Source organism: Camelus ferus, chromosome 20 (assembly GCF_009834535.1).
Source record: "Camelus ferus isolate YT-003-E chromosome 20, BCGSAC_Cfer_1.0, whole genome shotgun sequence".
Classification (NCBI taxonomy): Eukaryota; Metazoa; Chordata; class Mammalia; order Artiodactyla; family Camelidae; genus Camelus; species Camelus ferus.
In genome coordinates, this window is record NC_045715.1 from 37,147,280 (window position 1) to 37,291,458 (window position 144,179).

Here is a 144,179-nt window from a genome sequence, read left to right on the forward strand (position 1 = left end):
GCTGGAGCTCAGTATATGGTCCCTCCCTTCCTTGCACGTACTCGGGCCACCTTCATGGGCGCCCTCTTAACTCTTGCCTCACATCCCATTAGCAAATCCTAGGAGCTCTGTCTCCGGATTACTTCCAGATTCTAATTACTCCTCCCGGCTTCTACAGCTACCACACCAGTCCCAGTCTCCATCCTTTCTGGGACCGGATGATTTCAGTACCCCCTCAACTGTCCTCTCTGCTTCTGCTTTTCTTGTCCTACCCAGCACTCTCCTTACAAGTCCTGGCTTCTTCTGCTCAAAACCTCCCCAAGGGCTTTGCATCTCAGGGTAAAAATGCAAAGTCCTTACTGTGGCCTTGACAAGTCTCCACGATCCAGCTACCAGCCTGAACTCAAGTCCTTCCTGTCGCCCCACACACTGTCCCTCGGAGATGCCAGCCTCACTTCTGCAGCTGTCTGGACCGCTCTTCCCACAGGCACCTGCAGAAATCACTCCTTCCGTCTCTGGGTCCAGTTCCATATCTCCCCGTGGGAACGAGGCAGCACTTCCTACCTTTACAGGAGGCTTTTTTTCCCCCTCTTCAATTGCGTGGTACTAAATCATCCTGGAGCCCCAGTGGAATAGCTCAGTGGTAGAGCGTTTGCTTAGCATGCATGAGGCCCTGGGTTCAATCCCCAGCACTGCCATTTAAGAAAGGAAAAAAAAGTTTTCTTTAAGGAAAAAAAAATGTTATTTTTTTTTGAAAAGGAAAAATAAGTTTAAAAAGAATTAGAAGACCGGGTTCAAGATGGTGATGGGGAAAATCCTGACCTCACCTCCTCCGGCGGGGCACGCTGAATCTACAGCTGTATAGGAACAATTTCCTCCGAAAAAGACCTAGAAACTGGTAGGGCGACCTCTTCACGGCCAGCAAACGAGAGGGAAACCCCAGGGAAGGGAGTAGGAAAGGCTGCCACTGCGTGTCCGTGAGCCCGCCCCAGGCGCGGGGACCCGCGGAGGGAGGGGGGCTCAGGCCTGGCCGCAGCGGAGCAAAGTGTTCTTCCCCCTGTCGTCGGGCCCCGGAGGGAGAAGCCCCGGGGCAGCTGGCTTTGAAGACCAAGGGGCTCCTACACGGAGACCTACGGCCTGTGGCGCGCTGAGAGCCGCCTCCTCCAGGCAGCTGCAAGGCTTGCAGCCCAGGTCCCGCAAAGGCAGCCTTAGAAAACCGCCCAGACTTGATGCGAGAGAGACTGTTTGCTCATCTTAAAGCACTGGTCTAGGGCAGGGCCTGCTGGGAACCTCCATCTTCCTGCCCTCCTCTGCCTGGCTCCGCCTGCAGAGTTCCTCTCTCTCTTTTTTCCTTTCTTCTTAAAATAAAAAAAATCCTTTTTTCCCCTCTTTTCTTTGTCTTTCTTTTTTATTCTTTTTCTTCTTTTTACTGTTTTTTTTTCCCCCATTGGGGGCCACCTTCCCACACTCCCCCCACCCACCATCCCCACCCAGCTGCTGGATACCATCTCCACACCCTCCAGAGCACCAGTATCTCCTATGCCTGGTAACCCAGTCTTTGCGTCTGGTGACCAGGTGTCTGTGGCTGCCACCCAGGGGATGCCCCTTGGCCGCCTGGCTTGGTGCCCAGGGGTTCTTGGGTTCCTGGGTCCCAGGGGACTGTGACAATCGAGAGTTCGTTCTTGGCCAGCTGCCACCCCAGACCACCGCCCAGACAGCAGCCTGAATCACAGCTCCAACCCCTCTGAGCAAAAGCCCCATTTGCTTGTCCAGCAGCATAGGCTGAGGGGCGGCTCCCAGTTCAGCACTTTGGGGGCCCCGGAGGTGCGCCCTGCGGATGGAGACCGTGGCCCTGTCTCTGCGCTCCCTTTCTGCCTCGCTCCGGCTCATCCAGGAAGGAGCTCGTCTGCTGTCCTGGCTTCTGTGGTTGCTGCAGGGTCACCTCTACATCACCTGGCTCTGGTGGCCAGTAGTCTTAGACTTGTGGGTCCCATAGGACAGGAATCCACCTAGAAATATTCCCAAACAGCTACCACTCCCAGGGACAGCAAGAGGCCACTGACACAGGAGCTGTCTTTCCGCGAAGGAAACCTGTTAGCTTATCACCGTAGCTGCAGCCTGAGGGGCAGGCTCCCAGTGAAACACACCTCTGAGGGCTGACGGAAAACCCTTCCTGAGACTTGGAGGGTGGGTACCAGTTTCGCCTCTGCCACGCTTCAGAGAGCTGGCATTGCTCGGGAGAGAGCCCTTATCCGTGCCTGGTGCCCTTGTTCCTGCATCTGGTGCCCTGAGCTTAGCAGCTGCTGCCAGGAAACAGCTCTACATCACCCGGCTCGGGTGCCCCGGGGGCCCTGAGTTCCTGGGTCCCACGGGACTGTGACAGTCAGTGAGAGTTTGTGGCCAGCTGCCACGCCAGGGCAGCAGCCTGAAACGCACCTCCAGCCTTTCTGGGAAAGCCCTACTTTCTAGTCCTGGAGTTTACCCTGAGGGGTGGGATTCAGTTGAACACATATCCAGAGGCTACGGGAGCGCCTTCGTGGGACGTGGGCTGGGGATGCCAGCATTGCTCTCCATCTGCCCGGCTGCAGCTTACGCAGCTCGCCCAGAAAGGAGCTCAAATGTCCAACTGGAGCCCTGACTTTTGCCACTGTCGCCAGGGGACACCTCCAGATCGCCTGACCCTGGTGGCCAGTAAGGCTTATTCTCGTGGTCCTGCAGGACCGTGGGACCTGGGTCTGAGGGTTGGTTGCCAATTGACCTGAATTGTGGTGTCGAGGGAGATCCTCCCCTTGGGGACACTGGCTGGTCTTGGCACACCTTCGACTCCAGGGAGCGAGGAAAGTCAAATCTGCTGTTTGGACAATCCCAAAAGTTTGAGGGACAGCCAACAGCCAGGGCAGGGCTGAACGGTGGGGCTCACCTTCTACACCAGGTCAGTCCCACAAGATCAGGAAAGGGGACTGTTCCACCAAGTGCATCGAAAGCAACACAGAAAATCAAGCAAAATGAAGAAACAGAGGACTAGGTTCCAAGCAAAAGAGCCAAATAAAACCTCAGGAAAAAAGCTTAAGGAAAAGCAGATTCAATTGCCCAAAAAGTGAAAGATACCTTGGGGACATTCATTTTAAAATGAGGACTATCGTCCCTTTTCTGTCTCAGTGTAACAGTATTCCTTATATGTTCGTTGTTTGCTGCCCATTCAAGTAATAGATGAAGCTAGTCATTGCCAAATCATTTACGGAGCGCCAACTCTGAGACTATCTTTAATAATCATTTCAAGGCGTTAATAAGTGAATGAATATGGTTAATTTCTTCATCTTACATGTAGGAGTTGAAGATTCTTCCAAACAACTATCATAATTGGCTTCATGGGAGGCTTGTCTTCTAAGCACGAGTCTGCAGTGGCTTCTTAGAGGAACCAACACACCTGGGTTGGTACATTTGGTGTTTTTGAAGCAAGCAGCAGATGAGAAGGGCTTTGACAGGAAGCAGAATTGAGGGAAGGCCTTCCCCGGGAACGGAAAAATTATCGAGCCCCCAGGAGCCGTGTTAATGCACTGGGGATACAAAAAGTACCTAAGTTTATTTTGACTTAATAATGACCCTAGTTGGTTAGTGTGAGATGAGATTCGTTGGACCCGTGATGTTCAATAGCCAAGATTTTCCAAATACTCTTCCTTTTTATCATAACATCTTTGGAGAAGTGCTTGTTCTCTCAAAATCTTTGCTTCCTTTCCCAAGAAGAACACCTTGGAACAGCTTCGTGGTGTCCATGTGTGTTGTTGCCTACAATCTCGGGGACCATCATCTTAAAGACAAGTCGTTTTCAAATCACCAGTCTTAATAACCTTAAGAAGGGAAGGACATTATAGGCCAAGATAAAACTACTTTTTGTTTATTAATTTTAAACAGGCAGTTTTAAAAACCATTCTAGAAGCTATTTTATGAGAAGGCATGCCAGAAATTGAATAGACAGCAACAGTGTGTCCTTACATTCAGAAGGAGGTAGCGATGTAGTTTCCCCAAAGGATGCGCTCTGTTCACTATTTACTTGTACATCTCAAAGGAGAAAGAAATAAATCGTTATAATATGCTCATATATTCTTGTCACAGAAGTGCTTTGACTTAGCAACCTTACTTTTTGCAGTTGGTTGAAATGATCAATTTTCATCTGTTTTCCATATGTGCTGGAAAGTAAGTGTATATTCTTCAATGTCCTCTACGTGCTCATTAAGGAGTGCTTGCTAAGTGGGCATGTCTGCTCTGGCCTCAGTGATCTTTTCTTTTCCCCCCTTTTCTTTTTTATTGCAGGGGAGGGGAGATAATTAGGTTTATTTATTCATTTAAATGGAGGTATTGGGGATTGAACTCAGGACCTCACGTCTGCTAAGCACACACTCAACCACGCCTAAGCTACACCCTCCTCCTCCTTTTTTATTTTTCTTTTCTTAATTGTCCATTAGTCAGAGGTTTGCTAAAGCCTCTCACTGAAAAGAAGTGCTTTTAATTTCTCCTTGTAATTCTATCAAATTTGACTTTATACAGTTCGAAAACATAGAATACCATGTCTTACTTATATGCTTAGAAATGACAATACTGATTAAAATTTTATTTACATGTTTTTAGCTTCATTTCCCTAGTAATGGCTTAATGTGATCAACCCAGTTTTGCTGGGGTGGGTATTGCCTGAGATATATTTGTCTTCATTTTACTTTCAACCTTCCTGTGTTTTTAAGTCTTAGGTCTGCTGCTCCTGAATAGGATGTAGCTCGTTGCTGAAGTTATTTTAAATCCAATCTGGTAATAGTGATCTTCTCAGTCCCTTTACAATAATATTATACAACTATGTTGGCTTTAGTTCTATCGTATTATTATATGCAATACTTCCCTTTTGCTACATTCCTTTTTTATCCTTTTCTCCTTTTTTTATCCTGTTGAACTGATTGCATTGCACCACATTGCGATTATTCCCTCTCCTGGTTTAGAACAGAGGTCAGCAAACTACAGTCTGTGGCCCAAATCCCACCCACAACCTGTTTTTTAAATAAAGTTTTATTGGAACAGACATCGTAGTGTACATGCGATTGACGTCTGCCTACAGCAGCAGAGGTCCGGAGTTGCAACTGAGACAAAAAAACCTAACATATTTACTATCACATTTTTACAGAACAAGTTTGCCAACCCTGGTTCAAAACATACATAACATTTTGTCTTCTAGTTTAATCATCATCATCAAGAGAAGTACAAAACCTGTATTTCCACCCATCCACCTTCCGTACATCCTATACTTGTACTGTGTTTTACTATAGTTACCCCCATTTAATGCTATTTAACTCTCCTGCTGTTTTAAACCACAATTATTAGACATGTTTATTTTCATCTCCCCCCATGTTTGCCATGTATTTGCTCATCATATTTGTACGCATTTCCTTTTGGGGGTAATGCTTGTTCTTCCTGAGGTAAAACCTTTAGCAGCGGTTTTGCCATTGATGGTAAATTCTCTCTCGTTTTTATTGGCCTGAGAATGTTTTTATTTTGCCCTAATGTTTAAAATAGTCTTGCTGGATACAGAATTCCAAATGGCAGCTGTCAGAGACAGTGATTACCGGTTCATTGTCTTCCAAGTTGGAGAGGCCAGCTTCGATCAAGAGGTCAGCTGTTTGCCCCCAGATTATCCCCAATTCTCTGGAATATTGATTAAATGGAAGTTAGAACTCCCTTTCCTTTAAGTCCTTTCAGAATTTCCATCACTTTATCTGTCTCAATGCTTCCTTCTGGGTAAGTCCTTCAGATCTGCCTTTCAGTTCACTATATTTCTCATGAGACATATCTAAGCCACTGGTTAACACACCCCATAAAATGTAAATTAAGTATTATAATTTCCCTTCCCAGAAATTCTGTTGGTTCATTTAAAATGCTTTGTGTTCAAGTTTTTACTCTGTCTTCTTTAAAACAATACATATTTCTAAGTATGTGTGTATGTGTTTTATTTGAATAAATATACGTTTTTGTAAGTGTAGGTATATAGGTGGGTTTTAATGATGAAAATATAAAGGCACATGATCTGGCATCTTACTGGCCTTGTAGAAAATTATTGGCCAGGGAGAAAATTATTTTCCTAGTCTGGGCTTTTTCTGTAAGTACCTTCAGGAAAATAACCACAGTCTAGTTTTGTTTGTTTGCTTGCTTAAGTTGGTTCTATTGTATTTCATCACGTAGTAGAAGCCACAATGGTCTGGGGAAGAAAAACACTGGCCACCCCCACCCTGAGCCATCAGCTTAGGTCCTGTTTGCAGACTGCCCAGTCTGGAGGCTGTTTTTGCAGTGGGCCCTCTCCCATCTTCCTATGCACGAGCCACAGAATTTGAGGCTAAAATGTATCTACCCATCCTCTCCCCACTGCCTGGAGGCCAGCTGCTTCTGCAAAGCTGAAGCTTGAAGCTTTTTAAGCGAAAGCTAAGATGCAAAGGTTAAGGTGCACGTTTTTAAATTTCTGAAATTTCTTTGTAGCTTTTAAAGGCTGCATCTCGTGCCAGTTCTTCTGTGTCTACAACACCCGTCTTTTCAAACAGCCTTTAACAAATGTCACAACAGACGTTGAAGCAATTTTTGCAGAAACTGCTTTTTTTAATTGCTAACTTTGGATGTAGTGTCACTTTTCTGCCTAAATAAGAATAAATACTAGAATTGATTGCTACTTTTCCTTCTTTTTCCTAGGTTATGATCTTAACCAAACTTGATAAAATATAAATGTACAGACGTATATACCTAGCAATATACATGTATGCTTTATCAGCAAAGGCTTCTTCATTTCTAATTTTAAGAAGGTCCAGGCCAAGAAAAAAAAAAACCCACAGTAAAGCAGGTAATCTGAGAGGGAGATTGGATGCTCCATGGAGCAGTTGACTGAATGGTTACGAGACAGTGACTTGTGTTCAGGAATGAGGATTTCTCCTGCCTTGAATTGAGCTGCAGTATAAGCTAATTATTCATTGTAAATGTCTCGCGAGCTGAAATCCGCCAGACTGCCTAGTAGCCAGCAGACTCTGGCTCAGACTCAGTGATGGTGATTACAGGGATGATAAAATGACAGTTCTCTACTTGAGAAAAAAAAATAACAGTTTGGGATTTTCTTTCTTGCATTTCCTCATTTCTTTATTTCAATGTAGATGATTTATTTTTGCCTCCATTTTAAGCAACGTGAGCATTTGTCATTTACGTCCTTCTATTTTCAAAAAGGATTAGGACCATTTTACAAAGCAAAGTACGTGTAAAGCAGAAAAATTCAAAACACGCAAACAAAAATGTCAATACACAAGTAGCTGAAAAGAGCGGAGTCATTTGGATCCTGTTAAAATAGGCCAGGTTATTCTGATTTCAGGTAACAGTTTGAGATTATCGAAGGAATACTAAGAAGTGACTATGATAGTTATTTGAGAATAATGTAGCTGAGCATATGTGCATGTGTGTATGCAGAGATACATCATCTGAGAAAATACTGATGCAGAATATCTTCCTTCTTAAATGAAAGAGAACAAGTAATTTCCATTCCCAATTATTTTTTTGCTCTTTAAAAACTGCCCTTTCTTTGAACAGATGAAGAAAATCTGTAATTCATAGGCAGTTGCTTTGTTCATTTAATAGCGAGTTATTTATCCACAGCACAGAAACTAGTTTTGGCAATTACAGACATGTAATCTACACACATTTGACATCTGCCATTCTTGCAGTCTCAGTTTATGATGATGTACTTACATTTTGTATCCCGCTTACAAAAAAAAGAGCCAAACCAAAAAGCATAGTAGAAACTAACATCACAAGTTTAATATAGAAATATATTTAAACAGCACATTTAGAGAATAATATAATAGACTTTCGTTTCTTATTCTTATAACGGTATACCATCAGTTCAAAAATATATTACTTAATGTACTCCATTATAGTTACTATCAAATTCACTTTAAGATAAACTGTATTTTCAAACAGCATTGCAATATTCCTGGATTACAAGCGAACCCATAACATTTTGAAGCTATTTCTGAGACAAGTTTTATTTGCAAAGTCCAAAAGGGTGATTAATAAACGGTACTTTATGATTACTTCAGATGAACTGTAATAAGGCTAACTGTGAAGCCAACAGAAATAGCAAGTTATCCACAAAATGTCATTCTTCCCAAAGTCAGTGGGTTAAAGAAAAACCTTAAAAGGCAGAGAGAGTGACAGAGAAAATAAATTAATTTCAGAGGCTAGAACACACAGGCACATACACACAACAGAACCTTCCCATTTGGAATTATTTGTGCTTGGAGGAAGGGTTACAGAATCCCCTTCCAAAATAGGGTTTTCAATGAGCTCATTCTCAAAGATATGAAAAATGGATTTCAGCTGTTCTTTTCGAAATGGCAATTCTGTCAAAGCCATTCTGGGATTTGGGGTAATTTCCTCCAGTTTAGTTTCAGTGCTTTTACCCTAAATAAAACCCCCAGCATCATATCAATCAGCAAGCTCGGTTACAAAAGAGAGCTACGGAAAACGGCTCCGGCTGCCTCCTTGCTCGGCTGTGTTTTATGCACGCAGCGTCTCATCGGGGGGAGGGGAGGTGGAACATGTGTAAATATTTCTTTACTTTGGACTGTTTTGAAGTCTGGAAAAAAAAAAAAAATCCGCAGCAGCAGTGTTCTAGACAATAGGCAGACATGACTGATTTGAGGTAAGAAGGTTGTACTACGCTTTTTGAGCGTGAACTTGGAAAGTGATGGCCCCAGGCTCAAGTCTGTCTCGGCGGGATTCCTGAAGCTTTGAGCTCTTTGCAGAATCTACACTCCTCAAGCCAAGAAGGAACGTGCAGCCACACCGATTCTGTTACAGCGAACAGTTAGAACAATTGCGTGCAATCGTTCAGCAACGGTGGTCTGCCTCCCGTGTATCTGTTCGCATCCAGTTCAACATTTCCCTTTATCTAATGAAGCAGAAACTCACAAAGAAAAAACTGTGTTCATCCAAGCATTTTTGTTTGGGTTTTTTTTTTTTTTTTTTTTTTTGGTTTTATTTCTAAATCAATACTCTATCATAGTTTTCATTGGCAGAGCATAACCAAATGCGTTCCATTTCCTTCAACAATACTTAACAGTTAAAGGAGTTCTGTCTAATTTCAGAAAATTATATAAAAGTCATATTTTAAAATGTTGAAATGGAATTGGCCTCAGCCTAGCCCATTGAAAGTTAGACTGGGCCATCTACTGCATGAAGCAGTGACCTATCAAATAGATTTTTCTTGAAAAGGCATCCACAAAGGAGAATATAGACCTTTAAATAAATAAAAAATAATACATGATATTGTACATAGGTTAGAGAAATGAAATGAACCAGACTAATTTCATGAAAGTCCCCTTTTATCTGAAAAGATACTTTTTATTGTAGTCATAAACCTTAATACAGATCTTTGTCTCATTAGCATTATCCTCTCAGGTTAGTGGCAGCCACACGAACGCACTACCATATTTCTGTATTTTTTCAAAATGACATTGGAGCTGTCATCAAAGTACAGCACAGAGATGGCAGTTTAATTTGGTCGGAGCACAGCAAGGCTTTGGTACGTGGTCAGGAAACATCAGGTGAACCTGGGGGCAGAAAGAACATTTTGTTTTGTTAAGAAATCAGGTAGACATTCTGTCTGCAGTTTTCAAGCAGATTCTTGTTTTATCACTCACGGTCCAGCACCCCCTTAAGCTGCATACATCCCTTCTCTTATTTATGGTGGGATGGGGTGTATTCTTAAGCATTAACTCCTAGAGTTGACCCACCAGTTCTAATGACGTGTTGGGGCTTTGAAAAATATTCTGCCAAGGAAGGAAAATTCTCTCTATGGAATATTTAGTGGGAATTTTCCTGGGGGAGAGACCATGGCAACTGGTAGTGGGTTCCTTTCGGTTAAAATGACCTGCTTCTGTTTACTTCATGAGAAATCCTGAAGTTACACATGCAATCAATGAAGCCACACGATTGGGCTGTAGGAAGATTTGGATCTAAGAATTATTTGTTAAAAGGATACTTAGACAATAAATCATAAAAAGTACGCCAACTCTTCACTTCCCTTGGTAAAGGAAGCATAAAAAGCACAGCAAAAGAGACGCTGGTAAAACCCAGTGCTTGTTTCAAAGCCACGATTTCAACTCTTCTCCCTGTAATTTTTTTAACCAAATTGGCCAGAGTTTAGCATCCTTTGACTTTCTCTCTCCCCTAGACAAGTGCCAAAAAGCTGGCTAAGCTAAATCAGATGCAGGGAGCCTAGATATTTCACAAAGTGAAGATTCATCTTCCCCCAAAGCCTAAAAAAGTACAAGGAAAGTGAAATGCTTAAGTAAAGGGTTTGTTCTCGGGCAGTTCGGTCGTCAGTAACAGAGCAAGGCACCAGGACGGGGTCCCCCCTTCCCCTCCCCGCTACCCTGGCCGGCCCTCGGAGGAGTTTATGGGAAGTCCCACTGCGGAGTCCCAGGGGACCTACAAAGAGAAAATACAGCTCTGAGAGTCTTGGCTGCACCTCATCCCGGAGGCTGAGATGATATAGGAGCCCTGCCTGTGGACAGAAACAGCAGGAAAAATGAGGTGAACGGACATGGGCTTGAAATTTCCTAAGACCTCGCGAAACTGGAAGTTGGATGGTTTCTCTGAATTTCAGAGGCAAGAGCACCCCTCGTCAGCTTTCTCCCGTCTCCCCCACATCCGTGATGGATAACCCCCCGCTTCCACCGCCTCGGCCCCCTCTCCAAGCCACAGCTCCAAAAAAAAAAAAAAAAAAAAAAAAAGAAGAGCATTCATGTGTTGTTTCTCAAAGATGTTAGTCACAAATATGCGTTCTCTTAACAACAAACACGCCTGTCTTCTTGTTTCATGGCCCTCACAGAACAGGCGTAGAGAGTGTACAATGCCAGGAAAAAAAAAAAAAAACAACAAACCAGCCAACCTTCCCATGTACGTCTCAAGGTCCGCCGTGACTTACACCCTGCCTCCCAGGACAGTGATGCAGCCGCCGTCCCGTCCAAGTCTGCGTCAGAGTTTTAAAAAATGTTTGTTTTCAGACACTGCCTTGTAGACTACAGTCCTAAAAGCTGGCAATAGGCAGTTATATATTTATAAGAAAAAAAGAAAAAAAAAAAAAAGAAGAAGAGAATATTTGACAAAGAGCTTTTTCAATAATTAAGCATTGCATAGCCTGAGGAACTTGGATGTGTTAGATACGGATCTAAGAAGCCCAAAAAAGCTCTCGGAGTCACTGAAATGACAGATTTCTCTACGGGCTACAAGGGGCTGTTCCTCTGTGACCCAACAGGGCACATCACTCTCCGTGACTGGCTCTCAGGGGATGTGAACTCTCATGCAGACAAACAGAAGGCTGGGCTCCATGCACCTTCTTTTTACTGGAGGAAGTCTGAATGCACCGTACCCTTCCCTGCACCACACACCTGCTCCCCGCCCTCCCCGGAAATGATATCCTGTATCAAGAATTGTTTATCCTTACAGCTAGCAACGATGAAGGCATATCCGAACTTAAAACTTCCCCTCTTCCCGGAACTGACTCTATACTTTGTACATGGCTACCTCGGTCAAAAGAAAACAGGTTCATAGTCATACAGAGCAACCTTATGGCTACCAGGGGGAAAGAGGGTGGAAAGGGAGACATGGGGAGTTTGAGATTCACAGATACTAACTACTATATATAAAATAAACAAGTTTCTACTGTACAGCCCAGGCAACTCTTCAATATTGTGTAGTAACCTATAATGAAAAAGAATATGAAAACAAATCTATGTATGTATGTGCGTGCCTGTGACATGATGCAGTGCACCACAACATTGTAAACTGACTATACTCAATTAAAAAGTTCCAGCAAAAAAAAAAAAAATCAATAAAAAGAATATTTACACATGACTACCTTTCAAAATACTCATTTGTTTTCTCCCTCTGTTTCGTGTTTACTCCCGAGTTACCTCCCAAGTTTCCGACAATGCCTACACACGAGTGGTCACAGGCGTGCATCTTTGGGGTCTAGCTTCCCTGCAGAAACTCTGAGGGCAGCAAGATGCCGGCAAAACATCATGTCAAGGATGGAGGCTGCCAATGTACACACACCATTCCCCATTCAGAAGGAAACTGGGGTGCTCTTTCCGTCAACTTTAAAGTTTAAATTAATTGTGGGGAAAAAGTAACCTTCTGAAGAAGTCATCTGCTCACAGACTCGAATAGTTACTCTTTTTGTTGGTCATAAACATGACTCCCCCCACAAAGATAGACTTTTTTCTAGTACCTACGGCTTTCCGACTGCTGTCCACCGAACAGCTCCACTCCCTTCATTGTCTTGAATCTAAAGAGAGATTCAAGGGAAACTGTCCTCTGTAATTTCTCCCAAGAGGTCATGACGTAAGTAAGATACTCATAGTCGGTATTAATTAATGTGTCCCCTTCCTTCTGTCCTAATTATGTAGAGTTAAAATGTTCGTGTTAACCCAAACTTTAACTTGGAATTGTATCACCTGGCCTGTTTAGTCTCTATGCTGGGTAGAGACTAAATTCTGCACATTTCACATCATCTCTTTCTTCGATGAGCCTCCCCCTTAGTCTTCCAGAGGCTGTCCCCCGTCAACGTCAACAAGTTGCACACCTGGGCAGGTACATCAGACTCTCAAGAGATTTCAAGAGCTCATGAGATACAGTCCAGCCATTTAGAGACCAGGAAATCCCCATCTTGCTGTCTTTTTCAGAAAAATAAGCCTAAATTATTAGAGATTAAATCACTGCTGTATTCCTGAGTGTGGAAGGGAAAAAAATAATAAAGATTAATTTTTCCCTTAAAGACTATTTTTAAAAAGGCATCAAGAAATAGACATCAGCCTTCTGCTTATGTTCTACATGGAAGAATTTCCGTAATACCAACGTATGTAACAGAACATTCTTGAATAATTAGAGTAAAAGCCCTCAGAGGCAATTCAGCAGAGCTCTTGTTCCGTGTTTTTGCCGTGATTACTAAGGTACTGCTGGGCCAGAAACAGCCCTTGTGCATCGTGAAGACCTCAGTGCAGAACGACCGCTTTATGTGGTTACTCCCAACTTTCCAGCTGAATCCTTCCCCATTCTGGAATCAGGGTTACCCGCCTGAATTTCCCGACTACATCCACAATTGCTACTTTGGCCCTAAAAAAGTGCCAAGGGAGCATGGGAAGATTTAATGCATTTTTAACTATAAATGGGTGTTTGCCTTTAAAATAACTTCATATGAAGCTTGCATCATAAGCCACTTTCAATCCTACAAAAATACAGCATACCAGAGTCTGGACGATGGCGTGGTTGGTGGCGTTCATGTGAGCATTGAGAGGAAAAGAGCATTCTCCATCACAGTAAAAGGCCGCGTATCCTTCAGGCGCTATAATCCAGTCCTAAAATACACCCACCCAAAAGAAGAAATAATATCACCAAAGTGAAAAGGCAGAAAAGCAGTTCTTACAGAAAACTCTAAGGCATTTCAGCTGGATTGGTTTCTCATTTGAAGAAATAATATCACCAAAGTGAAAAGGCAGAAAAGCAGTTCTTACAGAAAACTCTAAGGCATTTCAGCTGGATTGGTTTCTCATTTTGGTCCAACAATTATTCTAATAGGACAGCCTCCCCCAGTCCCTTAATTTATTGTTCAGTTAAAGTTTACAACAAAAGTATAAATATTTTGAAGAGAAACTGTCCTCTGTAATTTCTCCTAGAGGTCACGATGTAAGATATGCATTGCCTGTATTAACCCATGTATTCATGAATGAAAACATAATCGTGAAATAGCATTCTAAATATCATTTAAACAGGAAATGATGAACTCTGGAGAGTTCAAGTGAACCAGAAAGGAAAATAAGAATGAACTTAATTGCGATAATTTCCATTACTTCTTAAGAATGCGTTCCTGCTTTCAGAAGCTTGACAACCTCCTAAAGCTTCAGTATGTGTCCCTCGTTCTGTTTTTCCTTCCATGCGTGCGTTAACTTTATAGTCTCTTTAGAAGGAATGAATTAGAGCAAATTCCTGAGTACTGTACATGAAAAATTTGGGGAAGCTAAAAAGTTGGTGCATGCAACGGTTGCCCTGATATTTTTTTTCCCAGGGATGCAAAACTTGGCACAAACATAAAATTATTGAACAGTTTGTGTTGAAGGTTTATCACAAATTTGAAAATGCTTACATTTTAATATTACTTCTCAATACAACAGGTCATATTCTGAGGATCCATTGTAATGGAGCAATCCAAACAATTCAATGCAAACTATTGCTACGTAGAGCCATTAAACACTTATTTTGGTTAAATCCTCCTCCTCACCCTGTTTGTGAAGCATATGTAAAAGACAGCAATCAGATTTTTTAGGTACAAGAAACAAATTTTTATTCTGTAGATCTACCTTATGACCAGAGGAGGCAAATGGAATCACTCACGTTAATCTGAAAACCTGGCATTAAGACTAAAATTTGGGATATTTACACAACAGCACTTTTTTTCACTTTCTGAAGATCACAGGGTTGTATTTATTCTACAGCATAATTACTTTTTACCATAAGCCCTAATAATTATGTTTCAATGGTGAGAGGATAATGAAGAAATAAAAATGACGTGGATAATCCACACACTGAATAGTCATATCAAAAATAATTGGTTACTGTATCGGAAAAATTACTGACAAAGATTATGTGTCACTCAGGATTCATAATAAAGCAGAAAAGCAGGGACCAATCTGGCAATTCTTACCTGCCATCCCAGATCCCGGAAACTCACATAGAGTTCATGCTTCTTACAGGCTTGTTTCTGTTCACTTGTGTTATAATCTGAAGATGAAAATCAGATTTTAAAGGAAATGTCAGCTTAGCAGGTATCCTAGTATTTCTTTTGTGACATCCCTGACAAAAGAAAAAGGAGGCTGTGTTTGATGTTGTAAAACCTGAGTTCAAATCCCAAAGCGAAAGCCACTCGCTTAACCAGGTGAACTTCAGCAAGTCACGTGTCCTGAGTTTCTTCTTCGGTAAAATGCAGACAAGACCATTTACCTTGCAAGGTTCTAATGAGGATGGGGCTGGATCCTCTCTGTTGCGACGGTGCTGCAGCCTGCTGCCTGCCCCTCAATAAACCCTCATTCAGTAATTCACTCAAACTACAGTGGCTTTTCATATATCCATGTATATTAAATATTCACACAATAGGTTTTAAATTCTCCCATGAGGCAAATACCCAGAAAGGACCAACTGGGATGTTATGGGGTTGATTTTATTTTAATAAATATCTTAAACTCTGGATGCCCAGAGTAGGGAGTCTGATTGCCCCCCTCCCAGACCCCTACAAATTTGTTCCACATGTAGATGACTGATAGCCTTTCCCTGGCCAAGCAAACAAACCAAAAATTGGAATCAAATCATACTCCTTCTCTCACTTCCACATTCAATCTGTCAGGAAATCCTTACCCATTTTATCTTCATTAAATACCTCCAAAACTCACCGACCCTCAGCACCTCCATGACTGGTTCTGGTCCAAGTCATCATCATCCCTGCAACTGAATCACGGCCGCAGCCTCACCGCTATCTTCCCGCTCTGCCCTGGCCCCTCTGCATCAAAGCAGCCGAGGGGACCTTGACCGAGTCGACTGAATCCTGTCCCTCTCTGGCCAAACGTCCCACTGAGGTTCCCAGTATCGCTAAGGCTCACCAGGCTCCCTGTGCTTTGGCCCCATCACCCCTCTGACCTGTTTCCTCTCCGTCTCTCCACTATGTCGGTGCCAACTCCTTGCTGTTTGGCACCCAGGTCATCTCTCCCACCTCAGGGTCTTCACTGTCAACCCCTACCTACCATCTCCCACCAACTCTACTTCACTAACACCTATAGCTTCTTCCACTTTTCTCTCAAGCGTCATCTTGACAGCGACGCCTCACTGACTGCCCCGTTTCAGATCGCAGTGCCCACTCTGATACTTCTGATCGCCCTCCCCTCGCTTTGGTTTTTTGTTGTTTTTTTTTTTCCATTTTGCTTATCATCCTTCAATAGGCATTGCCGTTGACTCCTTTATCATGTACATTGTTTCTTGCCTGTTTCCTCGCTCTAGAACGTCAGCTCCGCAAGAGTCAAAATCTTTCTGGATCCCTGTTGGTTCCCCACAAGAGTGAAAATCTGGCTGGGTTCCTGTTGGTTCTCTGGTCTATCCCAAGTGGCAGGGACAGTGCCTGGCACATAGCAGGTACCCAATAAATATCTGAGCAATCGAGGAATGAATTCCTCAGAGAGTTCCAGAAATGATTTGAAGCAAAGGAAGTACACAGTTTTCATTACTTATTTTGGAATACAATCTGAAAAACCCATAACCTTTTATTGTTGTTTTGAAGAATTAAGAATAGAGAATCCCAAAGTTGCATCTGGAATAAAGTAAGAAACTGAAGGAAGACAGAGCATTACAGAAAATCTATATTGTTGTCTTTGGGGTTTATGCATAATTTAAACAAATAATATTCTAAAACCTAACCCACTTTGACTATTTCCAACACAAAATATGTAAGAGGAAAAAATGTAGGGAAATTGAAGCCGCTAAAGAACTTATTTTCAAAGAAGACAGCTAAGGTTTTCATCCAGGAATGAATGTGACTTTCCCTCTGCCAAATCAATGTAGCAGTTTGCTGTGAAAATGAAGGTCTGTCTTCCAGGTGCCACCTCCCAGTTTAATGAAGGTGCCACCTTCCAGTTTAATCGTCCTCAGCCTCTAATGAATATATAGGCACCTTAGCCGTCCAAGGGGCCTGTCTTAGCGGCCTTTCACAGTGACTTCAACTAATTATTTATTTAATGTCAGCCTAGAAAACAAGAAAATGATTCAGTTCTGAACCCAGAGACTCTTTCCTCAATCAGAGTTATTTCTATCTGCAGTCGCCTTCATTAAGACACATTAAATATGTACACAGTGACAGAAAATGGAGGGCAGAGAATTTGAAACTTAGCACTCTTATTCTTTGGGTAAACGTCTCTCTTAATCGAAATAGCAAAAAGAGTTAACTTTATCCAGGCAATGAACAAGCGTACTGTGACAGTAAGTACAATAACATGAAATGGGTAAGTTTGTATCGTTTTTAGGGAAAAGGAATAACTAATTCTGGTATTTGTTTGATTGCATAAACTTCTTGGTATTTAGGTTTTTGAAAAAGTCAGCTATGCATTAGACTAAGTTTAATTTGCTGGCGCAAACGTTTTCTCTAAAAGGACACACAGTATATACTTCAGACTAAAGTCCTCTGTCAATGACTCATTTGCGGTTGTATCATGAAAGCAGCTGTAGGCAATATGTAAATGGGTGGAGGGGGCTATATTCCAATAAAACTTTGCTAATGGGTGCTAAAATTTGAATTTCCAATGATTTCTGCATGAAACAAAATATTATTACATTTTGAGTCTTTTTTCAAACATTTGAAAATGTAAAAATCATTTTTAATAACTGGGCCATCCCAAAACAGGTGATGGCTCAAGTCTTACTGCATCAGGCAGTGATGGGGATATTTATTCATCCTTGTCTTATTTGAAAACATTGAATGAGAATAAAGACCTTGGAGCCAATAACACACACAAGTGTATGTGAAAAGCCATAAACTATGTATGTGGTTATTTGAATTCTATGTTTATAAAAAAAGACAGAAAGTAAAGCTTAAAAGTCAAAATATATCTGTTCCATCTATGCAGTTTTTCGTGCAGGCTAAGTGATGTATATAATGTAACATCACATAAAAGGTGACGAGCAATGAAATTTATAACAGAATCTGGTTCCAAGAGTCTGATTTCATAGAGCGTTAGGACCATATGCTTATTCTGTCAGAAATAAAAATTAATGGTACTGAGCTAAGTAAATGTTGTACCCAAACCAGCGAGGTCTGCACCCGTGGGAGGAGGGTTGAAGAAATTAGACTCGTATCCTTAAAAAATATTGATTGGTCATCCTTCAAATATTAAAATGAGATGGGCATGGTCGTAGCATCAACGAACCTGCCTACAAATGAAATGTCACGCCGCAAACTGCTAAATGGTCTGGTGCCACAGCCAACACTGGAAAAATATTCCTCAACCACAAAGCAGGTATCACACGCACCATAATTCCCTTTTTTGCCTCGTAATGGTAATAATATCTGAAACCAGTCCCCAGATATTGAAAATATCGCCCATTTGTTTATGGTCAATTTCTGGAAACCATACAAATTTATGGGTTGTTTTTTTTTTTTACTAGCTATTTAATGATTTGTTTTCTTCTAGTTTTATTGAGATAGGCTTGACAGACACCCTGTGTAAGTTGAAGGTGTGCAGCGTCATGCTCTGACTTACATACATCATGAAATGATGTTCACAGTAAGTTTAATGAACATCCATCGTCTCATCCAGACACAAAATTAAAGAAAGGGAAAAAAATGTTTTCCTGTGATAAGAACTCTTAGGATTTACTCTCTTAACTTTTATAACGTACAGCAGTGTTAATTATATTTATCACTTTGTACATTACATTTCTAGTATTTACTTATAACTGGAATTGGTACTTTTTGATTGCCTTTATCCAATTCCTCCTTCCCCCGCCCCTCAACAGTGCAAATTTAATCTCTGTCTTTGTTGGATTTTTTTAAAAAATTATTTTGTCTTAGGAAAAAAGAAGGGTGAAAACCAAAATGAAATACATGGGGAAAAAAATATCCTGAGACTACATAGGGCTTCAATAGTCTGTCCACTAGTCCCTAAAGAAACAGCCAAATAAATAAATACATCTAGCTTATTAGCTATGAAGGTACAAAAGAAAATCAAGTCCAAAAAACTCCCTTTACCACTGTGGGTTTCCTTTTCTTTAAAATCGAGTGTTAATTTCCTTAAGGAGTTAAATATAGATAAATCTATAAAAGAAAAGAAAAAATCCAAAATAGAATTTAACATTTAAGCACATTAATAGCTTAAACAAGCCAAATATGATGAGATACCATGTTTCAAAACAAAGGAGGAAGGGTTAACACTCTCTTGCTTGATTCCCAGAGGGAGATACAGGAAGTTAACTTCTACAGCATCAAGATGTTAATTAATTTGCAGGAAGTGAAAATGACAAATGACTGAAGGTACAAGAGGTAAAAATCGTAGGAAAGGTGTGATGGTAGAGTACTCAGTCGTAAATTTTGATATGACCTTGGGGGGTAAACAAATTTACCATAAACCCCAGACAAATAACGATCCCGCCAAAAATGAGGGATTTCAAATGCTATTGCTACCTTAGCTTAATCCCCATTTCCCACAGCCAGTGAATTCCTCGCCTGAATTTACCTACAACCCGGTAGGAATTACTGTTATTTATTTGTGTAGGGAAAACTGTGTTTTGTCCGTGTATGAATGTGTGGCACAAAACAGACACTGCAAAATGACAACTGTTGGTGTGTTTGCTTAACTCTGCCTAGCAAAGCGTCTACCTGAGTGATGCAAGTAATATTCTCACCTTAGAGCTCATTGACGCAAAAACCCGCCCACAGACCTGAGTCTCCAAACGCCTGCCAGCTGCGCCTAGGTTTCCCAGATGCCTTCCTACCCACCGTTTTCGCTGCTGACCTCGCCCTCTTTCCGTGCTGTCTGCTCGGTTAACAGGGTCCCCACTCAGCTAGTGGTCCACGCCAGGAAATTTATTATGTTTCTTGATTTTCTTTCTTCCTGCCTCCTACCCTATGTTACATCCATCCATAGCGCCCTCGGACGGACCCACCTCTAGCCTGGCTGGCCTATCAGAAGCCCTCCACATTCTTGGTGCCCTCATACTCCCTCAACGTCCTCTTTGGTAACTTGGTCCTTGGATAACACTTCATCCCTGCTCTCCTCCTAGCTCTCTGACAGTAAGTCTTTTGCCTCTTTTATGAAATTTACTTGAAGTGCCGACGTTCCCACTGGAGGCTCCATCCTCGACATCTCCCTCCTGCGCTGGTTTCCATGGCAGCATCAAGTCCTGTGCTGCATCTCAGCGCTGGGCTCGTGGCTGCGTCTTCTCCCTGCACCTTCCCCTTATTCTTGATGCTCCCACCTCCAGAGTCCCGCTGGCCCCATGCCACGTATTGTGGTTTCCACCTCCCGTCTCTCCAATCTTATAATCTTCATTGCTTGGGGTGTTGGGTTAGACTCCTAATCATACTCTGGCCTCCAGTTTCCTCCCTTGGCATCCTGTCCTTCATTCTGATGCCAAATTTAACTTTTTAAAATGCGTATCTGATTAGGACACTCCTTTCCCCAACTGCCTGTGCAGAAGCACCACAGCCCCTGACCATCACTCACAGACTCCTTATGACTTGGTCCCTGCATGGTTTTCCAGCTGACATCACACTCCTCTCACACAAGAATACTTGCACCCCCAGCCATTCGAGGCCGGTACCTGGCTCCGTAACCAAGCTCGTAAGTCTGAAATGGCTTCACTCACCCCTCCATTTCCGGAAAACGTCTATTCTTTCATAAGTCCCTCATGAGGTCTTGTGGGGCATCCCTGGGCACCGCTCAGGCGCTCTGGGCTTACTCGTCTCACACCACCTTGTACCTACTCTAACAGAATTGATCTCCCGATAATTACTAGTGTGCATGCCTTTCCCATTGTCTTTGGGAGCACCTTTTAAGAAGCAAGATTCTTATGTTACCCACATTTTATCAGCGTAGAGTTAATGTTGTGCCTGCCACTCACTGGATGTTGATTCAATATGGAATACCTATTTCACAATAAACCACGCCCAGATATGTTCTCTCCGCAAACTTTCTCCAGAAAGACACTTGACAATAAGTGACCAAGGGCAGGGGTACTTACTAGAGAGACAGAGGGAGAGAGAATTTCTAGTTTTCTCTGATGTAAAAGTCTGAACTCTTTCTGTACCAGTTCTGAAAAACCAAACCGCATGAAGTCATTTGAACAAGAGCAATGAAAACGTCTAACACTGAATGAGCATGTAACCACCGTTGTCGGTTTTTACACGTACTAGATCACTGAATCCTCACAACACGTGTCATTTTACCCTATGAGGCCAGTATTATTAACATTCCCACTTTACAGATGAAGAAACAGAGGCAGAGAGAGATGACATATCTTGTCCAAGATGATACAACCAGTAAGTAGTGGCCCCAAGGTTAGATGACAGAATGATGGTTGACAGAGAGGGAAATGCACAGATGGACAGACAAGAAGATCACTAGAGCTGGATGTCGCATGCACCAAAATAAGTGTTGTTTTAGAAGGGAGTTCCAAAATTTCACACATTCAAGACACAGACACCAGCTTTTAGCGTTCCTTACTGTAGAAATCACGTGCATTAACACCATTCTCACATGCGCAGCCTTACAGGATTTTCACGGCAGCATTGATTTTCTAAAGCCCCAATTTTTTTTGAATGATTTTGCCCTTGTTTTTATATACATATGTGTGTGTGTGTGTGTGTGTGTATGTATTCATTTTTTTAATCAAACTATAGTCAGTTTACAATGTTGTGTCAATTTCTGGTGTATAGCATCATGTTTCAGTCATACGTGTACATCCTTTACATACACTTTTTTATTATGGGTTATTACAAGATATTGAATATAGTTCCCTGTGCTCTACAGTAGAAACTTGTTGTTCATCTATTTTATATATAGTACTGAGCATCTGGAAACCTTGAACTCCTAATTTAACCCTTCCCACCCCCTTCCCCCTGGTAACCGTAAGTTTGTTTTCTATGTCTGTGAGTCTGTTTCTGTTTTGTAAATAAGTTCATTTGTCTCCTTTGTTTTTTTTTTTTCTTTTTAGATTCCACATACAAGTGATATCATATGAGATTTCTCTCTCTGGCTTACTTCACTTAGTATGACAGTCTCCAGGTCCATCCATGTTGCTGCAAATGGTATTATTTTATTCCTTCTTATCGCAGAGTAGTATTCCACTGTATAAATAAACCACATCTTCTTTATCCGGTCATCTTTAAGACAACCAAAATGTCTTTTAAAGAGTGACGTGATTAATTCTGATACAAGCACTACTGAATACATTGTAGCAGTTAAAAAACATAGTCACCAATTTGAAAGATGGAAAAAATATATTGTTTATGAATACATAAGACCAACTATGACATTAAGAGTGAACTATGGACTTTGGGTGATTGTGATCAACCAATGTAGTTTCACTTTTGGTAATAAAATGCACCATCCTGGTGGGGGACAATGATAATGGGGGAGGCTGTGCAGGTGAGGAGGCAGGGGGTACATGGGAAATCTCTGTACCTTCCTCTCAATGTTCTTGTGAACCTCAAACTGCTCTTAGAAAAGTCTTTAAAAGGACATAAAGATATACCATTCATGTAATTAATACATAAACACATACATAACAAATGTAAAATGCATAACAAAAATATATTCTCGAAAAGAGATGTAAATTGGGAGGAAAAGATTCGGAAGTGCGTGCACCATGCTGATACCAGGGTATCGGCAGAACCCACCTCAAAAGAGTTAGGTGATGAGAGGAGAACTGTAGCTCTTTTTATGACTTGATTATTTTTGAAATAATGAAAACGTATATTAATTATAGACTCTAACACATTGTAAGCAAATAATTGCAATTAATTATTCTTTCTGGTTTTGATTAATAAGTTTGTCTGAGAGGCCTGACTTGACTTTGTGTCCAGTAGGCAAGAGACAGTGCCTGTCAGAATTGAGAGTAAGTGTGGGATGCTTTTGTTTTAATGCCTCTTTGAAACACTTGTCCTAAGACACCACCATGGTTTCAGGCCGGGCACCCATGACTGGATTCACCTTCCAAGATCCCTAGGATCAAGCTTGCAATTAGGAACTTTCCAAGCAGGCCTGCAGTGAACCAGAACTTTCCATCTGCCCTGTTAGTTCTCCAAATCTTTAAGGCTCTATTATTTTCAGCACGGATACAGTCCTTAGAACAGAATCTTGCTCTCGGTAGGTTCTTTAAACTCTAATCAACTGAGTGCCTTTCCATCTTAACTGGTGGCTAACTTAAAACTTAGCTACTGCCAACATTCTCTTTTCCCCCAAACCCAAATTCAGATAAACGTCAACTGTGTTGCCTCATAGTGAAAATAGGCACTGTCTCCCTCAAAGTGTCTGCTCTACCTGCTTGCCAAAACCCTGAAGAGGAACAAAGAGGGAGGGTTTCTACAGAAAATCTGGGAGCAGGGGTTCTGTGCACACGCCCCTGAAAAAGGAAGTTAGTTTTTCCCACACAGCCAACACGTTAACTTGTTCAACGCGCGTTTGTGAAGTTCCTGTTTTGTGCTAGACACTGTTCTAGGCTCTCCCGTAGGAGCATGGGAGGATAAATGGGCATTGGGGAGTGGGAAGGCAAGACTCTTTGAAAGAAGAAGGAAATGAAGTAAAGGCAGCAAGAATAACCTGGGCTTTAACTCTCCTGCACTGATGGGGACTTTCAACGTTTGACGATATGCGTTGAAAAAAAGAAATGGGACCAAGCAAACATCTAATACTCCGTCCTGGGCCTTCCTCAGTCATGGAGTCTCCACACAGTATTTTATTGCAAAAGCCTAGGAGTGTTACAGCATTTACTATTTATATTTGGATAATTTTTAAATTTCACTGGCATTTCAAGTCTCCAATGTCTCAAATTTTATATTTATATTAGCATTCCCTTTCCTTAAACCCCTGCTTTTTTTGAGCCAAATCCTATGAGACTTTTTCCCGTCTGCTTGATTACTACTTATTGAAAGGTTAAGTCTTCTACACGCAAAGCAGCTACTTTCTTTCTTCTTATTATCAAAATATGAACACGCTCCAAAACCATCTGCCACATATTTCACAGAAATGGGTGCCAATGACACACTTTTTAAAAAGACAATATTGGTCTATATTAGAATAATTTTGTACTCTGAACAGTGTCAGGAAACTGGTGAAAAGTTATGTGATTTCTACTCCATGTGTTTTATGCATCTCTGGTTATGGAAGCACATTTGTTTTTGCGGTCAGGAAGAGAAGATAAACAGAGGTCACCAGCAGGGAAAAGGACTTTGATGATTTCAGTCGCTGGAACGTCTCTGCCAGAGTCATTACGAGATCGAAGAATACGGATGCGACTTAACCTTTCCCCTTTGTAATTTCCTCAAAAATTATTTACTGTTCTATTCAAGATTTAACAAATCTTTTTCTTAATGCAGTCTGCTGCATTAAATTAAAAACATTTCAACCTATTTCAGAACCATTCTACATGAAAAGAAAAATATACAACCTTGACAGGGTAGTATTTACAAGGAAGAAAAGGTCTTAGAGAGTTATATTTCTCCATCTTTCATACTAAGCAATTACAATTTTTGCCAAACTAAATATCTTGTGAAGATCTTTATAAAATAGCCTTGTAATATTAGGCACTAATGTCACGTTTACTTTCAAGTGACAAAGACAGTTAGACTTATTTGATGGAAAATTATTTTACAACACTGCTTTAGGGGTAGCAGGTAATTCAGTAGAACGCGATTCCATATCGACTCTCCCCTCCAATTCTGCTGCTCAATACACAAAACAGACCTCTTTCTAACACGATGCTCCTGCGCCCACACTCTAGGGAGGTTCCAACGAATTCCATTTAGTGTTTTCTGTTGAGAGTCTCAGGTTTAAAAAAAATGATTGTTTTTGTTTCATTTGTAATCATTCATCTCTTATCTAACACTCATGTAAATTTGAGTAATAACAAAAGGACAAGATGACTTGTCGGTTTCAAGTAATTTGGGAAATAATGAAGATTTCAAGAATAATGGCACGCACTGAATGTGTCTTTTTGGAAGAACAGAGCTTTCTTATTTGCTGAAATACCACGTGTCGAGTCATTTCTGGTTTTTTCACCGGCTCAGTCACTGCGTCTCGCAAGTGCTCTGGTGTGATGGCCAACGACAAAGAGGAACACACATTTTACAAGTGAACAAACATGCTGTACTAAGTTGGAATGTTTCCAGGGCGAGGTTTCCCCTTCACACTGGCTTATTTTTCATAGACACAGATAGTTTCTTGGAAGAAAATAGCCATCATTTGCATCTAAGAGCAGCCTATGAAGATGTACTTGCGCCGGGGCTAAACAAGGTGATCACTGATGTTAATGGTAATGATTAAATCCTTTCAGATTTTGGCAGTTTGATGAGTTCAGATCCAACTGTACTTTTATCTCCCTTTGGATCATTGAATAGATTAAATTACAAGCACAGTGGAACCGATTATGCATTAGTAATAATTTCGTTAGGTTCCATATATACATCTGTGTGTACACATACTCAGAGCAGACGATTTAAATAATAGCACCCAAATAATTTACAGAAACGACCATACAATCTATCCTGCTTCTATTGTCAGAAAAAAAAATTTAAGCTGCATGCTTTACACATATTGCTTTAAGTACCAAAAAATAAAATTTTTATTTTGAATTTACCTGGTTACCCAGCCATCGCTGAGAGGCCCTGGGGAGGTCAGCTACAAGTTGCGTCATTCGGTTTGGGTTAGCCTTTGCTGAGTGAGCTAGTTCATAGTTTTATTACTGCCAGCTTGATTTTAATTTGAACAGCGTCTTTCAACATATGGGGGTGAGCCCTACTGATTTGAAAATGAACAACAGAGTGACTCACAGATGAAACGTTCTGGATATGCTAGGAAGATCGCTGGATGATTTAATAGACCAAATGAAGGTATCTCCAGAGGGTAAATTTATTGTGGCTTCTTGATTTGCAACACACGACCCCATAACTCTCTGTGCATAACTAACGCTCTGCTTTTATCTTACCTCCAACACTGGACACTCTGGAGGAGTCCTGATGAGAGCTGGATTTATTGCGGTTTTGATTTTTCCGTTTGTTGGCTGCTCTCACTGATCGAAGAAGCACCTCACTTGCCTTGAAGAAGGCCACCATGAACGGCTGTTTTGACTGAGGTCCATGTCTCCCCACCAGACCGGCTGACTTTACATTGATGCTGTGGCCTGGGACAAAGGGAACAAACCAAGAGTTCATGAAAAAGCTTCGTACCTGATGAGAATGAACTCTGGGGCTACTTTGGAAAAGGGAAACATTTTGCAACACTGTTGGGATGTTTTGTGTGCAGGCCAAAGATCCTTAAACACATTGAAAGTTCACCGTTACAATTACGCGTGCTTGGCTTTCCATCTTAGATCACTTTTTCTTTGGTCACAGAATACCCTCCAGCCTTCACTGACTGATCCTTCTCAGACCTGGAAGTCAGCAAGGTTCAAGGGAAAGGCTTGACCACCATCACCTGGAAATGTCCAAGTTCAGTAGCAATTTCCAAAATCTTAGCTGTGGGCTCTTCTCATTAAACGCCCTGTAATTTCCCTCCACGTGATAAAAGCCAAATGGCCAGCTCTCCTTTCTCTAATTCTTTGCAGGTTTTCCCGTGGTGATCAGTGCTGAGAGCCGCCCCCCTCCCCCCTGGCCTGTGCCCAGCGAACTGTACAAAGCTGTAATCCACGTCCAGCTCTTCATGGATCCTTCCAGAAGCCCCTGCTGGAGGTGTGCTTTGAGCTCCAGGTCTCCCTCCATGTAATGGATCTTGAAGCAAACATGAAAATTTCAGAATCCCTCCCTCTGTGAGCTTTGACACACCTGAATGATGTTTACCTGAAAGGATTTCAGAAGATGCAAACCAAGCCCGGAGATGCTCGGAAAGGAGAAAAACTCCATGTAAGCTTGCCTTTGTCTCTAAACCAGCCTGCATCTCAGACCCTTCTGAGCCGGCTGGTGTGGCTGTTCATCAGGAAAGGAGTACAGCGAGGCCCAGGCAGGAGTGAGGCAAGGTCAGGTGTTCTAGAGACTAGACGTCGATGTTGACAGAGCACTTCTCCCGGTGGGGAGGCAATAATACTGCTTATCATTAAACTAATGTTAAAGCTGTTTGGAGTACTTGCGATGTGTGCTAGACATCTTTCTAAGTGTTTTCCATGCATTCTTTTTTTTTTAATTTTATTTTTTATTGAAGTGTAATTGATTTACAGTGTTAGTTTCAGGTGTACAGCAAAGCAATTCAGTTATACATACACATACATATATACATATTTTTTCAGATTCTTTTCCATTTTAGCTCATTACAAGAAACTGAATATAGTTCCCTGTGCTATATGCAGTAGCTCCCTATTATCTGTTTTATATATCATTTAATGTCATTCCACAAATACTCTAGGAGTTAGTTATTCTTTGCTCCTTTGTACATTTCACTCTCGGTTATGCTCTTTTCATTTAAAATAATTATCACGGAAACATTTTATTTATATATATAAAGAGAAGCATTGGCTGATTTGAGCTTAATGAAAATCACCCAAAGAAAATGAACTATTTAACCTTAAATTGTAAATTTAGTCGAGAATCACTCAAAAGGCATGCCAAAAAAAAAAAAAAAAATCTCTTCCATATACAGAAGTTACCAACCTTTTCAGAGTAAGATATATAATGTGGTTTGAAATACGTGCATGACGGGCCCTGCCTTGCCCCCTGAGAAATGTGCAGGTTTTCTTAAAATATTTATTCAGTGAAGATCGCAGGGCAACCTCAGTCCATTCTAAGTCCTGACCCACCTTGGAAGAAGGAAACGGGAAACAAGTCCGTGAAATGGCATCTGTGGCATTTTAGCAAATAAACTCTTGCTCTTAACCAAATTTATTTTGGCAGTGTAGACTCTTCTGTGTATACTGGTATTGTGCACAGACCTTCCACCGTCATTAAACGAGACCGTGCCATGTGAGGCTGTGCAGCTGTTGGGAGGGACAGGGAGGTCCCTGAAAGGTGGAGGCACTGGTTGAGAACAGGACGCATGCGCACCGGCCGCACAGCATCCGTCCACGGCCGTTCTCAGCAACTGTTCCGCGACTAATTGGGAAAACTTGCTCGGTTCCTACAAATATGAAAACGGCCACCCGCTTCACACATGCCTACCTACTCTCAGTCCTACCGGAGAAAGAACCGACAAATAATCAGAGCAGTAAACCTTAGACAAATAAGCGTATGGGTTTCTCTTTTAAATGCAAACTCACGGTGGCGCCACGCCAGGGTCTATATTTCTTAGAAAAACTCTATCACGGGCATAAATGAAAGAGGCAGTTTGATTTGCGGTCAGGGTAGTTTCCATTCTACTTCCACTGTAACAAATGTATTAATTCAGCTCAGACTTCCTCCTTCTGGCAGCCCTTTTGCTGTAAAAAGAGAAATTAGAAGTCCCAGCCAAATACCATACCTTGAACTGACCCACTTCAATACATAAACACTTTTACAACATGTTTATTCAGGTGTAGCACTTGAAATTGGTTTAAGATGTTTCCACTGACAGGGAGCGCAGCAAAAGAAAAAAAAAAAGAACTAAGAAATTTGACTATTAAGGAATAGAATAACTAGCAATCTGTTCTTCAGATTTTTTATTTATTTATTTATTTTTTCTGCCTCGGAGTACAATATCAAATGTATTTGTCGAGCTTTTATTTTGATGTTTTAATGAAGTGTTAATTTAACAGGAACTCAATTTTTACTCGCATCCATTGATGACTGCAGAAATCATTTAGAATATATGATCTCTCTAATGCTGAAGTAGGTTGTCCCAAGACGGGCAGGAGTGGAATATGGTTAAAGTCGGTTTTCCATTCGTTACAACACACACTGACCCTTTTATAGTTCCATAAGCAATTCACGCAGAGTGCCAAGTTTCCCTTGGTTTGCAAGAGGGGTTTCTTTTGTTATTATTCTAAAGACTTTGAATATTTTAATTTTTATCTGTGGAGAAATAATACTGCTCCCAAGATTTATGTTCTGGAAACTCTAAGGATGTGTGTATGTTACAAATATGGGCTTCTCGGACTTTACAAAGGTGGATATTGTGTGTGAAGCAAAGGACCCTTCAAACCAATGTGAACTCCCTTTAAAATAACTTTTGATATTATTAAGTTTCCTCTTGGTTTCCTTTTGACTTCAGCAATGAGGTGACTATTAAGATTCCACAAGTTAATGCTCGCTCAGTGGCTCTTGGTCTTGAGTTAGACCGTGGAAGCATTAACTATTCAACTGACTCCTTCAGACACATTAGACCTACGTCGATTATGCCGACGGAGCCCTTTGAATGGCTGAACGGTTGTTTTCCTTAGAAGGACTAATAGAAACCAAGACTATATTGTATGTATTAAAAATAGTGAAACTTTTATAAAATCTCTTTAACAATGTTGAATTTTACGATTAAGTTACAGTATGTTTTAGATACTGCAAATGCATCCATAAAGAAACCTACCTAAAACACTGATTTAGGAAAACTGCACGTAGGTGTGTGTTCTCATGGTTTTATTTTTCAAAGCTGATCCTTATTTTTGATTTCTCATTAAAAAAGTATAGGAAATAAAAAGAGCCTTAAAAGAAAAGGGTGATAAAGGACCCCAGCTTGAGTCCTCACCTTAGGATTCAGACAGGTCTAGGCATAGCTAGAACATGGGTAAGTTTAATTCACCAGGGATACGTCTGGATAAGGATGGACCAGCCTGAAGGGGAAGAATTCATCGTAAGGAAATGATGAACCCCTAAAGCACAGATGCAGAACCACGTCCCAGTGAGTATAAGGAAGCAGGGGATTTTGAGTCTGTAACTGAGTTCCTTCTGGCCCAGTACCAAGGTGGGCATGATTAACTCCTCACGAACAAAGGCGATTCCAAAAAAATCTGACAGAACTGTTTTTACCTAAAGTTCCTGTAAAATCCTGGGAGGACAAGGCAGCCCTATTTTGGAGCTTGATTAAAAAGGTGACACAAGTGCTGGGAGGAGATTCTTCCTCCATCAGAAGAGTGGTTTCCAAGGAGTTTGCTACGTGGGTACCGAGGGCAGGTCCAAGATGGTCTCCTGCACCAGCATCAGATCCGCCTCCGAGAGAGTCGTAGTTCAGAGGTGAGCAGAGCAGCAAGCTGATGCCACAAGGACTTTTAAGGTGGACCCAAAACTGTCCCAAAGTGAGAGGCGGTGACAGTGATGGGATGACGTGATCCTAGAACAAGAGGACACTTCCCTGTGTCACGTCCATGTCCTGATGTTGGACCCTCAGAGGAGGGAAGGGAAGTGATCTGCTAAGTGGGTGGGGTGGTAACAAGAGAGTGAGAAGAATCTGATGGTGGAGAGTTCAAGTTTAAAGACACTGGGGGATCTCCCACACAAATGGGAGAGGAGAAGAGACAGGAAAGGTTCTTTGCAGGATATACCGGCATCCCAGTGATTTCACTGATGGCAGCTAGAACCAAAGAAACACGGTGCCCAATTCTCCCACGTCTGAGTATCACAGAATCCTTGGATCATAAAATGAAAGGGGTGGGGGGAGGATAAATTAGGAGATTGGGATTGACAGATACACATTCCTGTATATAAAATAGATAAACAACAAAGACCTTCTGTGTAGCACAGGGAATTATATTCAATATCTTGTAATAACATAATGGAAAAGAATCTGAAAAATATATATGTATATGTATATCTATATGTATATGTAGAACTGAATCACTTTGTTATACACCTAAAACTAACACTGTAAATCAACTACACTTTGATTAAAAAAAATAAATTTTTTAAAAATGAAAGGGGTATTGAGGCCAAATGTGGGAGCCCAGAGTCTGGTACAGACAGAGATTTTGTCTTTTGCATTTAAGAAGAAAATACCCACTGAACCTCTCTGTGTGAACATTTTGTAGAACTGGTCCCACCTTGGCCATCTTGTTCTCATCTCAAAATTATCCTACAGGTACTGAGGGAAGAGAAGCAATCAGAGTAGCAAATGGATGGTTGTATTATCTCTCAGTTTTATTGATTACAGAATGAATGAAGATGGAGTCAGGATGGTATCTTCAAGGAAATAATTATTCTCTTCACACAGGAATCAAGAGGAAACTACATGAGGCTGCAGCTCTAACCTAACACATTTCGGCACAATTGAAGATGGAGGTTCAAAATTTCCAGATGTGCTCCCCTACCCTTACTTTGTTTGAGCACTGGAGCTGGGGTATTGGATTCACATCTGCCTAAGGACACAACTATTTCAAGTCTAGAGTCACAGAGCAGGTAGGCAGGCAAACCAAAGATCCATCCCAAACTCACAAGTTTTGTATTTCAGACCATTCCTTTTGGAAAACGTGATTTTCAAAATGTTTATTTCTTTAAAAACAGGGTTATTAAAGGAGGCTCTGACATAAAACAGCCCTTCACAGACATGTTGATGTTATAAGGATAAGTGGTTCCAAATATGAGCATTTAGTTTCCCTCCAGATACACAGTTTGAAAAAAACATTCATTTGAGGATTTATCAGAGTCTAAACGTTGATATCACTCTACGATGTTAGCATAAATTCCAGTTTGTTTCTTCCCCTATAAACCTACAGTAATTGCCTGCTTAACCCAAAACACCTGTGATAAAACTTACACACACATTACCTTTTCTTCTTCTGGAAAGTCTCCTGCAGCATCCTTTATGGACTAGTTCACAGAAAACAAGTCAGCACACTGTTTCTCATTCACATATCCTTCTGATCTTCGCTAATTTTCTATCTGTAATTAAATTTGATGCTGGTGCTCTTAAATTATAGTTTCCCTGACTCTCAATTAGACTGGAATTTTATACCCTTTTTAGAAACAGATGATTTAAAATGTGTAGAATTCTCTCCTGGGTGTACAGACGAAATCATTTTCATATCAGATTTTAAGGAATGTGGGGGAGATAGAATTTTTCTCTACTTAAACTCCATAGACATTTTAACTCAGTGTAACCCGAAATTAAGCATATTGTCATCTAGCTATGAATTTCAAGGCTGCCATACTTTGATGAAAACTTTGCAGAGTTTCTAGTTTTACAGTAAAAGCAGAGACCTATTGCCGGACATTTGAAGTGTCACAAATAGAATTTTACAGTCATGCTCAGGATTTTCTTGTTTTTAAGATGGTTTACTTTGCCTTATAGTCTCAAAAAGAAAGAAAGAGAGAAAGAAAGAAAGGAAGAAAGAAAGAGAGAAAGAAAGGAAAGAAAGAAAGAGAGAAAGGAAAGAAAGAAAGAAAGAAAGAAAGAAAGAAAGAAAGAAAGAAAGAAAGAAAGAGAGAAAGACAGGAAAGAGAAAGAGAGAAAGAAAGAGAGAAAGAAAGAGAGAAAGAAAGAAAGAAAGAAAGAAAAAGAAAGAAAGAAAGAAAAGAAAGAAAGAAAGAAAGAAAGAAAGAAAGAAAGAAAGAAAGAAAGAAAGAAAGAAAGAAAGAAAGAAAACAAGGAAAAGCTGGGATTTTAAACTTTCATGGTGATATTGGAAACTCCTAGTAATATGGTATTGGTTTTTAAAAAAAGATATTTTTGAACTTCAGAGTGCAAGGTAGATTCTTTGGCGATTTTTCACGGTAATTCTGGGGTTCTGTTTAATATGCCAGGCTCTTCATGCAATTTCTATTGCTAGATCTTTTCATTCACTTCTTTATACTGATACTTAAAAGAGTAAATTAAGACGGGGGAGGGTATAGCTCAGTGGTAGAATGCATGGTCAGCATGCCCCAGGGCCTGGGTTCAATCCCCATTACCGCCATTAAATAAACAAACCTAATTACAACCCCCCGCCCCTGCCAAAATAAAATAATTAAATAATAAATTTAAAAAAATTTTTAAATAGTAAATTAAGAGGTAGGGGCACAGCTCAGTGGTAGAATGTGTGCTTAGCAAGTACAAGGTCTTGGGTTCAGTCCCCAGTACCTCTATTAAAATAAATAAATAAACCTAATTACCTCCCCCACTTCCAAAAAAAAAACCAAAAAAACAAAAACGAGTAAATTAAAAATAACCACTTTGTTTTATATTAAATATTAAATTTTTACAATTTTATATTCTTAAAAAGTATCCAAAGCAAAAGGAGGGTCACATGTGATAATACGAGGGAATAAGGAAGGATTCTGTGAAAAGACACCTCTGGAGGCGTGACTTCCCCGGAGGGCAACTGGGGACCCCGTCCTGACGAGCCGCCGACACCAACCGTGGGGTCGAGCGCTGTTTGCCGATGAGAAATGCGGTCCCAGTTCCTGGTTACACTGCGGCGAAAGAAACCCGTTTTCCTCTATGATCTGGGGGCGTGGAGGGGACAGATTTTTTTTCAAGAGTTTGAATTCTTTCTAACAAGGGACTGTAAGGCCCTGCACTTGGAGAGAGCCGCGGGAGTCAGACAAGAAACTGGGATATTTGGGCAGAAGCATAGACGTGATGGCTCTAGGTGGGACCAGGACTGGGGTGGGGGCGGCGAGGGGGGTGGATTGCAAACAGTTGAGAACTGCAGCTCCAGAGGCTCCTGGAAGGAGGGCCTGGAGAAGGAAAGGCCGAGAACCATAAAGGAGCAGGGCCAGGGGTTTGTGCCTGGTGGTGGACGCTTTCCAGAACCCTCAAATGTTTTATTGCACGGAGGGTGGGACTGAGGTGATGGAAAAGGATTAGCCTCCTTCCATGGGACATCGTCTGAAACGCGGAGGCTCCCTGTCTCAGGCAGGACGGACCCGGCAAACGCTTTTCACTGGGGCCCTACCCTCAGCTGGTGGAAATACGAATCTCAAACTGAGCATCGTAGTTTACCTTAGCATAAGCACTTACTTTTTAATAGCTGTTCTCTTTATATTTATGCCTCTCCCCTGAGGCCCGCCGAACTTTTCAGACATCATCTGTCACATGGCCCGAAAACACTGGTTAGCAGTGGATCTTACAGGCCTCATTTATTTTAAGAAAGCAGAAACATTCTTTTCACAAAACCATGGGAAGGGTGAATTATTTTTAGTCTTTTTTCCAGTTATTATATGGGTTTTTTTTAAATTAAAAAAAATGTACACACACACACACACATATTTCTTTCCTTGAAATCATAAGAGAGTTAAATAAAACTATAATGAAACAGTTTCAGAAGAAATCAACCAAAAAGTCTTTAAAAATGATTTCTCTGTGTTCAGATATCAATGAAGCAAAGCTTTCAGGCATTAAATTCATCTGGGTTTGTGTCACAGCAGGGAAGTTAATTTCATACCCTCTAGTTTGAACTTTCATCGTTCAGAAAAACATAGTTCATTGAACGTCTGACCTTTCCTTCCAGTCTGATATGGGAACCTGTGAAATGACCATTAAGCTACTTCAAGAATCTTTAGACTAGTCCGGGACTACCAAAATGGAAGAGAAATAAATCCTACTGAGGCTTGATAACGAGAAAGAGTGAACGCTATTTTCCAAAGTACACAGTGAAGAACTGATACTGACATACTTAATGCCAAAAAAATAGAGTTAAGACATTTGGGACTTAATCCTTTCCTCTATGTATGAAAGTTGGGTCACAAAACATTCTGCTGAGTAAAAAGCAGCAGAACTTTTCTTCACCAGTTTCTTCTGTCTCTGGCTTTGGCAAAATGTGAACTGATCTGCACCACGTAAGAGACCGGGCACATAAGGCACCTCCAGGAGTCCACTGTGGCCTCCAAAGCAAAAGGATCTTTCTGAGCTGTCCACATGCAAAATATTAGTTGGGTTCCCAGAGGGCTTACCCTTTGGTCTGCCTGGGTCAGAAGCACATCTGATCTCACAGCATAAGTAAACCTTTCGTGTTTCTATTAGTTGTATTAACCCAGAGAGAAATCTCATGTGAAGGCCTCCACACATAAACATAGCTGGTACCCCAAAGTAATAACAAGCAAGTCTTTCTAAAGGATCGGGGAAGTTGGGAATGGAGCAGGTAAGCCCAATTCCCACTTTCTGAAGGTAAAAATGAAGCACCAGTCCAGCAGTCCCACTCCTGGGCATATATCTAGAGGGAACGCTAATTCAGAAATGTACCCCACTGTTTGTAGCAGCAAACAATAGGCAGTACATGGAAAAAACTGACATGTCCATCGATAGATGACTGGATAAAGAAGATGTGGTATATATACAATGGAATACTACTCAGCCATAAAAAAGAATAAAATAATGCCATTTGCAGCAACATGGATGGATCTGGACATTGTCATTCTAAGTGAAGTCAGCCAGAAAAAAGAAAGAAAAATACCATATGATATTACTTACATGTGGAATCTAAAAAAATGACACAGATGAACTTATTTACAAAATAGAAACAGACTCACAGACATAGAAAACAAACTTATGGTTACCAGTGGGGGAAAAGGAGTGGGAAGGGATAAATTGGGAGTTTGAGATTTGCAGATCCTAACTATTGTATATAAAATAGATATACAACAAGTTTTTACTGTACAGCACAGGGAACTATATTCAATCTCTTATAGTAACCTGTAATAAAAAAGAATATGAAAAGGAATATATGTATGCGTATGTATGACTGAAACATGATGCTGTACACCAGAAATTGACATAACATTGTAAACCGACTCTACTTCAATAAAAAGAAAATGAAAAAGAAACACCAGCTACCATCTATTGAAGTTCTCAGTATTTTGGCAATTGTTTACAACATCATCTTATTTACTCCTCACAAAAAAAGCAATGGTTGCATTTTGGAAATGAATGCAGTAGGGCTCAGAAAAGGGTCCTGTCTTTAACTCTGCCCTGTCGACCTTAAAGCTGTCCACTCTTCCTATTAGGATAGAGTTCCCCTTTGTCAGGGACTGTTGAGGGCTGATGCTTCGCTCTTGGGTCTCTGCCCTGCATCTTGAGAAGACTGGAGGAAATCCATCCATCTCATGGGTCTGCTGGTGACCCCCAGATCTGTCAAGAAGACTGTGATCCCTGCTGGTTTTGTCAAGTTTAAGGTCAGACTCTCCTCAGTAAGTGGGAAGATAGCTCAACCCTCCTTCTGACCAGGAAAACGCAGGTGGTTCCCCAGTTTCTATTCCACTCAAGTTGAAACTTGACCAGTTTGACTGCAGAGAAATGAGTGTGCATTGTTAAGGAGCTGGGATACGTCATTTCCCTATCAAAGTATTTTTCCCTCTAATTTCAAGTTTTGATCACCCCTTGTAATACAATAGCTGCTAAATGGCACTCCCACAGGTGCCAGGACAGTTTTAAGGCTGGTCATGAAGGGTCAAAGGGTGGCCCAGTTCCCGGGAATCCCAGTCCCTTCCCCAAAGTAGTTGGAATCATCCTCCCACTTGTTAGCATATGAAGTCACGCAGCCCATAAAAACTAGCAACACAGCTCCTCATGGCCGCTCTCCCTTCTCAGTGTGACAGCCCACACTCTGTCTCTGGAGTGTGTGTCTAGTTTTACTTTAAACTGAGCACCCAACCCCCACACCTGGTGGCCTTTCTCTTGCTTTCTGCAACAGCCTGCACTCTGTCTATAGAGTATGTATCTCTCTGAATAAATCTACCTTTACTCAACAGGGGCTCGCTCTTGAATTCTTTCCCGTGCGAAGCCAAGGACCCACTACTTGGCAGAGCACGTCCCAGGGGCTCAGCAGAGACCTGGGACACGGCCATCCTCTCGCCCCACATTTTTGTGCTGTATCATCTTGGCCAGAGGCTCTCTCTTGCCTACTTACGATACAAAACCAGCACTGTCTTTATTTTGTAATAGATCTTTAAGAAATGAAGCAATGGGTTTATCTGAAGACGTCAGCAAAAGGTTAAATTCAGAGTGGAGAGAAAAAGAGGAAAGACAGAGTTAAGTCTGATGAGAAGAAAAACGGAGACTCATATTCTTCATGGCCTTAACGCAGTATTACCATGAAAATATTTACCCCTGAGATCATTAGTCCAAGCAGAGTGAGAGTCTAGAATAGGGAACATAACAAACAACAAAAACTGGAATATGTTTCTGACGTTGGCATTTGTTTGGCAAGGTTGGCGCTCCATGCTTACTGTTTTGAATTAGGGAAAATCCAAAACAGAAATACAGATGCAGCCAAATACTTCCATATCCCTTTCCATTACGGGGAATCTAAAAAAAAAAAAAGGTAAAATACATCTTTCAGCAGATAATGAAGCAAGACTAACTCCTGTTTGTCTCTGCTTACTTTAAATCATTGATTTCAAAACTCTTTTTCACGGACGTTTTTGAGTTGTGAGGCTAAAATTTGGATAAGCAAATGATGTTTACCCTGTGGCTCTCATTCAAATATAAACATACCATAAATTAAAGCAAAGGAAATTGCCTTGAAAACCTAGTTTTAAAACATTGTATAGACAGTGGACACAGTAAAACAGCAAATTCAAGATTTTCAATTTATTACTGAATGTATTCTCTAGGCATATCTATTTTCAAAGGAAAAATATTTTCTACCAATCACTATAGAAGTCTAAATTAATTCGGTGATACAGGCCCATTTCCGGGTACCAACCAGAAAAAAATAAAATACAGATAACAAACATAGATACCATCATCATGATTCTTCATTTTCAACTATAGAACTAAAGGATCTGTAATTATATTCAAACTATTGTGTTCAAAATATGAGGTTTTTAGAAAAGCAGTCATGGCTCCCCCAATTAAACTCTGCTCACAGGGAAAAAACAAAAAAAGTGAAGCTAAGCATACTGAGAAATTAAAAACGTGTTTCATTGCCAAAGATTTTTCTTCTCCATTTGGGGGGAGGGGGAATTACCCTAATGTGTTGCTCCCCTAAAACACACTTCAAGGAGTCAAAACTTTTTAAGGCTAGAACAATACCAGGTCACCCTCAGCCTTGATGCTGGAAAGGGACAGTGAGATGAAGGAAAGGACTGATTTCTTCCTCATTTTTTGCAAAATAACGCCTTTTGGAAACTGTGTGCTTGCCTAGCCTCTGGTGAGTTAGCTGTGCCCTGATGTAAGCTACAAACTTGGGCACCAACTGACACTGATGTAAACTACAAACTTGAGCACCAACTGATACTTACAAAGGATGGTGGGAGAGTTGGATGTGAGGATCCCACAGTGGGGAGTGGGGATTACAGAGCGTAAGATGGAGAAGTTGGGGAAACAGGGAAGGAGAACCTGGCAAAATACCTAGTGAGCGACCTAGGGCACTAAGGTTGGGGAACGTCCATTATCAGATTCAAAATAAAGAAATTAAATTTGGCTAAATTTAATTAAACGTTGAAGTCAATCACTGGCAGAGGAAAAGTGACTTTTTCTTCTTTTCAGTCTGTAAATTTATCGAATTAACTAGTCATTATGCAAGGAGCTAAAAGAAATATTGAAGTAGCTAGATTTAAAAAACAAGAAACATGGTAAAAATGCTATTCCTTTTAGTGGGTCAGATCACAATTAAATTCCAGACAGAAAATATAAAAACCCAAAGGTAATTGCCAACAGATCCAACGTAAGATCGATCTTGTTCCATCATAATCATTAATAGCATTGTTTTGTTTGGAAATTATAAAAATACATTTATTTTTGTCAGTTTGGAATTTACACAAAACTCGTATAATTTGTGAAGGTCACAGTATGTAAGATCTAGCTCTGGAAACAAATCATTTTTAGATTCATAGGTAAGACTCTTAAGCTTCTAAGGCTAAGTTTCCTCATGTACGAAATAAGGAAATAGTGAAGATAAAGTAGACATTCCATTTAAAGAGCTTACCAAATGTCAGGCATTTAGTAGGCGCCCAGGAAATGTTAGTTTCCATTAGTTATTAATATCATTTTGATTGACCATCGCAGCAAATGCAGGGTTATTTTAAATGAACTAAAGATGCACCAGGGAAATAAAACCTGAATTAATCATGAAGAACTGAAAAATACAAAATATTAGCATGCAAGGGGAAAAAAAAAAGTACCACTAATCAGGGTGTGAAAAAGGAGATCTTTGTACAGACAGAAAATAAGTTTTGCTAAGTTGAGTGAGTTTGAAAATACATAAAGTATGGTTTACAAAAATCTTACATGACTAAAAAGAGAATTAATAAGAACTTAGATGGAACAAAGTAGAAATTTAACAGTGCTCTGATATTCATGTTGAGTTATTCTAACCATGAACGGTATATTGATGTTTTTGCTCATTTTTATGCAGTGGGAAAATGGCAAAAAATCTAAAGCACACAGGAAAGATTAATGTTCTCTGATGTGCTTTAAGACATTACACAAGCTAGAAAACCCATAGGTCACAGCTTACATGGGTTTGGAAAATTAACAAACACAGTTCTTAAACCCCAAAGGAAATCTATGTCATATTTATTTTTAGTAAAAATCTAGTCATTTTTACCATAAAGATACAGGAATTCTGCTCAATGGAAACCCTCCCGAGTCATTCACATGAAATGACCAATGTCGTCGTTTTGTTTAGCTCTCTTTTAAATATCTCCCCATGGCTTGACTCATTTAAAAAAAAAAAAAAGGTTTTTAGAAACAAATACATTGCCATAGTTTGATTTATGTTTTAATGTTTTTAAAATTCTATAGAATTAGGATAAAAACAGAAGCCACTTTAAGATGTTCTGGAAAAATTTAGATTTAAGTTTTATGTTTTGCTACGATACTGAAAAACATCGTGGCACTTAAAGAAAATATAACCCTACTAAATGCTGTCATAAGAGCTCTCTAGACACGTTAATAATTATAGATTTCCAACTAATAATTACAGATTTTCAATTATAGATGTTCAACTGCGGACTCATCGGATCCCGCAAGCTGATTACATGGGAATTTGCGCCTGGGTATCACCGCTCTCCGTGCACACATGCGCACACATACACTTACCCCAAAAGAAAGTTCATGGGACGTCTTAACGTTTCCTGCTTCCCTTTATCGGTTTTTTGAATTTTAACGTTTCCTGCTTCCCTTTATCGGTTTTTTGAATTTTAACGTTTCCTGCTTCCCTTTATCGGTTTCTTGAATTCTGGTTTAAATGTAACTATCTAATACCAGATTCCCAAAGACGATGCGTGCCTATCAACTGTACCCTCTGAATGTAATATTTGCATACCTATAGTGCTTACAGTGTAAACAATTATCTGAGCAACCCCCTCGTGCAGTATAATAACCCCTAAACAAAAGGTCAACGAAACAGTGGATTCTTCTAGTCCCCTGTAGCTCATTCCCACACAGTACAATCAATTCCATAGCCATTAACTCTCATGTCTTTGGTACTTTTTCTAATGCCTTCAGTCCGCCCTTTTACACATTGATTTAATTTCTGGTCTATGGGGAAAATGCTTAATTTTACTTATTCACTGTATTTATTGATGTATTTGAAGAGAATTATTCTTAACTGTCCTCCCAACTTATTTTTAAATATTCATCCGAAAGTCAAGCACAGATGCTCTAATTATCCTTGACATTAAACAGTCCATAAAGAACTACCCCATTTATACTAATATTTACCTAAAACAAATCATAGGAGTATATGTTCCTTTTTCCCTATCAGAACGTGTAGCAAGATATGTGATTCTTGCCATTTCTTGGCTGTCAAGACTCATGTATTTATTTATTTGAAACCAATTGTCATCACCGTAAATTCAGCAAAAGGGAGCCATATGGTTTCATGAACAAAAGTGACTTAATTGCTTTATAAGATGTTCAGATAAGGGAAGAGAATATTATCAAATCTCAAAATGTTTAAGAGATCCTCTGATAAGTGGACATAATTCAACTTTTTGAACTTAGATAAATAATAATGAGAAACTGTAGTCAAAACAGCAGGACAAAAAGAAAAATATCACCCTTGATCTCTGAATTTCTTCTGCTACTTACTAGCACTGTGTCAGCTGATACTGAGATTAACCAGCCGCATAGATCATCTGACCCTTGACACAGATAAATAGTCCTCTGACAACACAGGGGCTTAATTTGGAAATTTTTCCCCTGAGGTAAAAAAACACTGCATTGGGGAATCTAAGGCTAACACAACAAGCTTATTTTACCAGATACTTCCATTTAAAAACAGCAGATTCCAGGACCTCCTAAACTGAAGCAGCTTTTTCATTAAGCATGCTCACATTTAATCAAAGAGTATCAAGTAGTAATTTGCACGTATGTTTAATATATAATGACAGGAGGACTTTAGATACTAATGTATTTAAATACTGATGTATTTTTCTAATTAGGAGTATAGATGTTGTAATTCAAAAGACATCATAGAGTTTTGGAAAAACCTCATTTTTTAATACAGTATATTTAGGAGATGTCACATGATATTGCATTGTATCAGTATGCTAAATTATTCCACACATAACAAGGAACAACTGGAGTGAGCAACACCTCATAGTTGTAGAAAAAAAAATAATCCCATTTTTTCTTATTAATGTGGGTGTGGCAGTTGTCAATTTCCAGGAACGAACCCCCGAAAATACCAAAAGTTGAAGAGGAGAGAACATGGCAAAACCTTGGGTAGTGAACGTTTTAAAATACCCACTTTCAATTTAATTTTACTGACAACTAAAATCAAGACCTTTTTTAAAAAAAAATATAGTTATAAAGAGGATTAAATCGTCGGTGCTTTTGGAAAAACGGAATAGAGAAGACTTTAATGTACCAACAAGTAGAAAACAAAAAGCTGTAACTTTGCCCCTTTACAATGTCTAGGAAATATACTGCTAACCAGCATGGGTTCCAGTCTGAGAAGGAGGCAACAGTTATAATTACAAGGGTTTGTTTCCTTGACCTTTGAAGAGGTCTTCTATGATGTTCTTCCAGCCAATTCCTAAGGTAACTTCAGTTTTATGGTTTTTTTTTTTTTTCTGGGAAATGTCATTTTATGTAGTGGGGATTTTATGCAATTTTCTCAAAACATTAGCACAACATACACTAGGAGCTGTTGGGCTCCACTCTTTAACAAAGACTATCAATGTTTTTTTAGCCATGTGTTCCATGAGCATTAAAATACTGCTTGTAAACGTAAGAAGCCAAGTTGATGTGTAAAGCTTCCTGATAGGTCCACTGAGCCAAATTTGCACTGAGGCATCTTTGGGTTGAAAATCTTTTCTGATGGTAATGTGGGCCAGTTTTTAATCAGTTACCCCTCCTGAGCGACAAGAAGCTTGTTTCCCTTAAACTCATTGATGCAACTAGTTATCGCCAAAATAATCATGTTATGTTTTTCCAAGTAGTCAGACCTTGAGAAGACTACCATACTAGGTACTAATAATTTGATATGAATCCCTAGCCAATATAAGCAATCAATTGATCATGACAGATATCTCTGAATGTTCTTTTTTGTTGGCTTCATACCCTAGATCAGTGTGTATTTGAAAATTTCCTACCAGTAATCATTTTATTAACCAATGTTATTACACATGCACCTAATAACATAGCTGTCTATCTGCTAGGCTTCCAACTCAAAGTTTAGGAACATGTATCAATAATCTTACCTTTCTCCAGTGGACTGTCATTTGTGAATTTATCTAAAACCCCTGAAAATCAACTGTAAAACCTCCAGCAGTAAAAGAATTGATCCTGAATTAGAGAAGTGCCACATGGAGTCAGTCTCCGAGCATTTTCTCGTCCAGTTCAGCCCAAGGACTGTTACTCCTGCCTTCCGTGGTCCAGGCATGATTGTCTAGGACGGTCTCACACTGTCCTCATGAGGCAATTACCATTACACTCATTTTATTAATGCTGTGGCTAAAACATAAAATATTTTATCAGCGCCGAGATTTGACTCTAGCTTTCCTAATGATTTCTTCTTAGAATTTCTATGTCCAGAATGGACCTATCTATTCTATTTATTGATCCTCTTTATTTAAATTAAGTATCAAAACTTTGTACTCTAAATTTTCATAGCAATAGCTAATTTCTTTATTTTACATTTAAGCATTAATTATAATGAATTTATATTTAAATTTTTTATTGAAGTATAGTTGATTTACAATGTTGTTATAATGGATTTAATTTGATAATTTAATACATCTGACATCTTTTTTTTTTCCCTCCTTGATTTGGCTACAAAACTTAGTGAAACTTTGAAATCTCTGACTTTAAATCTGAATTCTTACCTTGATACATTTGGAAATTATGCCACAACTTTGTTCAAAGAAAAGCGGATTTTAGAGTTTTATTAAAAAAAGAAGCTTATAATGTTTCTTGGACACTAAACAATATTCTGACAAAACAGCATTTTGATGACTTGAATACAAATGAATCAGAAACATACGGATCGAGTTTTCCTTGATGTGTAAGTGGGTTTGAACAGAAAGGAAAAAGTCATTGGCAAAATTTATTCGGAGTATTGCCAAAGCTAAAATGTCTGAAAACACAGGGTTTTTAAAGACATCTTAATGATCCCATAATACTATCTTTGTTTTCCATCTCTCAATTATTCTATAAGCCCAAATTTGAAAAAAAAAAAAAAGAATTAATTTACTTGGAAGGTTTACATAAAGCATCAAACAATGGAAAATTATAGTGTTTGGGGGAGAAAATCCAAGTCTTAAAAGCTAGATTAAATTGCTATCTGTGTAATAAACCGTGTCCATATATATATACACATACACACACACACACACACACACATATATATAAAGGATAGTAATTATGATAGATTTTTTTTACAATTTTAATAAAGATCTAATAAGCCAGATAATTCATGTATCTTTTTAATTTAGGGAACTGAAAATCTTAAATTACTAAGTCTCCTCATTTGCTATTAAAAACAGTACTTATTTTATCCTAGAGGATTATTAACCACCATGAGAGAACGCTGAAACTGATCTTGCAAAATTGGATGCAACAACTTGTGTGGAATTTCTAGATTTGGCCATGAAGAAGCAGCAATGTTTCTTTTCTGTTTGCTTGCTCATGTGTTGGCTTTGTTTAGCTAAAACAGACTTAATGGATCTCAGAGAATTGTCTATTCTGCATGAAAAAAAAAAAAAAACTCAGTAGAACATCCTTAAACTCTCCTGCCAAATCCATGGCAGTTCATTTATCAAATTTCTAAAAAGAATATTTCACAAACTGACAAACATTCCATAGGTCCTCTGGGAAATCATCATGCTACTTTTGATTTCAACAGTCTTTTGATTTCCAAAGTATATTCAGGCTTCTCTCCTACTTTTTCTGTGTGTAAGCAGGATAAACAAAATTTAATAATACATATCCCTGACTTTCTCCTCACCTTGTGATGGAAATGATTTCAACTACTGTCCTGTGGTTTGTGGTACAAAATTCTCCTCCTGTGTTACACCAAACTGGTGTGGTTAATAATCACTCCACATGTACAGCTTGGATGTCTTCTGAACAGTTACATGTTCAACGCAGGTGGTCTCTAAGAGCCATGTAAATCACAAACTCGTTCAATGATCATTTAAAACATGTTTTTAATACCTACAACGGCACTGCACCGAGTACCAAGTGTGTGACTGTGAAACGGAAATCCACATCCATGAGCTCATAAAACTCATATTCATTCAAATATGGAATCGTGAAGGTGTAACTCTGATTGATTAAAGCAGCAAGTCCAGCCCTTTAATGACCTGTGATCAAGCTACAAGAACATACACGTGAGTTAGATGTCACTCTTCTTCGCCATTCCTTGAAATCTTACCCAACTGACCAGCCTAAAAGTCACCTGGACAACGGTTCTTTTGCCTCCATTTGGACTTAACCATCTGTCTTATCTTTTCCTATAGTGTCTTGATCGCATCACTATTTTTAGCAATGAGGGCACTTTGTTCTTTCGAAAGTAGGTACCTATGTCTGTCTCCCAGGTTATAGCCTCCTTAACACTTTGTCTTGCCTGTATAGGCACTCAAACATTTTATGTTGAACAAATGAATAAATGAATAATCGTCAACCAATGAATTTGAAAGCAGACTTTCCTGAGTATCATTATTTCATGACTTCCAATTATTTTTGCTAAGAAGTAAATGTATTCAGAATTCATTACTGCAGATAACAGATGGTCTGTCTACTCTGTCAGTAGCAATATTGCAATACCACGTTGGGAGCATCAGTGGTAGTGATGGTGGAACAGTCATAAGGTGGAGCCTCGGGTTATCCACATTTATAGAGACATGTCACATGCATACGTTGCATGAGGTTGCAGTTAATAAAAATAAGGTACCCAGAGGGTCGCTTGCGTTCCCAAGCCCATATAAGCTCGAACTCTGGTTAAAATCTGTTTTAAAGTATTGCTTAAATGCAAAAGGCCAGCTTACCCAGCATATTGAACCATTTTCATATTTTCATATCAGACAATATTAAAGAAACAAAAAAGAGCAACAGAAGACTGATCTCAATCCTGAAGTTTAAATAATTTGGAAACCTCTGGGAAAAGTGAAAAGTTATTGTATGTTCAGAAAAAAACTCATGAATAATTCAAGTCATTTAAAGTAAAATTACTCTAAATATAAGAGAAATACATCAAAGGACAAGGATAAACAAAATATAAAGTAGTTCTCAGAGGGAAAAGGGTAAATGGAAAGCCAGCTAGAACTAAATTATATCGATAGTAAAGGAAAGAGAGCCAATACAAGACAGGGAGTGAAAAAACAAGAGAAATTTCAGAATGTTCAAGCGGGGTGGTTGCGTGGGGATTAAAAGGAAACAGGCTGGCCATTTTTCACAATCTCCTGACTTGTGTAGTTAGACGTTGCAGCATATCCCCAAGGAGAAGACTGGGAGAAGCACATTGCACTAATTTAACTTTTCTCGTTTGGGCCACATACCAGAGAAGGGACAATGGGCTCACCCCCGCCATGTACACATCCCACTCGCATTTCTGACCATAAATGTACAGACAGTAGCTGAACATTGTAAGAATGCTTGGGGGGCGCTTGTTTAAACATGTGCTTTGTCAAGTCTACATTTATAACACGTGAACTCTGAAAACCCTTAGCAATAATCTCAAAGCCATAATTGCAAATTAACCGCCAATTCAAAATATTTGAATTGCTTATACAAAATTAAAAAATCAGCATTGTCAGTAAAATCTATGAAAAAAATCTCAGTTTTTTGGGATGGGGAGGATGTCTGAAACTTGTCTGTAACACTCTCACTAAGAACTTTCTTTTTCTAGATCAAGAGCTGAGGCACATGAAACCTTCACTAGACTAACTCCAGAATATACAGAATATATTTAATTTGTGTGTGTGTCAGCCTCATTCCATCATCACAATCCTCGGAGTAACAACATCGGTGATGGTTTAATTCTTAGGCTGGGAATCTGGTTGTAGTTTGGTAAAACAATGCCACTGTGAAGTCCTATTGGTCACAGTAATGAACGCCCTTGAGAGACACATCCTAAGAAATCTACCCACTTATTAGAGACTTGCTGCATAATCGTTCAGTTTTCTATTTAACAACTAGATTGAGGACTCACTGTATGCCAGCCACCATTCTAAAAGCTAAAACACAGTAGCAGTAAGATGCACCCATGTCTGCTCTCCTGAACGTATGATCTAGCAAGGGAGGGAGACAATAACAAGTAGTAATTTAGTTACAGCTGTGGTGAGCCATTGAAAAAGTGCAGTTGTAAGAGGGAGACCCAACTTTTATTTCACTCTGTAGGTTAGCAAGCACGGCTCTGCTGGGATACAGTAAGGAGGGGCGAGGGAGACAAACTCTAGGGTCAATGTTTCTGTTGCGGAATCCTGCGAAAAACTAAAGGTAGTAAACTTTTTAAAAGGCACATTCTCTAATTAATCATCCCTTTAAAACCTACCTTCCCTGAGCCTGGATCCTAACATTTTTAGGTGACGGGCCAAAGCATAAGGTGGGCCCACTTGGTATACATCTGAATATTTTAAGCACTAATCAAGCTAACACATCATTAAATAAATTATGTTCTAGCCTCCCGTCATGACAAATACAATTTTCAATGCCCTGAAGTCCAGATTTGAATGTAAAATTTTGAAACTCCAAGTGATCTAAGGTAGAAAAGACCTTGGCCTCCTTGACCTCCTGATTGAACGGGCCAAGACCCTTCTCACCACAGTCTGTGTTTTAATTAACTAATTAATTTATTTATTTTTATTTTTATTGAAGTATAGACAATTTACAATACTGTATTAATTTTTGGTGTACAGCATAGTGATTCAGTTATATATATGTTCCTTTTCACATTCTTTTTTATTATAGGCCATTACAAGGTACTGACTATAGTTCCCTGTACTATACAGTAGGACCTTGTTGTTTATTTATTTTATATATAGTAGTTAGTATCTACAGATCCCAAACTCCCAAATTATCCTTCCTCACTCCCTTCCCCTACCCTGGTAACCATAAATTTGTTTTCTATGTCTGTGAGTCTTTCTGTTTTGTAAATAAGTTCATTTGTGACTTTTTTTTAGGTTCCACATATAAGCAATATCATGGTATTTTTCTTTCTCTTTCTGGCTTACTTCACTTAGTATGATGATCTCCAGGTCCATCCATGTTGCTGCAAATGGCAGTATTTCATTCTTTTTTATGGCTGAGTAGTATTCCACATATATATATATATATATATATATATATATATATATATATACACATATATACACGCACACACACACATATATATATAATTCACAACTTCTTTATCCATTCACCATAGTCTTTGTAAATTCTCTTCCACTTGTCAGAAATACCTGCCTTCCTACTTCTTCCCCCAATCACATCTTCCCAATCTTTAAGACTGTAGCTCAAATTCACTCACTGTTCCCTACCCTGAGGTCCGTTGGATGTTCATTCAATAACCCAATGTGATGACGACCGTGTGCCTCACTCAGCTGAAGGCCTCATGAAGCCACTTCTGTATTTGCTTCCCATTTCATCTCCAGCATGCAGCCCAGCACACAGCACATGGTAAGAACAACTTCTGGAGCTTCTTAAAAATGGGAAGATTTCCTACAGACCCCTCCCAGAAGTGATTTCTGGAGCTGTTGCCTTTGACCAAATATTGCAATGTGTTAACACCTCACTCACTATCATTTTCTGCAGTTTTTCAGGACCCCTTAGTTCCATCCCCAACCTCCCTTCCCCCCTGTGTTATGGAAGCTCCTTTGTCTCTTTCCCCAGCATCTTTCTTGATACGCATCTCTTTGATATATTTTAGTCATCTTTTGAGATATAACTTGAATATGGTCATCTTCCTTCTGCTTTACTGTACAGGTTTCTCCATGTTTTTACAAAGTATACAGTTGTGTAACCACCATCACAACCAAGACATGGGTTGCTAGCGTTTTGTACATTACTTTCTTGAAGGATTGTCATATTACAATAGTGCTTCTAGTTTATACACAGGCCTTCACCCAAGGCTAAAAACCCCAAGAGCAGGCACAGTACCTATTTCTTCTTTCCCCTCCACCCCCACTGTAGAGCCTGACGATAAATGTGTGTTGGGTCATGTATTCATAAAACTGATCAGCATACTGTCCTAGCCTATGGAATGCACCACCACACACATTGTGAGTATAATACACACATTGGTTAAATCCCACAAAAAGCTGTATCTCTTAACATGTCAAACCCAGCCCCCACCACACAAAAAACATACATGAAATTCAGTGCTTACCATCTCCTGTTTCTGCACAGAGCTGTAAGCCCAAATTGTTCTGTGGATTAATCACCCAGTGATTGCTGGTCACCGTGATATCAAAGACAAGCCAACCCACATCTAAAGCTTGGGCCTTTCTCGTATCTAACAAGAATAGATCTGCGTCCCTAAGGAGAAAGAGAACAACAAGAAGACGTTACAGATTTGAAGGAAGACCGTCATCTCCTCTCCTTAAGTGAAAACACTACAAAAGCCCTTACAGTAACACAAGTCAGTTACAGAACGAGGGAACAAATGACTCAAGGGGTGAGTAACAAGACACAGAACCTTTCATTGCCAAATCCCAACCCAAACCTGGTGTTGATTAGTCATATCTGAGGGTCATTTCCATCCTCCTGCTCTTCCCTGTCAGGTTTCCTTGACAAACTGACTTCGTGATCTTGATTTGGACCCTGGTCATCAGTGTTTCCCCAAATCGCCATCTGTAAGTCACCCTCACAGGTAAGTTCACGGGCAAGGCTTAAACTGAACAGAGACGGAAGGGCAAGTAGCCGCCCGGGTCCAGACCGATGGGGGTTCTCCAAGCACAGGCGGGACGGGATGCGAGCATCTGTTTTGAAGGTAGTTTTCCTTTTGTTTCAGCTTCTATTATGTATATTTTTTTCACTTTTATCTCATTTTCCACTTTTTATTAAAGCATTGTAATGGATATCAAAGACCAAGAGAGGGTCATCAAATATACCATTGGATTAAGGGAGGAATCCTGTGCATCGAGTGACGGGTCCGCATAGACTTTCTTTAACATCCTCTGCGTGCAAAAGTCCCCTGCAGACGACAGTAGCTGGGAATATAAGCTTGTATGTTTTAGGATCACCTCCACAATGTCCCTGTTATTATCAGGTATCATCTTAACTTTAGCGTGACATTTACAAATGTATCCGTTGTAATGATAATGAATTATTTTATTCTTTATTTCCTCACTACAGGCAGCCTCTGAGCTAAAGGCTATAATATTGCTGACATTTAATTTTTACAACAGATCTTTTATCTTGATGAAATTGAGACTCTGATAGGTTAATGGTAAAAAAAAAAAAAAAGAGAGAGAGAGAGAGAAAAAAAGGCACTCCAGAAAAGTAGAAGAGAAATACACTATTATGCACTTTGTGACATCTTATACTGTACTGAATCTGTTTGAGAGCATATAATTCATACGAGGAAGATCAGAGCTATGTCATAGTAAGCTATGGGAAATACTTGTCTACTGTATTTTCCATCTCTCTGCATCTTAGAAGTCACTTCAGAGGTGGCTTACAAAATATAATAAACTAATTTTGAATTAAATTAAATCACGCACCTTTATTATTTCCTTAGAAAAAATAATCTATGATCATTGAAAACTGATTTTTAACAGAAGTAAAGAATCCAGTCAATATTTTAGAAGCTATGCCTTCATTTCTTTACTTAAACTTGATTTATATCATTCTTTCATCAACCTAGAGAAGTTAAAATGAATGTATTATGATCAGTTGAATTGTCCAGCTACCCTACCCCCAAAATATGCAAATTTCATTCTTTGTCACAATTCTAATTATAGTGTTTACCAAAGAAGGCTTAGAGATACTTCTTCACGTTCAATATAGGACTCAGTCTGAGATACCATGGATATAGGACAAGCATATACAACCATGCAATAAAAAGATTAATTAGTTCCCACTTAAATTTTAAGGATCGATTATATTCACATGTGATGGAATATAAATCAAATTCTCCCTGTCCCTCCTAACTTGGAAAACCTACCAAATAAACAGCACCTAAGAAAATGTGGATTATCCTTAAAATTTCGAAATATTTAAAAAATTTCTTTGAGACTGTAATCTTAGAATTAACCTAGTCACATTATTGGCTTCTTAAACAGAAGAAGGACTCACTTTGCAGTCTGGAAGCTACTCAGGTGCTACCCTGCTTTCCAAGCCCACTTTCATTAGAAATATGGTAAAAGATGCTCTAACTAACTCTGCTAAGCGTATGTATAATGCCATCCCTTGGCAGGATATAAAAACACATTTGAAAAACAAAAAAAGTACAAAGAAGTAAATTCTGAGAGCAATTTCAAGTAGTTAATAAATATCTTTAGGTAGTAATTTCAATGTATTTTCTCTTATTTTTAAATTGTGCTACTTTTCCAGAAAAAAATATATCCCAAACTGTTCACATTCAAATATCAAAACTTTTAAGCATGTCTCTGAGGAAAACGGTTTCATTTTTAATGGATATATTTTGAAAAAGCATCAGCCAGCAGATCCAAGCAAACCCGAAATACCTGAATTTCAGTGATGCAAATCGCAATTCATCAGAAGGTAAACCTAAGCAAATAGTATGGATGAAAAATCCATGTATTTCTAGTTCACCTCTGATCAGTTATAAATGTTCAGTTGCCGTCCTAAGCTTCATGGTTTCCTGTTCTTGAGCAAAGCTATTTCATTTTTGACTGTTCATTTCTCCTCTTTCCTTTTGTATAAAGGCATACAAATTGAAAAGGAAAAAAGTAAATCTATCTCTGTTTGTAGAGGACATGAAAACCCTAAAGATTTCACAAAAAGTTGTTGAAACTAATAAATAAATTCAGTAAAATTGCAGGATACAAAGTCTCTATGCAAAACTCTGTTGTGTTTTTACAGACTAGTAACAGATAATCAGAAAGAGAAATTAAGAAAACAATTCCACTTACAATTACATCAACAAGGATAAAATACCTAGAAATAAATTAAACAAAGTTGGTAAAAGACCTGGATTCTGAAAACTATAAGACATTACTGAAAGATACTGAAGAAGACACAGGGGAAAAAATGGAAAGACACTCTATACCCATGGGTTGAAAGAATTAATATTGTTAAAATGTCCGTACTACCCAAAGCAATCTACAGAGTCAATACAATCCCTATCAAAATTCCAAAGACAGGAGGGAGGATGTAGCTCAGAGGTAGAGTGTGTGCTGAGCATGCACGAGGTTCTGGGTTCAATCCCTGTGCCTCTGTTAAAAAAGTAAATTAAAAAAAAAAAAACCCTAATTATGCCTTAAAAATTAAAATTAAAAAGAAAATTCTAATGACTTTTTCCCCAGAAAGAGCACACACAATCACAAAATTTGTATGAAACTACAAAAGACCCCAAATAACCAAAGCAATCTTGAGAAAGAACAAAGCTGGAGGCATCGCACTTCCTGATTTTAAACTATATTACAAAGCTATAGTAATCAGAACAATTTGATATTAGCATAAAAAATAGAGACATAGATCAATGGAACAGTATAGAGAGCCCAGGAATAAGCCCATGTATTTGGCTTAATTACTTTACAACAAAAAAGCCAAGAATACACACTGGGGAAAGGACAGTCTCTTCAATAAATGGTGTTGAGGAAACTGAAGAGCCACATGCAAAAGGATGAAACTGGACCACAATCTTACACCATACACAAAAATTAACTTAAAACGAATCAAAAACTTGAATGTAAGACCTGAAACCATAAAACTCCCAGAAGAAAACATAGACAGTAAGCTCCCTGGCACTGATCTTGGTGATGATTTTTTTGGTTCTGACACCAAAAACAAAGGTTACAAAAGCAAAAAGTGAACAAGTGGGACTCTATCAAATGAAAAGGCTTTTGTACAGCAAAGGAGACCACCGACAAAATGAAAAGACAATGGGAGAAATATGGAATGGGAGAAAGTATTTGCAAAGGGGTTAATATCCAAATTATATAAAGAACTCATACAACTCAATAGCAAAAAAACCCAAAAATCATTTAAAAATGGGCAGAAAATCTGAATGGGTTTTTCCAAAGAAGACATACATATGGCCAACAAGTACATAGAAAGATGCTGATCATCACTAATCATCGGGGAAATACAAATCAAAACCACAATGAGACAGCAGTTCACACCTGTTAAAAGTGGCTATTTTTGAAGCTTAAGGACAATGAGGAGATCTGCCGGATCGCCCCACAGCTGGATCTGCAGCACCTTCAGATCCCACAGGATCTCCGTATTTATTTCCTTTGAACCCGGGCCAGCCATGTGGGCACATCTAAAAGGAAGGATGTGGTAGCTAGGAAATCACTGCCTCACTGAAGTCACAGGCTTATCGACAGGTTCCAGTGTGTCCTCGCGGGTTACAAATGATCTGTATAGTTTCTGCCTTTTCCGCGTTTCCGCAACTCACATCCATCTCTCCTTCCTGTCTGCCCCGAGGCCCTTAGGACCAACATCAGATTCAGAGCAACAGCCTCACGTAGACTGTCTAACTACTTCCCACAATTTTACAAGATTAGATAACTACAGTAAATCGCACAGCATCATTTCTCAGAGGGAATAGACAGCTGCCTTGTGTTTGGCTGACATGCTGGACCACGGACACCATGGAAGGGCAGAACTTTGTTCTCACTGGAATAGTCACGATGGATATGAATTTTCCTTCTCTGCGCATGAGGTTTCTACCAAAATCACTATCCATGAACTTATAGAATGCCTTGTTCACTGCCATGGAGTTCCACACAGCACTGCTTCTGATCAAGAACTCCTTCAGCAGCCAACGATGTGCAGAATGGACTCATGCTCATGGAATCCACTGGTCTTACCACGTTTTCCAACACCTTACAGCAGCTGGCCTCGTAGAACAGCGGAATGGCACCAACTGGTGCCATTCTTGTGCAAATAACACATGTCCTTCAGGAAGCTTTATATGACCTAAATCTGCCACCAATATAGGACTGTTTCTCTCTAACCATATCTCGCATCGGTCTGGACATCTAGGGCTGGAAGAGCAGTGGCTCTTCATATTCACCCTACCTGATCCCACTAGCCAAACCTTTTGCTGCTGGGCCCCTGGATGCTGGGCAGCGTTGATCCAGACTTTTAGTCCCCAGTAACGGCTGCCACCCACCCCCGCCCCTGCCATGGCCACAGCAATGGCTCCATTAAATCAGAAGACAAGACCTCCATGTGGTCACTTTGGGCTCCTCCCGCCTGTGAATTAACTAAAATCAAAACAGGGCTACCACGCTATGTGGGATGACTGATCCTAAAAGCCATGGTACTTGCCAAAATCAAAGAGCATGTGGATTCCATAACAGGAGAAGGAAGTGATAAATATCAGCGACAACTGTGTGACCCGTTTGAGAAATGAGGATTGTGATTGCGATGAGTATTACCTCCTGGTCTTGATATTAAAACTGCTGTACACGTATTAACCAGCTCTTCTGTTCTCCCCTTCTCCATCTGCCTACCATCGATTTTAAGTAGTTTTGATATTAACTAACCTCAAAGTTCAGTATTACAGTGACAGGTTATCAAAGGGGGAACATGACTCAACCAGGAAAGGAATGAACAGCATCCAAAGATGGACTAAAAAGGCAGAAGAATTATATCACTATTATATTTTTGGGAAAAGTAAGAATGGTTATAAAAGGTGTGTATTGGTGCCAAGTTGACAAGGGTGGACTGTCGTGGCTTCATACTTTGTCAAATTAGCTAAACTGGGACAAAAATACCCCAGAATTCTTGCCCCTGTTTCATTGTGTGTTAAGGTTCTCAATAAGAAAAATGTGTGTGAGAGCAGAAGTTGACACAGGGGCCGAGTTTATGCTGGGAAGACGGGTGAAGGAGAGTCCGGCTCTCCTGCTGCTCATGTACATGGTGTCTGATCTGCTGGTTCACTTTGTTGTGGGGACTGTTCTTCCAGCTTCCACAGAAACTTAACTTCATTGGCGTCTCCAAATCCTGGCCCAAATCCCTCCTGCCAGATCATCTCCCCAGCAAGGGGTGGTGGAGCTCACGGTGAAGTTCACCAGCTCCCTCTTCTCAGGTCACCCACATCCTTGAATTTGGAATTTCTGAGAGATGGGCCTGGATTCCACTTTGTCCCTGGGCTTCTAGCATATCCTTGAAGGTCCCACTTCTCCTGTTTCACAAGCATTTTCTTTTCCAGCTTCCCCTGCTACAAACTTCAGACCCATCACCCAATGCAGAAGCAACAACCTTACCTGAAAGGTCCCACAATTGCAGGAAGTCAAATCACTGTAATAAATTCCTTGTCCCTTATCACTCACGATGGCTCTATTTCTCTTATCAAATAGTCACTGCCATACTCTCTGGTATGTGTTGAATTTTGTGCTCCAAAAAGACATGTTGAAGTCCTAATCCCCAGCGACTATGGATGTGACCTTATTTGGAAATAGGGTCTTTGCAGTTGTAATCAAGTTAAGATGAGGACATTAGAGTGGGCCTTCAACCAAGATGACTGGTGCCCTTATAAGAAGAGAAGAGGCACAGAGATAAAGACACACAGAAGGAAGACGGCAGAAGACAGAGGCAGAGATGGGAGTTATGCCGACACCAGCCAAGGAACATCTGGGGCTACCAGAACCTGGAAGAGGCAAAAAAGAATCCTCCCCCTGGTGTGTCTGGAGGGAGTACGACCCTAACAACACTTTGATTTTGGACTCCTAGCCTCCAGAACTGTGAGAGGATAAATGTCTGTTGTATTGAGCCATCCAAGTTTTTGGTCGTTTGTTACAGCAGCTGCAGGAAACTAATACACCCCCTCTCATTTTCACACATTAAATATTTCACATATTAAATAGCAGGTGGTCAGCAATGTCAGATGCTGAGAAAAATAGAAAGAACAAAAATTGTGTCTGTAAGATTTGGAAGCACGGGGAATGTCAGTGGACAATCAGTAGAGTGGATTATGGGAGTCAAATTCCAGTGGATGGAGGGGTGAATAAAAAGACAAAAAAGTAATGGGATTTAGAGCAAAGTTTTAAATCATGAGTTTGACTAAGATATGGAGAAGAGAAACAGCGTGGGATTTGGGGCAAAGAGAGTCACACAGAGGGATTTTTAGTTAATGCAAGAAACATGAAATATTTATAGGACACATTTAAATTCATAACATCTTCTCTTATTTCAACACCAGAAGAAATGCATGTAGACAGACGACACTGACAAGCTTCCAAAATAAGCTTATGCTTGGTGACTTCTCCGTAACACTGTTGTTGGAGTTCACATGTAAAACTGCTTTACAAATGAAATCACTCCTTAGCAGGGGGAAATCGGGTAAAGTAATACACGTGGGATGAGCCGCTGGATGGGACCCTCATTCATTGTTTGTCAAAATCTGTTTTTTCATAGGCTTGTGGCAAATAAATTCTCTTGCTTGTTTCTAAACATGATTAACAAACATTTCTCACTGGTATCTTACTACTTGAGCAGAAAGTGTAGGACTTACAGCTCCTCTGAAGAGCCTCATTATAAGTCCACCTTCATAAAGCAAAAAAGTCACAATTATAGGCAGAGTTGGTATCCACTTAATTTCAACAATTACTTGCTATACTTAGGCTTTGCTTAGTATTAGGAAAAAAAAATAATTAAGCCCTTTAAGTCACCTTTCTGAGCTTTTATTCTTCTTTAAATGAAGATCAAAATCCTATCTACTTCATAAAAAGATATGCAAATAAAAATGTTATGCAAATTACCAAAATTGTTATTTTCTTACCAAAACATATTTATGGCATGTAAGTATGCATATAAAAAAGTTGTATGTCTTATGCTTGTATGCTTGATGACATAATTAGGGTCAGAAATGACTTACAGCAATTAGTACTCTGAAAGTTCTTTAATAACCTGTACTGATTTTCGATAGAAGAAGCCATTCATTTTCTTTGAATTTAGTGACATGTATTGGTAAGTATAATCCACAATGATCCTTTGTCCCTAAATTCAACTGGAGGAAAAAAATTATGGTGAAAACGTATTAAAAGGCAATAAAGTTATGTATATAATCAACCATGAGATAATGAAAGAGAAATATTCTTTAGATTGTTTTAGTTGCAAACGGAAGTATGTGTGCATGTGTGTATACAGATGCATTTTATATATACAAATACATGTATACGGAGAGAGAGAGGGAAAGAGAAAGAAGAAATAGTTCACCAGGAGCATAAACATTCTGCTGTCTAACCAAGAAGCTCTAAATCTGGCCAAGAAAAACTTTGGGAAATTGCCTAGAAGATACACAGATAAATTTTAGAGGAAAAGTGAAAATTCTCCTCTATCTCCACGAGGCATGAACCTTGTAGAGCATGGTGACATCTGCACCTTTCCCCAGATGTCTACGGTGATAACTGTTTCACCTCCTTCCATCTCCTTTTTGTCTCTGAATAGCTTATCACACCCGGTAAAAATGTCACGATGGCCACCCAAGAAGAAAGCACATGTCTTTCTCTGGGTATCGGACATAAATCCCACCACACCATTGGAGGACCCTGATATTCCAGGAGCTCTAAGAGTACAGGACACGTTAACAAGGACGGCAAATTAATCAAGGATATTCTTTGGGGGTTATAATGTCATGTTTTCTCTCCTGAGCAAGTTCAGCTCAAAAGTTAGAATTTGACTCTGTTAGCTGACTGATATTTTTTCAGATGGTAATTTTTTTTGTCCCCAAACCAATGTGAGATCACAAGCTTCTGTAAATCTCACGGAACACCAATTTTCAGAATATCTGAGTCAATGCCGTATCTACATTTAAAAGGCACAGATGCTAATAGGTAAACGAGATGATATTAGATGGAATTGAATGACAAGCATGGCAAAAAAAAAAAGGGGGGGGGGAACAAGTTGAATTCCTACGATGAAAATTCAATCCCTTTTTCTCTCTGCAGAATTTTTTTAATGGCCAAGATATTGTTAATGTTAGCAGGTTTCCTAGCATTATGTCATCCCATATTTTTTTCACTGCAGAGAGATCTAAACAAATGCTACTGAATACACACACACATGCGCGAGAGATTCCTTCACTCAGCGAGAAACAAAGAAGTGCATCTGTTACGTGTGTAGCCCAACCACGTTCAGTGCCCTCTAATGAATGAGTGATCTACGCAGTTCAAATTCCTAAGGACTCTCATGACCCCAACTATGAAATCGTCAAAGAAAAATTGCCTTTATGGCATAAATTATTCCCACTTTTAGGTTTATAACTTAAATCTTTAACTAGAGCAGGATTTCCCAACCTCAGTATTATGGACAATGTGGACCAGATCATTCTTTATTGGGGTGAGGCTTGTCTCGTCCATGGCAGAAGGTTTAGCAGCATCCTCCATTAGATGCTGATAGACCCCCATCCTTCCACCCTCACCAACAATGACAACCAAAAATGCCCCCAGACATTGCTAAATGCCTCCTGAGAGCCGAATCCCCTCAGCTGGGAACCACTGAAGTAGGGCTTGATCCCCTCATACTGCAGAAATGCACATCATGCTGGTGTGCTGTCCTGTATCCTCAGAGAAGACAGCACCGACCATCCTCAGAGCCCAGGAAATCTTCCTGGGTGGAAACTGTCCATGTACGTTCTGAAGTATGTCCACAGAAGAATCACAAACCTCAGAGAAGCAGGAGCGGCGGGGAGAGATGATGTACTGTGAACTAGGATGATGACAGCTCAACTAAATACATCCAAGCAGGGAAGGTGGCGACTGACAGCCCGCAGGCTGGCTGAAAATGTGTTCACAACGGAGCATAGAAATGTATGTTCAGAGCAGAAAGTTCGGCAGCGGTTGAATTATACCCAGCATATTTTCTTTAGGGAGTATATAAATATATATATATGTGAAAAAATTAATTCAAGTAAATCACTTAGCACAGTGCCAGACACATGGTGAGTGCCCATTAAATGGATAAGTGCTGGCTGCTGGTAGTAAACGTACTACTGGCGCTGGTACTTCCATTCGTATTACTTAATTCTTTAGGCATTTAAATATGTGAATGCTTAGGAATAGTTCTTCTAGGATACCTCTCTCTCTCTCTCTCTCCCCTAACACAGTGTTCCTACTCATCTTCAAAGGCTCAACTCAAGGGTGAACTCCTCCCAGTGGCTTTTCCTGAAGTTCCTCCCCCTACCACGTGAAGAACTAATTTCTCCTCCCCTGGTGTTTCCACACCACGTACTGCACTCTCACATCACCCTGCTCGGCACATTGTATTATAGTTATCGAAGCCTGCGTGTGGCAAGCCCACCACAGCCCCAGCCTCAGGCTGTGGGCTCTGGGGATCTTATTTACTCGCCTCACGTCCCCTGCGCCGGCCACATGTAAGGGGCTCAGTAAAAGCATACCCCACTCAGCTGCCTTATCTGGAAAATTCAATCACATGGAGACCTCATTTCCCAATAATGCCAGATATATGAGGTGTGACTAAAGAGTGATGCCTTCTCTATAGAATTTGGGGCTGTCAGCCTCACATGAAAAGATTAAATAAGTGAAATGATGCGAAGCACGTTAAGCTTTGCCCAAGAAAAATAAAGATTTGGATAAATATCAGAACACGCTTTTAAATTGCACACATTTAAATTAAATATGAGCAGGGATAAATGGGGGAGGTGGGGGAGGGGAGGAACGAAATATATAATTTTAAGAGTTTTAAGTCCTGCGAAGATAAGTAAGTGTGAAAAGAGATGAGATAATGGGTCTGCCTCTTTCTTATTTAATTACACAACACTGTCAAAGAATTTATAGACTAGATGGCTAATAGATCAGACAATGTCTTGACTATAAAACGTATCTATAAAATGTCAGTCTAAATTATTGTCCCCACCCTGACACTCCCAGATGATATCTTAGGAAAAGTGAGCTTTAAATATGTGAAATGTATATGTACACACACATAGATGTTTGCATTGTCAAACGCGCTGTCTTAAAGAGTACGGTCTGCCCTGACTTTTCAATTGTTTCTCAGAAGAACCCAAAACACTAAGTACATAGATAAAATCCACAAGTTTGAAGACAGAAGTTTTAAGAAGTGAACTTACGCTTGAAAATGGCCAGAGAAACTAGTTCATTTTCCTATCTCCATTTTAGTTCTCGATTTGAGAAACACACGAGACCACAAGTAATCAATACTGAACCAGGAATAATAATAACTGGATATTAAAATCAGTGTTTCAGATTGAAATTCTTTCCATTTTAACTGTGATTGCATGATAAATAAGTGAAGTATTTTTAATCCATTCCTTTCCCATTTTCAGAGAATTAAAGTCAAAGTTCCCAATTGGCAGGAAACATTTCTGTAAAACAAGGGAAAGAAAATATCTCCTTTTTCTGTGGGGAAAAAAATGTCTTTCGCAGCTTGGGAAAAAAATGTCTTTCGCAGCTTAAGAAAAAATTAGAGCAACTCATTTTTAAATCCTAGGGTTCAGTTTAGTTTAGTTTTGATCTTTGCCCCTCTCTACCTGGAAATGTTGGGGTCACTGTTTTGTAAAGAAATGTGTAACAAAATTATTTCATTATCTTCTCTCTCTCTTTATTGACTATACTTCTGCTTGTTTCTGATTATAAAATGAATTTTTGCTATAAAAATTTAGAAAGTACAGAAAGGAAGAAGAATTAAAATTTAAAATTACCTGCAAGCTTGCAACGAACACTTGATGCTTCCTTCCAACCTGCTTTCCACATGAATTTATAACTAATATAATTATGTGTATTAAGTATAAATGAAATTTGTTTCTCACTTTTGCAATGAACATTATAGTCGGAGCACTTTCCAGTTGTTACTAAATATTTTTTAAACACAATTTCTACTTCCTCTATTAAGTATAGCATTTCCATTTTCCAGAAAACAACTGTATTTTAGGGAAGAATTTGACTATCTAAAATTTGCGTTCCCAGGGTCAAGTTCATAGCTTCAGGGCTTGTAAGTTGGATGGCGTTCATTTCATTATTAGACTTAAAATGTACTGATCCCTTTTATACGAATCAAAGATCAGGTAAATTTTTATTAAGTAAAGTCACCTAGAATCATTTTGCTAACTTTTTCTTTACAGAAACAGTAGCAAACAGTAGCTATTATTATTGTAATAAACATCTCCTTTTGGTAACGCTTTGTATGCAACCCTCTAAACCCTAGTAAAATAGACGCTCCGATTAAGCTGTAAGAGTATATATTGACGGATGTATTTATTAAACAGCAACCCTGGTCTTTGCACTGTGATAAGCACTAGTCCTTCCCACATCATCTGAAATATTCCTTATTGTTCTGAAACACTTGTTTTTGCTTTAATTATTTTTTTATAGAGTTATAAACCGAGACACCAAGAGGTACATCAATTTCCCCATGTGGGAATTCCAAAGACCATGCCCCTACTGCCATACATTACTATTTTCTATAGTGACTTTGAAATTCAAAATAGAAACCTGAAATACTCTAAGAGGCATATGTCCTGTTTCTCTATCTTCTCTTCTTGCTTTGGAAGAGAAAATGGAGTCTAAAAAGGAGGTCCCAGATGTACAGATTAATGACAGGGCATCAGATTGTACTTTCTTACACTACAGATTAATGAACCACTGGCAGTGAATGAATGACTTTTTCAAAGATAAAGAAGGCATTTTGCTAGAAATTCTCCCACTTAATCAAGGGTATCAAAATTGAAATGTATATACAAATGACTGGATAAAGAAGTTGTGGTATATTTATACAATGGAATACTACTGGGCCATAAAAAAGAATAAAATAATGCAATTTGCAGCAACATGGATGGACCTGGGGATTGTCATTCTAAGTGAAGTAAGCCAGAAAGAGAAAGAAAAGTATCATAGGATATCATTCATATGTGGAATCTAAAAAAAAAAGAAAAAGAAAAAAGAGGACACTAATGAGCTAATCTACAAAAGAAACAGATTAGCAGACATTGTAAACAATCTCATGGATACTGGAGAAAGGGGGTGGGAAAGGATAAGTTTGGGAGTTTGAGATTTGCAAATTGTTAACCACTATATAATAAAATAGATAAAAAACAGATTTCTTTTGTATAGCACAGGGAGCTATATTCAATATCTTTAATTAAAAAAATGAAAATAAATATATGTATATACACGCATAATGGGGACATGATGCTGTACACCAGAAATTGATACATTGTAACTGCCTATACTTCAATAAAGAAAAAACATTTCAAAATGTATTATTAATAAAAAATCAGCATGGGTTCATTCAGAAATAAATCTACAAATTATTATCAATAGAATCTTCTCTTAGTATGCACATGTGAGTTTGTATGTTTCAGAGATTGAAACCAATAATTGGGGAAAAACTTCCATAACCATTAGGGAAAACAACACAAAAGCAATGGGTACAGCATCACCCCACAAGAGGAAAACCGTAATTCAGCAACAGTATGCAAAGCAAGAGAATACCAATCAAAGATACACGCGTACTAGATTTTAGAAATCATTTTTCAAAGACTTAGGTATAATACTAGTGAAATTCTGGATCTTAGACTAGATTTAAACGCATGTTAAAGTAAAGAAAGACGTGGCCAATTACACCCAAGAGTACCGAAAGAGTGTGCAAAACCAGTCGTAGAAACACTGAGAATAATTTGTTTAGAAGCAGCTATAATTAGTTTCAAGACAAACAAAGTTTCAAGACAGACAAATGCTCTATTTTTAAAGAGAGATGAAATTTCCCTAAACTATAAGGTCTGATTAAGCATTTTTAGTGCCATTTTAAGCTTTAATAATTTTGGGGACATAAACGCTACAAACTCACAAAAACCATCATTCAAAAAATTGAACTATATAAATTAATTGTACACTTCTTTAGCTTCGTGAATTCATTTTGTGTATGTGGAAAGACAGAAGTTTTAAGAGATGGTAACACAATACTAAAAAATATTTCAAAATGTATTATAATAAAAAATCAGCATGGGTTCACTCAGAAATAAATCTACAAATTATTATCAATAGAATCTTAGTCCTATTTTCATCATTGCTATTATGTCTTAAATCATACAGTTCACATACGTAGAAGATAAGAGTGAAAGGAAAAAAGGAATAGCTTGTTCATTGGATGACATTCAAAACCATACTGAGCGGGAAAATCAATGGACCTAAATAAAAGTTAGGACCTTTCACTGAGATCAATGTATACGTCTGTATTTAGATTCAAACAATTAATAAATATATTCCAGAGGACAGAGGCCCAGCGTACCAATAGTTCTCATTAAAAAAAAAAAATACTTGGTGTGTTAAATAACCAAGAACAAATTCAACATTCATAAAAAGATACTGCTAATGGCCTAAAATAAAGATAATTCAAGCATTTCAGTATGTGTTCATGGAAGTAGCATCTCATTCATGGGTAATAATAATTTCAAAACTGTAAATCATACCAAGTGAATTCATAGTGCTGAGGCTAAAAATTACTTAAGGCACTATTCCTCCTCTAAAGAGCTCACAGTCTAAGAGTGGAAAAAGACACAGAAAAGAGGATTATAAATAAAATATCTGTTAGCTATGGCCATGTAAGTAAACAATATTGGGAGCATTATTTTCAGTTCTAGTTATTTAATTTTTAAAACCACACCACCATCATCATTCAGTATTTTAAAAAACAAGGCAGTAAGCCAGGCCCTGTCTCTGTGAGGAAGGAAAAAAATATGAGTATCCTCATTTTATAAGTGGAACCACAGGACTGAGACTTAAAAACAACAAATAAAAAATTCACCCACAGACAAATAGCTAGTTAAGTGTTAGAGCTGAGAAAAGAACAGAGACCGTTCTGCCTTGGAATGACTGCTTTTAAAATAACAGTGTACAGAGATCAATATTTACTGAGGGGTGTCCTCCTGAGCCAGTGTTTCATAGGATATTAAGGATTACAAACCCAAAGGAAAAGATTCCGCAGTCGAATAATTTTGAGGAAGACTAGGTAAGGCAAAGTTGACGGGTGTCCTTCCTATAAAGCCTTTGCAAGACTTTGCTATTCGGGTACCCACTGTGAATGTCCTAAAACACAGTCTAACAAGTAGACTTTTCAAATGCACTTGCCCCCAAACCCTGTTTATTCTTTTCCTTCTTTGAGTATTGGGAGAGGGGGTCTGGTGTTCCATGGAAGACCCACTGGGAAATCCCACACTCCAGAAGACCAAGAAAAATCCAAACATCAGAAACTGGAAATATTCAACAAGGAGAGAAAGGGCCTTAGAGAGGACATAAAAGCTGTCTTTAATTATTTGTCCCATCAAAGAAGAACAGTGTATTTCACCGAGAGAAAGATCTAGACTTAATGAATGAAAACTACTGGAATAAACTTCACCTCAACATAACACTTCAATATGAATTTTTTTTAAATGTAAGGTCTGTTCAACAAAAGTGCTAATCACTTGTCAAAGGTGTGACCCAAGCAATTTCTGCCTTTTGGGTGAAAACGCCATAAGGTCCCTTCCTAATTCTTGTATTTGGTGGCTCATTTGCTGAGGTTTTCAAACATTTGGTCTTTCGCATTATCTGTCCATTTCTGCACCATTTTGAATGGACAGAGACATACAGGTTAACTGTCAGAATCGACTGCAAATACAATGTCTTCCGTCAAAATACACGTAACCCTATGGACGATTTACACTTACAGGGAAAAATACAGCCCCTCTTCTCTAACTTGCAAAACACCAAGTGCTTTACATCATCTTAATGATTAACTTCATGTGTGCAGAATAAAATGGAAGTTTTTTTTTTTTTTTCATTTACAAAATGAGGCAGTGGGCCTGGAAAGCTTTTGGTGGGGACGGCAGGGCATGAAACGATTGAGCACACAGACTGGTGTCAGGAGTAGGGAAAAGCTGAGGAGAAATGTACCAGGCACGTTTCAGATCAGTTACTTTTCTGTGTATCTATACCTGACCTTCACTGCCACTAAGCTCAAAGAAAGCACGATTTGACAGATCAGGAGGGTTTTCTATGGATTTGACCACAATGTAACATTTGTTTGCTAAGATAATAAATCAGATATAAAGTTGATACCTATTTGCGTATTCCTTGATGATCTGGTAGATGCTAATCTTAATCGTTTCATTTTCAAATCGGTTGTGGCTCCGGTCCTTGTATATCCGGAATTCTGCTGCCGTGACTGCTTCTCCATGAGGAATTTGAGTAAGATCAAACCGGAATTCTTTGTAATGCCTTCGCTGGTGAGAAAAATCCTTGTCTCTTTCAACTGAAAGAAAGAAAGAAAGAAAGAAAGAAAGAAAGAAAGAAAGAAAGAAAGAAAGAAAGAAAGAAAGAAGGAAGAAAGAAAGAAAGAAAGAAAGAAAGAGAAAATGTTAGTCCTTTATAAAATATGGAAATTAATGGTAAATTCTGTAGCTTTGAAAATGAAAACAAACAAGCAGGATGTTATAAAACTGGGAAAACACTAAAACCGCAGCCTCAGACGTGTTTCCAGTTGAAGGAAATTCCACAAACCAACAGCCTCGAGTTCAAAAGCAATAGAACCTCTGTGGTTTTCTACAAATTCCTGGCTCCTCAATGGAAAGGTTATCCAAAAATGTTTTTAAAAGGGAAGGTTGTAAAGTTATTACTAGTATGTATCAAGTACCAGAACAGAGGAGGGTTCATACAGGAATTAGGACTCTGTGACAGAAATACTCTGGAGTTCCAGGTGAAGTCAGTGGTGAGATTTAGCACAGCCAAGGGAGGAAAGAAGGAAGGAACTGCAGGCTCAGTGGGACTGTGTTTATGAAATTGTAGAGGTCAAGTAAATAAAACAAAGTCATTTTCATGAGAAAGATGATTTTGAAAATGTCTTCCCCAGAAGAGGTTTTGTTTCCTCCTTTTTGCAAACAAAATGCTCTTCTTTAAAAAAAAACAAAAAGAAAAAAAAAAGTTCTTATAGACTATTGAGTACAACTTTGCATCTGGGGTACGGCATCCAACCTCCCAATGACCTCTGTCTGTTCTCACACAGGATTGAGAGGGGAACGTATTTCTCCCTTCAGTAACCTTTCTACCAAATGAGGTCAGAGAATTTCTCTTCTTGGGAATATTGAGGAATGTGGGAGAATTCAGGACAGTAAGTGTCAGGCATCGTATTACATCATCTGGCTTTGTAAGAGAGTGTATTGTTTGATATAGTCTATGCTGGGTACCAAAAGCTTTCTGGAGGAGCTACCTATTGAAAGGGCTCATTTTTAGTCATGAATGCCTCACCATTTTATAAAAGGGAAGAACAAATCTGACTCCATATTAGATCTGTTCCTTTGGTTCTAACCCTGGGCTCCTGTGCTGAGTCATGCTGGTTCTGCACCTTTTATAAAAGAATGTTGCCTAGAGCCTGAAACAGACAGAAGACCCCATTCTCAAGGGTCTGACCTTTAAAGGTATAACACTTTTCCATTCATATAGAAATAAAAAGTTGCAGAATAGAATATAACATTTGTTTTGTTGGAGGTTTAGAGGGACACCATGACCTGACCTGCGTGGACAGCCGCAAGAACAAAGGATTTCGACACCAAGAAGTTTTGCACCAACCAACCACACCCCCTCCCCTTTTTAGTATAAAAGGAGCCTGAATTCTGACTTGGGGAAGATGGTTCTCCAGGACATTCGTCCCCCATCTTAGTCTGCCAGCTTTCTGAATGAAGTCATCATTCCTTGCCCCAACACCTCGTTTCCTGATGTATCGGCCTGTCGTGCAGCGAGCAGAACTAGTCTGGACTTGGTAACAATTTGATGGAGTTAAGTTTCTCAGCATTGGTAGGTTTCTCAAAATCTCATATATGTCAGATAATATGAGAGAGGTTACAAAAAAATCCACTGCAAAGGACTGTGTTCCCCATGTCTCACGATTATAACTTAAATTAATGTTTTGTAAATGTATCCAGTGATGTTCCATCGCTAAACTTTTGTTACAAGAAGATTTTTAAAATATGTTATATGAAAGATTTATAATGTCCAAAAGTTGGATTAAGATACAAAAATATCTTTAGGAGGTTTATTGAAGTTATACTAACATTGCTAGAAATACATGAAACTTGGGATCCAAAATTAGAGGAGAGCCAAGATTAAGGGAGAGAGAAGACAGTTATCATCCAGGAGTGATTCTGGGGAACTGAGGCTGCTAGACCCTAAGCTCCAGCGCCAGATGGGGTTCCATGTCTGAGAGGATGCTCACGACAAAGGGGCCTACAATTCCTTGCCTTCATCCTTCAAAATAATTGGTTTCTTTTCCCTGCAGGAGTAGGAGGTGGTTTAGGAGAGTAAGAAGCTGCAGAAAAGAAATGTAAGCCACCCCAGGAGACATTTTCATCCCACGGACTTGGCAAGAATGGTGTTCTTGGGCTGGCTGGCTTACACCAACACCACCTCACAAGACTCACGAAGTTTTGTTTTATTTAAATATCATTATCTCGGTCCTAATCCATTCCCGGGGAGATGATTAATTAACTTTTCCCTAAGTAAGGAAGATGACTCCATTTTTAGGATCCTATTTTGGTCCATAATTTAAACCTGTTTTCTGTCTAAACTTCGGCTGGCGGTAGTGCAGACGGCTAACGCTGGGTCTCCATCTCCGTTGGTCCATTCTCCCAACTGAGCCATGTGAGAGGGAGGTGTAAGGGGCAGAAAATATCTACAAACTGGATACCCAGTAACTAGAGTGTACGTATGAATATTGAAGCTAGCTGCAGCTCTTGTTTACAGAGAACTTCCTTTAATTCACTGAAAACATGTTCTTTTCTGAACCCAATTTAAAGGAAGTAGATGACATTATGAAACAGTATTTAAATAGCACTGTTCTAAGCATTTTATTAATCTTAACATATTACACTTCATAACAACCTAGGAGGTCTGCTTTGTTATCACCCTCGTTTTGAAGATGAGGAAACTGACGAAGTGTAGAAAAGAGACACCTTGCCAAAGAATTTGAACCCAGGCATTGGATGCCAACCAAGCGATGGTTCTCAAACTCCAGGATACACTGCTGCTTCTGCTCAGAGACTGTTACTTTGTCCTAATTTAATAAGAATTTATGCTTTCATAAAGATCTGAAATCTTGCATTCATAAGTCCCAAACCCAAAAAGCTCTGAAAACTGAAAAATTTGGCTTCAAGTTCATTTGGCAGAAGGAGTGGAAATTAACTCATTTGAGGTGATTTTCAAGTCCCTGTTTATCCCACTTTATAAGCATGGCTTTGCTGCAAAATGTCCGTGTGTTTCACTAAGTGGCGTGGTCCCCAGCTCTGCTTGAGGGGTTCCGTACTCTATACCACAACACTAGCCAGTCATTCAAAAAGACATTTTCTCGATTCAGAAAGTCAATATCCAAAGTTCTAAGTGATAACACTCATTTTTCAATTTTTCACGAACGATCAATTTTATATCAATTTTATATTTGAAATTTAGACAAGAATAACTGTAGTCTTGGAAATAAGGGCTTCGGCATGAGTTTGTCAGGACCCAGCCCACGGCATGCACCTGGGTAGCGCAGACGAGTACTGAATTCGTGTATTATGTAAAGTCATCTACTGTTCTGGAATCCCCTGTGAGATGTTAGTGTAATAAAGTGGGAAGCTAGAATTTCAGCTGTTATTATAAAATTTCAGTTTTCTAATCCAGGCTATTTAACCTAACCCCTTAAGGGGGCAAATTTTCAAAGGGTTTCATAAAATTTTATATTAAATATACCACACAGAATAAAGCTGCAGTGCAGATTTGTGTCCAGTGATTCAGAGTCCCGGATCCCACTGCTTTGAATTATAATTGCACTGGTAAATTCCATGGGACATGTTGGAGTGAGTAATGGAATAAAACTGGTATTTATATAGCCTTGCACTCCTAATGATACTCAAAACTATTCACACGGTAATCTCAGTTACCTCAAAGAGCACTGCTAGGGAGGTGTCAAATATTAATATCCCTGACTTAAGAATAAGAAATTGGGTGATGACAGCCAGGCGGTAACAGATGTCTGTCTTCTAAAGCTCATTATAAATCTTTGCTTAATTTCCCTACCACCTACATAATGACATCCTACTTAGAGACTAGTTCATTGTTCGTGCAGTTAACCCTGGAACAATGTGAGGGCCAGGGGAACTGACCGCCTGGCACAGTCGAAAATCTGCATATAATTTTGATTCTCCAAAAACGTAGCTACTCATAGCCTACTGTTGATCGGAAGCCTTACCAATAACGTAAACACATTGATTAAACACATCTTTTGTATATTACATGTCTATCTACATATACCTTATGCATTCATCACATATCTAACTTAAAAAAAAATTTTTTTTTGGTATTTCCAGGGGACGCGGTTCATCTCTGAGTTTTTTTTTTTCCAAATTGTTGCAAATTTCCAAAAATTTTTTTCCAACATATTATTTATTGAAAAAAAAAAAAAGTCCACAAATAAGTAGACCCATGCAGCTGCACCCGTGTTGTTCGAGGGTCAACTGGATATCAAACGAGGTTTATCAGCACCGCACAGCAACGTAGAGAAATGGCTGCAAGGGCGAGGGCGGGTGAATGCTTAACACCGTACAGCGCCTGATCCGAAGAGGCTGAATGAAAGACTGTGAATGGGGCAAGAGCTGGATCTGTCTTTGCCCTCAGCAGCATCCTGAGGGCAGGATAACATACTTAACTCTCATCCTCGGGGCACAGGTTTTATTTAATCCTCACAACTTAACTTACATACGAGAGTTTCTGGAATGTGCCCAAGAGCCCACACACAGCCTATCTTTGGGAGCGAACAGACTTCCACCCACGGTGGGGGTTTCCATGCCTCAAGCCCTCAACAACACAGCCCCATGCATGCGTTTGTCTTTCCTGGATGTAGTTTTGTTCCTTTGTTTGAACTAATTATCCCTCAGGGGAGTTGACCTTTCAATGTTCACGTTCTCCTCCCTGACACTCCTGCCCATAGAGGGTGCCAGTCATTCTGGATTCTGTTCATTTTTCTAGAACTCACTTCCTCTGATCTTTATTGTCGCAAATGTCATATTATATTCACTTGCTTATACTGACTCAACTACCCACCTAAGGAAATGTTTATGAATCAGCAAGTGACTGTCTTCACCACCTGAATTAGCATCATACAATATCAGTGTTAGTACGCAAGGTCTTCCTTCGCCTACAACCGTATCTTAAAATAAGTGTAACTCACCAGACAAACCCCGCCATACGCCAACCTTTGCCCATCAGACCCACTACCCCAAGCAACACTCCCAAGACAGATTAAAGAGAACACACGCACACACACTGTATATTCCTTAAATGTAAGCTTTTTATAGGAGCTAGCTTTGCCTTGTTCCTACTGTGATGATTTTGGTAAATATATTAAATATATTGTGTTTCTCTACTTATCACAGTGCTCTGTAACCCCTTGCAATTGTCAATTGCTTGGGAAGCTGAAAAGAAAAGCAAATAAACAAGTAGAAAAAAATCTTTAAAAGGTATACTATTAGTGGGGGTTATTCATAATGTATTAAATACTTGAATCTTCTAATTCATTCTCACCTTTAAATGTAACATCAACAAAATACCACGGGTTTCTAAATCTCTTTATGATCATTTCTAATAATATCTGTTACCAGATTAAAATCTGCACAAGACTGCATTAAAAAACCATGTTTATATTCCTATTTGGTGATAGAAAAGATCTCTTAATTACCAGACAAAACAGATAAAGCAAAACAAAACAAAACAAGCAGAAGGGTTAGCTCACTCCAGCCAGACCCAGACACATCACAGGGGATGAAAAGACATGAACGTTAAAAACAGGTCGAGAGCAAGATGGTAACACCTCTCTCTAGTGGGGACCGTTTCTTTGTCCCACACCATAGACCCCGTTTCTCTCTTGTGAAGTGGAAAAGAGAGTTCTGTAGCTAGATTGAAAACACACATCCGGTAGCAACGGATTCACGTTTGAAGATTGTATTTAAAAAGACAACACAACGACCTGCCCAGGCTACTGTTTCGGTGCCTAAACAAGACCCACAGGCTGTGTTTTTTACAAGCAGCCAAACAAATGTGTCACAGATGCCATGTGTCACGGATGCTCTTCTCCCACGGCGCCACTGATGCCACATGCTTGTTCTGAAGATCACTGCATGTAAACCAGTGACCATCACGATAAATTAAACCCGCCCAACATAGGGCTGACTGAGGTATTTGAGCTGATGGTTGCCCACAGTGCTCTCTGCAAAAATTAAGAGTTGCTCTACTGTCTAGACATACACACCAACCCGCAGCAAATAAACCATCAGAAAATTCAGCAAAATCACCCAGCTTACCACTCAAAACAGGATCGTAATGATGGTGGGGAGGGCACACCCTTCTGCTTCCAGGAAGCAGGTTTTTGTGTATTCTACACATTTCTGTCTACGAACCACCTAGAACAATGGAGATTCATCTATGCTGACAGAACCAGAGAATGAATTTATTTTTACGGTTTGGTTTTAAAAAGCAGCACCATCAAAGCCTACAAAAGGTAAAATATGAATCAAAAGATTAACATTCCATGAGTAATGGGCTGAGAGTGAGGAGAAACAGGATTGCTTTTCTATAAGCACCAAACGACACTCTAAATGCTCTAAATTGCCCAAGTTCTGCAAAGATTAGTGCTTCTTGTGTTTAAAGACAAGACGCCCCTGAAGACTTTTACTGTTGAGATGTAATTTAACAGAAGTTAGTGACTGACTGCACTCTCTTTTTTTCCCCCCAAACAGGCACCTCTCAGAGTGACTTTATCATTAAAAGAAATTGGATAGAAACATCCTGACTAGATATTTGCCTGTCTACAATGTTGGAAGACGAGAACTAATTAACAGAGGATTGCAGTTTTATCTTCTTAGTGATTTATCTGCAGTTTTAAGGACACCCATCCATGGGCAATCAGTCTTAATCTCCCACACAAGGGCTGTAACTTGGAAGATACAAATAGATACAGTAGCTGTAAGGCGAAGATAGCATTCTCCCAGGAGCCTGGCCAGCTGTTGAAAGAATACAGATCATTGTTCGCTGCTGAGTGCAAAAAATCATTAGGAGATTACTCATAGAATTATTACTTATCTCTGTAACATTTTAAAGTGAAAGAAAAAAAAAAAAGCAAAGATATCATGTGACTACCAAGATACATCTTTGCAAGGCATCCTTTGCTGACTAGTCCACTGAGAAACAAACTCGGTCCTAGGAAGGCCTATTCATTGGTCAGTGAATGCACATGTATACGTTTCTTTGAAAGGCTAACCATCCCAGAGAGTGTGGTAAACTCCAGATTCCAGAAACTCTAAGAGCCTCTTAATATGACAGCCATGTGTGACTTGAAAAAGGGGAAACTGTCCCCCTGAATGGTTTGTTTCAAAGGACAAACTCAGTTGACTTTCAAATGTTCCACAGTTGAAATACTCTTAACCTGTACTCATAAATGCTTCATGAATACAGTTTTACAAGGAAGCAAAAAAAAAAAAAAAATCTCGAAAAGGAAAGGTGAGATGGTTAAATAATTTCAGTGTTTGTAATATGAGCGCTAAACACATTGATTTCCTGAATCAATTTAAAATACAATGCTTACAGTTTTGTTGTTTACAAAATGTAGTGGATGAACTAATATTGGTATGTTATTTTGTTCTAAAAAAATATAAGCAATTTAGGGACCCAAAGAATTAAATATTGTATACAGAGAGCTTTGGAACTGGGAGGAACACGGACTCCTCCTCAGATTGGATGGATGGTCTCAGCAGCCAGCCCTCAGGGGTTACTGGAATCCTACAGTTCTACAGAGCAAGGGTTGGTATGAAAACTGATATACTGAGTAATAATTAAACAACGACAGCAATACATTAAGTCACTATTGATTTCATAAAGTTAATATAGTTCAAATTGTTGTTGTTTCTCCCTCTGCCCCACCCACTCCTGGCTGTCAGAGAGCTGCTTTTTCTCTTTCTCACCTTCCATATAAGCTCATCCTCCTTATCCTAAAAATAGCTACTGGGCTACCCCTACACTCACCCAAGCCCCAAATATTCATCAGATAACCGCTCTGAGCCAAACCCTAATAGTGAAGGAGATTAAAGAAGCAATGAGACAGGAGCTCAGGATGAGAAAGACAGAGATGGAAAAGTATCGTGGTGGCACCATTCCACTGGGGCTTGGGGGGGCACGCGTGTAATGTAAGACAGAATAAGAGAGGCAGTAGGCTTCCACGGGAGGGTCATATTGGACTCGGTCCTGAAGACTTATCACCAAGTGGAGAAAGGAGTTGACATAGATGAAAAGAGATGGGAAAGCTTAGGGCTCAGGCAGCACATGGTAAAGCCTTCTCTGTCCTTGCAAACGGCAGGGTCGGTGGCGTCATGATCAGTACTGGAAATACGAGGACAGCAAGGGTTTCCTGGGACGCGAACAACATTTTCCTGGATTCCCATCCCATCAATGCCCTCTATATTCTAACAGCTACAGGGAGAAACTTTTTTTTTTTTTTTAAATCAGTATCACCCAACACAAGGAACCCATAGTCAACACTCAAAAAGTTTTGAAAGCTGAATGAATGAATGATCCCTCAGTGGCTGTCTCCCTTTCCTAACTTGATGATTTCAAGTACCCTTTTCCTCCAGCTGAGATGCTTCCCCCAGGCTCAGAGGTCTAAGTCCCCCTTCTGCTTAAAACCTCCAGTTCTGAAGAATCCCAGACTACTTTGAAAATTCTTCCCCAAACTGGTTTCTCCTGCTGGGGCTCCCACTGCACTTTTTTCTCCACTTCTCTCTTGAACATGGAGATGTCATTATCGGACCACAGTTAAGAGTTGGATTTAACATGAAACTTACATTCAATCTTAGTTCCCTAAGCCAGTAAAAGAATGTGACATTAGAAAAGTTACTCAACATCCTTATGCCTTTATTTCTCTTTCTTTAAGATGAGGTAGATCATAAAAGGCTTACTCCACAGTGCGCTGTAAAGGTTAAATAATATTTGAGGGAGAGAACCACAGCGCGTCTGGAACAGAGCACGTTCTCAAAAGTAGCTGTTCTATTAACTACTTTCCATTTGCATTACAATTATTATGTCACCTTATGTTTACCTCATGAGTAAGATACTTCAGAAGAATATCTATGCTTTTGTTTTGTTTCTTATCTTTGTATTTCTACATATATCACAACCACGACTTTTTATACAGTAAGTGGTCAAGAAAAGTTTAATTGTGCAAAATTGCTACGTGGCCTAAAATGCAGCCGTTCTGATTATCAAATGTCAATTTCTTTATCTGAAATGTAGGTAAATAAAGGTGATTACTATGATTGTCTTTTTTTTAAATTCTGTTATGGTGGAGTTAAAAACTTCAGGCTAGGTTTTTACAACAGTGGGTAGTTAGAAAATAACTGTATTTACTCGATACCTTGTTTACATATTTCGCACCTATAAGGTAGATAACACAGTGGCATATATTCTGACGTTCATATATTGCTCCTGAACCCAATCAAATTAGCTGATTCTGACACACTTCCTCTTTAAAGAAGTCTGAAAGTCACTTGGTCATTTTTATCCCTGAAAACAACACTGCATCCTGAGGTATAGAAAATATTTTGTTATTGTCTTTATTTTAGATATTTTTATACTGGAAATCATTAACTGGAATTTAAAACAAATACTCATCTTTTGTGGATTGAATATGAATATGAAACTTCAAAAGTTAGTTTAAATTAATACAGAGGATGGTACCTGACTAATTCATTGTATATAATAAAAAATGATTACTTAATGATGAGTGAATATACTCAGTATGTAAATACTGGATTTTGGTTCCACTGTATACAAATATTTGAGAAAAGTTTGTGTTTACTTATAAGAAGTCAGTGTAAAAACACAACTGTCTGATAACCACTTCTTGGTAAATATTTATTTCATGGTTTCTTTAGTGGAAAAATCTGTGGGGAAGCAGAATGCCTGGCAACTAGAGGTCAACCATCCCAATCTCACCAGATTTCACTGAATGACCTCGTGAATTCTGCCCCATCAGTAAAATAAAACCCTCCATTTTTTTTTTTAAATTGAAGTACAGTCCGTTACAATATGTCAATTTCTGGTGTACAGCACAGTGTCCCGGTCATGCATAGACATGCATATATTCATTTTCATATGCTTTTTCATTAAAGGGTATTACAAGATATTGAATATAGTTCCAAGTGCTATACAGAAGAAATTTGGTTTTTATCTATTTTTATGTATGGTAGTTAATATTTGCAAATCTCAAACTCCCAAATTTATCCCTTCCCACCCCCTTTCCCCTGGTAACCATAAGATTGTTTACTATGTCTGTGAGTCTGTTTCTGTTTTGTAGATGAGTTCATTAGTGTCCTCTTTTTTTCTTTTTTCTTTTTCCTTTTTTTTTTTTTTCAGATTCTACATATGAGTGATATCATATGGTATTTTTCTTTCTCTTTCTGGTTTGCTTCACTTAGAATGACAAAAATCGTCCATTTTTATCACCTGAAGGTGGAAGAGGTTGTAGTAAGTGACAGACCGGCAAAGAACCTTCCTTTCTATCTTGAATACAATGAAATGATAGTTTATCTGCAGCGAATAGTTGTGGTTATCTGACAAAAACAGGTCAAAGGTTTTGTGAGTTTTCTTCTGAAATTGCTCAGTGCCTTCTCTAATGACTGATAATTGAAAACAGAGACCAGGGTTCCCAAATGTGGTGGGTGACAGATGAGCCGCAGATTAATGCTGATGCTTGGTTCGGAGACACTAAGAGGTCAGGAGTCACGGGAATTAGCTATTGTGCTACTGTGAAAAGACAGACATCAAAAGTCTATTATCCCCTTAATAGCTCTTCCCCAAGCCTGAAATCCATTCTCACTTGCTTCGGTCATAATTTAGAGCCACCTCGCCCGTTACTCATATCAAAGTGAAACCACTCACCCTCAGTTTATCAATATTGGGGTTTTCATGTTTTTATTTAGATACTAAGAAACGATTTTTTTCATATCTCATTTTTAGTGTATTCTGTGCTCATTCTGGAGAATTTCAGAAACATCTTGTCTAGAAAAAAAAATTATACTTAATGGAAAGAAAAGAAAACTAGAAAACTTGAGATTATACTAAATGTGTTCAGAATTTCCCTATGGGGGGAAAAAAACCAAGAGCGTTTAAGACAGTTTGCATAATATAAAGGATCTAAGAATTTCTGTAGCTGAACAAACAAATAAATGTCTTTCTCAAATTAACTGCTTTAAATTTTAAACGGGTCTGATACCTTTTTATAGAGTTCACTCAAGTTCAATCTGTGGTTAAATCCATCATTTTGAAACAAAAGCAAACTCTACGTTTTTTTTTCCCTGCCAAATGGGTTGCATCAGTGAAGTTTGGTACAAGAAAGGAGACCACAGAGAAATGTGATTGTACTTAACACCACATCAAGTTATTAGAGACACTATTACACGGTTTTACAGGGATTTAAGATGAGGAGTAAAAAGATGTATATGGATGTCTTACCTCTATGCTCTAAGACTAGTATCAGGGGACCTCATTTATCTGTTCTGCGAGGACCGCAAGTGGCCACTGGTGGCCCACATTTGTTTCCTAAGATGTGCGGACTGTTGACTGCCTCTGGCAGGAGATTTTAAGATTGACAGCAGCCACACCTTTGGTTGGCTTATTACTGTACCCTCAACTTCTACCTCCATCTCCGGCACACAGTAGGTGGTCAACATGCCTGAGAAATGAGTGATCATAAGAATTTCGGAATATATGCCTGATTCTGGTTCTGGTTCTTTTTTTTTTTTTTTTTTTTTCCTCAAGAGGGAGAGTAAATGCAGACCCCGTTAATCCAACTCAGCCAAACCACCCCCCACCCATTTTTTCTTTTTTTTTTAATTGAAATATAGTTGATTTACCATTCAATCATTTATTCATTTTTTTTCTGCCTCCTTATATTTCTCTCTCCCCACACATTTAAACTTTAGAAATGTTGATTCTGTTTCTAAGCATTTCAATTTCTAATCATTTCTCTGATCACATCTACACATTTCCTACCACCTGAATGAGACTGTGAGCCACTTCAGAGTTACATAACTCAAGAACAAGGAACTGAGAGTCTGTATCCAAAATTCTCATCTGGCATTGGTTGAGGGTTACTCCTGATTTATGCTTTTATTTTTAATTTTCTTTTTTTGGGGGGGAGAGGCAATCAGTTTTATTTATTTATTTTTACTTTTTTCAAATGGAGGTACTGGGGATAGAACCCAGGACCTCGTGCATGCTAGGCACGCACTCTACCACTGAGCTACACCCTCCCCCTCAACCACTTCTTCTTCAATGAGTCCTGCCCAGTACTTCAAAATAGTACTATTTCAAATGACATATTCCTTTTTCCCTATCTTCTTTAAACAAATTCAAATAAACAATGATAACTTAGAATCCCAATGTCTAATTTTGTTTCCACTAGCTATATTGATATTTAAAGACATATTCCAGGCTGATAAAACCTCTGATTCTTAAATGGATATATTCCTCTTGGGGAATGAGAAATCGGTAAAACAAAAGTTAAATAACATTGCTCTATTTTATGGTGATTAATAGAACTGTACTTAAAACAATTTGCAGAATGAGTTGTATGTTATAGAAGACAGTATTGATGCATTTTAATATAATTATCTATTCTCACTAATTTTTCTCCATTTGCATAAAACCACGAATTTCATTCGTCCACACTATGTTTATGTAATCTGATCAAATCTTCGATAATGTGTTCATAATTATTTAAGTCTTCTTCCCGAAACACTGAAAATAGTTGCTCCTTTAAAAAATATGTTTTGTTTTTGTTAGTTTCTTTTTTTATTTGAAAAAAAATTATCACGACTGCTTTCATTCGGCAAGTTTCTCTAACACCGTCCTCGAAAGTGAAAGCTCTTGTCATCAGTGTGTGTGTTTACAGCTAGAAACTGGAGCACATAATACATGCCTTGCTTAACATTTCTTTATAGCACGTTATTAAAATTGTGAGTTTGATGAATCAATACATTGTATTAAAAATGTCTTCTATAATTGGAGACCGACTTGAGAACATGTGCTAGATTTAATAAAGATGTAACAGGTGCCAGAAACAAAGAGATCACATGACCTCCCCACATTTGTGGAGTGAGACCACATCGTAATTAGCGTCAAGGGATCCTTCGTGGTCTCAGGTCACAGAGTTTTCATAGGAACAGTCTCATATTTTGCTTGATCTGGTTTCACACTCCTGGGTTTTGCCTTTGTATTGGGATTTTAGGGCAACCACAAAACTCAGAGCAAAATTCAGCTAAGAATCATCGAGCAGTATCTGGTTTTGGGTTCAAACTATCCAAATCCTCCAAGTTCCTCAAGATGCACACCTGGAAAGCACAATATGTCTTCTGAGATCCAGGTCAGACGAGCTCATTTTAGATTCAAATTTAATAACTCCCTGAGCCTCCCATCCAGTTTTATATTAATTATCAGATGGCCTGTTTTCTGATGCTTTCATTGCTCAAAGTTTGACTTGTTCTCAATGTTATTTAATAATCCATCCAACTAACCCATATGGACTGTTGCATAAAGAACCAAATTCAGCAACCGGAAAAGCTGAATAGCATCCTTATGTGAACCACGTAGTCCCCACCATGGCCGGGAACTGGTGGTACCTAGTCCCCAGAAGTCAGTGCGAAGAAAAACAGCTGTGAGTGTGGGGTTCAAGAAAGAATGTTTGGGCGTTAGATGTTTAATAAGCAGGTGGAATTAAGACGCTGCGTCTGCGCTACCGAGCACTCTTGCTCACAGGAGCTGGTGTTTGGAAGGTTTCTGGACAGGGGAAAACTGAAGCATCACCGGCAAGTGCGGATGGTGGTCGTATTCCAGAAACAGAGGAACTAGACAAGCCCATGCATTAGTACATAAGACTTTTTTTTTTTTTTAATGTTTTGGGGATTGTTTTTACTATTCTTTTTAATTTTTTATTGAAGTGTAGTTGATTTACAACGTTAGTTTCAGGTATACTAACGTTATAGATAGACATACATATATACTTTTTTTCTTTTCAGATTCTCTTTCATTATACGTTCTTGCAAAGAATTGAAATATCGTTCCCTGTGTTGTACAGCAGGTCCTTGTTGTTTATCTATTTTATGTATAGTAGTGTGTCTTTGTTAATCCGCAACCCTCTAATTTATCCCTCCCCGCCTTTCCCCTCTGGTAACCGTAGTTTGTTTTCTACGTCCGTGAGTCTGTTTTTGGTTCATAAATAGAATTTGTATCATTTTTTTGTTTTTAGATTCCCATGCATCAGTGTATAAGATTCTTAAGCTTCTTATTCAAATGCTGAGTGCCAGGTCTCTTTCCACTCTCGGTCCCCAGGATGTTGACAGTCGGGCCTGTGCCTTCCAGACAAGAGAATGAAAGGGCGTCCTCTCGTTGAAATCTGACCGTTCCCAGAAGAAAGACCAAGTCCCCACAAAATGGCAAGGCGAACATATCTGAGACAGAAAATAATACCAAGTCCCACCCATATGCTAAGAGCTTCTAATCAGCTTTTTAATCTCTTGCAATTAAATGAAAGCTGACAAGCAAAGATCACTAGATAGCTGAGAAAAGTCTCTCCCTCTAAATAGAGACGAGTAGATTTTTTTTAAAAGGAACTTGTAGGTATTTCAGAAAAACCTACTAAAAAACTACCATAATCTCCTTTGAGAGCTTTGAGACGCTTTTGTACCCATGAAACAAGATGTTATAAAAGACGAATATTCAACGCTAAAACATCTCTTGGAAATAAAGCTGAAAATCAATCTCAGTTTGAAAGATTACAATGAAAAAAAATTTCAAAAAGGAGAGCAGTTAGTTAAAGGAGTGGAAGATAGAGGAAGACTGAAAAAAAAAAAGTGGGGGGGAGGATTAATCCAGAATTAGCCCTAATAATAGTGATGAAGAGAGATCAGGAAACAAAAAGAAATCATTAAAGGTATAATTCAGTTCACTGACCCAATTACAAAAGTTTCAAGATCGAAAATGTCTGCCTTGTGGACAAAAAGAAGTTTCTCCAAATTTCCAGCCATGAAATACAAATCGTATACACAGGGACCAGGAATCAAAGTGGATTTAGACTTCTCGAAAGCAGCACTGTAAGCTAGAAGCCAAGGGGACACTGTCTTCAAAATCATGACGAGAAAGTATTTCCACCTTAGAATTCCGTATTCAACAAATGTGAGGGTATAATAAAGATACTCTCAGACATGGAAGGTATCAAAAATCTGGTTTCAAAAAAACACATTTCCTAGGAGTTTGCTGAAGAATTTGTGCCACCGAAACAAATCAGCCAGACAGAAGATGAAGGCATAGGCTACAGGGAAGAGAAGATTTAACACAAGAGAAACAGGGAACTCCCAGGATGGTTGTGAAGGGAGATCCCAGGATGGCAGTTACCCTCTGGGAACGGAGGTCAACGGTCCGTTTTGGAGCCATGTGACTTGACAGAGAGATACCATAAGGATCATATCTCAGAGGTCTCATTTCCTGTCGGCACCATCCTTTGACCCTAGCCAAGTCTGCGTGACCTTGAACCAGACTTGTCCCTAGATGCAGCTTTCCTGACAGGTACTGAGGAAGTCCCTGCTCTCTCCTCCAAGCCCTGCTGCCTGGGATCGGAGAATACTCACTTCTTCCCACAGAGATTTGTTTGTTTTTCTTTTCTGCCAGTCTCCTCAGAGCTGGGTGCTGATGTTGAGTCCGGAAGCCGAGATTACGGGGCGGCCGGTACCCCCATCCTCACCGCGTTTCAGCTTGACTGGGTCATGCCTGGCCTTGCCACCCTGCAGCTCCCCAGATTTCCAGGACACCACCTCCCCGCAAGGACATTTAAAAACTGCCAAGCAAACTGAATTCCATTCAGAAGCTGTGTTCAGGATGTTCTGGAATGAAATTCCAGAAGCACCTACCTAAACACTTTGACTTAAATATCAAGCTTTGTGCTTTCTATTCATTGTAGTAATTGGTTTAATATTTACTTATTCGTGAATTATAGCTGACAAAACATAAAACATGTAATTGAGGAAGAGACAAATAACTTACTCAAGTTCATGTGTATCAAGATCCTTAGAGCAGGGATTCAAATCCGAGTCTGACCACATCAGTGCCCCTTATGAAACGTTCCAAGAGGCTACAGAATTTCTTTTTGAACTTTTCTATTTATGCTATGCCTCAGTGTTTAAACTCATTCCAAAATTCTACCGTTTCTCGCTTTTCCTTTGGATGTGTTTCCTTTATAAAGAGGCCATAGAACGATTTGGAATACCTAACTCTAGGGAGCACTTGCAGTAACCCTCACGGTGCTGATCCCAGCACAGAAGGTTCGGACTCTGGGAAATGCCAGTGTGAGTCCCACAGTCACACTTAAGTGCCCCGAGAACGGCTCTTGTGTGGAAACAGAAAACACACTTGGAGTTCTGTTTCGTTTTCTCACCCCTCGATGTGTGTTTATGAGGGCAAGCAAGGCATAACCCTGAGAGCCTCGGGACACCACCAAGCAGTTTTATTCTATGTTGCTCCAAACTCACAGTAAAAACAAAAGCAATCTCAAAGCTAAGCCCTGCTTCAGATACGTCCAGTTATAATGAGCTTTCTTCTTCTTCACTTTTGAAGGAAACCAGCTAAAGCCAAAAATAGTCATGTAAATAATCATTAGACAGAAGGGAGCTGGCAGTGGTGATGGAGATGGTTAAGGAACTCACTTGAAAGAGAAACTGAATGCATCTGAGGAGAGTAAGGGGTTAATAAATCTCATTAATATTCATTACCTGATACAGTCAAGCAAGGGATGCCAAAGAACACGTCCACTCAACGGCAACCTCAGAGGAATAAAGCAAATTCTGTGTCATTAACTGTCTGAAGGGTGGAGTAGAAGTTGGAAGCTGGAGGGGAGGGGTCTCCATTCTTCTTTCTCAAATCACACGGGACACTTTGTAGTCAATCATGGAATCCTAATGAGTTTATGAAGCTTAAGTAGATATTTAAAAGCCTTGGACTGTTCAGAATCAGTAGTGATGATAGCTTTTATAAAAATTATAATAACTAACATTTAGGAGACATTATGCTAAATGCACATAATCTGATTTAATACAGTATGTACTTAGGGAGAGAAGAGAGAGAAACTCAGCTCGCATTTATTGGATGCTTATCATTCAGCCACCATTTTCAGCAGAGAAGGAGGAAGAGGAGGTAGAAATAGAAAGTTATCTTCCTGGGTAGACTGTCTCCAAAATAAAAATTATGGAAAGTGACATGAAATCAGTGTTAATTAAACTTAGAGCATTTTTTTCCATCTGTGATCAATGTCTTGCTTGTCGAAATCTGCAATTTTCTGTTCTCTCCGAGCCCCTTTAAGTTAGATTTCATGAACAGGCACTGTCTCTCCTTTCTCCCAGAATCCTGCTTTTCCTTCACTTCTACTTACATTCTGAGAAAAGAATTCAATACAAGTAAATACTAGGAATGTTATCTGCATTAGATTGATAAGCCAAGTGACACCCTCATGTGGTTAACATTACTGGCCTCCTGTCTCTGACACAGAAGGCTGTTCCTGTCTTTTTCCGGATTCTGAATTGTCTCAAAGGAAAACTTGCACTCAGCTGGTTCACGTAATTTTTTTTTTTTCTGGCTCTATATCCATTCATTTAGCTTATGGCTATAAAAATTCAATCAGCTATCATTTTATTGAAACTTTGCACTTGGTAGATACTGAACTAGGTGTCACAGAGAATACACTCCTCTCCTAAAAGTCAAACATACCATTTTACATACTCCCATTTAAATAGACAACACACATGAGATTTCAGAAACAGATTCTAGAATGTTCAGAATATACCAAACAAATGGTACAAAATTCTGGGTGCAGTTTATTTGAGAGGAGGTTCTTGTGAATAACAGTCTCTATGCAATCTTTCGACATCATCTAATTTACTGGGAAACGTTCACATTTTACCTAACTATACTGTCTACAAAATATAATTGTATGAGAATCAAGGCCCTGTCCCAAATTCCCTCCACTCAATTCCCCAGCAGGAAAAGACAAGAAAACCTGACATTCGTCAAAAGCACGTGCATAACCTGGATTATAACCTTCTTAATGGAGCAGGGATCGGCTCTCTGACTTGAAATGCACATGTACGAGAAAGCTTTGACTTGGGTAAGCAGTGCTCTTTTGCCCTTTTGCACTGCATACTACCCTGAAAATAAACTCAAAATGCAAATCTAATCTCATTTATATTTACTGAGCACGTATTTCGTACTAGGTGTCCGGCTTGAAATTGAGAAGGAAGGAAGCAAGATTATATTATAAACACTACTTTTGTGTTTAAGACCACACTACATTGTTCAGGGCTCAGGGGTACGCAGTTCTGTTTTTCCATCTCCCTCTGTCTGAGGCTTGGATTCTGTCCAAGTCTTCAGTAACCCACTTTTCCTTTCCAGAATGCCAACTCCAGCGTTCATTGTGTTCAAGAGGAAAGGCAACAGATAGTAGGGCAGATTTGCAACACTTGAAAACCACTTCAGTGGCAAGGGACTAAGAAAGGAATTTTCTGTCAGAAACTATTTGGAGGAAAGTGCTACAAACAGTTTTCAATTTAAATTTAAACCCAAAGTGAGAGATGAATTTAAACTTAAACAGCCCTCCTTTAGAACTAAAGCACAGACACAGAATCTACACCACAGCTGGTATGTTTTCAATACATTTTGATTTAACACAAAGAAAGTACAGATTTTGTTCTTTCTGTATTAAATACACAATGGAATAATAACACCATCTTATCATTTATTTAAGTGAGGGCTGCATGGTGCAATTTTCCCAACAAAAATAAAACAAATTAACCCACTTGTGAACTTGATTTAGATACCTAGAAAGGCTCAGAAAAATATCAGAAAACAAATCACTATCGTAATTACAAGGGCTGTTTATTGAGCATTTAATGTAGATTCCGCAATGAATTAAGGGCCAGAGATGCATTTTTATTAAATACTGTATAAAAATCTATAACCAAAATTCAAAATAACGTTAAAAGCGATTGTTAATTACACTGTTGCAGCAAACCTGTCAATGTTCAGAAGTAGTAAACATTAACCAAGTCCTAGAACATGTACATACATGGAACTTTTTGCAAAGACTACAGAGCCTATTTCAAAAGCAAAATCAAACAAAAACCTCCTCCATCACCCTAACAGGGTTTAGGTCTAGAAGTCAGAGGTTCCAGAGTCCAGCATGAAAATCTTGGTGATTTATCTTGGTGAACCCAGTTATAGATCCACCAGTGGTAAGAATGAGATTTCTGTCTCCTGATGCTCTAGGTGCTCAGCTGACAAGCTCTAGGCTCTCAAGACCTTTAAAGCTCCTCCCACCACACAAGTAGGTAGGTATCACCGGAAGCCCTCCCAGATCACCCACTCGGCCCTCCCACCCTTCCGCCTGGGGCCAGCTAACATCTTCCAGCGGACTCGCCTGGCTGCACTTCTGTAATTTCTTGTTCTGGGGCAATGAAATATCAGTGTTTGGACGTTCATAGCTCTATCTTAAATACTATAAATAACTACCTCACAGAACAATTTAAAAACACGTCTTATATTGAACTTGAGGGCTATAAAAATTCAAATCAGAAGAAATATTGGGAAGACTAGAATAAATAAATTATAAGCAAAGTCCTTTAAATTTGGAAAGCATACTGTTATCAAATGTGCTTTCCTGGTATTGAAAGTATGGGGGGAACTACTGAAAATTATATAACTAAGAAAAGTTTTTAAATAATCTTTTATACCTTATAAAATATAACTAATTGAGACAGATGATAGATCGATAGTTATTTTGAACTAAATCACTCAGTCTTTTTAAGCTGTCACATTAGCTAGTGCTTTTAAAAATTCGGGAGGTGTTCTCCAGATCCAGACCTCCAGGTTATTTATATCATTTAAAAAAAATATTTCCCTGTCCTATTATTACCCCATAGAAACATCTACAGAATCACATATGCTTATGGTGCCTTTGCTGCCATACTTCCGTAGAAATTGATAAATAAATTACAAATAACTTTGTGTTCCCTATCTCTTTTCCTTCTAATTGCATTTTGTAATTTCACACAACTCAGGAAAAGGTTTAACAAATAGGTGTGTAGAAATAACAGAGAGAACAAATCTTAGCGTGCTGTCACACGGAACTATTTTGGGGCAAATATGCATGAGCAGACGAAGTGTTGGGAACCTCTCTCTAGGAGATATTAATAGCATGGTATTTATGGGAACGATGTGTGGCTAATTTTCCCAGCGTACTCTGTTCACTACAGGTCCTTTAATAGCTATGATATCATTTGGTTTTTTAGCTTATTTCCAAAAATCAGACTGCTTTATATGTTTTATAAAATGAAAAATATGGAAAATACGACATGATGGAGAGAATATTGTTTTCATCCTTGACCGCTGATACCTGTTCAATGTTTGTTCTGTTCTTGCTCCTAGATGACTTTTAGGGCATTTTGAGTTTCACATAGTCTGTCAAGAGGAGCCTCCACTTTTTTTTTTTATTTCTTGTGGCAGTGTGTTCCTAAAGCTTTGTAATCAATTGAAATGTTGGCAGAAGCCAAGAAAAGGACAGTGGTATTGCATAATGGTTGCTGATATTCCAACAAACTAAGAATATAGTAAAATGACAACCTACTAAAAGCTACTATGGGCCACTCACACCCAAACACCCTTCCCTCCTTCCTTCCGTCCCTCCCCTCTCCACTCCCCCTCTCCATCTCTCTCTTTCATACATATATGTATATGAAACAATCATCAAAACGTAAAAGGAAAGGAAATCTCTTTTGTAGAAGAATAATTTCAAAATTCCACCTGTTGATCATTTCATTTAAAAAATTCTACTCTAGACACATTAGTCTCACTCTTATCAACACATATGTTTTAATCAGTAGCGAAGGGGGATTTAGACTATTCATTCACTCTGAGATAAAGTGACAGCGTTTACATATACACATACATTTATATACCTATACGTATATATAGATACACAGAGTGAGTTAACTTAGTTCTTCCAGGGTCTTTAAGATATTGTATGTGTCTGTTTTGTATTGTGTCTATTTTATATCTATATTATATCTATTTTTACCTAGAAGCATTATAATTTTAACTTTTTTAATCGCATGACCCGACTCTAATTTATCCATTAACGTGTGTGCTGTGTGAGGTAGGATTTGAAGTTCATTTTTGCTACGTGGTTATCCAGTTACTTCAGTGCCATTTGTTGAGAATATTATCTTTTCCCACTGAGTTTCCCTTCCTCCTTGGCACCTTTGTCAAAAATCCTTTTGAGTGCAATCCTGTGGGTTTATTTCAGCATCTCTATGCTGTTCCATTGCTCTCTTTGTCAGTTCTTAAAGCACTTGTCCTTGAATTGTCTTGCTCTTTGTAACTTTATACTGAATCCCAAATTAGACAATACAAGTCTTCCATCTTCGTTCTTTTTCCAGCATCCTTTTGGCTATGCTAGGTCTTTTCCGTTTCCATATACATTTCAAAAGCAGTTTCTCAATTTAGAATTTTTTTTAAAGACTGTTGGTATTTCAACTGTCCTAACATTGAACATATAACTCAAGTTGGGGTCATCTTGAAAATACTGAGATTTCCCTGAAGTCAGGCTATTCCTTCATTTGTTTAAATCTCCTTAATTTATTCCAGCTATTGTTTTATACTTTTTAGTACAGAGGTCTCATATATATCTTGTTAAATTTATTTTTGATACTATAGTTAATACTGTTTTAAACTTTTATTTGCCAATTGCTTGATGCCAGGATATAAAAATACAATTATTATTTTATACTGATCTAGTTATCATGTGACTTTACTAAATCCACTAATTTTTTTGTTAGTGATTGTATAAAAATTTTTAAATGATTTTGCACATGCTAATGTTGTCTGCAAATAAAGAATGTTTGGCTTCTTTTTTTTTTTTTTTTTTAATCTTTGTGTCTTTATTTCTCCTGACTTGTTTTACTGGCTATGAACTCCAACACAATGCTGAATACACAGAGTGAGCAGATATTCGTACCTAATTTCTTAGAGGGAAACAGACTGGCTGATTCACGGATTGCTTGGTATAAGTATAAAAATTTTTGTTCAAGTTTTCTTTCAATATTTAAGCATTTAAGCATTTTACAAACCATGTAAATGGATGCATTTCTGAAGTCAAGAAATACAGCCAACTAAAGCCAAAGTATACATCTCTATAAAGGCATTTGGAGCAAAATCTTCAAAAAAAATTGCATATGGCCGTAACCATTTGATCATGCTTGATGGAATGTTTTTCTCCCGAATGCTGAGTTACATTTTTTTTTTCTGCATTACTCTGATCTGTAATGCAGGTCCTGGATCTCACACTGGTTAGGCTGCCTTCAAAGAATGAGATGGTTCTTCAATAAGCATAATCACTGGGAACAGTGAAAGTCAAATTGGCTGTAAATCTGTTTAGGTAAAAGGGTTCGATAAAAGGGTTAAATAAGTCAAGTTGCTACTAAAGATAAGTTGAGTACCACGTGAACTTGTTACATAATATTTGTTCTTCAGGTTTCATTTCAACATTAATAACTGAAAAACAGAAATGAATAATAGACCAGTTTCTAGTTTGGTGAAATTTTTTTTTTATTCTAATAATAACTGAAGTTAGGTACTAGTTTTGAGGCAAGACTTTATATAATTATTTTATTTAATAAAGTGGAGGAATTAGGATTCACATTGTACACTGGTGTCATCTGATACTCAGAAAAAAAAATAACTAACCTGAAAGAGGAGAAATCATTGATTTGGTGTTGTATCATATCAAATGCAAACTCTGATACATAATATTTACTTAATAAATGAATGTTGAGTAAATTAACAGGGCTCTCCAGTGCTGCCTGAGCCAAGATGCACATGCAGGTTCTCCTGACTCTTACTAGCCTGCTCTGAATAATGTCTGAAATATCTAGCAAAAACATTTGAATTCTCTGACTATTTTTTAAATTTAGACTATGGCACTTTTGTTTAAGTGGGGAAAAAAAAGAAGAAATTAAAAAAAAAGAAGGAACTGCCCTTGAATTTTAACTAGGTGTCAGTTACCAGGTTTTTTACGAGGCGTCAAACTTGACCATAAGTATCCTTGTTCACGTCTCTACCAGTACATACACGGAGGGAGAAGGGCAGAGGAAGACAGCTTCCAGAATCAGTGTTTATGCTACAGGATAAGTTACTTTTGGTTTAATGAAGTTCTCACCCACCCTTTGGATAAAGCATCTTCTTAATTTATCCGCACATAGCAGGGGCCAAGGAGTTGATTGCTCTGTCTTCCCCATTAAGCCACTTCCCCCACTAAGCTTTTGCATTCAGAAGTTTTGCGGGCAGAGTTTGGAGATGGTCCACTGATAGTTTATCAATTCTTTCAACTGGGCTGCTGTCATCATGTCTCTTGATCTAATTTTGATTTGGATAATTGACTAAAAATAGTGTCAGGTTTTCTTTCCTGTGACATCCATCTAAAGAGGGTGAGCTTTTTAAAATGAAAAAGAAAAACTCTCAGCTGAGGGAAGATAAAGTATCATAAAGTTATACAATTTTATAGCTATGATAGATCATCCATATTATGTATTTTTTAATATTACGTATTTAAACTAGAAACAATTCGCATTTTGTAATGGACCTTTTCCTTGAGAGTGATTTAGTGAGTTCTAGAAATTAGAGATTACATTGTTTCCCAAACTTTAAACTCCAAAATAGCTCACAGCAGATTATTATAATTCAATGGGCATTCAATAAATGGAATACTGATCCTTTTTATTGACAATTTTATAAATTACATAATCTATTGAAATTCTGTTTTCTTGCCTTTCTATTTTTAAAAAATCTAGTAAATGTACAATCTAAGTCTTGCTAGAAGTACTTTTGAAATTCTATAGACAATACTTCCAATTTCATACCAAATTTGGTATGAAACTTATTACCTAAGAAAAAAAGTAATAATGCTATTTAACACCTACCAAAATATTTTCTAAAAGTCTTAAAGGTTTAGCTAAAAATGTACATTTTGAAATATTGTTTTTGACATGCTAAATTCATTTTAAGCTCATTTCAAAAGCAAAAAAGTGACACTTTGTATATATCATGTAACTTCAGTTTAATTCACCATGTACATGACTGTCAGCTGTATTTATTATTTCCTACACACGTGAAAAACCATAAACAAATGCTATTCTGCAAGTTATTTGAAACATACTAAAATTTGAAAACCCCTAGAGGACATTCACCAAATTTTATGGCTAATATCTTTACACAGCACATGCACATAATGAGAAACAGGGCTGTCATATTTACTTCAATGCACACTTATAATGAGATTTATATTTTTGCCAAGAAATTTGAGTTTCACAACAAATCAGATATGCTGAGACAATGAAAAATAAACACGGAACTTTATGAATTATTCCAAGATAGGATTTTACCGTACAAATGACTCGACATCTGTAAGTAACTAAATCACTCTAGAGCAAATTCACCTGGAATCCTAAAATCCTAATCTGTGGAGCAACTCTTGAAGTCAAATCACAGTCTGGATATTTTGATGTAAAGATACAATCAGAAGGTGGAGGGATTTCCATGAAGGTATGAGTATGCAACACTTCATTTACTGCGAAGGTGAGTGTCTCCTACCGGCTTTAAGATGTTTTTTACTTAACAATGGAGAATTACGGATGATAAGAATAGTGTACAGCTCCTTTAAAAGGACTTACATTGACAATATACTTACTTGGGTCAAAATATGAGGATGATCAAATCACAAAACCACAGAAAGAAGCCTTTCAGAGAAACACAGTGAAGTGACAACTGGTTTCCTCTCATGCAGGGAGAGAGGCTACCATGCTTCTGTCCCTCTATAATTTGGAGGGTATATTATAAACCTTGTTGGCTCAGTTTATTAAATTCTCCACTGTCAGCTTTAGGAAATGTATATTGCACTATTAGGTAGCTATTTTCCTTCTCATTCCCACACTTTGTAGAACCATAAAGTACTGGGGAGGAAAGGGACCAAAGCGAATTCCCTCTCCTCTTCGACCCCACCCCCACCCTCAGTGTTCTAAGGCACAGAAAATCGAGTTTGGGAATTTACAGAGCTGCGACACTTGGTGAAAAGAGTGACACAAGAGTCCCTCCCAGGGGAGAATCGTCTCAGCCCCCACATCGCCGTTGTAGGACCACAGACTGAACCTCCAGAGACGCCAACCGGTCATTCCTCAGCACAAAACAGTACCGAAGAGCGTTTACAAGCACCTCCCTGAAAATACTAGTCATTCAATGAAAGTTCCACACAGAGAGGGAATCCCAAGCTGAATAAAGGCATTGTCTTGAAATTACTGAAGTACTGACTTGCTGCCCTGAACTGGAGCTGAGGTACGACCAAAATGTGATCCATCGATAGTAAAATAAAGTGGAAAAGAAAATGTAAGTGCTGATTGGCTGATTTTTCTGTTGTTCATATTTTACTTATTATTATTATTATTGTTAGCGAGGACACGTGGTAGCTGTCTGGGACGGTCCCCATTACGTTGTGAGCGAGAAACGCCACCCAAAGTAGCTCAGAACAGAAGGCAACCGGAAGCACCCCCACTGAGTTATTTGCATCCTCACCTGGGAGAGTCTAAGTCCCTCGTTTCTTCACTTCGATAGTGGGCCATTCTTCTTGAGCATCCTTGTCTTCACTTAAACGTGGACTCTTACCCACATGCTTATTACCACCCTCTTTCTCTTGTCATGTGCAAATGGCCCGGTTTAACTTAACACTGATCTGCATGCCTCTGTTTCCCTGAATATCTGCCCTTTCATTTCAATGTAGTTTTTGAATGAAATGGCTTCTGACATCCTGTCTCTTAAATTCAGATATTTTCATTTCTGGTGAGTTCAAGCAACTTTTTTTATTGTTTCATCTACCAAAATAAGTCTTTACATTTTTAAATGTATAATATTTTAAACTAAACTGTTTTCCTCTTAGTCTTTCTTTGTATTACATTTACGCATCCGTTGATATTTTATAATGAAGTGCAGGTAGATTGGTTTTGGATGATTTCATCTCAGAAAAGTAAATATTTAGAGTTAAAAGGTAGTTTCAAGGTGGAATCCCTGCTCTACGACGGGGAGAGGAAGTAATCCCTGAGGTCTTACTCTGGACCAGACCTGCCCACAGTGCTGGGTACCCATAACCCTATTATCTCATAGACTGAGAATTATGGTTCCTATTTTACAGATGTGAAATCTGAGGTTCCAAGAGATTTACTTGCCTAAGTTTGCACAGCTAGAGAGCCCTGGAGCTGGGATTCAAAGTCGATGCCTCCTGCAACACCCCCAAGCCCGTCCAGTTGTCTTGACCAAATCCAGGACTAACAAGCGAGGTTTCTTATCCAGGACTAACAAGCGATCATTCTCAGCCCAGGCAGACCCCTCAGTCTCCTTTCACGCTAAATATTCTGCAATTTTCTATCTTGAAAGAAAACTCTTAGATAATGTATCCTACATACCCTCATCGTTTCCAAAACCTCAACATAAAATCAGTATTATAAAGTAATGTATCGATACAGCAGAAATAGTCAGAAGCTCACATCAGCAGAAAGGCAACAGCCTAAAATGTAGGCAGATACACTTGCACTGAAGTCAGCCATATTATTTATCAGAATCAAAAATGCTGCCTCTTAAAATCTCAGACGAGAACAAAAAAGTACAGACCAAAAACATTTGTGGAGAAATCAGTGTGTGTAAAAATGTAAGAATAGCTCATATTTTAATGATAAACACAGGTTTAGAATCCAGGTTTTGGTTTGTCACCTGTAGGGAATGTCCAGTAGGAAATCAGAGATTTGTGTAAAAAGCGGAAAAGTCTCTTTCGTGTGGAAATGTTTATTATCACGGGGAGTTTAGCACCCCCGTTATTGAGTGGTATAGCTCAATATTGTGAAAAATAAAACTGCACTCCAGAATTTTGAAACGGATACCGAGGATTCATCACATCACTGCTACGGTTTTTCCACAGGGATCACTCCTGCTCTCAGAGAAGAGCACTTTTCATTTCATTCCAGTTAATTTTCCTTACAAAGATAAATGATTCTAACATGTGCAGCTAGACTCTGAAGCCATTACTTTTAAAACAATTTTTTTTTGAAGACTCCTATTTACTTTCATAGTCAAAACTGTTGGTGTAGCCTGAGTTACATTTAGACTTCCCTGAGTGAGGCCGAAAGCTTCTGCTTCCAACCAGAATGTTCTTTGTGTATATTTCTGTAACACTGCTCGTAAAATGGTCTGTTTGTTGTTGTTTCCTGGAAGACCACCCTAATGTATGAATAAATATCCTGCAAAACTCCGGCTGACTCCTGGTTTCTGGTTGACCAATTGCTGTCACTTTGGTGTAATCACTCAAAGGCCAAAAGAATGCACATTTGTAAACAGAGAAAACACTGCAATCCAGGCACCACATTTGACTTCTGTCTTTTGTCATTTAGTAATAATGCACAAAATCTAGCTGATTGGTCCACTGCTCGTAATTCAATATATTCATCCGATTCATAAATTCAGTTTATAGACACATACTTTTACATACATGTATGCAAGTGTAGCTACCGAGCAATGTCTGGGATCGCAACAAGGAGTAAGACCTTGTTTATCTCATCCCCTGCTGTAACCCCAGGGTTGAAAACAGTGCCTGGCATGCAGTTGGAGCTTAATAAATATTTGCTTGTTGACTGAGGAGCTGGGACTTTGCACTGTGGTCTGTGGGCGGCCACAGAGGGCTTCATTGCAGGGGGATAATGTCACTTTCTAGTTTTCAACTTCATTTTCTGTGAGACCTCTAGTGTCTGTTGGCCCTAAAATGTGATGGTTCTGGGTATGAGCCAGGCCTCGAGTGGGAGAAGAAAATGCTGCAGTTGTCATTTTTCTCTTCTTTCCAGTCATAGAATTCCGTGGGGTTAAACCAGCCCTTAAAGTTCCCCTAGGCTGAGCATGAATCTCTAAATCTTAACTTAATCGAGTGCTACTGACAACTCTGTCGAAGCACACGTCGATGCAAAAGCAATGCAAACATTTGAGGATGGTGACTAGCCTGACTGCATTTTCCCTCTCTCCATGCTAAATGAGAAATCATTTATTCCTTCAGTAAATTTGGATTGTAAGCCTACTGTGTGCCACACCTAGTTTTGAGGACTGGGGGTAGAGCAATGGGCAAAACGGACAAATCCCAGTCCTTGTGGAGTTCATAGTCTACTGGTAAAAACTGTAATAACAGCGACTAAGAATTGATGAATAGAGAAATAATATCAGATAGTGATGAATGCAATTTACATGTGTACATATATACATACATGTGTACATACATACATGTGTACATGTGTACATTCATGTAGGATAAGAGAATAGAGAGTAATAGGGGTGCTATTTTAGTAAGGCGGTCAAGGAGGGGCTCCCCGAGGAAATGGCTATTTAGCATAGTGAGGGTAAGCCTCATATATACACCGCAGGAGAACATTTAGGCACTGTGGATGGAGGTGCAAAGGCCTTGGGGCATGATGGTGTCTGGCTCACTTAAGGACAAGCAGACTAGAGCCAAGAGAACTGCAGGAAGAGTCAGGGGGATATGGAGGAAAGCTAGCCAGAAACTGGGTTATTTACAGCCTTGTTGGACAGAATAAGAATTTTGAATTTCAGTCTGTGGAATGGAAAGTTTTCAGATTTCCTTCAAGTGTTCCTGAACTAATTAAGTGATTTAGAACAAGCTCACAACCTGCAGTGATCTCCTCCGAACTTGCTGAACTTTTTCTGCATGTCTCTTAAATCATGGGTACGGGAAGATTATGAAAACAGCCCTAGGTTTTTCTGATCAACAATTACAGTAGGACTGTTTCCACCCAACTCTTGATAACCTCCTCTACTAACAAAGTCAAAATAGCACGTCATTCTCTGGTGGGCCTATCCAATGTTTCTCCTTGAACAAAGAAGAACATTTTTGCAGCACACATGGTAATTCTCAAGCACTATCAGTGCTGTATTTTTCGTCTTGTTTTTGATTGAGAGCAAAGCTTTAAGTGTATCCCTAATGCATCTCCTTTGCTTGGATGACCTGGACTCAAATTGTTTAGCTGGTACTTACTGATTGGACAACCCTGACCCATTACTTAACTTTTCTACATTTCATGTCATTTGTCTGTCAAACAGGGATTAATAATAATATTTCTATCATAATGATGTTGAGGATTAAATGAGATAATAGATATAAATTGCTTAGAACATGCCTGGCGAATGATAAGTAGCAGATAAAAGTTCACTATTTTCACCCTGACATGACACCACACATAAATAGAGATAGATTTCTATACAATCACAGATAATATATGGGTTATACATTGTATACACGCATATCTAACATTCTCCCTTGTAAATCCCTAGCCAGGGATGCTGGGTCCTGGTCACACATGCACACTCCAACGTTTCCACACTACGTGAGCCCACAGAGCTCTGCTATTCCAAATTCTATCCAGCGTAAACCTTACCCAACATTAGGTGTGCATTTTCCACCATCCCCCTCTGTCTACTTACAGCAAGCATGCTCTTTGCCACCAAAGCACTCACAGTCATGGTTACTGGACAGCAGTACTGCCGTATGTCCTAAGCTATGTGTTTGTTGCCATAAATTCTTTCATCAAATATTTATTTAGCATCTACTAAATGTATGTATCTGGAGGCTGTGTGGGATGTGGATTCATAGAATCATTTCCAATCCCATCTTCTTAACTGATTGGTAGTGTGACTTCGGGCACATTACTTAGCCTCTCCAGACCTCAGTTTCCTCATTGCAAGTGGAGAATAGACAACAGAGTTCACATTACAGAGTGTGGACTGGTTCAAGTGACAACCCGTATTTGCAGGATCCATCAATTTGTAGACGGCAAAGCAGGGCCATGGTACCCGGTGGTGATGACCAAAATTGCTCTGGTCTTCCTAACAGATGGTACACTTCTAAAAGATGATGTTATGTCCCATCCTTCCTTATGTCCCTCTGAGCATGGGGCATAGTGGCCTGAACTGTTAGTGTTGTGTTCTGTTTGCATCTTTTGCTATTTTAATAGAATAAAGCAAAAGGAAAGTCATTTATCATTTTCTTCTCTTAATTTTCCTTTCCTCATTCCAAGCAGCTAGGCAGACCTCGGTGCTACCTTTTCCTTCAGAGGATGACTGTGTTTTAAGACAGAAAACAGAGGTTGCCTGTAGGCCCCCTCCCTGCCTGGCTTTTTTTTTAAGCCTCTAACTTAATGCCGTTGATGGCATTATGCTGGGTGTGTCAGAGCTGGAAAGAGGGGTGTTCAATGCTTTTGAGGGGAGGTGGGTGAGAGCAGCAAGATGGAACAGAAAGATTCCCCAAGACTCTGATGGAGCCTGGAGCCAGGTCCATCTTGAAGACAGTGGGTGGTAACCTCTGAACAGGGTATGGAACGTGGGCTTCCAAGCCCAGGCAATGCTACTGGAATATACCTGGAGGGAGAGATTGGCCATCCAGCCACTGGATTTCATAGGAATCTGTGGGCTCGGAAAACAGAGGGTACTTCTGCTTTTCTTAATAAGACTTTGTATCATAATTTAAAACATGTGCATGCATAATGTTGATAAAAAATAAAAACCCAGAAGGACTAAGAATTACAAAAAGTACTTGTTCATTTTAAACACTAGACACGGCTATCATGTTATTACTCCGATCAGACGTCACACCAAGCTTCTGATAAGAAGCAATCTCCTTGTTCCGTCTAGTAAATCACAGGAAAAAATGCCTTTAAAAGTATGAAAAAGCTTTCTTTTGTTTAAGTTTGGCCTTTGTCAGATGTTAAGAAGTGTATTTCAGTGCCAAGATACCCTGAGTCTGAGTCTATAAAAATTTTGAAGATTCTAGTAATTTTCCAGTAAATTCAGATAAAAAATGACATTGACTCAAATTTTCATGTCTCCCATTATTCACAAAAATTTTAAGATACACTTGTCTTATATACCAAGCATTTTTAACCAAAAAAATTTAGAACATTCTTCTGTTTCTAGATCTACCCTCACTGTATTAAAATTGGTCCAATTCAGAAAGCATGTTATATAAAATCATGATTTGCAAATAATAGGTGCTCATCAAAAAAGAAAAGACAAGAAAGAAAGATATGCAGAAAACTCTGGAACTTACATAAATTACAGAGAGTAAAGAGATTTTGGTGTAGGTATTTTAGTAAAATATTTCTGATGATAAATATACATATATTTGGGAAAACAGTAACAAAATACATAAAGAACAAAATTAGAAAAATCACTATAACTTTAATTCCCAGAGATTAAGCTAATTAAGAGTTTGAAATTTATATGGAACCACAAAAGACCTAGAATTGCCGAAGCATTACTGAAGAAAAAGAAAGAGGCTGGAGGAATAACTCTCCTAGACTTGAGACAATACTATAGAGCTACAGTCATCAAGACAGCATGGTACTGGTACAAAAACAGACATATAGACCAATGGAACAGAACAGAGAGCCCAGAAATGAACCCACAAACTTTTGGTCAACTAATCTTCAACTAAGGAGGCAAGAATATACATTGGAATAAAGACAGTCTCTTCAGCAAATGGTGTTGGGAAAACCGGACAGCAGCATGTAAAACAATGAAGCTAGAACACCCCTTACACCATACACAAAAATAAGCTCAAAATGGATCAAAGACTGAAACATAAGACAAGATACAATAAACCTTCTAGAAGAAAATACAGGCAAAACATTATCTGACATACATCTCAGAAATGCTCTCCTAGGGCAGTCTACCCAAGCAATAGAAATAAAAGCAAGAATAAACAAATGGGACCTGATGAAACTTACAAGCTTCTGCACAGCAAAGGAAACCGTAAGTAAAACAAAAAGACAACCTACGGAATGGGAGAGAATTTTTGCAAATGAAACCGACAAAAGCTTGATCTCCAGAATACATAAGCAGCTCACATGACTTAATAAGAAAAAAACAAAGAAGCCAATCCAAAAATGGGCAGAAGACCTAAACGAGCAATTCTCCAAGGAAGAAATACATTTTTTCCCTCAGATATTTTCTGATACATTTTCAAAACCTATGCACAAGTCATTATATATTCCTTAACAGTAGCTTGATCTGTATCTGTATTATATTCTCTGATTTTTTTCTGTTAGAAGCTTAGTGCTAATGTTAATTTATATAAGCTCATTTTACAGTGATTATGTACCATTTATATTTTATATTTATTCCAATTTTTTTTAATCCATTTGGTTGTTGACCTATTTCTGGTCCCCTTTTTTTAGGTGGAGAAATTGCTCATTTGTGATGTAGTTAAATCCAGCTATCTTTTCCCCAAGTTTCTTTCCACTTTCCATTAATAGTAGAGCTTCTTCTCACAATGAGTGCTTCAAAATAAACGTTAAAATGTACAGCACAGTAACTACAGCTGACCAGACTGAGAGCGTGGATCTTAAAAGTTCTTATCACGAGAAAAAAAAGTTTGTAACTGCATGGTGATGGATGTTAATCAAAGATATGATGGTAATCATTTCATGATAAATACATGTATCAAATCATGTTGTAGTAATACAATGTAATATATCAACATTTTTAAAAATATATTAAATTAAATTAATTAACCAAAAAAACATTAATTCCAATTTGACTTGTAAGAATTATGATGTGTGGTAGTGTTTCTTTCTTAGCTCTCCTGCTTCTTGGATATACCCTTTGTTATATACAAATACGATACTGCTTCTACTGTTCTAGCATTATAACACGTTATAATAGGTTTTTACAGTGCATGGTAAGATATGGTAAGAAGATTCCTAAACTCCCTGTTCAACTAGGTCTTAGCTTACTTTTCATTTCAAGATGAATTTTTAGTATGTTTTGTGACGGTCCAAAAAAGATCCAGTTAAGGGTTTTCATTGGAATAATAAAATAAACCTATATCCACGTAAAAAGATAATATTTCACATCTCTTTTCTTGTTCAGGAAATAGTTTGACTCTGAATTGATTTATACTTTTTTGCTGATGTCAAGTTTGAGTCCTAAAGGCCGTACACGTTCTTGTTAAGGGTTCCAATTAAACTTTTTATATCGTGTTGGTTTCTTTTACCTCTGCTTGTCTTTGGGATGTAATTTCTTCATTATAGATTCTAACTGGTTGTTGTTTCTATTCAGGAAATCTGTGTATTTTTAGCTTTAGTTTTATTTCTGCTCATTTAGCCAAACCAATTTATTCTAGTACCTTTTCACTTGATTCCCAAAGTAAGCAATCATGTTAATGGTGTGTAGTTAGACTTGTTGGCATTTTCCAGAACGCCTAGACTTAGGTTAACTATTGCTGGTTATAAAGGGCACAGTCATTTGTTTTTACTGTTGTGGTTTTGTTGCTTAGTTTGTCCTTTTTATTTCTTTAATAGATGGGCCTCAGGTGTTAAAATGTTTGTTGTCGATTTGTGATAGGTTTTACCATGTGAGTAAAACATCTCTCTATTCCAAGTTCTCTCTCTCTCACCCTCTCTTGCTCTTTCTAATAGGATTGGGAACTGAATTTTATTGTACACCATTAATGTTTTATTAAGATCATTGGTGTACCAAGAGGAGGCGGTTACAGCAATCCAAGCTGGGTCTAGGAAGAAAGGGATTCATTAAAGACAATAATAAAACCAACTATAAGTCATTCTGCACCTTATTACTGACATTCCACAGCAATTCTCAACAGTGTCAGCGATAAAATACTCCTCCCAGGAAAAAAATGCTGTGCTGATCACAGTTCAAAAAACTGCTATTATTACTGTTCTATTTTCCTAATATATATGTAAGCTTCAAATTAGCACATTCTTGTTATTTATCCTTTAAGAAACATTGTATTCTGTGGACGTTAATGTGAAAAACTGCCTGTTATAGCCTGGTCCCCAGTGCACATAGGTGAGTAACAAGCCAGGTTCAGTTATATTTTTTTCTTTACAATCATGGTGCTGTCATTATTTATACCAACCACATCTACCGCTTAAATGCAGGAATACATAGTGTCACATGACTTGGAGACACAAATAGGAACCAGAGCAGGCTCCAGCAATTCTGAACCATTACGAACTTCAGAAGTTTTTACCAAATATAACAGAATTTTATTATAAATTTTTGAAATATAAAGATATCTTAGTAGAAAATGTTCAAATATGAACACTTTTGAAAGCTGCTAGAAAATCCAAAGAAACTCAGACAGTCTTGCAATTTTTCAGAAAGGTGAAATGGGGTTTTTATGAATCTCAAATTTATCCTTATGTTTAAGACTTTCCTTAACTATTTGTTGTTGTATGGGAAAAGAACCTCTCAAAATTAAAATTTACACAAATTATTCTGTCATCAAGTAGGTGTAAAGACAGATTGACGAAAGTGGCTACACTGCTACTGAAAATAATTGCAACGTAGTTGTAAGTTATAAATTATGAAAATGATACAGAAAGATTGCTTTTAACAAAATCATTGACAAATTTGCGGAAGCCTTCAAAACAGAAACTCTAATGTTACTTCTTATATATTTGACCAATATATTGATAATTGGTTGACATTTGTCTTCTATTTTAAAAAAAAGTACTAATGTAGTTTAAAAATACTAATCTAGTACCCCTTTACTTATTACACTGTAATTATCATTTTTATTATTGTATTGACATATTTACCTACATATTATGTATATATATCAGCCAATAAAAAATTATTCATTGTATTTTCTTTGTGGTCTTAATTTACTGGATTCATTTCATGATTATCATTGAAAATAATTTGTCAGACAGAAGAGCCAGGTGTTATGTAGTCTGAGGGTCAATATTCTGGTAGCCATTAATTAAGATTATGTAATTCATTGCATTGACAGATTCCCTGATACTAAATCATCCATTCATGTTTAGAATCAAACTCATTTGGTAAAGATACATGACTATTTGAAATTAATTTCAATTTGCAAGTATTTTATTTATTTATTTTATTTTATAAACTTTTATTTATTGAGTTCTAGTCATTTTACAATGTTGTGTCAAATTCCAGTGTAGAGCACAATTTTTGCAAGTATTTTAATTAAGACTTTGCCACAGGATTCCTGATTTTGATTTGTAAGTAATTTTAATTGAGATTTCTGCCATGCAAAAAAGATCTCTTTCTTTTTCAGATTTTTCTATCCAAGTTTGCTAATTTATCAAAAATTACTAAGTAGTCTTTTTTTTTTTTTTTTTTTTAGCATTCTGGACCAGTTTGTGTAGCATTTTTTACCTTTCTGTTTCTTAAATTTTTCACTCCCCTGCCTAAAATGAAAAGCTCCAAATCTTTGAAAAAACAATGATTTGATCAAGTTTTCAATAACTAACCAGTGCTGTTTACCTATTCATATTTCTCATTGTTAGCTAACACATTAAGATGTTCAATTTATTAGCATAGAGTTATTGTAGTACTCTCTAAAGTTGTCAGTCTTTATTTGTAATTATATATCATTTCTCTTTCTATTTATTTGTTTTCTATCTATTCTTTACTATTTGCCAGAAGCTGGTTGATTACTTGGTCTTCTAAATTAACAGCTTTTAAATTAATTAATTCACAGTTTGTTTTCCAATTCAGTGATTTTTTTTTCTCTGTTGTCCTTTCAGGATTTAATGGGGCATGTTGAACAAAATGCTTAATCTACATTCACTTCTAGTTTTTATTAATCTACATTCATTTCTAGTTTTTCCTTTTAGTATGAAAACGCTAAAGGTATCAATTTATCATAGAGTATAGCTTTGGCAACCATCCTTACATTTTGATAAATTTTCCTGCATGGCATTTCCTAAATTCTATTCCTTCAACATTTAATTTCTTTCTTGATTTAGTCGAGAAATTTATTTTTAAATAGACCGAGTTATTACATATATTATGAATATTCATTTGTAATTATGGCATATAAAATATCTGCCTCTTTGTGATTTACTTTCACAAATAAAACCTGCAATTAGTTCTTTGGCTTTTGACAAATGCAGAGTTTTGTGCCCATCACCACAATCAAGATTCACAGGAGTTCCTTCACCATCCTGCAGTCAGACTCCTACCTGTCTTTAATCTGTGACAAATACTCATCTGTTCCCCAACTCTATAGATTTGTCTTTCCTAGAACTTCACATGAATACATAAACTTATACAATATGTACCCTTTTGGGTCTGGTATTTTTCACTTAAAAATGAATTTTTTTAAGTTTATCTATGTTTTAGCATGTATCAATAATTCTTTCTTTTTTTCTGGTTGAGAATTCCATTGAATGGATATACCACTATCTGTTTAACCATTCAGCCACTGGAGGACATTTAAGTTCTTCACACTCCGGGGCAATTGCGAAGAGAGCCTCTGTAAACATGTACAGGTGAACTTAAGATTTCATTTCTTTATAGTAAATACCTAGATATCTGAGTCACAAGGGCTAGTGTATGTGTAATATTGTAAGAAACTGTTAAAATTTTTTTCCAGATGGCTGTATCACTTTTGCATTCCCACTAGCAATTTATGACAGGTCCATGTCCTTGCCAACACTGGTACTGTGAGGTTTTGTTGTTTTCGGTTTTTTTTTTTTTAATTTCTCCATTTTAGTTACTTTTATGATGTGTAGTGCTAGCTTATTGTGCTTTTAATTAGCTTTTCCCTAGTAACTGATGATGTTGACCATGGTTTTATGTACCTATTGGTTATCCATAACCTTTACAATATTTTAAAGTGTATATATCATCCAATTAGTGATTTGTTTAAACAGTCCATGGAATCTCAGAAAAAGTATATACTCTACACAATTTGGCGTATGTCAGTGTATCTCAAACTACAGCCCTTGAGCTATGTCAATTAATTTAACTTTATTAATTGTATTATTCCAGCACATCATTGTTTTATATTTGTGTGCATGTGTGTCCTATTATGCAGCTTTGTGTGATGATTCCATACTACAGTTTTGTTTCTACCAGTTTTTACTTACACTTCTAACAATTCTTGTTTTCACCATTTTGATTTATTACTTCCCATATAAAGATGAGGAAGTGCTGGAACTCTGTTGAGCTTTATATAGTTCATGATCACAGCGACTTGTTCTGTTCCCTGTCATTCATTTTCCCTTGGATCCTAGACTTGCTCATATTAAAGTCTGACTCCTGATTTTTTCTGTTCGTGTATCTCTGATACACCTTATTCCTTGCTTTGGAATATACCTAATTATTTGATTGTCACTTTAGTTGAGTGATTTTTGCAGTTAGCACACCATCGTACTAATATCCAAATATCTAACTGTTGCCAAATGTCTTTTTTACAATTATACTATGATACAGTATTGAATTTTCAGGGCCAAGAGAGATTGATAAGATGATGAACAAGTGTAATGCAAAACCATGATTTAGAGACTCGATTTAGCCAAAATAAAAATGCAGGCATACCCTGGCACGCTTCCTTAACCTCTGATGTAGCTATCAACCTGGAAGGTGCTAAAGAGATCCAGGTGATGAAAAAGTGGGTTGTGAATATTCCACATCACTGTGCTCATTTACACAACTGCTGATGGCAAGAAGTGATTCCAAAACATTTTGGAATTCTGTGGAAAAGATTGAGACTCAAAAATCAAACTTAATACTAAACTAGAAAGGATGCAATTTGTGGGTAAATGCTGGTAGTTGCTAATCAGAGAAAAAAATAAGGGTGCATATAATTAGTGCCCCCACCCTCCCATCCCCAAAAGCCACCTTTAAGCAGTGTAGTCAGTGAGGTACTTATTACCCGCCTGCCACCCTGTTCTTAGGTTATATATAAATGCGTGTTTTATACTTAAATTAAAGGAGATTATTTGGCATAAGGTTATTTAGGCCAAATTTATTTGTTCAGCTGATTTTAATTCACAAACTGTGGTTCCTTGAAGACTATGAATCCCTCATTCTTCTCGATTTCTGTTCCAGGAATCAGCTACATTGCACCTTTGAGCCGTTATTTCTCGAGTGGGATGTGGATGGAATATTTTCCAAACTCTTAAATAACTGGAAGTGTTTTTCCCATGACCGTTAGACCCAAACGACAAGTGAGGTGGAAAGTGAGAAATGAAAGCATAAAAACTTGAAAAATTAAAAGTGAGTAATTATTAAATTATTAAATAATTTAAATTATTAAATAAGTAATTAAAAGTGAATAATTATTAAATATACATACATAGGAGGAGTTTCCAAACATAAGTAACAATGAGATAAGGCAAATAGAAAAATGAACAAAAATAGCAAAATAGAACTCCCCAAAAAGAAAATAAAAATGACCCACAGATATTAAAAAAATCAATCTCAGAAGAAATACAAATTCAAGAAAAAATGTTTAAGATGATCAAGAATGTAAATATATTAGATTTAATTTAGCTTTTAGTCTGATAAAATAGTTACTAGTGCAACTAGTAACTGAAACAAGTTTATTGAAAACAACTTAGTAATACTTTACAGGAAATTTAAAAGACATTCATATCTTTTTTCTGATAACTCCTTTTTTAAGAGCAGATTCTAAGAAAATGATCAGAAATTGTCCAAAATGTTTACGAACACTTGTATTTAAAGATATCCATTGCAACAGAATGTATAATAGTAAAAGCTGGAAAAATTACATGCCCAACTATAAAAGAATATTTATGCAAATGATGAATTCTTCAGCTGAAATATCGTTGTCACTAAAAATCTGCTCATAAAGAGCACACATGTACTAAAAAAATCAAGAATAAACGAAGAGTGCAACATTGGGTAAACAATGCTCAACTCTATGAAAAAGGTATGTTTGAAAAGTATAAAAGGAAATATATAAAAATACCAACAATACTGATTCTAGATAATAGAATGGAAACTTTTTTTTTCCTGCTTCGTTTTAATTTGGGGAATAAAGTGACCACAGTTTCAACAAATTAGATTATCGTAATGCTCGTTTGCCATATTTCCAAAATGGCTTTTATAGAACAGGATTTCCGCATGGAAGAGCGTTTCTCAGAGTGAGTTCCCTGGAGCGCCAGGTACCCGTGTGCTCTGTCAGGGGACTTTCAGGGTGCGATGTGCATGGGAAACCAACCCACATCCGCCCTGCAGAGATTCACAATGCTCATTAGCAGAATGAAGATACTGAGAGGTCTCATTGTCTTCTCTTAAAATAGGAAATATCAAAACCTGTTCAGTTACTGTTGCTCAGCACAGCGCAAATGTATTTGACTGTAACATTTCAGATACACCCCTTAAAAGGACATAGAAACGCTTTCAGCGAAATCCCCTTACAAATACTAAGAATTTGGATGAAAACGAGTAAATGATTGAAAGTACCCAGGAGGTTTAAATGAGCATGATTCAGGAAGGGCTTGAGTTATTATATGCCAATGAAGTTAGCTGAATTAAAATTAAATCTGATTTGTGTTTACTATTCCGAAACAGTAATTTTACCGTCTGACCTTCTAAGTGGATCTCTATCTAAATAATTAGAAATCAGATGCTGGGATTGTTCACACTTCGTCCTACATTACAGCCCGGCTCGGGGTAGCCCGGGCGGGCGTGGGTAGGGAAAGGGAAGAAGAGGGAGGGAGAAAGAAAACAAAATGTTTCAAAGGAAGCAGGTGACGTCCTAAAGGCTCGTCTTTGCTTTGCGGCTACGTTGACCTGCTTTGCAAAGCAGAGATTAGTCCTGGGGCACGTCGCTGAACGCTGATCTATTAGCAATCAGACTTGCTTTTTACGATTCCTTTTTTGATTTCTTTGCTGGGTATTGAGAGCCGCAGGCAGCTGAGACTGAGGGCAGCTGAGAGTCCTCCAGTCCTTCAGCACTTGACTTTGAAAACTACTGCTGTCCCAGAAATATCTTCTCTTGGGGGAAAAAAAAAAGAATTATCCCAAGGCCTTAGCTCTTAATTTATAAGATACTCAAGGAGCAGAAATAAGAGATTTAGCTTTTGTGCTACATTAAGGGGCGGTGAGTGAGCTATGTGGGCGGCATTCAGTTTACACGTGCAAGAGATTAGGGCCGTTCTGCTACAAAGCACGAGATGTGCCTGAAACGCGAAGAGTGCAGGCTCATACGGAACACAGAGGACACCTGGGCCATAGGCAGCAGGATGGAGCAGAGGGTACCCGCCAGAGTTCCCATCCACAGCAGCAGGGATTTCCTAACTGGTAGGTTTAGATGGTCCTGCAGCCCAAACGCCCAGGCTAGGAATTCTCTCGCGAGATTCACTGGCCAATGCAGGGCTGGGCCAGAAAAGCTGTGACCAGGGGCGCATCCTCAGCTGCAGGGGACCCTGGACTGCTGGTGGCCAGCAGTTGAGTCTTCCCAGCAGCCAAATGAACTCACGGTTGGTTTATTCCAACCTCCCACCATTGCTTTTGAGGCCGATTGCTGTGTGCAACTTTTGATATCCTACCGTTTTTCTGTTATGCCAAACGGTACTTCTGTTCATGCCAAGCCTGTCTTTTAAAGGTAGGAATGAGGTGGGGAGGGTGCAGCTCAGTGGTAGAGCACGAGCTTAGCATGCACGAAGTCCTGGGTTCAACCCTCAGTACCTCCGTTTAAAAAAGAAAGAAAATGTATTTTTTAAAAAGAAAAAAAATTTTTTTTTAATAGAGCTGAGAATCAGCACAGCTCCCGTCATCACCGGCCAGCTGGTTGTAAGGCACAAAGGCCTTGGTGTCTGCAAAGTGCTTCCTGCCCCCCTGCCCTGTGAGTCTTGTATTTGCCTCCTTCAAAAGGCCACAGCGTCCTAATTCAGAAGAAGGCCTGAAGGAGCACAACTCCAGGCATAAGACTCTTGGTAAAGTCATTACTAGAGACTTTCTTTCCCCTAAAATATAAAGCATTACTAGTGAAGTGAAAAGGTTTCAAATCCAATATGGGAAATGTTGGAAAGATAGATAGAACAGTACAGAGTTTAAATAACGCCCCGACCGCAGCCTTCCCCAAAGTGTTTACAAAGGCAACACAGCACGGCAGGGAGCAGCTTGGACTCTGAATCCAATTCCTCCTCTTACAAGATGTAAGACTTTGGACAAATGACTTAACATCTCTGGGGCTCGCTTGCCTCATCTGTAAAACAGGGTGACTGTGAGAATGCAATGCTAGCGCTTGAAATGCTATCAGCACACTGTGGCACTTAATAAGTACCGAAGACAGGCTAGCTGTGGGAGACAGCGAATTCCAGTGGAGAGAAATCATTACAGGTCTGAAGTTCTTCTTTATTAACTGAAATCTCTGATGATCTGGTGTTTTGTTGATACGAATTAATAGGTAAACCCCAGTTCCGGTGATGGTGTACCAGTAGACTTAGATCTGCATTTTGCTGCAAATATTCATTTCACAATCAACAGCAGATTGCTTGTAACAAGTAAAACAGTTGGAAAATATCGGTCAAATTTTCTCAATAATGAACGTGAGGTCATTATGTAACGTCCAGGATCCCGAGTTGATTCAAAGCAGCATATCAAAGAGGTCTGTATTTATCAATTCTTGGAATTCTCCATTACTCTCCACTCTACAAAATGTGTCTTCAGTGACTCTTATATCCTGAATCCACACCACGTCCAGTGTGCTCAGGAACAAAGTAGACACTGAGCACAAACTTGTGAGCACACAATTGAAGAAGTAAGGGGGTGAGGGGTCAGGGAGTCAAGGTTTAGACAGCTCCAACAACTTAATTTTGAAAAACTGTATGACCTTTACCCCTGTTTCCTACATAGAGCACAAATAAATAATGGATGTTTAAGCCACACTGACGCTCTGGAACGTGCAATAAGCACCCAGTGTAAAACATGAACCTTCTTTTTGGATATTTCATTTCAAATCACTGGAGCCTCCATCCTAGTGAAGTCCTACACAGAGGGTCTCAGACAAAGCCCCAAGGCTCTGCTGAAGCTTGGTTCTATCTCGGCCCGATGCTTTTTGGACTAAAAGGCTTCCTTAGGTTCTGTTTGCTGGTAAGAGGCTTTTTTTTTTTTTTTTTTTTTTTTTTTTTTAAGGGATTGAGATTTGTTACAAATATTTTCTGTATACAAAGGAGGTTAATTCCTCCTGGTCATTTCAATAACAAAGGAACCCATTCTTTTAGATAATGTTTGTTAGTGCTTTTAATGTTACTTAGTGCTGGAATTTTGCCGTGATTTCTTTCAAGCATGTGACACTGAGCAAAAAAAAATCCTGGCACAAGAATCAGGGGCTCTGGGCCAGGGCCTGGCTGCTCCTGCCCTGTGATCTGAGCATCGTCGGATGACGGAGTGAATGACCCCTCCGAGCTCCAGTGCCCACAGATGCGTATTGTGGGTCAGATGTACTTCCCTGAGTGCTAGACACTGCAGCAATGTCGATGAAGCAACACGATGCACAAAAAGTGTAAACCGTGAGTATTGTTGTTGTCAAAAGTTCCAGGGCGGACTATATTTTTCAAAAGTAGGCTCCCTAGCTAAAGAGTAGTGGCAAAGAGCAAAAAATCTATAGTGAGACAGGTTGTGGTTCCAATACTGATTCTGCCCTTTACCAGTTGGGTGTCCTTTGTAAGTTACTTACCCTCTGATAGGTCTCAATTTTTACATCAATAAAATGGGAATAGAAAAATACTTGCTCATAAAACTGAGGCACGGATTAACTGAAATCATGCTTGTAAATCACTCAGTCCAGTTCCCAGCACAGAAATTATACCACTGTTGTCATTGTTACTTTAACATACAGCTATACTATTATTTCATATTATATGACAATGTCATAGTCTTTAAAAGGATCACATACATATAAGAAATAGTCATCTGTTTGCTTAATTCTGATCAATTCTTCCTCAAAGTAAGTAACTGTAGACTGATAACTGTTTTTAACATGGTAGTACGGAAGCAAAAAAAATCTTAATTGCTGATTTGAATATGTCAAAATATGTAGTTGGAATCCGTATTTTATTTTAAGGTCTTTACGCATCACAGTGAAAACTTTAGCAAAGAACATCTTAATGCCTCCTCTTTCAGGATGTTATCAAATAATGAAAGACTGATGAATCCGTATTTTCCCCCTCAACATATTAGGAAGTATCTAAAGTCAATGTGATGACTTTACAATATGGGTGCTGTAAACAGAAGTAGTCCACAGTTCATCTAGGGTCTTTGTGTGACTTTTTGGATAAAATCCATAAATTCTCATCCTGCTTTAAAAATACAATAACAAGAAGCAATTCAAGAAAATTTTTTAAAAGATCTATCATCTGAAGAAAACAAACAGTCTAGGAAAGTCAAAATACTTAAGGTAGAACTGTATGAAATAGAAATAAAATGATTATAATGATACAAATAGTAGTAAGAACAGCTACAAATTAGAAAATCATAAATTCAAACATGATCTGTATAACAGACAACGCTGAAAGCTCCAGGATTGAATGATTATTTGAACAGAGTGGCTTTCCCATTTAGAGTTCAGGAGTTTATTCACCAAGATTTTTCATCACAAATCAACTTTTTTTTCTGGCATTAAAACTAGGAAAACAAGTTGGCTGATGAAAAAAAAGGAAAAGCATGAAAACTCAAGATTGTTCCCCATCTTTCAAAGGGTCTTTTAGAGAGTGCCCGTGTCTTCACAACCAAATGTTTTCTAGTTCTATATTATTACTTTGCCCGCCACCAGTTCCCTTCTCCATAACCAGCAAGGAAATGGAACAGGTAATATCTGGAACGAAGGGAAAACGGTGGGTTCGTTCTAGGCTTCTGACCGAAAGGAATTGAAAAGCACCTTTCAGCAGCAGAAAGCGCTGCCTTCAGGTGCTCAGAGGGAAACCCCAGAGGCGCCCAAAGGCTCTGATGGGGACCGACCTTTCTCAGGACACCCTGAGGAGGGATCTCAGCCCAGCTGTCCAACTTGAAGACTCGGAAGTCTTCAGAGTCACTGAAATTCAAGTTACTTTTCTTTTGGGTAGAGCAAAAGTCAAATGCATTGCGTTCCACGGTTTCAGCTAGGCATTTCTTTGACAGAGGCTGGTGGGCGGGGTAGCAATCTCCTCCAACATTAGGACAGCAGAGATTCGACTCTAGTAGAAGAAGGTGTAGTAGCAGCGGGGACCACTGACTGAGTCCTTTGCTTATGGAGACTTAGAGACCTATGATCTTGCCTCACTGAGTCCTCATTACAATTCTGTGTTATGATCTCCACTTTACAGAGGAAGAAACAGTTCCAATGCAGTGAAATCGTCTGTTCAAGGATGCGTAGCTGTTAAAGCTAGTCTGGTATTCAGTCCAGTCTGACTCTGAAACCCTGACACTTAAACCCTACTGAAACAGTTGGAGAACCATGTAATCCCCTCTCACTCTAAGCAAAGGAAATATCTACAAAACATTAACCACAAAGCCTATCGAAGCCCCCTTTAGCTGTCCTCTGAGCTCCCATTCCAGGTGCTGCATCCTCCCTTGTCTTTCCAGAAAACCCCGCCCACAACATCAGAAATGCTATAACGCCAGTTAAACTCCCCTCCTATGATTCAGTTTGTGCACGCTGTCTCTTTCCACTGGGGATAAGACAGGACGAACAGGGCGTGGTCCCTGCTCCTACGCATGTCACCAGATCTGCACTCAGAAGGGGCCCCGCACGCACTTCGTCTAATACTTTGCTGCCATCTTGAAAATCTCGGTAACTTTTAAACAAGTGGCCCCACCTTTTGATTTTGCTGCCCCTGCAAATGGGATACAGATGTTGGCTACCAGTGCAACTCCAGCACCAATCACGGCCATTGAGAGAGGTCTCACTTGGGTCCAAATACTGTCCTTAAAACTGTATGCCATCCACTCATTTAATCCTCTCAACACCTAAGGAGGGAGGTGCTATTATCATCATCAGCCCTTTTTAGGCAAAGAACCAGAGGCACAGCGTGAGTAAGTCACCTGCCCGAAGTCACGCTGCTAGAATAAGTGTAGAATGTGGGATTCCAATCCAGGCTTGCTGGCTTCTTCTATGCTACTCTGCTTCTGGGATGGAAGCGGCGACGAAAGCAATTAGGTTGAATTTATAATTAAACCTCAAAGCCGTTTGAGCAGTAATTTTCCAGGGACTTAAGGTTCTGAAAATACACCGGGTCTCCTGACATTGGAAGGCTGATCGCAAAATTACAAGAGGGACAGGACATCTGTGCACAACAGATACTATTGAATTTCTCATATCAGAACAGCATAGCTGAAGGGGTTTGTAAATGTTAATAAATCTTTGGATGTTGACGGGTCTTATAGGTCTGCATAAAATCTAAATGAGATTTGCATCTGACCTACTTAAACTATTTTCTTTATTCCAAACAACTTCAGGAAAGCCATTAAACCACCAGGACGATAAAAGCTGATACTTACTTCCAGAAAAAAGTTAAATAAACACAATAGCTAAGTGATAATTTAATTAGATAAATTTATGTCTAAAATACAGGGTTGTATTTTTCTTCCCCAATGCAAGCACTGACCCTCCGTGCTTTATGAAAAGTAAAATGAAACAACACGTCATTGACAAGGGTCTTCATCGTCTTAGAAATTATAAACTAGCATGTACCTCAGTTGAATTTCTTTACTGATCAAACAATTTAACATTACACAAGGTCTGAGTTTTTACGTTCTATGTGACATCTGTGTAACTCGCTGCTTTCTGAGTGTAGGATGTGTACTCGGGTTATAGAGGTTTATTGTTTTCCTTTTTTCTCAAAACCACTAAAAATCCTTCTAACTAACCTACAAGTGATTTTTCTTTCTCATTTTCAACGTCGTACACTTTAATAGATTTTGTTTCTACCTTGTTAGATAATAATTTTATTACAACCGCTGAGACAAGGCTCTCACAAATTTAGAGCTGCTGCGTGGTTACGTAGATTCTTGTTAACATCCCCTAAAAAGACAGGTGACTACTCCCCGCTCCGATTTTCATCTTAACTGTCGTAACTTTAAGATCCACGACCGGGTCTGAAACATCCCCATCAGACATCCACATCACAACAGATCCCTTTCTCCCCGCCAAAAATAAATGAGCCAGTTGTCAGGGCTGACTGGTGCATTTTAAAGGCTATCTTAGCCAAGGGTATTATTTCAAGAGATGAGCAAATGGGGAAACCCCACGGTCCTGCCAATAAAATATGAACTTGAGGTGCAAAGAAGCACTCATAAATATTCCCTGGAACAAGGGGTTCGTTGTTTCACTCCAGCCCTTCTAGTGGCTGCTCTGATCTCAGCCTCTCTCTGTGTCAGGGAAGCCTCTCCCTTTAACCTGTGGTTTTTTCAAGCTGAGCCACTACGCTATTTATGACTATAAATTTGAGTCGCCCCGTCTGTGCGCTCCTGGTACACACACACTGAGCGCCCCCCTCCTTTTTCCCCACTTTGGTATTTCAGTGTGGAAGGATGAAAGGGCTTCCCCTGGAGCTGATGCGGTTGGGGATGTGGAATTAGCTGCCGTGCCGGTATGAGGTAGACTGAGAGCTCCCAACACAGCCTCCACCTGCGTGGCCCAGAGACAGCCTCGAATGACTCACCTCATTCATTTTCTTCTTTTCAAGGGCTTGGAAACAAAACAAAACAAAACAGAAAAGACTTCCTATCTTTCTCCACCTCACCCTCCTTGCTCTCTGCCTCCAACTGTGAGTCTTGACCTCTCCTACACTCTCACCATCTCCTCTCCACTAAAAACAGAGCTAATAATTTCTTCACAGGCGTGACAGGAGGACTCAATCAAAATTATAGACGCAAAAGGGTTTTAGAAGCCAAAAACGAATTGCATGTTTGATTATTGTTCTTTTTGTTCAATGTGCCTTTTTCCCTCTTTTTTTTTTTTTTTTTTACTTTCCCTTCAATTTCCCCTTTTAAATTTTAATTATGTTATAAAATAGGAAAGGCAAAACCCATGAAATTCAATCAATGGGATGGTCAGGGAGAGGTGAGGAGGCAAGGAAGGATGGGGTGGTCGGGAAACGAACAGCCCTGGAGGCTGGGATGCCCTGGGGAGCTTTTCTCCTGATGGGTGGAGGCTGCAGTTGGCACTTTATAAGCCTTTCCTTCTCAACCAGAGAGGAAACAGGAGACTGTACCTAAATGATTAAGCTGTAACGAATTGATTTTCAGCTAATCGAAGCCTCAGGCTATGAAGAAAGTGGGACCAAAGGCAGACCCCAGGAAGGGTGGGGGCAGTGAGGAGAGGGGTGCCAAGAAAGCCTGGAGCCGGGGAGGCCCTAGAACGGCAGAGAAAGGCCACAGAGTGGGAGGGGAGTGGGGGGAAGGAGAGAGGGAGGTGATATTGACAAAAAGGAAGAATGAAAGGGAAGGAACCGGAAGTGCAGAGTGAGCAGCCCCCAGCCCTCGTTCTTTGTCACACTTTCTTATTTCCAGCTGTTACTTTGATTAAACTTCTAAAACTAGCAATTTGGGAGTGACCATTAAAATGTGCAAAAAAAAAAAAAAAAAAAACTTCTCATTGAACGGTGATTATAACCTTCTCTGCTGCCAAGCCCGTCAATCTGGAGTCACACAGCTTTAGGGGACAGCAAGCATCCCCCGGGCACGCGCGGATGCCAAGGTTGGATGGAGGAGAGAGAGCAGGGCTCCACCCTCAGCAACTCCTTTTCTCTTCAAAAGTGAGGCATGTCAGGGGAGAGAGTATAGCTCAGTGGTAGAGCACGTGCTTAGCTTGCTTGAGGTCCTGGGTTCAACCTCCAGTACCTCCGTCAAAAAAGTGATCAAAATGATAAATAAACCTCATTACCTCCCCCAAAATAATAATTAAAAATCATAATTAAAAAAGGAAATTTAAAAAGTTCAATGTATTAAAGAGTGGCTGTTTTACTCAATATTAGCATTTGTTATTCCAGGCATAATCCCTGAATATGTAACTGTAATCTTTAGATCATCTTTCTTTCCATCCCATCTCATCACCCCCCTTCCTTGAAAAAAGGAAAAAAATCTTGCCGTGTGTTTATAGGTGTGTTTATGTTACCCAAGTGTTAATAACCCTGTTGGAGAGACTACATAGATAGGCATCTTTCGGCAGATCTGTGTAGAAATTCCTCTCCACTGGGCACTTGAGTCAGCCAAAAACAACAGTAAATATCAATGATGTCTTTCAAATCTGTCAACTGAGGGCAGAAGCATTTTTTTCTTCCAGTACCAGGAGAATTTAATGATTTGGGGAAGTGAGGGGAGAAGGGTTTAACTGAAAAGTTTGAAAGCCCTTTTTTTTTCCTATTTCATATCTTAACATGCTAAATATGTTGTTATAAAATATGAAAAAAATTTAACCACATTTTTATACTTTTATGCATGAGAATTAGTATATACTCTTGAACTATATCTCAGTATTTGACACCAAGCCAACTGATCAAAACCCAATAATAAACCCAAAGTTCTTCTTTATCAGAGAAATACATGTAGACAAAGGACAATATAAAAGTGAATTTCCTGTGTTTACTGATTTTTGTAATTTCCTCTGAAACATCTACAGCATTATGTCATTTTAATTATACTATCACCAAGTAATCAAATAAGATTGGCTTCTAACTAAAAGATCTTAGAAATGCATTACATGTTTATCTTAACGTAAACTAGAGATACACTAGATACACTAAACATTGCAAGCAAAGTACCTAACTGATACGTAAACTAACCCTTAACATTTTTGAAAAAGAGATAGTTAAAAGAATTACCGGAAAAATATTTTTGTTACTAACAAAATAATGTGGTACTGACTAAGCAAAATTCCACTGACATTCAATAGTTTCAGGGACAAAGCAGAGAAGTCAGCCTGTAAAAGCTGGAGGCCATGAGACTGATAAAAGTTGGCCTAAGAATAATGAATAAAACAGAGTGGGAAGTTTCTCTTCACACAATTAAGAGTTAATATTTGTTTGTTCAATGTGAACAAATCACTAAAATTATTTAAAAGGGAAAATAATGTTTTTGGCTTCATATTTAGTTGTTTACATTGGCCTTGAAGCAATTTCTTCACATTTTACTTTTTTTCTTTCAGTAAATTCTAATCTATTTTTCGCTTATGAACATAAAACTAGTCTCATCTGAAGTTTTTAAAAAGAGATATTTTGTTAAATATGAGTCAAAGTTCGAATAAAATTTAATTGTTCTTGGTGAGTAAAACTTGTGATGGAAAAAAATGTCTTCCAGAATGACAGGATAACTGTAGAAAACCCATTATTTGAGTTCCAAAATGACAAGGGCAGGCATTAATAACAAAGATGCTACTAGGCCCTCTTTAATATAATTCAACTTATTATGGGAAATGTCAACAAATTCTTTTCATAGATTTAAATATCCAGGTGACTTCCTCCATACAAGTCCCTTGACTATTGCTAATTTGATCATTGGCCCTTGGTCTCCACTATATATATATCTTTACTAAAAATACAAAACAAAACCCACTGGAGTCTTATAAAACATGAGAAAAATTGCAAATAATATTTGTTACTGAATGTTACAATAAGAAACACCAAAATTCTTAGCACAGTTAATAACGCTATTACACTTTTACCTTTTCTAAGCATGCTTTGACCTTCTTTATTATGAAGAAATACAGAAGTTAAAATTTTTACTAAGTAGTGATTGACTGTAAGCTTTAGATGTATGAGAAGGCATGGTCTAAAGACAATAAAATAAAATTGTGGTTCAATTCTCTTCAGAGACTACTAGGTAAAAATCACTTCGTATCAGAATCAATTTGTCACTAATTTCATGTAAGACATTTTGTTCAGCATTATTAAATAAAGAAAAGGCAATGCAGTTTATTACTGAAGATGATTTACTCAGCAATTCAAGCATGATAGGAATAAATAAATATTTTTCTGAAGCTTATGTCCAGTATTGCTTCTCTGGAGTCAAATCAATCATTGTTATTTCACGGTATACTTAATAAACCACTTTGTTATTATAATCCAAACAATGTAGCCAAAATTTTATTGTTTTAAAAATAAAAGCATTCTTTCATGATAAAAATGGTCCTAGAAATCACTGAATAAAACTGTTTATTATTGTGTTTGGCTTTCTTATTCTAGGTAAGTTTGTAAAACATAATGGCACACAGGTTCAAAAATCATACTTAATTCCTGTCTGAAAAAAAACACACTTCTCTTGTGAATGATCAAAGCATTCAAATATAATAAAATACATCATTAGAACAGACTCATGACTGAGCTATTGTTTTATAAAGTGCAGAACATAACGCATTCTTTCCTGTCAGATTTCAGATGACCTGAACTGATTTTTTTCTCAGTGATTTATTGTGTGAATCTGTAAATCATGCTAGGTTGCAATTTTTCTATGAAAAGATTAGGACAAATTTAAATTACTGAATCATCTTGAAAAACTGCTCCACAGGAAAACATACCATGTTTGCATGCGGCTCATACTAGGAAAAAGTAATCAAACTAATTTAGAATTAAGACATATTTTAATGGCCTGAATGGTCCAAACTGAACCTGTTAATTATATGTAGAAGGAAAGGGCCCCAAGGACACCTGATTAGGGCAACCAATGAAGACTTACTAAAACCCATAATGAGAGCTTTGTCTCCAGCAACGTGAAACACATGATTTATTAGGGACCTTCTCCTTCCTGCTACGATTCCGAAGAGCAAATGAGCAGGGCATATTAAGCCACATATATTATAAAAGCATCACGTGTTATTAAGATTTGTTGCTATCTGGATTTTCAAAGAGTATTTTTTGAGATAGTAGATGAGGAAGTTTTTAATTAAGTGTGTAATAAAACATGTCCTATTTTAAGCCCAAGCAGACTGCATTTTTAAAACGAAGTTTTAAAAGCTCTTACGCCAAAAGTTGATTACATTTGCTGATTAAGTTTTGTCTTCAAAAATAAACACGTACTTTTTTTTTTTTGGATGTTTGAAGATAGTAAATTTTCACCTTGGGTCTTTACCAAAACATTTGAAGAAAATTACAGCCCTTGTAAAATCATTTTAAAGGTAATGACTCTTTAATATCATTGGAAGATGAAATACTGTGCTCTAATTCATTATTTGAAACTGTCAATAACAATGTTTTTGGTATTGTCAGTAACAGCACTGAGTAAAACATAATTTTAAAAATTATTCTCTAACACTGCTCTTAAAGAATTTTTCATTTGAAATTTTATATCTTAAATGGAAAGGAAAGTTTTGTATAGGTAAAGACCATCATAACATGTTTTACATTTCTCTTGCTTTTAAAAAGAAATCAAATAAGTAGGTTAGATTTTAATCCTTATAGTTAAAAAATGTTCAGTGGCAACTTCTTTTCCAAAATCTTTGTCGACAGAATTTCAGACTCTATCCTTGAAAGTCTTTGATAGTAATCTTTTACAATATTATTTGATCTTAAATTAATTTCACATCAATATTTTCACAGGAGTTGCCTCCCCTAAATGAAAGTTCTTAAGTGGCATATAAATTACACTTGTATGTTTTTTAAATTACTAACCAAAAAAAAAAAAAAAAGGTTCAGAATGTCACTTTTACTTTTCCATCTATAAGTACTTGCATTATTAGCAGTAGTATTATTATTAATTTTGCCCATAGCATAGCAATCCTCATAAATTCTCTTTTTTTTAAGACTGTTGCCTGTTTATTCATACATTTAAGCAAGGATGAAATTTTAACAAGATGTGAAAAGACCTAAATCTACCCAAACCATGTGTTTAATTTTAGCTTTTTATATTGAAAAAACAAAATATATATATGTACACATGACTTTGTTGCCTAAGGCAAAATCTTACATTGCCTCAATGAAAGGAAGGAAACAGAAGCCAGAGAGAAGAGTTATAGAAAATGACTCTAAATAAACATGACCACCTACCAGGCAGCTACTTTACCATTAGGAAAACTTTACTTTGTTATAACACAGATTAACAAAGAAACGAACAACATACCTAAATTGACAAAGCTCATGACCATGTCAGCATCATTCAGAAAGTTGGTATCATGGAGGCTGGCTAGAGGAGGACTCTGGGTGGTCAGGGGAGTCGTTCGAGACAACTGTATACGGCGAGGGTACCCATTGGGAGAGGCTGGGGGTCCCTTCCTGGCTCCTCTGGTCTCTCCTGCCAAGGATGCCCTCCCCGAGGACTCCGGCTCCTCGGAAGTGTCCTCACTGGCCATGGCGTTGTACAGGTCCAGCATAAAGAGAGGTGCGGAGGAAGCTTGCTTTCCAGGTGAAAAAGGTCTGGGTCTGTGAGGCAGACCCAAGATAGAGAGAATTTCCCTCTGGATCTCCCGTCTTTCGTGGTTCCGTAGTCTTCTATAAATAAAACTGGAGTGAACATGATTGTCTCCCAAACCTCCTTTTGCACAACCCACTAGAACCCAGCAGCTCCAGAGGAAACCCACAATACCCCTAAGTAAAAATACAGTCAGATGCATTTTTGTCCAAAAGCAAAAGCTGGTATTTTTAGTCCTTCTTCTCCTCTTAAAAAAAAAAAAAAAAAAAAAAAAAAATCTAAGTTCCTAGGAGGTATACGTTCCCAGTAGCTGAAAACAAATTTACCTATTCTTCATGACAGTGTCATTTCTGAACACAACATCCTCACGGTTTTTCCTGCCCTATTTTAAATATTTTTGGAATATGTCAAGAGTTGTTATTTCTAAGAAAGCTGAAACTCGGATTTCCAATTATCCACAGTTGTTAAGAGTTTTTGCTGCATTGATGTAGCGGGAGACGGCTAATATGATTTGATCAGATGACCTATGCATTCCTATATGAATGTATGCCAATCAGGCCTTTGGTATTTGAATTAACGGAGGTTGATCTTCTGATAAACTGTAGTTCCCAAAGTCATCTTCACTGTCTCTTGACTTCTTCTCAGCCCTTGTGCTCTTCCCAAGACAAATCCTGATTTCTGAGTCACAGATCTACGCTGATCTGCACCTTGGTGTTGGAACATATATTTGTCCGGCAGCTTGGTGATAACTTTAACATCTTTTGTGTCGTCTTAGTGTAAAGCAAGACTCAAGGTTGTGCTAGTCAAGTCAGTGTGTTTCCCTGAATTTACTTGAAAACCTTCCTGTGGGCTCCTTCACTCCCTTTCTCCTCCTGACTGTTAATTCCACCTCCAGCAGGCACAAATACACCAGCCCTCTTCAAGGGAGATCTAAAGAGTAATGTAAGCACAACCGTGCTGGGAAAGAAGAGGCTTCTCATTGTAATTTGAAACTGGTAAAGCAAAAAGAACTTAACCCTTTCGCTACCAGAAAAGCCTCCATTTTCGCAGTTTGATAGCCAAGCATCTAACACAGCACAGTGATGCCTGGAGCGTGTTAAGTCCTAGGAGTGGGGAAAAGCCACTTTTCAAGCAGCAGACTGAAAATTTTGTCACCAATTTTATAGTGGACCCTTTCAGATCTTTCTTTTCATAGTACACATTGAACACACTTCTATATTAAGTCTCAGGTTGCGGCTGAATTCACATGACTCCGTTCTATATTTGAGGTTATTTCTAGTTTTTATAAGTTATTAAACGTTACTTCTTAAGAAATAAGAGGACAAGGCATAAACTGAGGTTAATTTGTTATTCCTTAATGACAGCCAGATCTTTTCAGAATAAAATACAGTAGAGAATTCATCACCGGTAAATATATTCTCACTCCCAAAGCAGTAATTATAATAATTAAATAATAGTGATTAGATAGCCCAGCTTTAATAATCTTTAAATATCAGTATTTTATGCAGAAAAATACATTCGTATTTCTCCTGTTAACTCAGTGCATTGGAAATACAAATAGCCTAAGATATGGTGTCATGATTCTTAACTTTTAAGTCATTTCGGTTGAAATGTAAACAGACTTACAAATTAGCTATTTCCCATCAGTTAGTTGTACTCAGTACTTTGATTCGGTTTAACCTATGCAAATAAACACCAGTCAAATGTTCTTCACGACTGCATGAAGATTGAAATTTGCGTTTTTAAAATTTGATGGGTACAAGGGGGAACGTGCACACCTTTCTAAAATACCATACTTAATCCAGGGAAATGAACAAAGTACGTGTTTATCCTTAATGTTTAATGCCTTTAAAATTTGGAAGTCTACAATGTTTTTGTGCAGCTATAATTTTCCTTACAAGCTCTCCCTGAACTTGAGGGCTCACAGTACTTTCATTGTCTGGGATAGTTTTCTGATACCAGTGTAGATTTATCGAGCAAATTCTAGAACTATTATGAAATTTTAATGTTTTTCCTTTACTCTACTTAGAGGCACCTGGTTTCTGGTTTAATTTCTTTTTAAATATTTCCTCCGAGTGTCTAAAGCAAAGCCGTATTTCTCGTAAGTTGGCAATTTATTGGTGAAGGCAAGATACTGAAAGGGCTTGTGAAATCTTACCGTGTGCATCATTTTCCTTCTGCAAACTTACACAAACTGCATTCAAACTTGGTGCTGCTCTTCAGCCTTTGCCCTCCTGGAAATCCTTCAGCTAATAGCCAAGCAGGATGCCACAGTAGCAGGCACAAACACTGACATCCACGGGAACACCTCTATAACACAGTTATCGCATGAGTAACAGCAGTGCAGTTTGAAATTTAGTGAAAGAATACCATTTCAGTCAGAAATGGTTTAAATCACTAAAATTCTTGCCATTGTTTATTTCATAGCCAAACCAAACTCAGAATCTTTTGGTCACTGGTGCAGAGTCCAATCAATTACTTTGAGATAAAAAGCTACATAATCCCAGATGAAGTATATTACGGTGTTCCCCTATATTTTAGAAGAAATCATCAAGGTTATGAATTTGTCTCATGTCTCCAGAGTTACAAGTAAAAAAATTGGCGACCCTAGAAACAATTCTTATCTTCCACACGTGCTGGTTTTCTTCCCCCCAAGATACAAGTGAAAAATAAAAATGAGTGTAGGTATCACAAGTCCCCAAAACTCATTTTCCTGAAGTATGATTTATAATATTAATCAGTGTAATTGTAATTTAATTGCTTAGCCAGGCATAGTGCTACCTCTGTCCTGGAAGTCAATTGCTAGCAATCTTGGTGAGCACTTTTAGTATCCACCCTCCCCCCAACCTTTCCTTCTAACGCAGACAAGATTTGGCAAACATTCATTTTTCAAAAGGATCAACATGTGCAATGAGAGAAAGAAAATAAAGAAGAAGAAGAAAAAAAAAAAACCTGCCAGGAATAGAAGGGAAATGCTAACCACCAAACGAAAAGTCAGATTTATTTTTAATTAAAAGTAAAGGGATTTTAACACATCATCGGGATTCCTGGGTCAATTTGTATCTAAGTAGGTGAGAGCAATTTAGAAGAAATTTTTTGCAACTGCAAAGTATTAATGTTCCAAATGTGAGAGCATGTATTTAAAAGTCATATGAGTCACTAAACAGACTGAATAAATCTATTTAGTACGAAAGAAGGTGGGACAGGAGAAACATCCAGGGCTTTTACAAGAATTGTTCATAAAGATAAGCACATTCCACGAAGAGGGGCCTTCGTGGAAACCCACCTCTCACAGTGTAGTATTTGCCTGGGGTACGTACTAACACGCTGATATAAGTGGCCTTCTGGCAAGAAACAGAGGCAGTTGAATGCATGGAAGAGGTAATTCCCCACTGTCATTCCTCTTGTTCATTTCTCCCTTTCCCTCACAAAAATCTGACGCACTTAGTCTGTGGATATGTAAACTGATGTGTCCCATAGACGGATCCCATCTTCCCCAGCCTCTCAAAAAGAAACTTGCTCAAAAGAAAGCTGAAGCATTTGTAAATCTCTCTGTTTCCCGCCTGGTTTTGTTGGTGGTGGTGTTGTTATGTTGGTTTCTCCTTGAAAGGGAGAGTCCTCGTTGAAAGACAAACGTTTGCCGTGAAAGACAGATACCCAATGTCGATGGTATCTGCACTCCCAAGTTTGAAAACGATCCAGAGTCATTTGAATATGATCATAAAATTCTTAAGCAGAAACGGTCTTAGATTGTGTTGGAGGGAGCAGGAGAACTGTTGGACGGGGTGAGAGCACTTAGGCGGTTGAAGAGGCTGAAAGCAGGGGGGGAACCCAGGGGAGACACCCCCTTCTAGAAGCTTCTTGGTGAATGCATGTACAAGTGCAGAACAGAGTAGCGTCTGTGACATGAAACTGCTTTCAGCCCACTCTTTTCTTGGAGCCCAAACACAGCACATATGTAAGCAGGGAACATGGCGTCCATAGGAGGGGTCCACAGCAAGGCAGTGATGCCTACACCCCCACCCTCCGACTTAGACGTGGCGGGGGTAACCTGAAAGGGACTGTGGTTGTGGAAGTAGCTGCATGTTCTATCTGGTTAACAGTTGTTAAAGAAGCCTTAGAAATGAATAATAAAAGAGAGTGACTGAAAACATTTGAAATGTTTGGTATTATTTTTAATGAGTGGTGACATCACTGACTATTTTTAAGTGAACAGAGAATTTGTCAGTACATTTCATATTATTACACGTTCCTAAGATTGTTTTATATTGTTTCATGAGAGTAGGGGTTCTAATAGCTATTTAAAGGAGAATAAAACAACACTGGAACATTAAAAAGTAAGCACTATTAATGAAATACCCATGTAAGGATTGAATCTGACAAACAGACTCCAAATAACTGACCTCAAGACACTTCCTAAGTCAAATTATTAGGGCAGATGCTTTAGGCATCAGCCAAGTTGACAGAATATTTAAAATAGGTAGGTTGGCCATTAAGCAGTTATGTAATTAACCATGAAAGAATAACTTCATTTGTAGAGCACTTCATAATTTTAAAAACTCATTCACAACAATTCAGCATTTGGAATTATTTATTCATTCAACAAGCATTGACCGAATGCCTACTGTGGGACTACCATGTGCCATAAGCTTTATATCCCACCCCCCCCCCAAAAAAACCCAACTGAGATTCTTGTCCTCACAGAGTTTACAATCATATATTATAGCTTCAATGATCAAGAGATAATTCTACATTTTTCTTGAGAGTTGAGTTAGAACGCAAGCAGGATAAAAGTAGGGGCTGAGGTTATTTTGTTCATCAGCATAAACAGCACAAGTTAGCAGCTCAATTAATATCTGGTGAACAATCAGTTTTTAAATAAAGGTGAACAAAATTCCAGGGGTTTTATAAGGGCAGTATTCTCTGGAAACAGTATAAGGACTCATTAGACACAGTAGTTGACAAATCACTGTATCTTTTAATACATAGGCTTACCTATACTACGAAACGTTCCCCTCGTGGGGAAACTGGCTTATTCCGTGCCTCATCTCACAGCTGGGAATCAACGTGCAAACTTCTGCCAGTACCAGATAATCACGATGACTCAGAAGGAAAAGCATCATATAGTGAATCACATTAGCACTTGCAAAATACCTTGGTCTGTCCCCACAGGGAACACTGATAAGGTGACTGCCTCTTGAATGCAAGTGGCCCTCGGCCCAAAAGAGCAACTTCTGTTCGTATCCATTAATACCTCATAACGTTGAGTTGAAATGGCTTCTCTGGTTAGTTTAGTTTTGTGTTTTGCCGCTGTTTTTATGACCCGTATCACAATGCAAGAAGCCCTGAAAGTGACCCCTTTTTGTTTAATAAACATTAGCAATGAACACCACACCTGCTGAGGCTCACACAGGTATACGCAGAGTTGAGACACACAGTCGGCATTTGATAAAGCAAGTCGGAGAGTTTCAAAGCCTTTCAACCCATGTTTTTCATACTTCACACTTCAGCAAATGGAAGACTCTACAAGCATCTTACCAACATACTGGCCAAGTCAAAACGTGTAGGAGTCTCTCAGATCAATGAACGACACAACTGCCAATTTATCCCCATAATTCCCAGGAACAGCGCGTTAGTCCTCAGTGGAAAATACAATCTATAAATGTCACTAGTTGTGATACATTCAGAATGAGACCGTTCAAAGGAAATTTTTAAATGACTTTACCTAATGCAAAACTGCCTTCAGAGCATACTTACTATTATCTGCAATGCTTTAATTTAAGATAAAAAAGTAAAGCCCTACTCTTCCATATTATCTTTCTTTTTTCCCAGGAAACCGACACAATTGCATAGAATCCTCATCAAAAACTTTACGGTAAAGCTTTAGGATAAATTTAAAGCCTAACAAATGAGCCCTAATTATAACACAAACACTGTCCAGCAGCGACAGAAAGAACTTGTGTATATATCACTCGATACCCTTTAATGTTCTGCCACACGAGAGGAAACCAACTCTGTTTTCTAAGTCAATATACGCTGAGGAAAGGTAACTAATAAGGAGGCCAGTGGACAATATTTACTAATATTCAAGTTGGAAACATACAATGCTATCCGTCTAACACAAAGTCTCTCAAACCAGGCTACACATTACAGCCACAAATGGGGAGCTGGGAGAACCTTTAAGAATTATTAATGGTGTTGCTAAGAGAGTAGCTCTTACTCCTATGTATTTTGTATTGATCATTTTGTGATATACACAAATATTGAATCTTGTTGTGTATTTGAAGCTAATGTAATGTATGTCAATTACGCCTCAATTGAAAAAAGCAAAACAAAAAAATGTACTAATGTCTGGGCCGCACAGAAGACCAATTAAATCACAACTCTGGAGGAGGGCCCAGGTATCAGTACATTTTAATACTGATTAGTAAGTGGTGACAGTTGAGAACCCCTAACAAACAGTCTTGGCAACATCCAAACCACTACCCGCATAATACGTGTATGTTTCAGTATCACGAGCGCGTCTCCGAACTAGGACAAGATCTTTGATTTTTAACTTGACTGCTGCTCAGATTCCCTGGAATGTAATCCAATTTAAACAGCACATGATGCTTGCATTCAGAGAACCTTTTGCACCCATCTTTACACTAAATACAGCTCACTCAGCAATAGATAAATAAAACACACAGTCCCTGCTCTTTCCAAATTTAGAGGTGAGTTGTTTCTAGAACAATTTCCTAAGATATTTGTATTTGAATGCTGAGCTGAAAGGGGGCAACTTCTTAGACACAGAAAGAATAAGAATGTATTCCGCAAAAGGGCATCTGTTTATCGCACCAGCCTCTTTGCTCGTTTCCAGTTCCTTCTTGGACTATAAGGTAAGGTGAATCGCAAAGGCTGCTCCACTATGTAAGTGTTTATAATTCAATTAAAAAAAATTGTCATCTCAACCCACATAACTGGCGCCCTGCGTGCCTAGCCTGGGTATGCTCAGTTCTGAAAACGCCCTGTGGTCCTGGCTGTCGGGGTTGGGGGGGGGGGGTCCGCGAGTGAATGCACGTGAGCTCCTCGGAGGGGCACGTGCATTTTGAGGCTCCCTCTGGGATCGGGTCTTTTTCTAGCTTCACTTCCCGGGTACTTTCTATATTTAAAAGCTATTGCTTTTCTTAACCCTTGCATTCCCTTGATATCTTTTGTTCTTCCATTTTCCAAAAAATTCTTTATCTCTCCGCCTCCCTTTTTAAAGGCCTTATCCCTCTGGCCTCCTTATCTAGAACTCTCTTTCAAGTGGGCGGCTGTTTTCTTTATCTCTCACCTTTCACCGCCTCGCTCTTCCTGCAGGGTAAGCCTGCCCTCTCCTTCCTAATCTCCAGTTCTTTCTTCCTTGGAGAACAGTTGTGTTTTCCATAGCTGCGTGCTCATTAGCAGGGCAGTGATAAAATCAGATCATACTGTAACAATACTCTCCCCAGCTAATAAATCCGTTTTACTTTTAAGCTGCTTCAGGAGAAATGGATGCAAATATCGTAACCTGTCAATCCAACTCTTGATCTGTGTGTTCAGATGCAGAAATACTTTTGAAACACTGATAACTTTTTAAAAATATGTCTCGCCAATATGTTAAAAATAGCAATAATAATAACTGAGTTTTAATGTGATACGCAGCCTTATAGTGAAAATACAAAAAAATAACATACATAGCTATTGAAATACCCTGATACTAGTCCACACCTAGCAAAATGGTTAATTATCTTTGAGCCCAACGTATTAATTTCTTTCTCTCAATATTTTTTCACCTTCATCCAATTATTTTTAAGTTTTTTTTAAACTGAAGTATAGTTGATTTACAATGTTGCGTTAGTTAATATTTTTATATTCTGACAGGAGACATTTATTTTAAGAGGAGGCCTTTATTATATATGCCATATAATTTAATACTGTCTTCTAAGATGTCTTTTCAGACTTTTCCTAGAAAATTCTCTAGATGCAATGCTTATCAATTGTATGTTATCTTCCAACTCTTTTAAGAAAATAAAATGAAGCCAAATCGTCTACAATTTCTAATGTAACCCAGGAATTCCTCACATGTCAATAAACCACTCACTCACATGTATTTTCAAACTTATTCTTCTTAAATCAGTGAAGGACTCATTCGATGAGGACCGATCAGATAATGTCCCTTAAAGAGAGCGGTTTAAATGCCAACCTTCAGGACTGCTTAAGATTTTCCAGCGCTTTCTACGTGGCAAAAGTTGTGTCCACAGAACTCTGGAGCAGTTCAGCGGCTCTGAGGTTTGCACTTCTAAATCTACAGATGTTAACGGATGCTCGGGTCTGTAGGAATTCGCTGGCACGCAGTGTTAGACGGTCCACATCCACTGGCATCAGAGCCACTTAGATGGATAAAAGCAGTGACTGCAGTGCATGAGTTTAAAGCTCATCGCCCTGTCATCTCCGTGCTGTTTTCTTGGCAAGTCTCCAAACGCTGTCTGGATGCCTGACTCTTCCACTCGGCACCCCCTTCCACTTTATCGCTTAACACGTGCTCAGAGAACGTCAGTCAGGAAGCCAGATTTATATCTTGGTTTGGGCCACTTAGCTGTCTGAATGACCTTGGAAATGTCATTTTGGAACCTTACAACTAGAGACACTTTTTTGAATCTAAGTTGTTTCATCTGTGAAATGGGGCAAAAAAAAAAACAAGACTTCACCACGGGGAGGAGGGTGGTTAAAGCCATTAAAATGAGAGAAGACATGAGTACAAGTTGATGTGGATGTATTTCGTGTCTCATCGTGGGCACGTGACCCAGTGCAACTGGATTCCTGTAAGTTTTTCCATTGGTCAGTGCACACTGATAGACTGAGACGATGTTTGTATTCCTCTTTTATCAGCTGATGGAGAGAAAAACATTTCAGAATTGCTATGGAAAGATCATTCCCCGAAATAAGGTTGTTATGTCTGCAAATAGACAAAGATCAACAAAGCCAGGGATTTTACGCTGTTATCTTTATGCACCATCTCCCAACATCTTGAAGGACATAAAACCTCTTTCTCCTTGGTGACACCCCCTCCTGGTTTTATCAGCTCATCTCAGTTCTCCATCCTATGGGATCCCAGTGCAGGACCAAAAAAAAAAAAAAAAAAATTTGCTGGACTAACAGCTCCTGTACTGCACAAGATGGAAAATGTAAAATGCACACTCAGTGGAGGTTTTCGGTTCATGTTCATGGAAACCTGGTGAGTGAACGAGGGGAAGAGAGAGCTTGCTTCTCCTGGACTCAGTGAGCAACACTGGACGGAGGATGGGGGAAAGGGACTGTCCAATGCATATGGGCACGTGTGCAAGGGAAGCAGAGATACTTACACAATGTAGAGCCCTGCATTTTGGATCCAAAGACTTGAGTCAAGTAGAGATTTTGGTACTGCCTGCTTTGTTCCACATGAGGAAGGTCACTTAACACCTCTGCCTCGGTTACATCCTCTTTTTAAAAAAAAAAAAAATGGTGCTACATTTATTACTCAGAACACTGTCATTGAGTGGTGGACTGGACAATTCTCATACTTTTAGCCGAGAGACTACTCAAAGCATTTAGCATCCTGGGGCACCTTTAGAATAAACAAAGATAGGTTAATGGTGGCAGTGATGGAGCAGAGTTATAATATGCAGTGTTTTCCAAACAAATTTTATCATTTATTTAAGGAGCCAATTGCTGTTTTGCAAAATACATCCGAGGACTGATCTGCAATCAGCACTTTTGGGGAAAGAATTCATCCGTGTCTTGTTATCATTGGGGAAGCAAGATAAAACCATGATTGAGACCCTGTGCTCAGAAACCAGACTGAATTTGAATCCTGGCTCCACTCTTTTGTGTCACCAGGCTTTGCCTCAGTTTCCTGCTCTGCAAAATGGGGTTAAAAAACAGTTCCTCCCACACAGGGTTTTATGAGGATTAAATGAATTAATAAGTGTATAAAGACTTAGCACAAGGTCTGGCACAGACTATGTAATACGTGGCAGGTAATAATGGACTTCACGACTTAGTGACTGGTTCCTGGAAGACAGGATTTTCTTCCAATGTCTCACAAGACCCCTCCATGCCTGGCATAGTGTTCAGCACAGAGGTGCTTAATAGAATGAATATCCACTCATCTGTTTCAAAAATGTTTACTAAGCATATACCTGTAGCTAAACCACAGCAACTATTAAATCAGTGAGTGCTTGCATATCTTACTACCTGCGAATATAGCATCAAAGGCTAAGAAAGGTAGGCTGTGACTGCGACTGGTCCACAAAACTGTGATGCCATTAATAACACAGCTCAACAGAATCTACCCTGCAACTGACCACACAAAAGGTCCAAACGCCCAACTCCTATAGGAGGTTTCCGCGCACCAGCGTGAACCTTAACATCATTAGCCACGGGCAGTTATCACAAAGGAATCTAGGACTATGTGCTTTTAACAGTAGTTTTCTTGAACTGAAAAGACACAGCTTCACTTTTTCAAATTGTACAAATACTTTGAGAAATACTCCATGGGAAAAAAAAAAATAAAGATCATAAAAATGGGTCCAAGGTACTAAAATCAGTTCATGGCTTTTCACGCTTTCTCTTCCTCTCACTGACCAACTGGAGACAATCTGATTGTCATTCGCATTCATTCTGTCAATAGGGAAGCAGGGCAGCAGAAGAAAGATGATATTAAAATGAATCAAACCTGCTCTGTCCCAGAAATTTTTCTTAGGTTAGGGGGTAAAGGAGCTTTAAAGGAATAAATAGAGTCATTTAAAAAGACTTTGTGCCTTAACACAGACAACCGAAAATAAAAGGTGTGCTCATTTTGATAAAATCAGTTATAAAAACTAACTTTGGTTCACCAGCTAAAAAGAGCTACCATCCGAATACAACAAGGCTGTCTTTAGGAGCCATTCTAAAACGAGAAGTACTATGAATGGTTCATTACTTGGTCTTTGGTCTTTATTTGCCAAATATAGCCAATTATAATTTTTATATATAGTAGGTGGACAGAGATAAAATCCCCGTGTCCAAAAATGGAGCTGTAATAAATGGAAGAGTTTACTTTTTCCCACATGCGTGGGAATGAAAATGAAAGTCTTCTGGTGCCCAGACCAAACTCAAAACAAAATTCCTAAACGTCTGTTTTAGGATTTTGATGCCAAGCTTTAGCTAAGGAAGGAACAATCCACAGCACTGTTGAGACGCTCTGAAAAAGGGGGTTTTATACAAACGCTGACAGGCTCTGACCACCAGTTGTGACACAAGGCACCCGGGTAATTGCAGACTCCTTAAGACGTAACTAATTTCAGACTAAGTAGGAGAGCCAATATTTTGTATTTTAATTAAGAAACCAGGACTTTGTTTATAATAATTGACTGTTAGGTCAATTCTTGCCAGAATACACTTATAAAAGAGGATTTTTGCCTCCTGCAAGCTTTCATTTAAGATTTTGGAGCAGATTTAGGGTTTGGGATTGAAATCTTTTTAAATTATTTATGTTAGTTGCTTTCATTGCAATATTCATAGCTTAAGAATACATTGGTGTAGATTTTCAACCTACTTACTCATCGATGGTCATAAATATTATTTGCTTCTTGAAGAAAACTTTCAGCCAGAGTGATGAAAATATATTGTCTGTGATGAACACAAAGCCAAACTGTTTCCCTCACTAATTACTTAGAGCTGAAAGTAAATCAAAAGCTTGCAGAGTGTTATAAAATGAATCCATCAATATTCAGGACAGAATGGAACACCAAAGAGATCACCTAATAACAAATAAAATATCTTAGAAGTGAAACACTCACACGCTGATTTTGAAAATGTCTTTTTTTTTTTGGCTCTTCAGATTAAAGCATTCTATACAATAAATCCTCTAAAGTGCCTGTTGTCAAAAAAAATTTTTTTTTCTTCTCAGTCATAATTATCTTTTGGCACAAGTGATAATAGTAACATTGCTTAATATTTGTTTTAAAAGTAAATTAGAGGCAGGATACATCTGAAAATTATACATCTAGAAGATGAGGTTCCAAAGGATACCAAATGGAACACTGCCACCTCTTGGTTATAGAAACTGTGAAGTTGCCGAAGTTCACTGGAGGCTTTTTTAAAGAAAATGTTTAGACATACTCTCAGCTTTTAGCACTCGTAATCCTATCTCAGTTGCTGTGAAAATATCCATCTTTAGATTTTTGTTTCTCAGTTGTAGTCCTTTTAGTATTTTGGTTTCCATTTTGCAAGCTGGTCCCCAAACTCTCGAACTTTAGAACCTGGAAACAATTCTTCCTGTTTATTTTGTAAAGAATGGGAAGTAATGACCCAGTAATGAGAAACACAAAGGGACTTTTATATCCTCGGGCTCTGTTGTGAATATTTCTATTACTTCTCTTTATACTAAACCACACCACTCGCCCTACAGAACAGGATTTTGCAGTGACACACTCAGAATCCCTAATTGCATTTCTTTCAGCTAGAAGGATTTATGCCTTCCCACCCATAAGTGTTTTATGTATACAGTTTTAAATTATAAGGCAAAAGAAATGATACAGTAGGTGCCTAGGTGCATGTAGGGACTAATTGGTGGGTGAGATGGGATGGAGGGCTATAAATACAGACAGATTTCATTTAGGGCAGCATCTGAAATTATGATGTTTTTCTCTGAATGGGACAAAACAAGGAAAATAAAGAATGGAAGAGTAGACAGACTTAATAAATAAATAAAGGAACTGGTTGAACAGCATATTCTACTATTTTTTCAGTCCAGTTCTTACAATCTGGCCCTCTGGCTATAAAAATAGAAAAACAGTAAGTAACATATAATCAAAATAATAAGAAAAAAATACATGTGTAAGAATTTAAAGGAACGAAAGAGAAATTCCTAGGAGCCAGCAAAAAAGAAGAAATGTAAAACAAAACTTTGTAAAGTGACTCAGTAGGTGTTCGGGGCTTATTAGACTCAAGTAAAACCTCAGCCGTAGGGGCTACAGATTAAATGTCCATTTGGGATAAGAACATGACCTTGGACATACGTGAGGTTTGATGTGGAACCTGAGCTCACTATAAAAAGCTAAGAAAATGAAAAACTGACTCGTGAGTGATAGAGGAAAGGGATAAAATCACTGGGAAAGTAATGAGGATCTTTGACTTAGCTTGAGGACCTAAGTGGAAAAAAAATTCTCCTTTAAAAATTAAAACAAAAGATTTCATGGTACTAGGCTGTCTTCCAAGATGATGGTAGAATCCCCAAGGCTAGAAATTAAAAAAAAAAAAAAAAAAAAAAACTAGTCCTAAAACCAATTGAACAAACATGAGTACCGAGCATCACTTCAACATCTGAGGGTACACAGTATTCCAGCAAGGGGGGAAATTCTCACTGAAGAGAAGTTCACAATCACAAATTACAAACCGCACAAGGAAACAATCTAACAGTAGCAGGTGCCATCAAATAAGACAGCAAGAGGTGTCACCCTTGCCAACCCGGAGGCAGAGAAACCATCTGAAACAGACTGTTTTAAAGTGTGCTTAAAATGGTGACAGAGACAATAGAAGACATAGAAACCACAATTTTTTTTTTAAAGCAGGACATTGAAAAAAGAACAGGATGATTTTAAAAAATAGAAAATTTTTAAATGATTTTCAAAATTTTAAAATTCAATAAATGATTTGAACAACCAACTAGACATACCTGAAAGAAAAATTAATGAACTAGAAGACTGATCTGGGACGTTTACCCAAAGGCACTACCAAAAAAAATTTTAAAAATGAAGTGAAAAGACATATGAAGAGGAAGTGTTGGAAATCTCTGCAAAACATTGTGGCAGGTTTCTCTTCAACAAACTCAGGGTGTTTGTCTCAATGTAATGTTTATAAACAAATTTCAGGAACAATTATTCAGTTGATCACCAATGTGGTACTCTCATATATTGCTTGAAATAATCACAGAAAAAAAAATGTATGTGCACGTTGCCAAATAGTAAGACTGGCTTTTAAATTATTGCTCATTTTGTTTGTTTTATGAGGGGTGGTAATTAGGTTTATTCATTTATTTATATTTGGAAGAGGTACTTGGGGTTGAACCTGGGACCTCATGCATGCTAAGCATATGCTCTACCACTTGAACTATACCCTCCCCCCTTAAATGATTGAAGTTAAGAATTTTCACATGTTCTACACTGTGGAAATTTGAATTCTTGGAGATAATTCTAGCTTTGGCATTAGGTCCTCATGAGGAGGCAGCCTCTAAAATAGTTCCTGTGTATTCACACCCTAGTGTCAGCATCTCCCTTTGAGTGTGAGCTGAACTTACTGACTTGCTCCTAATGAGTAAAAGAAGTCATGGGGGCTCACCTCCACTCTCAGGTTATAACAAGACTTGCCCCGTCTCAGAGGCTCTCCTCTCTTTCTCACTCTCTGGCTCTCTCTCCTGAATCCCCAGCTGTCCTGCTATGAAGCCATCATTCAGCCTAGGGGAAGGTCCATGAGGTAAGGAACTGAGGCTTCTAGTATCTCCATCAGTAAGCCTACAGGCAGATCTCACCCCTCATCCACCGCCATCAACCCATCAGATGGGACCACAGCCACCACCACCAGCTTAACCGTAGTCCCGCGTCTGGAGCATCGGTGTCTATTTATGCTGGGGTCAGATTCCTGACCCAGAGAAAGTGTGAAATAATAGATGTTTGTTTTTTTTAAGCTTCTGAGTTTGGAGGGTTGTCTGTTATGTAATAATGGATAGTTTTTTGCAAGAGCCTTTTAATTTAGGAAAAGTGTTGGTACCAGCATCTCAAAACTCATAAGAGAAATAGTATCACCTGATGGACCAGTTTCTAAAGACTCGGCGTCAGTCATCAATCAGCTTTACAGAGATCAGCTCATCAAAGAACTTATTCCCAAAAATCTGTTTTCTGATTTTTAAAAATGGCCAAGAAACGAGCTATTTAGAAAAGATCATCTCATGGGCGTGTTATCCAGATACTTCGTGAGAAAACTTGATCTAAGGATAAGGTGTAAAATAAGCTATGTTGGCTTAGACCGTCTATAATACTGATGTTGAGAATATTATCCATCTCTAAATATATCCCTTGTAACACATCATATGACAACTGTATTCTAAAATTTGGTACCGGGGGAAAATGCTTCTATAAATTCCATTCATTCATTCAACAAACATTTTATTTATTGCCTTACCATAAGTTAGGCATCTAGGTTGGTGCTGGCAGTACATTCATTAGAAAAAAAGTGTCCCTGCTCTCATGGAGGTAAACGTCTAAGGAAGAAGCAAACGTGAAACAACTGATCACAAGTACAGAGTGATAATGTGGAAGCTTAACCAACGCTTTCAAATGACAGATTATTAGACATCAGACATAAAACTGGCCAAAGGAGGTTTATGAAAATCACTTTAAAAATCCCGTAAGTCCTTCACCTCAAGAGTAGCCAGAGGTCAAAAGTAGAGAAAACTGTTGCGTTGAGAGTCTCTCCTCTGTTTCAGGGGAAGGAGTTGGGGAGGGTGTCTGCTTCTAACATCAAACTGAATTACAAGGATTTCAGTGCGCTCCCCAGAGAACACAATGTGCACATCTTAGAGGTGGGAGTTGCAGTGGGTCGTGTTTTACTCCCACCTTGAAAATGTTAAAGGCATAAGCCACTGGTTAATGGCTCCAATGGTGAGCAAAGGAAGGATGGTGGCAGAGCTGAGGTGGGCTCCTATTCCACGAATACAACAAGGCCAGAGATACTGGAAGGTTTTCTACAGACCATGCTATAATTTGGGGATTTTATCCTAAAGGTTATGAGGAGCCTCTGAAAAAATGTTTATATAAGGGTATTATAATTAAACAAGTTTAAGTCATAGTTCCAAGCCATATACTCAGGTAGGCAAAAATTTAGGATCATTTTTCTATAATTCACTTTAATCTCAATTTTTAATTTACATTACCATACTGTAGTCGATTCTTTGAAAACATTTTTATTTCTAATTTAAATGCCTTCTACTTAAAATTTTCCTTCCTTCCACTCCCCTTTCTCTTTGGAAGGTATTTAATTTTATTTAATGATAAGCAGGCATCTGGTCTCTGGCCATTGGTATCTGTCCATTTTATCATCTACTGAAACGGTGAGTCAAGTACCGCAGGCTCCTGCGTTTCTAACTGCATCAAGTGGATGAATGATCTTACCATTTACCAAGACAAAAAAAAAAAAAAAATAGAGGAATAAGAGCAGGTCTGAGGAGGGATCAGAATGAAAAATGCTGTCTTTGCCAAGCTGGAGAGACAATCAAGGGGTTAACTCAAGCAGGCAGATGGGCTGCTGAAGTCTGGCGCTCGGAAGAAAGAGCTGAGCTGGAGATCGTGATTTGGGATTTGTCAATGCCATGCCTGGGAAAAGAAGATGCTCCATAAACACTGGTCTAAAAAGTGACAGTTAAAACCACGGGAATGTGCAAATATAGAATGATAAGCTACAACGGCTAAAAACAGAAGGCTAGGAAACACTAGTATACATGAAACAGGTTAAGGAAGCATCGTTCTTTAAAGAGCCAGATATGTGGGAAAAGAAAAAGAGAAGGTGGTGTCACAGAGCCCAGATAACAGGGCGTGCAAAAGGGTGGAGTAGTTACAATTCTCAAATAGTTTAGTGAGGTCAAGTAAGATAAGGAATAGAAATAATCCATCGTTTCAAGCCACAGACTGATCATCAAAGACCTTTATCTACAATTTTTTGGTGGGGTAGCTTTGGTGGAAACCAGATTTCAAAGTGTATTGAAAACAAAATCATGGAAAAAAATAAATGAAAACAACTATTTTATGAAAAATCTGAAAAGTAAAAGGAAGGGGAGAGAGAAGTTTGCTACTAAAGAATAAAAGGAAGTTGGATAGTTGGTTGCATTTAGATTTGCAGAACATGCTTTCGTCACTCAGTCTCAGATCTCTGGGGATGATCTTTTCTTCATTCTCTACATCACCTATATCAAAATCAAAAGTGGTCACTTGCTAAATGCTGAGAATTCTTTCTGGGAAGCAGATTCCACATTTACTTATTTCATTTTCCTACCCACCCTCCTCTGAAGCATACAGCCTCCTCAGCCTTCCTTCATCACCTTACACAGTTGTACATTATCTTACTGAAGTGTTGCTTTGGTCACATCGCATACCTTCACAATCTTTCTCTCCCCAGTGCTTTCCTATCACCTAGCAAATAAAGTAAACTCTACTTGTATGTTTACAGAGAAAAAGCACTCAAAGTTGTTGCTCAGTTCATACAATTAAACATTTTTTACAAGACAGTATCACTTTTCATGCCATTTCCTCTGCCCAGAGATAACATCCTCTCCACTTTCTCCACTTATCCAAATTCCACTCACCATCTAAGGCTCAGCCCAGACATCATCTCAACAAGGATATTTGCTTTGATCTCCTCGAGTGAAAGAGATCCCACTCTCCCGGGAAGTCTGGCAGTCTTAAAGCTTGACAGCTCCTATCACATTTTTGACACACCGTGTATGCTAAAGTTATTGGTGTATTTAACTCTCCTATTAGATAGTACGCAGCTTGAAGACAGAGATCATGGCTTGTGTATTTCTCAGTCCTCACAGAGCCTTATGGAGTAGATGTTCAATAACACGAGTAAATATGTGAATCCATTTGTCAGCAATGTGAAAGCAAAAAGAGTGAAGAAAGGCAAGACGCAGAAGAGTGAAATAATAATTTTACTCTCTATTTAGTAACTGTGACACTCAAATTCCTCCATTATTTTTGCTATGATTTTGGAATTTCAAAGATCATCCTATGTACAAAGACTTCTTAATGAAGGCTGTGAAAAACAAGTTTAAAAAAGCAATTAATATACACAAGAATAATGATGTTAATAGAAAAGTCTCTAACATCCATTAAAAACACCATGGAACGGTGCAGAGGGAAGGGATTCTATGCCTTCTGGCAAGTGCTGGGTTTTTATCCAGAGGGAGTGTAGTAGTGAGTGAGATTAAGGATGATGGCCTCTTCCTTAGAGCACAGAGAACTATACTCAGTATCTTTTAATAACCTTTAAGGAAAAATAATATGAAAATGAATATATATATATTCATGTATATATATATATATGTATATGCATGACTGGGACACCGTGCTGTACATCAGAAATTGATACATTGTAACTGACTACTTCAATAAAATTTAATTAATTAATTAATTAAAATAAAATTAAATTAAAAGATGGCTCTATGGAAAGTTTTTGAACTGACACATAATTCCAATTTGATTCAGAAGATAACTCAGAGTGTATTTTATGTCCAAGACATTTTGTGTTAACATAGTATGTAATAGAGAGATGGTAAGATGAAGGACCTCCTCCAGAATCTTGTAGTCTAATAAGAGATACAGAAAGTTTTTAACAGCAGGAGGCCCCACACCAAACTTAACATGTCCATGGAAGTCACCAGGGATCACAGTCATGGCTCCACTGTGGCCCCCAACTGGCTGTCATCTGAGACCAACAGAGACCAGAATCAGACATGCCCCATTGGACAGCTCCCGTGTCTTCAGCTGTGGCTTCTCACCCTGTGGAGCTGGGGCCCCCCAGGTCTGACGGCTACAGTGCAGAGGGGGAGCCGGGCTCTTCCGCCATCCCGCCAGCATTCATGTCATGTCCACCCCTCCCATCCTGGACTAATGCCCTCTAACTCGGATTTCTGGCCGGTCAGAGCTGGACAGTAGAAATAGAATGCAGTGCAGTGACCCACATATATAACTTTACATTTTCTACTAGCTACACTTCTAAAAGGTACAATGAAACTAGTGGAATTCATTTTAATAATATATTCATTTAACCCAATATATCCAACATATTAGCATTTCATCATGTTATCAAAAAATTAGTAATGAGGTAAGGTATTTTGCTTTTTTTGTATTGTCTTTGAAATACAGGGTTGAATTTTATGCTTACAGTACATTTCAACACAGAATAACCACATTTCAGCCCCAGGTACACAGTCGCCCCCTTACTGCAGAGTCCAGCTGGAGGCATCTGATATCCATAGGGAGACTGAGGTAGGAAAAGATACTCAGCACAACGCAGTTGTAACGTCTGCCTTGCCCACCCTAGACTACACCAGTTACAGATTCCAGAGGGGCATGCAGTCCTCTGAGTCCTGACAGTGGGAATTATCATAGACACTTATCTTTAGGACCAGGACATCCTAAACAAGGCTGGGTATAAACTGCAATGCTGAGCATTCCTCTTATCCCTGATTTGAAAAGGAATGTGTCTGACACTTCCCCACTAAGCATCATGTTTGCTCTATATTGTCAGTATACACTGCCTCCTATTCTTAATTTGCTGAAGTCTTTTTATTTTAATCAGCAATGGATTTTGAATTTTATCAAATGATGTATGTACTCCTATTAAGAAAAGCATCTTGATTTTTTACCCCCTTCCTTCATCTATTAATGTGGCAAACTCATTAATAGACTTTCTAATGTCAAGCCAACCTTGAACTTTCAGAATAGAAGAATTTCAGTTTATATATTTTGGGACATCATCTGAATTCAGTTTGGCAATATTTTGCTTAGGATTCTTTTGCATGCATGTTTAGGAGTAGATTGGCCTGTAATTCACTTTTCTTTTATTGTCTTTATTTAATATTGATATCAAGATTATTTTAATATTATAAAATGTGAGGGGGTAGCAAGCCCTGGTTTTCTATTGTCTGGAAATTTCCATATGACTGAAATGATCCATTCACTTAAAAGTCTGTAGAATTCACTTATAAAATTGCCTAGATCTGAAGTTTTCTTTGTGGAAAGATTAACTAATGATTTGATTTTTTTCAAATGTTATAAACTCAGATTTTTTAATTTAAAAAAAATCATAAGAAGAGACAGACTCAAATAAATGTTCTACTAGAGATACAGACATAACTGCCATGGAAACACCAAGATCAAGGTTGCTAAGCAGAAATGGGAAAGAAGAGGTTGCAGCCCTGACTCTGGTTTGAAGGAGAGGGTGGACGTGATGGGCGTGAGCTAAGTCTAGTGGGTTTCCCAGGTGGGGAAGGAGAGACGTGGAGACCTTACACAGCGGATCACAGGAGCAAAGTCCAACTGACATAATCTATTCACGGGGAGCAAGTGGTCCAGCCCGGGTGTGCTGTGTAGGAAAATATAGAACAATACGAAAAGCAGGCTGGAAATTTGAATTCAGGGCTTAAGTGTTTAGATCTGATCTTGCTAATTACCCGTAGGATGTCAAAATCATAGACCTGCTCTCTGATCTTTGTTCTTTGACAGATTGGAGTTGCCTAATGGCATTGTGAATCAGCGTGTACTACATTTTTCTAGACTATTTTTCTCAGATTTTTCTAAGTAGCAATTCCCTTCTTCTCTTGTGTTCTGAGAAGGCATCCTCTAGCCAGTAGTTATAGCACATTTTGAGTGGCCTTTGCCTCTTAAATTTTATCTGAAAGGAGAGAGTCAACCCCATGATTTATCCCTTATTTCCTCAAATAAAATAATTATTTTATCCGGGAAAGTAACAATTTTATCTGGGAAATTAACAATAAAATGGAAAAGTGTAAAATTTTAGACGTTGCTTTAAAACTGATTGAACATATATCTAAATTGTCGTTTTTTTAATCGTATACTGACTTCATGTTATTTCTCTCCTAGCCAGTTTAATGTTAGAAATTGTCATGAAATATTGTGAGACATAAAGTAAGAATTCCTGGCAGATTCCTGGCCCCAGGAATTTAGCAGCTTGAAAACTGCCGGGGAAGGGGAGATAACCACAGTTTACTGACTACTGGTCTGTCTAAAGCACTAAGCTAAATGTTTTGCATCTATAACCTTATTCCCTCCCCACAATAACTCTATGAGATACAGGATCATTTCCTTGGATTAATGATGTAGCTTAAGTTCTGAAATGTACACACATTCAGCAAATAATTTTAAATTTTAAAATTGATTTAAAAATCAATAAATGGCATATCTGTTTCCAAAAAATATTTGTTGGCTAAAACAAAATTTAATAACTTAGACAAGGTCATACTCCTACTACTTAGCAGACATGGAATTGAACCCAGGTCTCTGATCCAAGGACAGCAATCCTAGACATGTTTAATGGATGGCATCATGGTTCATAAAACACAGTACTGACTGAAATAAAAAGGTGATTGTTACTTCGTATAATCTAGATTTCTTAGGTATATAAACTACTTAACTCAGCACTGGGCACATAAAAAACAATCAGTTGATACTGGTCATTATTACCAAGATCATTAATAATATTGATTAATAAGATAAGCCTAGCCAACCTACTAAGCAGTAAAATCTCTATTTTAAAAAATCGAAGTACTGTGTTGGAATTCACCAGATGACTATGACTTTGCTCTGCTTTGGAATCAAAGAACTCTGGGGAAAAGGATCTCTGTGAAATGGACAGGGACATTCTGTGTCTGCTGCAGAGACACAGACAGAGTAAGAGCCAAGGCATTCTTTGGAAAAGTTCAGAATATTTGTTTTTCTTTTCCCCAGGCTCAGATTTCCAGAGACCCCAAACATAAGCAAAAGAAGAAGAAAAAGAAGAAGAAGAAAAAAAAAATAAGAGTTGAAAGGTAAGGTACAGATAAACGTGACTCATTTGTTCAGAGAGAGAGGTTGAATTCCAAAGAGATAACAGGACAGCAGCAGTCCTGAGGACCAGGATGGGCGGAGAAGGGGCCCAGGCTGGGTGTGGGTTTTGAAGAGCCAGGGAAGCAAGTGTCCATGCTATCAGAAACGCCCAATCGAGACTTTGATGGCACAGAGAGCTTATAAACCAAGAAATGACTCAGAATTGATCAGGAAGCCCAGGACAGTACAGGATGACACAGTCACATTTTCCACTTGGAAAATGGGTACAGGGGTACTCAACATTTGGCCCAAAGATATCAAGATGGAAGTTTTAAAAGTACACAAACCAAAATAAATGGTACTTAAGACAAAAATCCTTGTGTCTTATGAGATGATTTTAAAAAAAGAGAGAGAAAATAAGGCATAAAAACAAAGCTGTATCTTGGCACTGCTCTCTAAGCGACTGTCACCAGCAGAAGTAAGCAAATGAGAGGCAGAAAATAAATAGAATTAATGAGGAGAGATGATGCCAGGACCTCTGACTTCAATGCCTAATTCAAAAGGAATGGTGATAAATACCAGCAACGAAAACTTTTTACCCAGAAGAAAATTATTACTGTTAAAAGCATTTAGTAGTGAGCAACTATTAAGTAAACAAAATAGCTACAGAAAACTAATTTTTAAAAGCATTCTATTAAGGAACCCAAGGAAGAGATCTCCTATTTAATCTCTCTCCAGCTGAAATTTGTAGAATGTTTCCCACAGATTTAGAAATAATCCACTCAAAAAGAACTTAATCGTCTTACAAATGTAAGGGACCTATTCATTTTTTTCCTTCTACTTACAAAACACCCAGGCATTGGGTTCAATTAGTCTCCAGGGACTAATGGATGTCAATGACCCTGGACACAACCCAAGCCTGCAAGGTCCTGGCCAATATAAGGGAAGCCATTACATTTATTCATTTATTTATTTTTAATTGAAGTGTAGTCAGTTTACAATGTTGTGTCAGTTTCTGGTGTACAGCATAATTGTTCAGTAGTACATATATATACATACATTCCTTTTCATATTCTTTTTCATTATAGGTTACTGCAAGATATTGAATTTAGTCCCCTGTGCTGTACAGTAGAAAATTGTTATTTATCTGTTTTACATATAGTAGTTAGTATCTGCAAATCCCAAACTCCCAATTGTTTTCTGTCTGAAACAAATTTCTATTTCTGAAAATGGGGACATTTAAACTTTTCTCTAGACACTCTGTTTCTGTTCTGTTTTGTTTTTGTTTTTGTTTTTGTTTTTTTGCTTTTGGTGGGGAGGGGGTGAATTTGGAAGGGAACACTTTCGGGGGTGGGGGCTGTACACGTACGTGTTAACTTCATGAAACCAATACCATACTTATCATTGTTGGAGCTCAAATGTATCATCAAGAATGTTTCCTAGTTTCAAAGCAACCTAAATATCCATTGACAGATGACTGGATAAAGAAGTTGTAGTATATTTATACAATGGAATAGTACTCAGCCAGAAAAAAAGAATAAAATAATGCCATTTGCAGCAACATGAATGGACCTAGAGATCATCATTCTAAGTTAAGTAAGCCAGAAAGAGAAAGAAAAATACCATAAATCACTCATATGTGGAATCTAAAAAAAGGAAAAAAGAGGACACGAATGCACTTACCTACAAAACAGAAACAGACTCGAAGCATAGTAAATAATCTTATGATTACCAGGGTAAAAGGAGTGGGAAGGGATAAATTTGGGAGTTTCAGATTTGCAGATGTCAGCCACTATATATAAAAATAGATTAAGAAAACAAATTTCTTCTGTATAGCACAGGGAACTATGTTCAGTATCTTGTCATAACCTTAAATGAAAAAGAATATGAAAACGAATATATGTATGTATATGCATGTCTGTAACATTGTGCTATACACCAAAATTGACACATTGTAACTGACTATACTTGAATAAAAAATTTAAAAAAATTTTTTAAAGAATGTCTCCTAGTTTCAGATAGCCAGGAGGCTATAAAGAGAGATACGATATTATTTCCTGTTTCCTTCCTTAAGGTCTTGTCTCTGCCTCCTCTAGGAAATCAAAAGTCATTTTTTCCTTATTAATTACACTTTAAAATAATGACACTTACTAGTTACACTTCAAAAGTATTTCCTTCATTTGAATTGTCACTAAAATGCACAGAAGAAATCCTCCCCAGACTGAAGGGGAAGGATGGAATTTGTAACCAGTACAATCAAGGAATGTTACCTAGCCATCACCAGTGTTGACATGAATAGGAGGGAAATACATGGTAGAACGGAAATGCTACATCGGGCTGTGGGGTGAAGAGGGTGAACTTGTGATAACTTCAGACACAGTGATGTGTGAGCTGAGTCCTCAAGGAAGACTTTATTCTTTGTTACAGAATGGCCTTTCTTTCCCTGAAAAGGTCACTGTTTTCAACCCTGTGCTTGAGCCAGAATTGGGACCTGGAGGAGAATCAGGAAATCTACTGAGCCACGAGATAAATGAATTGTCACCCCAGATTCTGCAGGCTAGTTTTGCTGCCTATCAAAACCGATCCATAAGAATTTGAGAAGGTAAAGAGGTATGGGAAAGAAGTTTGTGGCACTGACACAAACATTTAAGACAAGAAAATTCACTTCACGCCCCCAAGACCTTTGAGGAGCTGAATGGTAGGGTGTGTTTTGAAGCATCTTAGAGGGAAAGTGGGATGGGGCAAAAATGTGGATGGTTTTGCTTTTCAAGCAGAAACATTTAGTCGGGCAGGAGTGGGGAGTGGAGATTTTTTAGGAGAGACTTTGCATAATCAACTACCAATGTGGAGAGGCTGAAATGAGGGGACACTGAGAGGAGGGAGTCTCGGTGGAGGCAATAATCCAGGGGAAAAGTTAGAACTTGAACCAGGAGAGTGGATGGTTTTTAACTAAATTGCAGAGACAGATGCAAACAACTTTTGAAATGAACAGTTGTTTTTTTTAACCTCCGTTTTGGTTGGTGTAGATTTGTGACCAATTTTCCTACTTGTGAAATCGAAACAGCTTAGCCCACAGGATTTACCAAATTTTCATACCAACCATAAATCCACTCGAGGAGTTCCCATCTTGTTATGATAAGTAAGACTTTTAACCTTTGAAAAAACAAGCATGCAAGCATATGTTGGGAGTTTTTTAAAAGTCAAAACTTCAAATTGGCAAACTAATGATTGAAGAATGTGTTAGTCAAAGGTTGCCTTGAAAAGTGGTTTGGGAGGAAGTGAACATGTTAGAATTTTTATTCAACTATGGGATTTAATTAAAACACCCTATTAGATGTCCCAGTCATAAATAGTGACCAACAGAATCATTCCTCACTTGTACAGTGTATTTCTTTAAAATGTAGAACCCACCCAATCTATGAGGACTTCAAATATTTGATAAACGTAATTATACATAAAGGAAAGAGGCTTATAAATACTACCAGAATACAGGCATCTCTCATGTTTTCAACTAAGCATTTAAAATTTAGTACCAAACATCCTGGAAGCATTAATTTTTCTTAGCTATTGGAAAAAATTCTCCATCAGCCACTTAATCTGAAATTCTTGAAAATTCCATCATCAGCCATTTTAAATCCTCGATAGTCAAAACTGCTTCAAACTGACGTTCTGATATAGCCAAGTGGATTTTTCAACCAGAGCCTCAAGCAGCATGTAAGTCATCACCTTCCCCAGCCAACCAGTAGTTTAAACCAGCTTCTCTGAAGTGCCTATGAACGGTATCATCATTTTTCCAAACCACAGCAATCCACATGCATTGTCAAAATATAAAGCAATAGAGAAAAATACACTGACCTAAGGCTTGCTAAAAACACATTTTCAAATATGCTCTACACAGCATGCATATTATTTTGTTAACGGTACAAAAGTTTACATACTAGTCTGTGACCTACGTTATTACTTAGATTGTGAATTTTTGACGTTCAAATATTTGGATTTATACCTTCATTTTTGGTGACACTCTTCTATTTTGCTGAATAAATTATCGATTTGTCCTAACTTGCTACCTCAGAAACAAAGCTGCAGTAAAAATCTTTGCTCATACACTGTAACAGGCTTGTCTGAATAGTCCCTTAATTATTACCAAAAATGGAATTGCTGGAAAAAGAAGCATGATTGTACTTTTGTTTTTATCATTTCTAGTATAAATTACCAAATTCCCCACTTAGAGATTTGGCTGATTTATATTTCCACCAACAATGAATGAAAGTTCCTCTTTACAAAACTGTGGGTCTTTGACCAATGGCATCTTTACTCCTCTTGCTTTTACTTATGTTGATGTTAATTACTGCAAATAATATATTCTCTCCCTGAATCACTGTATCCTTTCTTACGACCGCCATTATGGTACCCGACTGCCTCACCTCTCACTGGGATGATTGCGTAACATCCTAACTGCCCCCCAACCTCCAACAATCTACCCGAACCATTTTACACACACTCTCTCTCTCTCTTTTCTTTTTAGTATCAGAAATCTAAACATGTTATCCTCACATTTAAACTTCTCAGTGTCTCCTTTTGCTTAGCAAATTAAGTACAAACTCTAATGTACGACACCATTCATAAGAAATGAATTTAAGATAGCCTAAGATTGTTGACACACATAGGCACTTGGCAGGAAAAAGAAAATCAGTTTCTTACTAGCAAAGGATAACCTCAACCCAGATCTCATTCACCTTGTGCCCCAGCCCTTACCCCTCCAAACACAGATACATGAAGAAAGCATGGGAGAGAATCAGCACACAGGTTTTAAAAAAAAAAAGCAGATTTGAACTCACAACACCTTAGATATCGAAGTCTTGAATACAAAATACTGACATTTTTAAATGTTTAATGAAATAAAAAGAATGAATGAAAAAGATGAAGAAATTTAAACTCTACCAAAAACGAACCAAGTAAATCTGGAAATAACTAAATAGATTTTCTAGAAATATAAATACATACAATTATTAAAATTAAACTCAGCATGTGGAAATATATATTTGCAACTTATATTACTTACAAAAATTATCTATCCAAAATATATGAATAGCTCCTCAAATCAGTAAAAGAAAGGCCAATAACTCAGTAAGATACTTCAACACACATTTTGCAAAAGGGGACAACCAAATGATGGGTAACAACATGAAACTCATCAAGGGAATGAAAACCACAACTTGAACGAGATTCCACAACCAGAATTACTAGTGTTGGCCACAGGAACTCTCATACGTTGATCATGAAAGCAGAGTTGATACAACCCTTTTTGAAAAAGAGTTTGACATTATCTACTAACGTTGAAGAGGATCATAATCTACAAATTCCCCTACTAGGTGACCCAAAAGAAATGCCTACGCACATACACTGAGAGACAGGATAGAAATGTTGACAGCAGCATCATTTGCAATAGCTTTAAACTTGAAATAACTCAAATGTCCATCGGTGGAAGAATGTGGTTTATTCATATGATTTCATGCTATACTGAAAATTAACATATTGTAACTATGTGCAACAGTGTAGGTGAATCTCACCAAAATGATGTTCAGTGAGAGAAGCCAGAAACAAACAAACAAAAATATATGGCATAATTCCATTTGTATAAAGTAAAAAAAAAAAAAAAAAAGCAGAGTTAACCCATGAAGTTAGAATTCTAAATAATGGTTCCCTTTGGGGAAGAGGGAGAGGGTAGAGGCTGAACAGAAGTAGATTTGCAATGAAGCTGGACATGGCCAGGTGCTTACATGGGCCCCTTTCAAGGTCCTAAAGAAGCCTGCTCAATGTTCTCCCGTGATCATAAGTTTTGTAAAATTTTCAAAAGAAATGTAATTAACTGCAATTGGTTAAGATTGATGGCTCATTCCTGTCCAGATTCCCCTCTGTCATACCCCCCCCCTTTTATTGGATGCCTTAAGAGAGATAATAGGCATTCAAGGGATCTACCCAAAAGGAAGTCAAGTTGGCGCTCCATTTAGTCTGACACTTATGTCAAACTCGAGTGTCTAGTGTCAAAGTCGAGCGTCTAATATCTAGAATATTTCTTTGGCTCACAA

The 144,179-nt window shown here is 38.5% G+C and overlaps 1 protein-coding gene and 2 long non-coding RNA genes across 3 annotated transcripts; 1 reads left to right on the forward strand and 2 right to left on the reverse strand.

Annotated features, from left to right (window-relative positions):
* Positions 1-7,615: 7,615 nt before the first annotated feature.
* Positions 7,616-117,412, reverse strand: BMP5 (bone morphogenetic protein 5). The gene is given in 8 exon segments (XM_006182370.3): positions 7,616-9,538; positions 9,540-9,599; positions 13,299-13,409; positions 14,753-14,829; positions 25,786-25,980; positions 48,379-48,527; positions 64,205-64,397; positions 116,183-117,412. Coding segments are annotated over 8 exon segments (1,365 nt in total). The 5' UTR covers positions 116,673-117,412; the 3' UTR covers positions 7,616-9,448.
* Positions 50,801-64,189, forward strand: LOC116658326. The gene is made up of 3 exons (XR_004313672.1): positions 50,801-51,005; positions 62,325-62,330; positions 64,178-64,189. It is a non-coding gene; the product is annotated as an uncharacterized LOC116658326 (long non-coding RNA).
* On the reverse strand, positions 106,256-111,593 carry LOC116658327. The gene is made up of 3 exons (XR_004313673.1): positions 111,584-111,593; positions 108,855-108,859; positions 106,256-106,599 (listed from the first exon to the last, which is right to left on the reverse strand). It is a non-coding gene; the product is annotated as an uncharacterized LOC116658327 (long non-coding RNA).
* Positions 117,413-144,179: the final 26,767 nt, after the last annotated feature.